This window comes from Pelecanus crispus, chromosome W, assembly GCF_030463565.1.
Source record: "Pelecanus crispus isolate bPelCri1 chromosome W, bPelCri1.pri, whole genome shotgun sequence".
NCBI lineage: Eukaryota > Metazoa > Chordata > Aves > Pelecaniformes > Pelecanidae > Pelecanus > Pelecanus crispus.
Genome location: NC_134675.1, coordinates 7,013,504 through 7,157,682, shown reverse-complemented (window position 1 = coordinate 7,157,682; position 144,179 = coordinate 7,013,504). Strand labels below are relative to the sequence as shown.

The following is a 144,179-nucleotide window of genomic DNA, read 5'->3' as shown; positions in this document are numbered from 1 at the left end:
TTTTATCCTGCTTTTATGATGATTCATAAATGAAAGGAGAAAAGTAATGTATGTCTTAAGGCTTCATTTTAAGCAGTGTTTCGAGACTTTGATTGAATACATAGTTCATTCAAAATGTTAAAATTTTACTCAAAGGGTACTTCTATTTCCAATGCTCCAGTTAGGTTTTAAGGGGTTTTTGGCTTTCTTCCATTGTCAGAAAGTATTGTTTCCAAAATCATCATTCATTAGAGTGGTAAGTCTTTAAAAAGTACAAAGACAGGCAAAGAGGTGAACACCATATTCTTTTAAAAAGTCTTCTAAGGAATAAAGGAAAAGGTAATTCAGCCTCTATCATCATGCCTGGATCTGCATTCCTTCCTCACAAACAGCTTTATTGACCTCTGTGTCATTTCTCCCAAAAGAACTACTTACGTGCATTGGAAGCCCTCTTATTATGTAACATGCCATAACATTGAAAACATGTAGGGGAATAGCTGCACCATTATGCAATGTACAGTACAGTCTATGAATCAGGGCTCCCTTACAATGGTCAATGCTTCACAACAGTTTGTTTTAGTGTCTCCTGTAGTATCTCTCTGCTGCTAGCTAAATATTTTAGAACAGTTTATATTGACTCCAGGGAGAGCTGTTGAGGAGAAAATTCCTTATTTCAAGCCAAATATAGAGTTCATGGCTTAGCTCAGGAATTGGACAGTACCCAAGAATTTGTTAGGTTTTCTTCCCCTTTGCTCTGAATTGTCCAACATCCCCCCTGCCTCCCCCTCCCCCCCAAACCCCCTCTACAATAATAAAATTTAAAGTGCATCCAGAGTGCTTACTATATGCTGATATTTTCTTAAAGGGACGGTGTCAGGATAACTTAGGCCTAAATTCTGGATTTAATAAAAACTTTTTAAACAAAAATGTAAAGTTAATACAAAATTTGAGATTATTTTAAAATGTCTCAGCAAAAAAAGAACAGCTCATATTTTAAGAGGCCCCTAATGTTGCTACATTTCTAAGAAATGTCTCACTCTATAAAAGGTAGTAAGTGAAACCGAATAGATTTAAAAAAAGGTCCAACACACTAGCATGCTCTCACTGCCTAAGCAGAGAAAAATGCAAGGAAAAAAACACTAAAGTATTGTTGGAATTTTCATTTTTAATGCTTTATATTTATATTAATCATACACCATACAGATATTAGTTTTTATTACAGCACTTACAACCTGGAAACCAATATTCCTTTAAAGGAAAATATATGCCTTTGTTCTAACACTTAAGTTGCAAATGGTAATGAAAACAATAATATATATTCCATTTCCACTAGCCAAAGGTCTATGTACTTTTCCTATGACCAATCATAACAAACAGAATCATAGAATCATAGAATGCTTTGGGTTGGAAGGGACCTTTAGAGATCATAGAATCATAGAATCATAGAATGCTTTGGGTTGGAAGGGACCTTTAGAGATCATAGAATCATAGAATCATAGAATGCTTTGGGTTGGAAGGGACCTTTAGAGGTCATCTAGCCCAACCCCCCTGCAGTGAGCAGGGACAGCTTTAACCAGTTCAGGTTGCTCAGAGCCCCATCCAACCTGACCTTGAATGTTGCCAGGGATGGGGCCTCCACTACCTCTCTGGGCAACCTGTTCCAGTGCTTCACCACCCTCATTGTAAAAAACTTCTTTCTAATGTCTAGTCTAAATCTATTCTTCTTTAGTGTAAATCTGTTATTCCTTGTTCTGTCACAACAGGCCTTGCTAAAATGATTCTCCCCATCTTTCCTGTAGGCCCCCTTTAAGTACTGAAAGGCCGCAATAAGGTCTCCTCGCAGCCTTCTCTTCTCTAGGCTGAACAACCCCAACTCTCTCAGCCTGGCCTCATAGGAGAGGTGCTCCAGCCCTTGGATCATTTTGGTGGCCCTCTTCTGGACCCGCTCCAGCAGGTCCATGTCCTTCTTGTGCTGAGGGCCCCAGAGCTGGATGCAGTACTCCAGGTGAGGTCTCACCAGAGCAGAGCAGAGGGGCAGAATCACCTCCCTTGACCTGCTGGCCACGCTTCTTTTGATGCAGCCCAGGATACGGTTGGCTTTCTGGGCTGCAAGCACACATTGTTGGCTCATGTCCAGCTTTTCATCCACCAGTACCCCCAAGTCCTTCTCCGCAGGGCTGCTCTCAATCCATTCATCCCCCAGCCTGTATTGGTATCGGGGGTTTCCCTGTCCCAGGTGCAGGACCTTGCACTTGGCCTTGTTGAACCTCATGAGGTTCACACAGGCCCACCTCTCCAGCTTGTCCAGGTCCCTTTGGATAACATCTCGTCCTCCTGGTGTGTCAACAGCACCACTCAGGTTGGTGTCATCTGCAAATTTGCTGAGGGTGCGCTCGATCCCACTGTCTATGTCATTGATGAAGATGTTAAACAGCACCGGTCCCAGTATGGACCCCTGAGGGACTCCACTTGTCACCGGTCTCCATGGGGACATCGAGCCATTGACCACGACCCTCTGGATGCGACCATCCAGCCAATTCCTTATCCATCGAACAGTCCACCCATCAAACCCATATCTCTCCAATTTAGAGAGAAGAATGTTGTGGGGGACTGTGTCGAAGGCTTTACAGAAGTCCAAGTAGATGACATCCATTGCTTTTCCCTTGTCCACTGATGCAGTCACTCCGTCATAGAAAGCCACTAGGTTGGTCAGGCAGGACTTGCCCTTGGTGAAGCCATGCTGGCTGTCTCAAATCACCTCCCTGTCCTCCATGTGCTTGAGCATATCTTCTAGGAGGATCTGTTCCATGATCTTCCCAGGCACAGAGGTGAGGCTGACAGGTCAGTAGTTCCCAGGGTCCTCCTTTCTTCCCTTTTTAAAAATGGGCACAACATTCCCCTTCTTCCAGTCAGCAGGGACTTCACCTGACTGCCATGACTTCTCAAATATCATGGAGAGTGGCTTGGCAACTACATCAGCCAATTCCCTCAGGACTCTGGCATGCATCTCATCAGGTCCCATAGACTTGTGTACATTGAGGTTCCTCAGGTGGTCTCGAACCTGATCTTCCCTTACAGTGGGAGGGGCTTTATCCCCCAGTCCCCATCTTTTGGTCCATCGATTCGGGAGGGGTGAGGAGAGAAGCTGCCGGTGAAGACCGAGGCAAAGAAGTTGTTGAGTACCTCAGCCTTCTCCTCGTCCGTTGATACAAGTTCGCCTTTCTTGTTCATCAAGGGGGGTACCCTTTCTTTAACCTTCCTTTTCTGGTTGATATACCTGTAGAAGCCCTTCTTGTTATTCTTTACATCCCTTGCCAAATCTAGCCCAACCCCCCTGCAGTGAGCAGGGACAGCTTTAACCAGATAAGGTTGCTCAGAGCCCCATCCAACCTGACCTGGAATGTTTCTAGGGATGGGGCCTCCACTACCTCTCTGGGCAACCTGTTCCAGTGCTTCACCACCCTCATTGTAAAAAATTTCTTCCTTATGTCTAGTCTAAATCTATTCTTCTTTAGTTTAAATCTGTTATTCCTTGTTCTGTCACAACAGGCCTTGCTAAAATGATTCTCCCCATCCTTCCTGTAGGCCCCCTTCAAGTACTGGAAGGCCACAATAAGGTCTCCTCGCAGCCTTCTCTTCTCCAGGCTGAACAACCCCAGCTCTCTCAGCCTGGCCTCGTAGGAGAGGTGCTCCAGCCCTTGGATCATTTTGGTGGCCCTCTTCTGGACCCGCTCCAGCAGGTCCATGTCCTTCTTGTGCTGAGGATACATCAAGAGTATTAAAATACAGGAAGTACTGACCAAATTCTTCTGCAGTAAAAAAGGAAATATGTTTATAAAACGACACATATTTTTGTGACAGGAAACATTTCCATTTGAGCTTATTGTATAAAACCTGTTGTCATGGTTTAACCCCAGCTGGCAACTAAGCACCACACAGCTGCTCGCTCACTCCCACCGAGCAGGATGGGGGGAGAGAATCGGAAGGGTAAAAGTGAAAAAACTCCTGGGTTGAGATAAGAACAGTTTAGTAATTGAAATAAAATATAATAATTATTATAATAATAATTATTATAATAAATTGTAATGAAAAGGAAAATAACAAAGAGAGAGAAATAAATGATGCAAATGAAAACAATTGCTCACCACCGACCAATGCCCAGCCAGTCCCTGAGCAGGGGCCCCCCCGCCAACTTTCCCCCCTAATTTTATTGCTGAGCATGACATCATATGGTATGGGGTATCCCTTTGGTCAGTTGGGGTCAGCTGTCCTGGCCGTGTCCCCTCCCAACTTCTTGTGCACCCCCAGCCTACTCGCTGGTAGGGTGGGGTGAGGAGCAGAAAAGGCCTTGACTCTGTGTAAGCACTGCTCAGCAGTAACTAAAACATCCCTGTATTATCAACACTGTTTCCAGCACAAATCCAAAACATAGCCCCATACTAGCTACTATGAAGAAAATTAACTCTACCCCAGCCAAAACCAGCACACCTGTGTTGCACATTTAATTTCTGTTTTTAGCTTGCTTTGGAGACATAGGACAGCATGAGAAAGTTACAAATTCCACGAGGTGTTTAGAAAATGCAGCTTATCAAGATAATATTACTCTCTCCACAGCTGACACCTATAAAGGTCTTCTGTGAATGAAGCCTCATATGTCACAAATAATGTCACAAGTCTTTTGTGAATGACATAATACATCTGTTCCAATAGAGGAAGAACTTGCTAGCAAGAAAAAATAGTTTTTCAATAAAATAAGATACTATCAAGAGTAAAAGCAAATCTGTAACTGATAACCTCCAAGGCATGGGTGACTCAAAGCAAATAATACTTAATCCTAGTGATACGCAAAGTATTTTAAAGATACTGTGGGATGTTAGTCCAGCAATAACAGCTTTATTGTGACTACTCATCATGGCCAAAGCGCTCTGCCCCTGAAAGGATGGGTAGCAGGGGAGGCCTGAGGTGCTTTCCTTGGTCATGTGCTGCAGCCTCAGAAACTGCCTTCAGTACCCACTGCAACCATCCAAATTGGCAGGAGGGCTCTGTTCCTCTGACAGGAAATGAACGTTGGTCCTTTAGGCAACCAGCAGTGATAAGCAAACCTCCTGCCCAGAGCTCTCCACAGCGAGGTATTAAAGAATGGTTGCAGAGCTATAGGGTCCTAGTGCAAGGCACCCATGGAGGACATAGCATAAGGAAGCCCTCTCCACTGCTGTGCCACACACTGAGTTACCTTGGGCAAATGGCTACAGCTTAGATCTTCAAGGAAGATTTTTATGGCACTAAATCCAGCCTACCTCTGGGTGGATTTATACTTACAGGCACCTGTATGGCTACTTAAAAGTACTTAAAAAGTTAAAGTCTGACTTCCAGACTGGTGTTTCTCTAGCCAGGTCCCTTGAGAAACTTTCCCCTTTCTCAGGGTTTGCCTTATAGATGCTTATTTGTGCATAATCAGTTTGGGATATCTCCAGACACAGCTAGCAGAAGCAATAAATGTTATTACAGCCCTACACTCACCAAAGGACCTCCTCCCAACTTAAACTTGTCCACCACTTTTCTAAAAAGTCTGTGCCTGCTACTGTTAAAGAGTCAAGATTAATTAAAAATAGAAAAAAAAGTAGAAGATGTTTTTTAAGTCCACAGTTTAGAGAATTCCTTGGAGACATGTCTTAGTTCTCTGAGGAGGCAGATGTCTCCTCATGACTTACAGCCTTTACTTCCAGAGCCTGTGCTCTGAGGAGTAGGCTATTTTATACAGGCTATTTGCTGACATTGTGTATACTGATCCTGTTTTAAAACAAAGCATCTGTGTAACTATTTCTGGAGGAATTCAGTGCTTTCATTGGGCCCCAAGGGTTAAGAGTCCTGGGAGAAGTCCCAGTGGACTGGCATCCCAGGCAAACCAGGCATCACTCAGCCCAGGCTCAAGACCCTCATTAAAAGATAGGTGTTGATTTTCATATTGATAAAAAGAAGATAGGCTCAGATTTTTATATCAAAAAGGCAGTGTCCCATTAAATTAGGCACTTCTAGTATTAGGTAGCAGATAAATGGGGTTACTTAGGATTTGGCTTGGACTGCTTTTGAATTTGGTTCCCTGTTGCTAGTTGTACATCTCTAAACAAGGGACAACAGATGAAAGAGTCCAGACCAGGTGTTGAGAGAGACTTAGCAACACCTTCAGCTGTTAGGGCAAAGGATGCTCAGTAACTCTGAATCCACCCCTACCTCCACATCTTCCTGGTAGCCCTTGGATATGCCACCAAGCTAAAGAAATCTACAGAAGAGGCATTATAATCTCTGTTCAGAAGGAGCTGGGGGGGGTGGTGCAGCTGGGGGGGGGCAGACTTTAAAGAAGATTTTATTTAAAGCATTCATTGGTATGCAGTAATAGAATTCTTAGCACAACAAATGTTAGGAGACTTGTTTTAAGCGTAATAGGCCTCTCAACATTGTTAGATTGGGACCCAAAAGAAGGGAAACATAGTCAAAAGGCTGGATGTGTTTCACAGATCAGATAGTCCCACATTAGTATCAAGCCTGAACTCCTAATTCCTGTTCTGGTCTGCCCTTCTACCACTGATGTGGTAAAATTTTCTTTTCTCTGACAAAACTTAGAATCATAGAATCATAGAATCATCTAGGTTGGAAAAGACCTTTAAGATCATCCAGTCCAACCATTAACCTACACTACCAAGCCCACTCTAGACTAATCAAGGGTAGACCAGACTAAACCATATCCCGAAGTGCCACATCTACCCGTTTTTTAAACGCCTCCAGGGATGGGGACTCCACCACCTCTCTGGGCAGCCTGTTCCAATGCCTGACCACCCTTTCCGTAAAGAAATTTTTCCTAATTTCCAGTCTAAACCTCCCCTGGCGCAGCTTAAGCCCATTTCCTCTTGTCCTATCGCTAGCTACTTGGGAGAAGAGACCAACACCCACCTCACTACAACCTCCTTTCAGGTAGTTGTAGAGAGCGATAAGGTCTCCCCTCAGCCTCCTCTTTTCCAGGCTAAACAACCCCAGTTCCCTCAGCCGCTCCTCATAAGACTTGTTCTCCAGACCCTTCACCAGCTTCGTTGCCCGCCTCTGAACACGCTCCAGCACCTCAATGTCTTTCTTGTAGTGAGGGGCCCAACACTGGACACAGTATTCCAGGTGCGGCCTCACCAGCGCCGAGTACAGGGGGACAATCACCTCCCTGCTCCTGCTGGCCACACTATTCCTGATACAAGCCAGGATGCTGTTGGCCTTCTTGGCCACCTGGGCACACTGCTGGCTCATGTTCAGCCGGCTATCTACTAACACCCCCAGGTCCTTTTCGGCCAGGCAGCTTTCCAGCCACTCCTCCCCAAGCCTGTAGCGTTGCATGGGGTTGTTGTGACCGAAGTGCAGGACCCGGCACTTGGCCTTGTTGAACCTCATACAGTTGGCCACGGCCCATCGATCCAGTCTGTCGAGGTCCCTCTGCAGGGCCATCCTACCCTCCAGCAGATCGACACTCCCACCCAATTTGGTGTCGTCTGCAAACTTACTGAGGGTGCACTCGATCCCCTCATCCAGATCATTGATAAAGATATTGAACAAGACTGGCCCTAAAACAGAGCCCTGGGGAACACCGCTCGTGACCGGCCGCCAACTGGACTTAACACCATTTACCACAACTCTCTGGGCTCGGCCACCCAACCAGTTCTTTACCCAGCGAAGAGTATGCCTGTCTAAGCCGTGAGCTGCCAGCTTCCCGAGGAGGATATTATGCGAGACGGTGTCAAAAGCTTTGCTAAAGTCGAGGTAGATGACATCCACAGCCTTTCCATCATCTACCAGGCGGGTCACCAGGTCATAGAAGGAGATCAGGTTGGTCAAGCAGGACCTGCCTTCTGTGAACCCATGCTGGCTGGGCCTGATCCCCTGGTTGACCTGTACTTGCCTGTGGAGTTCGCTCAAGATGAACCTCTCCATAATCTTCCCCGGCACCGAGGTCAGGCTGACAGGCCTGTAGTTCCCCGGGTCCTCCTTCCGGCCCTTCTTGTAGATGGGCGTCACATTGGCAAGCCTCCAGTCATCAGGGACCTCCCCTGTTAACCAGGACTGTTGATAGATGATGGAAAGTGGCTTGGCAAGCTCCTCTGCCAGCTCCCTCAGTACTCTTGGGTGGATCCCATCCGGCCCCATAGACTTGTGAGCGTCCAGGTGGCATAGCAGGTCATTAACTGCTTCCTCCTGGACTATGAGGGCTCCATTCTGGTCCCTATCCCTATCCTCTTGCTCAAGGGCCTGAGTACCCTGGGGATGACCGGTCTGGCTGTTGAACACAGAGGCAAAGAAGGCGTTAAGTACTTCAGCCTTTTCCTTGTCCTCGGTGACAATGTTCCCCCCCACATCCAGCAAAGAATGGAGATCCTCCTTGGCTCTCCTTTTATTGCTGATGTACTTATAAAAGCATTTTTTATTGTCTTTTACAGCACTGGCCAGATTGAGTTCTAGCTGGGCTTTTGCCTTTCTAATTTCCTCCCTGCAGGACCTAACAAGATCCCTGTACTCCTCCTGAGCTGCCCGCCCCTTCTGCCAAAGGCGGTAGACTCTCCTTTTTTCCCTGAGTCCCCGCAAAAGCTCCCTATTCAGCCAGGCCGGTCGATTTCCCCTCCGGTTGGTCTTACGACACACGGGGACAGCCCGCTCCTGCGCCCTTAAGACTTCCTTCTTGAAGAGGGCCCAGCCTTCCTGGACCCCTTTGCCCTTCAGGACTGCCTCCCAAGGGACTTTCCCAACCAGGGTCCTGAAGAGGGCAAAGTCTGCCCTCCGGAAGTCCATGGTAATAGTTTTGGTGCCCCTCCGCTTAGCATCACCCAAAATTGAGAACTTTATCATGTCGTGGTCGCTAAGCCCGAGACGGCCTCCGACCTCGACATTTCCCACAAGCCCTTCTCTGTTGGTAAACAGCAGGTCAAGCGGGGCACCTCCCCTGGTAGGCTCGCTTACCAGCTGCATTAGAAAGTTATCCCCCACATGCTCTAGGAACTTTTGAGACTGCTGCCTCTCTGCTGTGTGGTATTTCCAGCAGATGTCTGGCAAGTTGAAGTCCCCCATGAGAACAAGGGCTAGCGATTGCGACACTTCTGCCAGCCGCTTATAGAATGCCTCATCTACCTCTACCTCCTGGTTGGGTGGTCTATAGCAGACTCCCAACAGGACATCCGCCTTTCCAGCCTTCCCCCTCATCCTTACCCATAAGCATTCCACCTTGTCATCACCACTGTCAAGCTCTATGCAGTCGAAACACTCCCTAACATACAGAGCCACCCCACCGCCTTTCCTACCCTGCCTATCCCTTCTGAAGAGCTTATAGCCCTCCAGTGCAGCACTCCAGTCATGAGAGTCGTCCCACCACGTTTCCGTGATGGCGACTATGTCATAGCCATCCTGCTGCACAAGGGCTTCCAGCTCCTCCTGTTTGTTGCCCATGCTACGTGCATTGCTGTACATGCACTTAAGCTGGGCTGTCGATTTTGCCCCCAATGTTGCCATGCTGCCCCTGGGCTCCTTACTAGCGGGCCTGTTTATATCCCCTTCCCCCTTCAAACCTAGTTTAAAGCCCTCTCAATGAGTCCCGCCAACTCTTGGGTGAGAATCCTTTTCCCCCTTGGAGACAGCCGATCTCCATCAGCTGCCAGCAGGCCCGGTGCCGTGTAGACCTCCCTGTGATCGAAGAACCCAAAATTCCAGCGATGGCACCAGCCTCTGAGCCACCTGTTAATCAGGTGAGTTTTCCCATTCCTTTCAGTGTTCCTTGCTGCCACTGACGGGATAGAGGAAAACACAACCTGTGCTCCCGATCCTGCGAGCAGTCGCCCCAGTGCCCTGAAGTCCCTCTTCATTGGCCTAGGACTTCTCTCTGCAATCTCGTCACTGCCCACCTGTATAACCAGCAGTGGGTAATAATCGGAGGGCCTCACGAGGTCAGGCAGTTTCCTCGTAATGTCCCTAACCCGGGCCCCAGGGAGGCAGCAGACTTCCCTGTGGGATGGGTCCGGGCGGCAGATCGGGCCCTCAGTTCCCCGCAGGAGGGAATCCCCCACCACAATCACCCTCCTTTTTTTCTTAACAGGGGCAGTCGTAATCCATGGGGCTGACTGACTGACCCTCGGCAACCCCCTGGCTGGACCTTCCCCTTCACCTCCCTCCCCGCTTGCCTGGCCCTCAACTCCCAGAGCCCCGTATCTGTTGTGTAGGGGCAGCTGGGGAGGTGAGGGAGGCCGGGAGGGGATTCGCCTGCCTCCCCGGGCAGGGACCTGTTTCCATTCCCCCCCGTCTCCTGGATCCCCTCCTTCTGCTTGCCGGCAAGAGGGTAGGGGATCCTCTGCTCCTTGTGGGGCCCCCGCCTGCTGCCCTGGCCCCAGGGACGGCAGGGTGCGGCTCCACCAGTCTATCTCCTGCTCGCACTCCCTGATGCTCCTCAGCCTTTCCACCTCCTCCTTCAGCTCTGCCACCAGGCTGAGCAGATCATCCACCTGCTCACACCGAAGACATTTGCCGTCCCCGCTGCCGTCAGGCACAAGCGACAGGCCCAGGCACTCCCTGCAGCCAGTGACCTGGACGGCCACGTGTCTGTGCGGGAGCTCCGTCTGGGTCGCCGCATTCCTTTTGGCGGCGGCTTTCGGGCGGGTGGTGACCATGGCTGCCAGGTGTTCTCCTGGGAGGACGGTGACCACTGCCTGGGTTCCCCTTTGGAACTTGGAGGGGGGGGACACTCAGCCTTTCCTGCGCGCCCTGACCGCGCAAACTGACGCGCCACGCCCTGGTCGCCGCGCTCCTGGTCGCTCGCGCTCCCTGGGGGCTGCTTTTATAGGTGGGGGGGGTTTGCCCGCCGTCACTCCTGGCCCCGCCCACGCCGCGTCAGAGCTGCCGCACGTCAGCAGCTCGCCCTTTCCCGCTCTGGGAGGGGGGCTGGGCTGCCCGCTCCTGCCCTTCGCGCTTGGTTTTTGCCGCCTCAGCAAGGGTGCCCCGGCACGAGCGTCCGCTCCGGAGCCCTTCGCCTCAGTGACTGCGCCCAAGTGGCAGTTACACCGGGTTTTAAACTGCCGCCGTCACTCCTGGCCCCGCCCACGCCGCGTCAGAGCTGCCGCACGTCAGCAGCTCGCCCTTTCCCGCTCTTTCCCGCTCTGGGAGGGGGGCTGGGCTGCCCGCTCCTGCCCTTCGCGCTTGGTTTTTGCCGCCTCAGCAAGGGTGCAGCACTCCTGTTTAGCAGAGTACTTTTTATAACACCTACAGGTTGTATAAGCATGGGGCCATGATAAAAAGGTCACAGCTTACACATGAGGGAAAAGAAAAACATGTAAGTGTTACTGCAGTTTTTCTAAAGTGTAGTCCTGGAAAAATTCATGTAAACTGTGCATAGCCGTAATGTGAAAAGGGACATTTGTTTCTTCAGAAGGAATTATTATGGTGCAAGAATTGTCTTGGCAGATAAACAGAACATATTTGCCCAGTGTGTAAATAACTTTTTCTTCTGTAAAACCTGAAGTGAATAAGTAACTTTTTGAAAGGCAACAAGACTCCATCTCTTTACCTTCTGTACAGAGACACATACCTGTTCCTTTAAAAAAAAAAGCAGATTTTTAATTCTACCTTTTGACCTCAGTGGTTTCGGCACAAGTCTCAAATGTCAAACCAAAGAGTATTGCTCATGAAAAGAAATCTGATGGCATAGGTAACTCTCCTATTGAGGTCACATTCTAGAGTTCAAAATGTGGGGAAATTTTTCTAAGAGATTAGTCATATAAATATTTTCTAATTACAGAAAACACTACATGTGACTTTGTCTATTGAAATTTATTCGTTTGAGTGTCTATTACGCAGTTTCACTAGATGGAATGCCTCCTTTCGCAAAATTGCATGCAAATGGGTCTTTCCCGATTGGCTGACCTAGGAAGGAATGAAACATCTTCAAACCATTGCAGCTATCCTGACAGAAATTCCTCTTGAGCTCAAACCACAGAAGGTCTGTGCTTTTGGAGATGCAGCATGCTAATCTAGCATTACATGCTGTTCAGCTGTGGACTCTATCTGTACACAGTAGTACATTGGCCATGTTAACATCATACATTAATGCCAGGCTGAAGGCTCTCAAGCTGGACCTGCTCTGTTGAGCCCAGAGTCATAAAGGTTTTCTGCTGGAAAGGGGTCATTAACACAAACTTCACAGAGTTGATGCCAAAATCTGCCTTATTGGAAGGGTGGGGAGAGGAGAGCTCTGCTCAGCTGAGGCAAGAAGATACTCTTACACTAAGCTATGGTCATCTCACCAACCTGGAACCTTTTAGGACTCAGACAGCAGATTCCAGATACACTCATCATTAAATTGGAAAAAAAAAAAATAATCTGTATCAGGACATGGAACTCAGGGCTCTCCTGGGTTTTAGCATGGAACAAAAACGCACCCACTGTTACACCATGAGTCATTTTGCTGCTTGCCAGAACTCAGTGAAAAAGAGCGACGTCTTCTTGCCTATTTTTCTTCGGACAAAATTACTTCTATCTATACTATTTCACCTGGATTTTTTTCTCTCTACTTATTTTGTGAGTTGTCAGTGGCAGGACTGTTTCATTATTTGTTGTATAAGAAAGGAAAAAAGGTTTGTATTTATAGCCTACCAGAAACTTAAAGTATACAGGCACATAAGTTTTCAAAAGAATGAACAAAACAAAACATAAATGAGTTTTTCTACTATTTTTAAATGGATTTTGACACTCAGCAGATTGGAACTACCATTGGTATCTAATATGGTTTTATAATAGAGGCAACCTTTACTTTATATAGTATTAACTTCCCAACAGCAATGAAAAACTGGGACCAAAAACTTCACTGTAGAGTTTTAAGATACAACAGAACTGAGGAGACAAAACTTTTTTATAAAAGATGTGATAAAAAGCCAGACATGAAAACACTTGGATTGACTAAAAGACCCTTGGAAAAAGACCATTATTTAATGAAAAAGCCTGTAGAGCTGGTAACCAGCAGCCACCTGAGCCCCTACCATGCAGTGATCCTTACTTGAATTTTAATCACAGGTGACATCAGATGACAAAAACACAACTAGAAGGGAAAAAAAAAAAAAGACCATTTCAGTTTTAAATACACTAATGAGATATTACTGTAAAACCTAAAAAGTTTTCCAGAGCACTAAATAAATCTTTAAGATAGCAATTTACCATAAATAGGTGAAAACTTAATAAAAATTTACAAATACAAAAACCCTGCAAAAACACCATCACTTAAGTGTTTATGTCATAAGTTTCAGTGGAATGACAAGTAGGAGAAAAATTGTTAAAAATAATTGCTGGGTTTTAGATTGGATCCATGCTTAAACTTCTATTCTTCAAGATCAAATGCACAGAATTTTGTAAGATACAACAACATGTATTTTCATTTAGAACAAAAAGTTTTGGTTAGAAATAAAAATCAGAGCTGATTTTTTACTGGATGATTTTTATACTTTTTTTTCCCAGATGATGGGGGGGGTTGCAAGAATGCCATAGGACTTCAGAACAACTCAATACACATGAGAAAAACCTGCTCAACCTGAAGTCATTGGAAGAAGTAGACCTCACTTCACCAAGCCCAAGATGTCATTCTACATCCTAAATACCAGTAAAATTTTAAGAGCTGACAACTAGACAGGAAGCATTTCAGCAGAAAAGAACATTCTGACACTACAGGAAGTCTGTGTTATTAATATTGTAAAGATGACAAGAATATTAAGCTCACAAATTAGGGGATATTTGATATATTTTTAATGTATAGGTTATATGGTGCATTTTATATATTTTATATTTATTTTACATATTTTGTTATATTGCATATTAATATACTTAGAACATTTTTTATACTTCATTATTTTACATATTTACTAGAAAGATGAAAATTTAGCCAGGAACAGAAAAGTGATGATACAGTGTGCTCTGGCAGAGGGTTACCTCCATATACATTGACTCATAAGTGAAAAAGACTTACCACGGTTCTTTGTAGCTTAATCAAGAGGAGACTCTTCTTCCTTTTATTCCAGCCTTTTGATAATATTGTCAGATGCTGCAGTTGGGACTGACATAACAGACAGGCTGTACACTAGGCACAATTCTGTTTGCACAACACATGACCAGATCAAGTGTAACTACATATGTTTATCCACATTAGGACAATTAGAATTTGACTGGCATTGGTGTTGCCCATACATTTTTTTCAAGCTGTTCCTTAGCTAGATATTCTGCAGTGACTGGTCACCAACTCAAGAAGAGAATGCTTCCTCTTGGGTTTTGTTCCTTTCTGTCTTTTCTGTCTTTTTTTTTTTTTTTTTTTTGGCTACATCTTTCCTTTCTCTGCCTTTGATGTATCTTTCTCTACACCCACATTTTTGTCTTTAAGACAAGCCTACAAATGCACAGAAGATCAAAAGCACTGTTGTGAAAACCACATTTCTGTTGACTCAAACTCATGGTGCAAGTCAATGCTAATGCTACAAAGGGGATGGAGATCAGCACGGTAGTGGCAGAAATAGGACCTTCCTGATGGCTGTCTCATGGTTACACATTATAGGAAAAGCCAACATCTAAACCCCACTTAAGAAGCATCATAGGGTAACATAGGCAAAAGTCAGCTACAATCATCTTGCACTCCAAGATAACAAGATGTCACTTCAAATTAACCTCTCAGTTTTGAGATGAAAAAGCACAAGGCAGAGAAAGAAAAATTCTGCTGCCTGTGCTCACCTAGGCACCATTTCCACATCCACAACAAACACACAAACTATTTTCTCTGATGCCAGACTATTAACTTCTTATATATATTTATGTGAAAAAAGTGACATCCAGTGGCTGGTACAGTCAATTACTATTCAACTCTCAAGCCAGGTGCTCCAGCATCCATATCTTTCTCCCTCCCTTCTGCTCCCTGCTTACTCCAAGTGCCCATAGCAAGTCAACCAGCTTTTCTGTCTGAAGGGAACTGCTTCAGGACCCTCACTGAAAAAAATCACAAGGGAGAATTGACACAAGAATTAGGGAGGTAGACAGGAAGCCCAGATCACATTTAAATGAGGATTTTGATGTTCAGGTTTGTAGTAGTGTTTGATCACAAAGCCATTTATGTTGAAGTTTGTTTTAATTCTCAAAAAAGCAAAACAAAACTTTATTTCCTAAAGGTACTCCAATGAAATTTGCTACCTATCTGTGATATACATCAAATAAAGTGCTACATAGAATGCTCTCAAAAAGCACATATTAACAGCTGAATTGAGTAGGCGCATTTAGAAATTGTTTCTGAAAAATCCCAGCAAGACTCTGCTAGGACTGGGAAAGGGAACACAGAAGCAGCGTTAGACATTTTGCCTGGGTAATATTGTTACAAATATCTGATATCCAATGGTTTTTTTGTACTTATAAACTACATTCAACCTAAACTTTATGAGCTCAAAAATCACACATTTCCATACTAACTGGCTTGGCATAGATAATGTTACATAAAGACCTAAGAAATCATCTCCTTAATCTGTTTTTACTGAACACTTTTCACAATAACATCATATGGGCAGAATTTATACAACACAGAAGACAGGGCTGGGCAGATCTCCAACCTGGACACTCTGGAATGATTCCAAGAAAATGAGAGATCTCCTATAACAGTCTCAAGCATAAGGCCCAATCACAGCATCTGGGACTTACCATACCTTACTGTTGTTCTTACAATTGATATCAGAACTAACTGAAAAAGAACACAGCACAGAAAAGAAGCTAGGGTCCCATCAAAAGGTAGCCACTGACCATTTGTGTCATAGGAAAAGCTGCTAGAAATAATATATTACATGATTACCAAACAGCTTTGGGATAGCAGGCCAAATTTATTCCATTACCAATGAGCAAGACAGACTGGAATCCAGTTAAGTAATAAGAGAATACAATAAACTATGTGATTCTGTAACAGATTAAAATATTTTAGTTAATTTTAAAGAAATATTTGATAAAAATATTCAAACCAAGTACCCTGGTCTCAAAGACATCAAACACTAGAAAAAAACAATACAGTATTTAAAAAACTTTTTTTTTCTACCTTGAAATATCCTCTATACCTGTTCACCATGCATGCACAACTTCCTATATTTGCTGTAGCTTACTTAGAGCAAAATGCTTCAGTTTTTGCTGTGTTAATAGTAAGAATTTAAAATAGAATGCATGTTATCTAAGAATTTTCAAGATTTTAGGATTTAAAATGAGAAGGTTAACAAACATTGCTGCCAAAGAAAATAGGCAAAGTCATATAAGAATAAATGCAAAAAACCCACACCAGATAGCTTTAATACCACATTAATATTTAATATTTTTAGATCCAATATCAATAAGAAATGTTAGAAGGTACAGGTTTGCTTGACATACCACAGAAAACAAGCTTTGTAAGAAGAAATAATGTAAGACCAAATGATATAGCTGGGAAAAGAACCAGACAAGCTTTCAGGCTGACACACCCTTTGAGGCTGAGAACAAGGCCATTTCTGACTAGAAGAAGAAAATAAGGTCTGAAAAATGTGTCTGTTCTTTTCTCGGCTACCTCAGTTGCCTAATAAAAGATGTCAACTCTCCCTTTCATTTTTAGTCTGTTATGACAACAACAAACCACCAAACAATAGCAACAAACAACTCTCAAAAAAGGTCCTTTTCAGAAGACTATGTCATAGCTGCTCCATTACACATTCTGCACAAGGATTATTTCTCAGTGGTAATGGGAACACATGCTAAGCCATAGACAGCTAACTTTGACATTTCTGGAAGAGGAAATCTCTAAATGTGCAACCAGGCACCAGTGTAGATAAAAATCATATATGTTCAAGCAAAAACGTGATCATAGAGATAAATATCAGCTGAAACCTACATTTTGGCAACTCACATTTACATACACCAATACAAGTACAAACCTCCACTGTTTGGACCTCAACAGCATTTATTCCTACAGGAATTTAATAAATTATGGTAACACATTAGCATTAAAAGCTGTGCTTATTTTGTGGCAACTCATATTCCACATCCTGACTCCCCTCCTCAGAGTATCAAACCTTCCCTGGGACACAAAGGTCTGAATCATACTGTTCTTTAAGGGGCTTCCTTTTCAACCATCCCCTACTTTGGACTCAAAAAAATCATTTCTACACAAGAAATACAATCCAGTAAGGGGATAATGGTTTGTTTTATCTATACATTAATCAGAAAACATGAATTTCATATTTCATAGATAAAAATCTCAACATTTACATTTCTTAAATTCCTCTATTTTGGCAGCTTGTGAATACTAACATAAATTACAAATAATTCCTATTAGAAGCACTCAAATTTGTGGATACAGCATCAGATGCAGGCTAGATAAAGTACCTTCTTGTGTTTTCATTTTGATGAAACTTTAATATACAAAACCTAAAATTTTTACACACACAAAAAAAAAGCTGCTTTAGATGCCCAGCTCCTATTTGTCTCTGTTCCCTTCCTATTATCTTTGTATTCAACACAATTTAATACTTGCAAACCAGGGTAATTTTTTTTCGTGTTTCCATTCCTATTAATCACAACCACCCTCTCCAACATAAAATGCAGACAATTATGAAAATAACCAAAGGTAATTTCCACCCACAAAATGAACCCAATGAAAGTTATACGGCAAGTTCATCAGAGTAATTCCCAAACCAATTACAACTATTCTTAAGAGAGTCATGTGGGAAGCAATTATTGGAAATGGAAAAATATTACTGACTTTAAACTCTGGTAAAATGCTTCAGTATTCCTCGCAAAGAACATAAGTCTTCAGGTATGATAAACTTAATGTCAAACTGATCACAACCTGAGCTACTTAACAAATAATATATTAGGTTAGGACAGGGAAATCTAGCTGAGAGTCAAATCAGTATATTTTGAAGATAAAAAAAGATACTGCTTGAAAACTAAGGATCAAATACTGACTTTTGCACCTCACCAACACGCTTTTTTGAGGGGGGAAAAAAAGCATTGCCTGTGAGAACAATTCTAACAAAACATCTCACACATATATCTTCCAAATAGTGGAACTTATTTCTGAATTAGAGAGACAAGTAAACTAAAATTCTTTTACAGCTATTTGCAGTGAAAAGTTATCTTATGCATAGAAGGATTTGGTATGGGGTTATTGACAACTAATGGTAGAATGCAGCCTAAAAAAATCCATAAAAAAAACGTGGGAGAAGTCTGGAGACTATATATGTTCCAGGTTCTGGTTAGTAAAAGATCCAGCTTTCTTCTTCTTCTTTTCAAGAGGTGACAATTTTAAAGGCAATTATTTTGAGAAGAGTGCATGCATAGAAACAATGTGTTGCTGAGGCTCCTACTTGTTTCATTTTAAAAATGGTTGCTGTTTATAAGCCATTGTACATTTACTGAGATGGAAGAATAAGACATCCGTTCAAACACTGAGATTTAACTGTTCAGCCCAAAGCCACAGAGCTGCTCCCTAAATAGAGTGAAACAGAACTGATTGTTAAAGAAGTCAAACGCACCCCCTCTTAAACATTTCCTCATTGCCCATGTCATCAACAGAAGACATAAAGCTTCAGAAGCCTCCTTCTTGGCCAGAGGGGTACACTGCAATTCATCAGGGAGACCAACCTGCAGGAACACCAGTGCAAGTCTTTTCACCTATAATGTTGCACAATTTGTTAAACTGAGCTCTGAACTGTATTTTGGTCTTCACTGTCAACTCAGCTTTACCCCATGTCCTGGTTTCAGCTGGGATAGAGTTAATTTTCTCATAAGGCCTGTGCTCCAGACCCTTCACCAGCCTTGTTGCCCTTTTCTGAACACGCTCCAGCACCTCAATGTCTTTCTTGTATTGAGGGGCCCAAAACTGGACACAGTATTCCAGGTGCGGCCTCACCAGCGCCGAGTACAGGGGGACAATCACCTCCCTGCTCCTGCTGACCACACTATTCCTGATACAGGCCAGGATGCTGTTGGCCGCCTTGGCCACCTGGGCACACTGCTGGCTCATGTTCAGCTGGCTGTCAACCAACACCCCCAGGTCCTTTTCCGCCAGGCAGCTTTCCAGCCACTCTTCCCCAAGCCTGTAGCGTTGCATGGGGTTGTTGTGACCGAAGTGCAGGGCCCAGCACTTGGCCTTGTTAAACCTCATACAGTTGGCCTCAGCCCATCGGTCCAGTCTGTCGAGGTCCCTCTGCAGGGCCATCCTACCCTCCAGCAGATCGACACTCCCACCCAGTTCGGTGTCGTCATGGATGGTGGCAAATGCCCTGTGGGGGTGGTTGCAGCAATGGAAGCAGAGCAACTGGCAGTGCAGAGGCAAACCCATCTGGGCTGCCGCACTGTGGCAAGATATTGCTGCCCGGGTAGAGAACCTGGTTGTAAAAGTGCGTCACGTAGATGCTCACGCACCCAAGAGTCGGGCCACTGAAGAACATCAAAACAACCAGCGGGTGGATCAGGCTGCTAAGATTCAAGTGGCTCAGGTGGATCTGGACTGGCAACATAAGGGTGAATTATTTATAGCTCCGTGGTCCCATGACCCCTCAGGCCATCAAGGAAGAGATGCAACATATAGATGGGCTCATGATTGAGGGGTGGACATGACCATGGACACTATTGCACAGGCTATTCATGAATGTGAAACATGCGCTGCAATCAAGCAAGCCAAGCAGTTCAAGCCCCTCGGGTATAGTGAACGATGGCTGAAATATAAATATGGGGAGGCCTGGCAGATTGATTATATCACGCTCCCACAAACCCGCCAAGGCAAGCGCTATGTGCTCACCATGGTGGAAGCAACCACCGGATGGCTGGAAATATATCCCGTGCCCCATGCCACCGCCCGGAACACCATCCTGGGCCTTGAAAAGCAAGTCCTGTGGTGACACGGCACCCCAGAAAGAATCGAGTCAGACAACGGGACTCATTTCCGAAACAACCTCATAGACACCTGGGCCAAAGAGCATGGCATTGAGTGGGTGTATCACATCCCTTATCATGCACCAGCCTCCGGGAAAATCAAACAATCCAATGGGCTGTTAAAGCCTACCCTGAGAGCAATGGGTGGTGGGACATTCAAACATTGGGATTCACATTTAGCAAAAGCCACCTGGTTAGTCAACACCAGGGGATCTGCCAATCGAGCTGGCCCTGCCCAGTCAAAACTTTTACATACTGTAGAAGGAGATAAAGTCCCTGTAGTGCACATAAAAAATATGCTGGGGAAGACAGTCTGGGTTACTTCCCCCTCTGGCAAAGGCAAACCCATTCGTGGGATTGCTTTTGCTCAAGGACCTGGGTGCACTTGGTGGGTGATGCGAAAGGATGGGGAAGCCCAATGTGTACCTCAAGGGAATTTGATTTTGGGTGAAAATAGCCAATGAACTGAATTGTATGATGTGAATTGCTATATAATACTGTATGCCATCTCTTCTATGGTTGCTATATGCCACATCAATGGTATTACAGTAAGAGTTGCCCAGCTTAATGAAGAATGAACTTTGATGGAACCGTGTTGGAATGAGAACTGGCTTCAGCATGCAACAATCCAACACCGCACACCACCTCTCCTGCTCTGAAAGACTGTGATGACAGATGGAACCCAAAGTCATGGACTAAATGAACTCAATAGACATTTTAGAGGGATGGCTCATAGTCAAAGGGAATGATATCTGTGTGTATATATCAAGACCGGGAAAGTGGTGGTGATTAATTAGAACACACTGGGAAGGGGAGGGCCTGTGCATGACGTAGATGGTATAGAATAAGGGGTGGATACTGTCCTGGTTTCGGCTGGGAGAGAGTTAATTTTCTTCCTAACAGCAGGCACAGTGCTGTGTTTTGGATTTAGTAGGAGAAGAATGTTGATAACACACTGATGGTTTAGTTGTTGCTAAGCACTGCTTATGCTAGTCAAGGACTTTTCAGCTTCCCATGCTCTGCCAGGGGCACAAGAAACTGGGAGGGGGCACAGCCAGAATAGTTGATCCAAACTGACCAAAGGGCTATTCCATACCATATGACATCGTGCTCAGTATAGAAACTGGGGGGGGGGGTGGCCAGGGAGCAGCAATCGCTGCTCGGGAACTGGCAACTGGCTGGGTATCGGTCGGCGGGTGGTGAGCAATTGCATTGTGCATCACTTACTTTGTATATTGTTATTATTATTATTATTATTTTATTGTTACTATTATCATTACTATTTTACTTTATTTCAATTCTTAAACTGTTCTTATCTCAACCCAGGAGTGTTTCTCACTCTTACTCCTCCGATTGTCTCCCCCATCCCATCGGGGCAGGGGGAGTGAGCAAGCAGCTGCATGGTGCTTGGTTGCTGGCTGGGCCTAAACCACAACACAGTCATACCTAGAAAGAATATTTTAAAGAACCATTCATGAAAAAACTTTTTAAAAAATTCATATTTCACTATGATTCCTTTTCACTATGTTCTTTAATCGTAACATCATTTGGTGGCATTTTGATCTTCTAACTCCGAGAAAGAATGTTAGACTACTTATCTACTCGGGAAATACAACAGGAGAGAAGAGAGACAGTGATCAATAAAGAAAAATAATCAACATTTTATTAGCACTTCAACAATTAACTGGTGTTCCACAGTAAAGCACAGTTTTAAAGATAACACTGGTACCTCTGATCCAACATAACTGTATGATTTTTTTCCAAATACAAAGGAAAAAAATTCTCCCCCTTTTATTTTTTTTAAAGAAAAGCTAAGTCTTATATTAGCTACTTATAAGCAGAGACATGTTGCATACCACAGTTAGATACTTCAAGTTTGACAAGACAAAAATTAACGTTTTAGGATGTTACATCCTTTCAAATCACTTTTTGCTTAGTTGTGAGAAAGAGATAGAGGATCTTTTCCTAGTCTTTCCCCTTCTCCCATTTCCCTCCTATTTTTTTTTGCAGACCTAAAAGAAGAGTTGAATACAATGAAATCAAGAGGCCACATGTGCTACAAACACAGCTGCCATGATGTTTTAATTTAAATTTTAATTACAAGTACTTTCCTGCAATGTACAACATATTAATGCTTATGTGATAATTTTTATTTCAAATTATATAAAAGATTTGCAATAAGGGTAGCTTCTTTCATACACTGTTACATTTCTTAATGCACTACCTGCTCAAAGTCTGAGATTTAAGTGATCTTCACATTAAACCAGAGGTAGCTAAGTGGAAATATTATATTTTATATGAGGTCTCAATACATGGTGTAATAAAAAAAGTTTGTTCTATCAATCAAGATGGATTAATTTCAAGACTTATTTCATAGTAATTTGTCTTATCCAGATACAAATGCTTTCTAAAACAGGTACAGCTATTTCTATGTAGCCTTTGTCACCATGGACAGTTGCTACATCATTATGGAAACATGATAAATACATTTTATTAGGCAAATACTTGAGTTCCACTCAAGTACACTTAACAAAAACAAATCAGCAACCTATATCATAATTAAATTTAATTCTTTACTGAACTTATTGGGAATTAACAGTGTGTCCTGGTTTCAGCTGGGATAGAGTTAATTTTCTTCCTAGTAGCAGGCACAGTGCTGTGTTTTGGATTTAATGAGAAGAATGCTGATAACACACTGATGGTTTAGTTGTTGCTAAGCACTGCTTATGCTAGTCAAGGACTTTTCAGCTTCCCATGCTCTGCCAGGTACACAAGAAACTGGGAGGGGGCACAGCCAGAATAGTTGATCCAAACTGACCAAAGGCCTATTCCATACCATATGACGTCACGCTCCGTATAGAAACTGGGGGGGGTGGCCAGGGAGCAGCAATCGCTGCTTGGGAACTGTCTGGGTATCGGTCGGCGGGTAGTGAGCAATTGCATTGTGCATCACTTGCTTTGTATATTGTTATTATTGTTATCATTATTCTATTGTTGTTATTATTATTTTACTTTATTTCAATTATTAAACTGTTCTTATCTCAACCCAGGAGTGTTTCTCACTCTTACTCCTCCGATTCTCTCCCCCATCCCATGAGGGTAGGGGGAGTGAGCGAGCGGCTGCGTAGTGCTTGGTTGCTGGCTGGGGCTAAACCACAACACAGTGCTTTTAATTAGATTAGGGAGGAGTCACATAATCAAACCCCTGGATTTTAAGTTTGGTATGTTTTGTGCTGTCCAAACAATAGCTTATTTATTTAGAAAAACTCTAATAAACTCCAGCATCTTAAATACATTCAGCATCACAAAAGTGTTAATTTGGAAAGCATCACTAAATTTTAAAGTAGCAAATACAGTTAAATTCTAAGTGAAGAGAAACTGAAAAACTGTAGTCCAAATTCTGTGAACAGATCAGGTATGCCAGATGTTCTGCCTGTGCAGAACTTGACCATATTTTCCCTCAGACACTTAAAAAGGCAACAACTGCAAAAGATGGAGAATTTAGCAGCTGCTGAAAACAGTTAAGCAGTGCAAGTAAGTGTACATTTCCTTGTCAGGCTTAAACATCACTTGGTAGGTCCCTGAAATCCTGTGTTTTGTTTTACACAATATAAGTGGACACTACAAAAAAGTGGAACTGTATTTTAAAGAAAAATAGCTTTCCTAAAGTGTTCCTGATTCACAGCATCCATACAATCCACAAAAGAAACTGTTTAAATTCTATAAAAAAAAATTGAACCAAATATTCTGTTTAGGATCTCAAATCATGTAAGTATCTGTTTGCAATTCTGCTTTAAATTTTGATGAAATAAATAGTTATTTTTGTCCATACTGGCCAAAGAACAGCTTTGATGATGACAGAATACAATTTTGGCACAGTAATTTTTAGTGAATTTCCATGACAGAAGTACAGACAGTTAGGAGGAGGAAGCCAATAACTACTTTAAGATGACAAAGAGTAATTACTTCCTGCTTCTAACAGCTCAATGTTAACCTTAAAAAGCACATTTTCATTCTTTAATGCATTGCCTCATGGGAGATTTAGTTTAAAGGGCTAATGTGCCCATCCTTTCATAAAAGCCTACATCCCTGACTGAACTCCATCTCCTAGGAGTCAATGCAGTCTTCTCCAAATGCCAGCTGCATTATGACAGTAAGAGATTCTTCTAACTTCTGTTTTCTAGTAAAATCAGTAAATCAGTATTTAGCTTTGATACGATTCCCTGACTTTGGCCTGTAGGGCATCGCAAGTCTTCTTAGCATCTCCCAACAACATGGCAGTATTGGGTTTGTAGAAGATTGGATTGTCCACAGCTGCATAACCAACTCCCAAAGATCTCTTCATTACAATGACCTGCACATAAAGAGCTCGTGTTTGACACAGCGAAAACCAACCATCATTCCCCCTCAAATAAAGACAACACAAAACCAACCTCTACAAAGGGAGAGGAAGAGAGATCCCTGGCCAAAATAGAGTGCTCACTGCTACAAAAGTGTATTTCAAATTTTAATGTAACAGATAAATTGAAATCTGGACCAGTTTCAGAAACACATTAAACAAAATATTGTTTAATTTGTCAGATAACATGTCAGATAAAGAGACCGTGGACACTACATCTATTCACATGCTTTTACTTTATTCCATGTAATAAAGTCAAAGCAAGATGGGCACTGATGATTATAAAATAGGTTTTTGAGGCTTTTTCATTTTTAAACTATTTTAAGAACCCAATTCCCTGTCAACACCACAATTCAGATGAGCATTCACATCAATACTTGGGGCAATGCTCTCTTGTACTTCTCCAGACTATTACTCTGTATTACTTCATGCATGGGATTTTAAAAAAAAAAAAAAAAACCAAACAAAAAAAACACAAACAACCACACACAAAACCAAAAAACAAAACAAAAACAAAACACACCCACACACCACCACACAAAAAAACCCAAACCACAACAACAACAAAAAACCCACCTAAAATAAATCTCAGCCAGTTTTAGCCATTAAATGTCAAATTAGTTAACCATTACACCTTCAGGAGAGAAACTGTGAAGCTATACCAACTTTAAACATGTAAATGTTTATTTCTCAAATTGCAACACATAGCTATGGACAAAACACCGATTAATGTATGTGCCTATGACACTACTTGAATGATTCAGTATAACAACACTGAACTCCAAAAAAAAAAATTCACAAAGGGTGCAAAGGAATAGTTAACCCATAGAAGAACTGAGGCTAAGACTGGGTTCAGAAGAAGAGATCAAAGATTTCACATCAAGTTTCCTTGATGTGAGCAGAACATCATTTGTTCTAATCACATTTTTTGAGCAGAAGTACTTTCATTGGTCTTTTCGACTGCAGTCACTATTAGTCTCACTAAAGCACTTGCTGATGATTATAAATTCATGAACACTGCATCACATTTGCAGAGCGCTGACTGTTTTGTTGGACACCTTGCAGAAAAGCTTCTCAGAAGAATAAGATATTCTTGTTAGCTTCTCCTATAAACCACGTTTTTAAAAGCATACTATCTATAGGTAGGTGCTAACACAACTCTGTTAGTCTCACCTGTTTGGACTTCCAGACCTCAAGAACTGGCATTCCAGCTATGATAGAGTTCGGATCTTCCTGAGCTGCTGAATTAACTGTATCATTTGCACCAATTACAAGGACCAAATCAGTTTCTGCAGCAATAGAAAGAAAATAAAACTGATGAAAAATTATCTGAAACCTGAACACTGAGGCTGATGTACATTTGTGTGTTAAATCTGATCTGTAGAGGCAGAACCACCCCTTATGGTAAGCACTCTACAAACATTTATGGGGACTTCATCCACAAATATTTTACAAACTTATCAAGGCAAGTTATACATGAGAGTCCAAGTGTGCTACCAACTACCCCAGCAAACTGCAAGCATCTAGAACCCCATTTCAAGGGGCTCATTAGGCCACTCTGCCACACAAAGTTAAATCCTTTGATATTTAAATGTGCTTTCATACACACATAGTATCAGCACTTTCAAATCTCTCTGTGCCTGGCTTTTCCTTTGAATATTCTTTAGAAAAGCCTTTTAGTAGAAACTTTCTTATTTTTAAATAAAGAGGTAGGAAAATAATGCGTTGTATATACACTGCTATACTGGTTTGCAAGATATAACAGGGTCAAATCATCCACAGCACCTGACCTAAAGAAATAACTGTAGTTTTCCTGTATGGAGCAGTAACAGTGATTTAAAAAAAAAAAAAAAGCACAGCATTTGTCATTTATTTAACAGCTACAAGAAATTAAAAAAAAGTTCTCTTGGTTCTGGGAAAAAAAGTTTCACAGGCCTACTTATCCCTGTCCCTTCAATACCTACTCTTTTCCATACTCCTGCATCCAATATTTCCCTTTGCTTTAATCTGTCTGTACTCTCTGCTTCTCAGTTTTCTGCTTCTGAGTCAGGCCATTTCTTGTATTCCTCTGTGCTCGCTTGCCATTAGGTGGGAGAGCACTCAGATTGCAAGAGAAAGACCTCTGCTCCTCTACAGTGGTATCACAACAGGCACAAAGAAAAACTGAACGGCCTAAGATTTTCTATTTTTAAAATCCTTGTGTGATGTAAAAACAGAAGAATCAAATAAAAATTGACAAAATCAAATCCAATCTACTAGAAACTTATAGCTCACATGCCAACCTGGGAAGTCTTCGTTGATCTCATCCATTTCCAGTACAATATCGTAGGGAACACCAGCTTCTGCTAGGAGTACGTTCAGCTGACCAGGCATACGGCCAGCCACAGGGTGAATGCCAAACCTAACAGGAGAAATTCCAAGCCCATCAATAAGTACTGACCACTTTGTTTTATATAACAAAATTGCCACCTGTGACCTACAAGGCTGAGAAGTTCTTTAAGTATAAGCACACATGTGAATTAATAAAAAGAAAGGGTTAAATCTTAACAATATTGTAAGTACTTTTCCAGTGTTGCAAGGAACTGAGCGGGTGGGAAAGGGAACAAGGCCCACAGATTTGACTCTTCACCTGGAGAGCAGCTATTTCTTTTCCAGAAAGTTAAAAGTATGACTGACAACAGGTATGCAAAAGAATATGCTCAATTCCCAGTAAAACTAAAAAAGCTAGGAGTACAATCCTTCCATCATAAGAAGACTCTCAGAAAGTTGTTGCACCTGCAAAGCAGCTTTGGAGAGCCTACTGCAATAAAAATGCCAAGGACACTTCTAGTGACAACATGGAAGGAACTAGTAGCCAGAAATGCCTGGAAACACATCACTGCAGGATAGACCAGAGTAAATTTTCCCCCCAGCAAAAGCTTATAACCAACAAGCTCAGTGGGTTTTCTTCAATTACTTTTTAAAGTAATAGGACTATTTTACCATTCTGTCTGGCTACAATCATCAGCCCAAGCCACATCACACACAGCAAGCATTCACATCCACCTTCCAAGCAGTACCATATTTAAAACTTTGTGACAGATATCTTTGGTTCTTTATGAATAAGCCTGTTTGCTGCAAAACCATCACCCACATTAATATGCTTTGCAGGTCCCTTACATCACTGAAAAGTGAAAGCACCACAGAGTAATTAAACTGGGTACAACAGAACACTCTTCATGAAAAGGCCAAAAGTGTGCAGCCTTCCAGAAGCAAAAACACTCATAGACCTAGAAAAGCACTTGGCAAATGACCTCATCGACTCGGGTATCTCTGTAGCATGCATGATTATCACAGCCTAACACTCCAATCCAACAGAAAAATTAGCAGGGTACTCAACTTCAAGCACAAAGACAACGCTTTGCTGAATTAGGTTAACATGCCACTTGCTTCTCATGATTGATCTTAGGAGGAGAAAAAAAAAAATGCAGAGGAGTGAGAAGATAGAGAGCTAAGAAGCTATACCAGTTTAAGCATAACAACTTAAGTGTTTTCAGAACAGCTCAAAAACAACTTACAAAGAATACACTGCTTATGAGTTACTAAAAATTCAGACAGACACACAGGGTGTCAGCAGGGAGGTGTTAAGACATGAGCACAGGTCTGTAAGAGTAAAAACCTGACAAAACTCAGAACACAGATGTTAAATTGGTTTAGCTGCAACTCCCAAAGACGTATTTTGGTCAGAAGCAAACCTATTTCTTGTGGGAAATTGTACTCTTCTGCTCATCCACTAGCCCAGAATAAACTATGCAGATCATGCCTGCTGTCCTATGATTTCTCTGTCTTTCCAGCTCTGGAGCTATCACCAAATGTAATGCTGACTCAATCACAGCAGAAATGCCTCAGATTAAAGTTGTATATGGCTGAATCTAAATGCTTAATAAGGAAGTCTACATATATTTTGGAATAGACAGAAAATACCCAAGAGAAAACTGTAAATTTCTGAACAGAAATTTCCGAGCAAAAACCCAAGTGAGTCAGGAATGCAATAAAAGGAATTCAGACAGACTTCTTCATAAAGAAGGGAAAGACTGATAAATCAACTTGCCATGACAGAGGGATTATGACTTTTTTTTTTTTTTTTTTACAACTCCACTGAGACAGAAGTAGACTACCAGTGACATGTTACCCACAAGTCACAGTCAAATCAATACAGATTACTTGTGAATCACTGGGTCAGTCACCAAAGCGAGCTACTCCAGAGACGGCCTGATCCGCAACAGAACGGAAAACCTTGGCATACCGGGGTGTTTCCCGAGGCAGGGAAACACCAGGGCAGTGAAGAGACCCGCCAAGAGCCAGCAGCTCTAGTGAGAGATGCTGAGGAGGCCTGGGTGTTGCCAGAGCAACCGCAGCCACCCCCACGCCTATAAAAAAAAGCAGCCTAGGGAGCACTGTGAACAGTGTGGCACAATAGCCAGGGCGTGGCCTGGCAGTTTGCACAGAAGGGCATGCAGGAAGGGCGTTGTCACCCTACCAGCTCAAGAGGCGAGTTCAATTGGTGGTCATCACCCTCTCAGAAGGAGCTTAGCTATGGTATCCACCCAGCAGAAAGCTATATCCTTTGCACTCACCAGAATGGATGTGGCTCCCCAGACAGAGCTCCCACAAAATCATGCAGCCACCCAGGTCTCAGGCTGCACGGTGTGCCAGAGCCTTTCACTAGTAACAGATGGCAGTAGTGAGAACAGCTGTGTGAGGTGTGACCAAGTAGATGATCTGCTCAGCCTGGTGGCAGAGCTACAAGAGGAAGTAGAAAGGTTAAGGAGCATCAGGGAGTCAGAGATAGATAGACTGGTGGAACCATGCTCTGCCCTCCCTGAGACAGAAACAGCCACCAGAAAAAACACAAGATCAAGGGGATCCTGTATCTTCCCCCCACCAGGCAGAAGGCGGTAGCTTAAAGGAAAGGAGTGAATGGAGGCAAGTCCACACTCGGGGCAGCAGGCAAACCCCCTCCTTGCCTACCTCGCCTTCCCAGGTGCCTCTGTACAACAGGTATGAGGCTCTGGATGTGAAAGGTCAGTCAACTGATGATGTGGATGATGGTCCATCTACACCAGAGATGTTGCCAAGGTCAGAAAGGCCTACCCCCCCCCCCCCCCCCCCCCCCCATATCACAACCACCTCCATGAGGAAGAAAAGACAGGTTATAGTTGTAGGTGAATGAATTTCGCTTTTGACCTCACCATTGGGAAAAAGGGGGGGGGGGGGGGGTGGGGGGGGGGGAAGAAAAGGGACAAGTGATCTTAATTCAGGAAGAGTTATGGCATGAACCATCAGTAGTTAGACTTCTGACAGACTCTGCTTAAAACCACATACTGCACATTCACAGAGTTTGAGAAAGCTGCTCATACAAAAGCCTTTTGAACAAATCTTGAAGTGACTCCCAGAAGTCTGCTTCTGAGAGCCTGTTAACCAAGTATGACAGCAGCCTGCCAGTACCTCTTGAAACTGGATGTGCAAGTGTATCAAAAAGAATCATAAAAAATATGCTCCTCTCTAAGGCTTTCATTATTTCACAAGATAAGACTTACATATATCTGGAGTGAAATTAGCCTGTCCAACTGAAAGCAGAATTCAGGTAAGCATGGAAGAGAGCAAGCTAAAATCCTTGATGGCTCACAGCATGTCTAATAAAAGCTGTGTATATTGCTCCTGACTCTCAACAGCAGCAGCTCTTCAAAGCTACATGCATTACAGCAGAAACATTTTGTCGCATATGCTCTCCCAGATGTTCAACATATGAACCTCATTCATATGTAAAAATTCAAAACATGAACAACTGAGAAGCATGTTTTATGGTAAAATGTTTTAAAAAGTGAAAAATTGCCAAGTTTCTTTGATATGCTTTTAATATCAGTTATGCAAGTACTCCCTTAGATTGGTTGGTTTGGTTTTAAATCAAGCAGAAATCTCACACTCTTTTTGACTTTCTGTTTACACGACTAAATTTTCAGTCTACATATACTGTACCCAAAACAAAGATTCACAATCATACTGTGTCTGACTTGAAACATTATTCTGGTAGTTCACTGAAACACAGAATTCACCAGGCATTTTCTCTCTTGACCCTGACTGTATAACATGGGGCTTGCTTATCACCTCGAACTGTCAGATATACTGAAGTGAGCATACACCTCCTTGCTAATAACAGACTTCACACCTAAACAGTATAAGTACCAGGCAAGAATATTCAGCCTCTTTCAGATACTGTTTAGATTTAGGAAGACAACACAGCACACTGAAAAATTAGTTCATATTTTGAACCTTTTCTTACAAGGAAAGCTAGCTCAGACCTGGTGACATGCTGTCCTGGTTTCGGCTGGGATAGAGTTAATTTTCTTCCTAGCAGCAGGCATAGTGCTGTGTTTTGGATTTAGTAGGAGAAGAATGTTGATAACATGCTGATGTTTTTAGTTGTTGCTGAGTACTGCTTATGCTAGTCAAGGACTTTTTTCAGCTTCCCATGCTCTGCCAGGCGCACAAGAAACTGGGAGGGGGCACAGCCAGAATAGTTGATCCAAACTGACCAAAGGGCTATTCCATACCATATGACGTCATGCTCAGTATAGAAACTGGGGGGGGTGGCCGGGGAGCAGCGATCGCTGCTCGGGAACTGTCTGGGTATCGGTCGTCGGGTGGTGAGCAATTGCATTGTGCATCACTTGCTTTGTGTATCATTATTATTATTATCATTATTATACTGTTACTATTAGCATTACTATTTTACTTTATTTCAATTATTAAACTGTTCTTATCTCAACCCAGGAGTGTTTCTCACTCTTACTCCTCCGATTCTCTCCCCCATCCCATCGGGGTAGGGGGAGTGAGCGAGCGGCTGCGTGGTGCTTAGTTGCTGGCTGGGGCTAAACCACGACAGTCCTTTTTGGCGCCCAACATGGGGCACGAAGGGTTTGAGATAACAACAGATTAACCAGAGTGTATTAAGGAGTCTGTTAACAGTTGCCGGTCACGATATTAGTTCTTCTGATCTGCACCATGTTTTTTTTTTTGCAGCACGCATTAAAGCTTGTTGTCAGTTTGTGTAGTGTGCTATGCTCTGCAGTGATTCATGATCTTTTGCTTGGGAGGCTCCTTATCAAAACCCTGACCTTGAGCATTCTTTGGTATTTGGGTTTCATACAGAAGTCACTACTGTACTTCGGGTACTACCTCATAGAGAGAGTTAGCAATTATACTTCTTACTCTGAGAGGCTTGTTGTGGAGGAAATACAGAATGGCACCTTTGCTGCTTTCTTCTATGATGTTTCCTCCTTCATTACAACAACTTTCCAGTATCTTGAACACCCCTGGGCAGTTAAGATACTTCTATTGATACTTCTTGGGAATGTTGTTTCCGTTTTGATAAAGGTCAGTAAGCAGTTTAAAAATATCATCCAGAGATCTGCCCCAAGGCTGGATAATTATGAGTGGCAGGGTGTGTGGGATCGTATGCGCAAGTACCTGGGGCAGTGGGGACCTCCAGTGTTTTGGAACTTCACCCCTGAACAAGTGCAGAATCCTGAAGAATTAGTAAAGTATTTGGAAGAAGTATGTTGTCACCCTGGTAGCTCCAGAGAGACACAAATCATTGCAACATGCTGGGGACTGGCCCATGCCTATCGAGCCGTGGTCAACGCTAATCAGTACCCTCAAAAGAAAGAGAAGGTCTCTGGATCTGATGACAAAACAACAAGCACTGTGGCTACTCAAACCCCCACTACAGGCCCTGCGGCTACTCCAACCCCCACTACAGGCCTTGCAGCTACTCAAACCCCTGCCCCAGGCACTGTGGCTACTCCAGCCACAGCCATGAGCACTGCGGCTACTCAAACCCCAGTGACAGACACTGCGGCTAAACCAGAGAACCAACCTGCGCCGGTATCAGTTGCCCCTATACAGAAGAAGAAATACACGAGGAAATCAGTTCGTTTAGTAAGGGATGAAGATGAACCAGGGCCATCACGAGACCCAGAGGAGGAAGAACCCATAAATGAGATGGTGACCACCCGATCCCTATCCCTGAGTGAGCTGCGAGATATGCGAAAAGATTTCGGTCGTCATCCAGGCGAGCACATCATCACCTGGCTGCTCCGATGCTGGGATAACGGGGCCAGTAGCCTGGATTTAGAGGGTAGGGAAGCCAAGCAGCTGGGATCCCTTTCCAGGGAAGGGGGCATTGACAAAGCAATTGGAAAAGGGGCAAAACCGCTCAGCCTCTGGAGGCGACTTCTGTCAAGCGTGAAGGAAAGGTATCCCTTCAAGGAGGATGTTTTATACCGCCCAAGCAAATGGACCACCGTAGAGAAAGGTATCCAGTACCTGAGGGAATTAGGCGTGCTGGAGGTGATTTACAGTGACCTGAACGATGAGCAGTTAACCAAAGACCCAGATGAAGTCAGGTGCACACAATCCATGTGGCAGAAGGTGGTACGGAGCGCACCAGCATCGTATTCCAACTCGGCAATACTAGCCTGGAAAGACGACGAGGCACCAACGGTGGATGAAGTGGCTAGACAACTCCGGGAATACGAAGAAAGTATCTCTTCCTCCCTACAGGCCTGTGTCTCGGCTGTGGAAAAACTGTGCCAAGAGTTCCAACAACTCAGAGAGGATCTGTCCTACTCCCCACCTGCACGGACCAGTGTCTCAGCCATTAGGAGTCAACGTCCCTATGCTCAAGAGAGAGGATATAGAGGATACACACCACGGGGCACCCTGTGGTTTTACCTGCGTGATTATGGAGAGGACATGAGAAAGTGGGATGGAAAACCCACCTCAACCTTAGAGGCACGGGTGCGTGAGTTGCAAGGAAAAACTATTAGAAAAGGCGGTTCTCCCAGGAAAATTGCAGCTCCAGTTTCCAGTGAGCAGTTCCCCAGACAGAGTAAGAGGACTAATTTTACTTCCGACCTTGATCAGGGGACTTTTGATTCACATTTACAGGAAGTGAACAGCGAATACTGTGACCAGTGTTAGAGGGGCCCTGCCTCCAGCCAGGTGGAGGAAAGGGACAACCGGGTTTACTGGACTGTGTGGATTCGATGGCCTGGAACGTCAGACCCACAGGAGTAGAAGGCTCTGGTGGACACTGGTGCACAGTGCACGCTAATGCCATCAAAGTATAAAGGGGCAGAACCCATTTGTATTTCTGGAGTGACAGGGGGATCCCAACAGCTAACTGTACTGGAAGCTGAAGTGAGCCTAACTGGGAATGAGTGGCAAAAGCACCCCATTGTGACTGGCCCAGACGCTCCGTGCATCCTTGGCATAGATTACCTCAGGAGAGGGTATTTCAAGGACCCAAATGAGTACCAGTGGGCTTTTGGTATAGCTGCTTTGGAGATGGAGGAAATTAAACAGTTGTCCACCTTGCCCGGTCTCTCAGAGGACCCTTCGATTGTAGGGTTGCTGAAGGTTGAGGAACAACAGGTGCCGATTGCTACCACAACTGTGCACAGGCGGCAATATCGCATCAACGGAGACTCCCTGATTCCCATCCATAACCTGATTCGTCGACTGGAGAGCCAGGGAGTGATCAGCAAGACTCGCTCACCCTTTAACAGTCCCATATGGCCAGTGCGAAAGTCTAATGGGGAGTGGAGACTAACAGTGGACTATCGTGGCCTGAACGAAGTTACACCGCCGCTAAGTGCTGCCATGCCAGACATGCTAGAACTTCAATATGAACTGGAGTCAAAGGCAGCCAAGTGGTGTGCCACAATTGATATCGCTAATCCATTTTTCTCCATCCCTTTGGCAGCAGAGTGCAGGCCCCAGTTTGCTTTTACCTGGAGGGGTGTTCAGTACACCTGGAACCGACTGCCCCAGGGGTGGAAGCACAGCCCCACCATTTGCCATGGACTGATCCAGACGGCACTGGAACAGGGTGAAGCTCCAGAACATCTGCAGTACATGGATGACATCATTGTGTGGGGCAACACAGCAGAAGAAGTTTTTGAGAAGGGAAAGAAAATAGTCCAAATCCTTCTGAAGGCTGGTTTTGCCATAAAACAGAGTAAGGTCAAGGGGCCTGCACAGGACATCCAGTTTTTAGGAATAAAATGGCAAGATGGACGTCATCAGATCCCAATGGATGTGATCAACAAAATAACAGCTATGTCCCCACCAAGTAGCAAAAAGGAAACACAAGCTTTCTTAGGTGTTGTGGGGTTTTGGAGAATGCATATTCCAAATTACAGCCAGATCGTAAGCCCTCTCTATCAAGTGACCCGGAAGAAGAACGAATTCAAATGGGGCCCTGAGCAACAACAAGCCTTTGAACAAATTAAACGGGAGATAGTTCATGCAGTAGCCCTTGGGCCAGTCCGGGCAGGGCAGGATATTAAAAATGTGCTCTACACTGCAGCCGGGGAGAATGGCCCTACCTGGAGCCTCTGGCAGAAAGCACCAGGGGAGACTCGAGGTCGACCCCTAGGGTTTTGGAGTCGGGGATACAGAGGATCCGAAGCCCGCTCTACTCCAATTGAGAAATAGATACTGGCAGCATATGAAGGGGTTCGAGCTGCTTCAGAAGTGGTTGGTACTGAAGCACAGCTCCTGCTGGCACCCCGACTGCCAGTGTTGGGCTGGATGTTCAAAGGGAGGGTCCCCTGTACACATCATGCAACTGATGCTACATGGAGTAAGTGGGTCGCACTAATCACACAACGGGCTCGAATAGGAAACCCCAGTCGCCCAGGAGTCTTGGAAGTGATCATGGACTGGCCAGAAGGAAAAAACCTTAGAATATCACCAGAGGAGGAGGTGACACGTGCTGAAGAGGCCCCACTGTATAATAAATTGCCAGAAAATGAAAAGCAATATGCCCTGTTCACTGATGGGTCCTGTCGTCTTGTGGGAAAGCATCGGAGGTGGAAAGCTGCTGTATGGAGTCCTATACGACAAGTGGCAGAAACTGCTGAAGGAGAAGGGGAGTCGAGTCAGTTTGCAGAGGTGAAAGCCATCCAGCTGGCTTTAGATATTGCTGAAAGAGAAAAGTGGCCAGTCCTTTATCTCTATACTGACTCATGGATGGTGGCAAATGCCCTGTGGGGGTGGCTGCAGCAATGGAAGCAGAGCAACTGGCAGCGCAGAGGCAAACCAATCTGGGCTGCCGCATTGTGGCAAGATATTGCTGCCCGGGTAGAGAACCTGGTTGTAAAAGTTCGTCATGTAGATGCTCATGTACCTAAGAGTCGGGCCACTGAAGAACATCAAAACAACCAGCAAGTAGATCAGGCTGCTAAGATTGAAGTGGCTCAGGTGGATTTGGACTGGCAACATAAGGGTGAATTATTTATAGCTCGGTGGGCCCATGACGCCTCAGGCCATCAAGGAAGGGATGCAACGTATAAATGGGCTCGTGATCGAGGGGTGGACTTAACTATGGACAGTATTGCACAGGTTATTCATGAGTGTGAAACATGCGCTGCAATCAAGCAAGCCAAGCAGTTCAAGCCCCTTGGGTATAGTGAACGATGGCTGAAATATAAATATGGGGAGGCCTGGCAGATTGACTACATCACGCTCCCACAGACCCGCCAAGGCAAGCGCTATGTGCTCACCATGGTGGAAGCAACCACTGGATGGTTGGAAACATATCCCGTGCCCCATGCCACCGCCCGGAACACCATCCTGGGCCTTGAAAAGCAAGTCCTGTGGTGACACGGCACCCCAGAAAGAATTGAGTCAGACAACGGGACTCATTTCCGAAACAACCTCATAGACACCTGGGCCAAAGAGCACGGCATTGAGTGGGTGTATCACATCCCTTACCATGCACCAGCCTCCGGGAAAATTGAGCGATACAATGGATTGTTAAAGTCTACCCTGAGAGCAATGGGTGGTGGGACGTTTAAACATTGGGATACGCATTTAGCAAAAGCCACCTGGTTAGTCAACACCAGGGGATCTGCCAATCGAGCTGGCCCTGCCCAGTCAAGACTTCTACATACTGTAGAAGGAGATAAAGTTCCTGTAGTGCACATGAAAAATATGCTGGGGAAGACAGTCTGGGTTACTTCCCCCTCTGGCAAATGCAAACCCATTCGTGGGATTGCTTTTGCTCAAGGACCTGGGTGCACTTGGTGGGTGATGCGAAAGGATGGGGAAGCCCAATGTGTACCTCAAGGGAATTTGATTTTGGGTGAAAATAGCCAATGAACTGAATTGTATGATATTAATTGCTTTATAATACTGTATGTTATCTGTTAACTATATGTTATCTCTTAACTGCATGTTAATATAATAATATAGTAGGTTAATATTAAGTATATAATACTAAATATTATGATTGCTATATGCCGCATCAATGGTATTGCCCAGCTTAATGAAAATGAACTTTGATGAAACCATGTTGGAATGTGAACTGACTTCAGCATGCAACCGTCCAACAACCGGCTGCATGGTGCTTAGTTGCTGGCTAGGGCTAAACCACAACACATGCCTGAGGCAACAAGATGTCCCTAGAAACAGCACTTCAGTGTGAACTAAGCTCAGTGGCTCTGCTGAAGTCAGGTCAGTTAAATTTAAACTGAGTTTAATTTAACTAATTAAATGAGGGTTAGTACTGGCTCCCTATTTCCAACCACTATGGTTTATCACAGCAAGGGCAAGATCCAAATACATGGCATGAACCTTAGCTCAATGCAATAACCCTCCCAAGAACCCAACTGCAGGGAAGAAAGAAGAGCCTGCCTCCATAAAACAAACTGACCTATTAAGGTCACCCAGAGCTGAGCTTACCCATATGGAACCAATGGCATACCTACAATACACCCCCATGAGCATGCAGCTACAGCTGCATCCTTGCAGAAAGAGATCAGGTACAGAAAGGTTTGCTAGTTCTCTCTAGCTACACTGATACAGCACTTGAGCTAACAGATCTGCTGGACTCCATTTGTCCCTCCATCTGCAGCATTAATAACTCAGAATCCACACAGTTGATTTGACACTAAGAAACTGAGAACTGACACACACATACACACTTAGTGTCTTCCTAGTAAACATACTTCAGCTTCCTAGAAACTTGCATCAGTACACATTGTTCTTAAGCTGCCATTCAGCATTGTGACAGTGATTTCCATCTTATGCAAACCTGAGCTATGCAGTATGTTAAGATTGATTGGGACAGCATCTTAACTGCTCATCCTTTAAAATTCTTCCAGATTTTCTCATAGAGCAAAGAATGATGACTGTAAACTGAAATAATTAAACAATTAATCAGTTTTATTTATTAAGTTAAAGAAATGTGCAAGAGGTACCCATCCACATGTTCTATTATTCACAAGTAATGAGAACCATGGAGAGAAAAAAAACAGAACCCTGAACACATTTGATTAGAGCTCAGGTGTAGAGGTAACAATAAAAATTTCAAAAATGCAGATATAACACTAAATCTATTCTTTCACATTTTCAAATATGTAAGAAAGCTGTGTTTTTATGTGCTCAGAAGTGATTAGATTCTCCAGTATCAAAAGACAGAAATGCAAGTCCTGCAAGATAACCACCTATAAAAATTAGGTTTAAAAAAAACACTCCACACCCACACAAAACACACTAACATATTAGCAACTAATTTGAACAGCTGTTAAAGAGATAATCTGCATTTCCCTCAGCTATGAGAGTTACCAGAAAACCACCGTACTTTGAGTCAGATTTAGAAAGTTCATGCAAAGCACAATTTTAAGAGTCCTTGCACCCTGGAATTCAATTTTCTTAATAAGAGTACTATGCAGGGGGGAAAAAAAAAAAAGCAAAACCAAAAAACAACCACCACACTGACAGAAAAAGTCTTAGTAAAGTTATGCTGTGGCAAAAGCTAAAATACTTAACTTTATGTGGACATGGACAGTGTCAATTACCCACACACATATGAGAATGTATAAAGTTTTAGACTGTATTATAATACTACAAAAGAATTATATATCCTATATAGAGAATTATTATAGAATATAATTATACATAAGAAGTCTGAATTTCACAACTATGGGCTGTCCTGGTTTCGGGCTGGGATAGAGTTAATTTTCTTCCTAGTAGCTGGCATAGTGCTGTGTTTTGGATTTAGTAGGAGAAGAATATTGATAACACACTGATGTTTTTAGTTGTTGCTGAGCACTGCTTATGCTAGTCAAGGACTTTTCAGCTTCCCATGCTCTGCCAGGTGCACAAGAAGCTGGGAGGGGGCACAGCCAGAATAGTTGATCCAAACTGCCCAAAGGGCTATTCCATACCATGTGACATCATGCTCAGTATAGAAACTGGGGGGGGTTGGCCAGGGAGCAGCGATCGCTGCTCGGGAAACTGTCTGGGTATCGGTCGGCGGGTGGTGAGCAATTGCATTGTGCATCACTTGCTTTGCATATCATCATCATTATTATATTGTTATTATTATCATTACTGTTTTACTTTATTTCAGTTATTAAACTGTTCTTATCTCAACCCAGGAGTGTTTCTCACTCTTACTCCTCCAATTCTCTCCCCCATCCCATCGGGGTAGGGAGTGAGCGAGCAGCTGCGTGGTGCTTAGTTGCTGGCTGGGGCTAAACCACGACAGGGGCCTACAAACAACACAGCATATGGTTGAAGAACTTTCAACAAAAGTTCTTGCCTTACCAGTTTACTCAGTTGTAACTTTGGCCAATGAATTCTGGGGACTGCGGGATTTGGCCTATGAAAAGTTTTGTTGTTTTACCCATCCATAACAAGGAAAAACTATGATGAACGGTCAGCAATATCCAGCTTTCTACATGATCCTACTAACACATTAAAGATGAGATGGTCTTGCAGCAGATTACAAGTAAGCGATGATATAGCTATGCAATGTAATAACTAAAACAGTCTGAAGTTTCCGAACTCCCATATTTCTAAATTTAAACCCTAGTCATAAAAAGTTCTGCATCATGTTATATAATCTGTGCTCTTCACTGAGAATGTTATGGCTATAGGCAAAATAAAAAAAAAAAAAAAAGAGACCATATGACAGATGCAATTTTTCTTGACACAGTATGGGCATTACAAACTGATGACAATCGTACATCCACACTGGCACCCTTCCACAGCAGATGTGCGAGAGTGTCACTACATCTGGATGGAGAGCGTACTAGGGGCCCAAGGCACTCCAGGCTTACTGAAACCAGAAGGACAGTAGCTGCACTCAATGAACACCATGGGAGCTCCGCAAAGTGGTGAAAGGCCTAAATGACCACAAACTGTAAATACAGATTTATTTCATTAAAATACTGGGTAACCACTGCAGTGATCCCTTCCTGAAACTGACTCATTTCAAGAATAAGACAGTTATTTCAAGAATAAGACAGTTATTTCAAGAATAAGACAGTTATTTCAAGAATAAGACAGTTATTTCAAGAATTCATTCACATTTCTCCCCTGCAAAGCCAACATAAAAGGCAAAACCAATAGTCTTTTATATCACCAAGGTTGATTAAAAAAAAAAAAAAAAAATAAAGCTTGCCCACACAGAAGCACCGAAAGGAAAGCCAAAAGCATGTGACACTGTCATCGCATTAACCAAGAAAGGTTCTTTTGTTTTGGTCTTCAAAATTTTTAATGCAGTTTGGACACACATACAACTTCTGCTAAACATGGGGAAATAAGGTGTTAAGAGAACTGCTCCAGGAAGCAGATACACCAGCACACACCATCATTTCGCATGCATGCACAAATACATCTAAAAAGCAATTTTATACGCAAAATTGCGACATTCTGGGTAAACACTAACAAGTAATTGCTGCTAAACCCTACAACTACTCTGCTGTTATCCATCACAATACATGCTGTAAAACACTGCAAAGACTTATATGCAACTTTTCCATGAACTTGGAAAAATAGTGGAAGAAAAGCAAAACAAAAAAACCCCACTAATTGCTGGAGTATTGATTCCAAAGGAAAGTCACCATCTGATTGAAATAAACACATGGAAATCAGAGAATGAGTCTGGCTAACCAGCACCTGTCCAAACATCATTTTAAATGAAAACTGAACCTTGACTAATTTTAAAATATTAAGTTACCATAATTAGAAAATGGTTTCCCAAACAATCAGCAAGGGAGGCATTATGTTAGCTTTCCAGTACTTTCAACACCTATAAGGTCTATGAAAAAACTGAAGGAGGAAAGGACTTGGGCCAGTACTAGTACCTAAGAATTATCTCTGCTTTTTGGAGTAGAACTCCAGCAGAATAAGTCCATAGGACTGGCCACATGCACTCCAGTAATCCTTCCACGCAATACTCAGAGAACTCTAATAACAGTATTGCTTGCAATAGCAAAGATTTATGGGAACCTGATAAGAGTAGGTCTAAAATGCTTAAGGGATTAGAGTATTTGTCATGAGGAGAGAGGCTGAGAGCTGGGATTCTTCAGCCTGGATAAGAGAATGCTCAGGTGAATCTTATCACTGTGTATAAATACTGATGGAGGGGAGTAAAGACAACAGAGCCAGATTCTTCTCAGTGGTATCCAATGAACAGACAAGAGGACATGTGCACAAATTTAAATAAAAACCACACACCGAACCATTTTACTTTAAGAGTGATTTGAACACTGGAACAGATTGCCCAGAGAGGCTGTCAAGTCTCCATCCATAGAGACTGGATATTCAAAACCCAACTGGACAAGATCCTAAGCAACCTGCTCTAGTTGACTCTGCTTTGAGCAAGGGGGCTGGCTGAACTAGACAATCTCCAGAGATCTAACTTCAACTATTTTGTGAAGATTCAGGTTACATTAAAATAGTGACAGAAGTTTACATCTTCAGACCTTTCTGTGTTCGCTGGCTACTTTCTAAACAAATCAGACTTTAGAAACCTTAAAAGCATGATGTGAGAGAAGATACCACAGCCCTAATGCTTGGAAGAGGCAAAAGAGAAATCAGACGGTATATCCTGTGGAAGCTAAAATCCTACTGCTAACATAAGATCACATGGATTGACTTATGATGATTTCGAGGAAGGAGATCTACTTCCCTTCCCTCCCCCCCCCGACGGGAGATCTACTTTTAACAGAGACACTGTGTGCAGCACATCAGTCCAAACACAGGAGCTCTTGAGCACCTGCAAGACACCTCTCATTAATACACACTGAATGTCTTTAGCTATCCCAGAGTGCAGAAGGGATTAGTGGAAGAGTAAAAAGGTAACGTAGACTGGATTTTTAACCAAAGGAGGACATCTAACATTACAGTGTGATTAAATTTTTTCCCAGCGTTGTTTCAAACATACCAGTCAGAATTTGATGTTACTGCCCATTTTTTTGTGGGGTGGTGGTTTTGTTTGGTTGGGGTTTTTTGGGGTGGGGTAGGGGTTTTTTTGGTTGGTTGGTTGGTTTTGGGTTTTTTGGGGGTTTTTTTTGTTGGTTGGGTTTTTTTGGGGGGTTGTTTGGTTTTGGGTTTGGTTTTGGGTTTGGTTTTTTGTTGTTGTTGCTATTAATGCAAGTCAGTTATCCCAGGAAAGAAATAAGTCCTGTGTTCTTGGTGTAGAGGCTGCTACCTGATCTACTCTTCAACTTCATACCAGACTGACCCCAGCAAACACTTTCTCCATACTGCAAGGAGACCCTCATTTCCTGCCTAGAATCCTCAACTCTTCCCATTGCACCCCTTTAATTATTCCCAAACAGTTTCACAAGCAGAGGGGTCAGTTTCCCTAGGAAATTAGGACTTAAAAAAATAAAATAAAGCTACTTTAGCCTAGTAAATAATCACCCTTAACAGAGGTTTCTCTAGGAGGCAATTCAAAGCACTTAAGTTAGGCCTGTTCTCTCTCCCCACTGACTACAACTGTAGAGGAAAAAAAAAAACCCTATTCTCCCTGCACTGAAGTCAGCTGTTGTGATTACTCTGCACAGTAACAATTTTCAGAGTGACTGTTTTCAGAGTTCTCCAAACTCCACCTTTAGAAAAGGCTGCTAACTGTTCTCTTGAACAGAATGCAAAAAAATACATTGAAATATTATTTTTTAAAAAAATTCACTGCTTTTTTTGTAGAAAAGTACTACTATATCTAAAGGCAGAGCATATGTATCTAAAGGAGCTAGCTAATTTACCTTATAAAACAAAGTAAGGTGGTGTTGCTACAACAAAGTAGTATTAAATTTTAAAGCCTTTTTTTTAACTAAACTTCAGCATACCACCAAACAAAGAAACAAGAAATAAAATTATTCTCCAACTGCTGGGGCTACTTCCAAAGCCCAAATTTAAGAACAATCTTAACAGTATCTTAATTCCCTGAAATAGTAAAGGTAGAAATACCTTTTACACTAAAGCATGAAACTTCTAGATATTCAGCTATAAGTTAATAAGACTAGAACATTCCTCCAGCTAGTATTTCTGAGAGAGATCAGCATAATAATGACTGCTGAACGAAAAATTAAGCCAAAACACAGACTTGTAGGAGATTTTAATGGAATAATAATAAAAAAATAAAGTAATACTTTTCATCAAGTAAAGTACTTACCTGACATTTTTCCCTTGTTCTCTCAACATCTTCACTAGATCAGCTATGGGGTACTGAGCTTTTGCTGCACACAAACCATAACCTGAAAGAATTTCAAAATTTTAAGCTATTTTCCCCATTTCAGTGCAGACAGAATAGTTATGGGGAATAAGTGTACCCTCCACACAAACAGAAGCTCTCATAATTAAAAATAAACAAAAAACCCAATATATACATCAGATACTCATATATTCCCAGGGGAGTTTCAGCCTGACCACTGTAATTCAGTAGCTGAATATGACTTTTAGCAGCAAATAATCTTTTCAGTCTATCTGAATTAATTCAGCAGAGCAATAAAGCCCAGAAAGAAAACGCAGAGTATAAGTTATTAATGGTGTCCTCAAGGTTTGACCACAAGAGCAAGAGACAAACTCCTTGAAGATGTTTGCAAGCTTTGTTTGAAACAAAGGTAACTTCCCAAATTAGAATCTTAACTCACTGATGATTTCATTTAAGCTGAAGCAAAATGAAAGACTACTTTGGTTTTTAGCATTCTTCTCATTCCAATGCTAAAATATAATTTAATACAATAGTTGTGCCATTCAGTTGAAGGAAAACAAGTCTTGAACTACTCCCCACCTGACTTCTAAGAGGAAATGTGCTATTGAACTATATAAACCTATAGCTGACATCAGAATTTCAGAGAACTCAGGATTTCCGTTTTCAGGTTTTTTTCTACTTTAATTCCAGTATTTATTGGATACTAATTAAGTTTGAGATTATTTTTTTTTCTTCTGCAGGTTTTTTAACAAAACAATACAGAATTGAGCAAGTAGACAAGAAGCATAAACAAAATCCTCTCAGTAACTTAAGGGACAGATATTTTGTTATTGGTACCATTGGTACTATGGTAGTGCTTAGAAACTCGCACCACAACAGCTGTACACAAAGTTAACTGTAAACAAAAGACAGCCTTTGTCCTGAAGAATTTAAAAACTAAATAAATAGGACAAAGTTTGAAGAGATACACACAAGGAAAAATAAAGTGACATACACATTTCTACACAGAAGAATGATTACTAACCTGTGAACAAAAACAGATCCCACAACCCCAGTCAACATTTGACATGCTGCTGCTATGTTGCAACTGCAAGACAGGCTACAGGTTTTTTGTTTTGGTTTGGGTTTGTTTGTTTCTTGTGTTGGTTTGGGGTTTGTTGTTTTTTGGGGTTTTGTTTTGTTTTTTTTTTTTTATAATAATACATCCTCTGAACATCTTGCTGTACAAGTCAAGAGTGTCTTACCTGGAGTAATAATAATGTTATTGGCTTCCTTTATCATTTCAATTGCATTGTCCACATTGATTTCCGTGTGGGTTCCAGTAATTTCCATGGGCTTCCCACCAGCTGTTGATGTGGTGCCATAGCCCCCTAGAATCACATTTGCAAGGGAACGGTTCATAGCCTGAAAGACAAGGGGTTTTGATCAGCTAAAGATGAAATCCAAAAACAAAGGAGAGGAGATGACCACAAATAAAACTTCTGAATATATTAAAGCCTTCCTGACAATAGTCTTCGTCTGCTGGTTTTGCCTGTTTTCAACTCAAAACTTCTTAAAACAGGCTCCTTAAAACAGAGACCCAGATTAAAACAGCAATAGCCAAACATCAGCTTCTAACACATTACACGCTTAAGAGATCATCATCATTTCCCCAAGGCAAAGAACAAAACAACACAAATTAAAAAAGAAAAAAAAAATCAACACACCTCAGCAAATATTAGTCTCTTTCTGTTCCTTAAAAGGTAGGGCTATAAAAGAATGCATATTTGATGACAGATTTTTATATTTATATACAAATATACATAAATAAAATATACACACAATTTTTGCAAGATATTTTCTTAACTTCTTGAGCAATTCAACACATAAGCACAGAACTGCTATATGACAGCATGGAAGCCACATAGCTCTTACATGTAGCACAGAAGCAAAGCTCCCACAGCATCAAGACAGAAAAGAAAAGAAAAAAGCTAAGTAGCCACACAAAACTAACCAAATGCTAACTCAAAACAAGTTGTAATGAACTGAAGGGGGCCATTAACTTACTGTCAGAGCACCAAAGGGAAGCAAGAGATTTTAAACTAGGAGCTTTAAGAGGAGAACACATCCTGAAAATTTGGCTCTGTAGATACATAGCCAGGAAAAGCCACTAGCTAAATGCTTTCACTGGCATGTCTCCTTGTGAGCGTGGTCAATATATGGAAGTAGGCAAAACTTGTAATTGCAGTAAACAAAACATTAGAAGCAGGAAAGGAACAGGATAAATCACTTCTTTAAACAAATATGTGTGTCAAATCTGCTGTGCTAGCTCAGAAGCCGCAGCAAAATTTAAGAATGGATCTGGAGAGGCACACATACAAGCAAGAGGAAACACCCCCACAAAAGTATGCTTCCAAGCATCCATTTTCCACTGACATTTCAAATCATGCAACTCCACAGGTTTTTGCTATAGCCTGAGAAGATGTGCAATTCTGTGAAATTCAGCATCTAGCAAATAAGCACAACAAAGATGTTAGAAGAACTTTTGTTTATCCTGATACAGTATCTGAAACAGTGATGATGTAAGGCAGGCATACAAATGCAGGCTCTGTGAAATCAGCATCTTTCTACTGGCTGCAGTGGGCAATAGTTCATATCCTCTAAGAACACACTGCCTTTGACATGTATCACAATATTAAACCTTCACAAGAGAAAAACAGACTACTTAGTATATTGCATCAGTTAAAGTGTCCGGTAAGACAGCCTAGACAGAAGAATACCCTCTTCAGATGTTACACATACTAAGCTTACAAGCAGCAAAGCACTTTCTACTCATATTTAAACCAAAAGACAACAGTAAGACCACACCAAAGGAAAAAAGTTCAAATATTAGAAATCTGAGAATCCACACAAAGCAAGCATGAGATGGAAGCACCCTTGCCTGGCTACGCACCACAGAGCCGAGGAAAGAGGAGGGAAGTCTGGCAAAAAGGGGGTGGTACAGAAGGCTTCAAAATGAGCCAAGACCTCATCAAGCAACAATTAGCCAACACAGCTAAGACCTACCCAGCACAGGGGCACCATGGCAAGTCTTCTATAGCCTCTTTCACCTTCTTTACCACCACAGACCACAAACATGAAAAAAGTGCAGGCTTCACCATTCACAGATAATCCAACTACCAGCAAAAAAGCCCTCTCTGCTGTGCATACACAGGTGATACTGGCCAGGAGCTTCCAGCCAGGGAAAATCAAACCCTTCATCCCCAAGAACTCCAAGTCCTTCCATACCACGCTGTGCCCACATAAACCACACAGCTAGTACAGGTGATGGGCCAGCATACAAATTGTAAGATTAACACAATTTGTCCCTTCTCTTACTCTCTGTCATCACCCCAATTAATGGTTCCTCTTCTACCTGAAGCATTATCCCCATCCCTAAGCATACTGATTCTAATACTACAGTTGCAATCATCAGGTATTCACTCTGAGGAGGAGAAAAAAAAAAAAACAAAAAAACCCACCACAACAACACACACCACCCACACAAAGAGAGAGAACGACATGCTAATACAATCAAATGTTCTGAAAAAGTTACATTATGTTAGTGTTTGAAAAGTCACAATTCACAGGATGAGTGAACAGTACAGGCCTTGGCTTTTTTTGTTTTGAAGTTAAATTTTTTTGTCCATAACTCACCTCAGTAGGAACAAAAGAGGGATGGGTGGAAAAATCAAACTGATATGAGTGCAAAATTTAAGATATTATCTGAATATATTTTGGCTAATTTTATCAACTTACATAAAAGCTTTAAAAGATTATCTGGATAGGCTTTGGATGATTAAGCTACAGTTTTATCACAAAAAGTAATTGGAAGTGTTGTAAAAAGTTTTCAACCATTAAGATGTTTCCACAAACACCTTTTAATCAGTACTAGATAAGCTTCAATAAATATACTGCTTTAGATGAAAGTCATGGGGGGGGGGGGGAAACGACACACACGACTGTGTTGCTTCATTAGCACAGGTTGCAGTGGCCTAAAGCAGAGATCGAAACTCTTGAACCTCTTGAACATTTTTTTTCCTCCTGAAACACAGCTTGAAGACATTGATACTGAATCCCCCGATTATAAGAACACTTTCAAAAGTAATGATTTCCATTAAAGGAAGTAAAGCAGAAAAAAATGCTGGGGGAGAAACAAGTTATTCTGGTTATTGTTTAGAAATTATACAAAGTAATTTTAATTTTACTAGCTGATCAACTTTAATTGTCTAAGCTTATATGAAGCAGCACAAGATTTCCAGAATATTACCTCAAAAACTAAACTTCCTGAAGTTTGAGAAACACAGAGAAAAGCCACTCTGTCACTGCATAACTATTTTGCTAATTTTTTCTCCAGGCTTCCTATTTACCTAGATCCTTCCAAATAACAGATGCAAGTATCTCAAAAGTCTGTGAGTTCTGAAAGGAGCTAGCAATAAAAAGGGGACAGTAAAAGAAAAATGAAGCTATAGAGTGACTATGCCTACTGGTAAATATGTATCCAACAGATCATATTTTCACAAAGACAAGAATTTGATCTTTAAAGAACATACTTTTCATACCTATATTACCCCAATAAGCATCATCTTTCTACTGATATTGACTAAATTGCTGACTGTGTATATATATATATAAAGTCTAATTTCCTTTTCACATGGAGATACAAAATGTTCAGGAAAGTACAAGATTCTTTAAAATTCATACCTGGGATTGTTCATTTGAACTCACCTCCATGACGCTGCACAAAAATACTTTTTTTAACCTTTTCTGAAATTGTTCCTCACGAGATATAAAAATGAATGATATTGAACATTCCTAACATGATAACAACACTATTTATCAGCAGAAAGGAAGTAAAAGACAACAGCCAGGGCTGACCATAGAAAAACATCAGGACAGGAAAACAGCAATAATGATCATACAAGAACAGAAGTGAAACAGAATTACACAACAGAGAATCAGGAGATTGGCAGCTGTTGCACTGTGAACAGTTTTAAGTTGTTACCTCCCTATCTTCAAAAACAAAAAGGAGACATGCATGGGAAAACAAGAGAGACTTCTGTATAAATGTTCCAGGAAAAAAGGAGACTATTACTAATAAGGCAATACGATTACACCAACATGAAGCTCAAGTTTGCTCTGACACAGACATTAGTATCAGCAATACATTCATGCAAGCCTGCTGCCACTCTGTGGTATTTCAAAGTAGCTGCTCTGAAGAAATTAGCACACTTTCCTATACTTCAAAAAAAAAAAAAATTTAAATTACTCTCCAGTCAAACCAAACATGTTGGTTTGTTGTTGGTTTTTGGGGTTTTTTTGGTTTTGGTTTGGTGGGAGGCAGGTTTTGTTTGTTTGCTTTTGTTTTGTTTTTAAAAAAAACTCACTGCTTACAATATCTCCTGCTAATAAATTTTAAATTTAAACTAAATTTAAACTAAATTTAACAGCAATGCAGAGTGACATATCTACTTGAGCCCAGATTCCAATCCTGAACACCCAAGTCACGGGTGACGGAGGGGTGATTCGAGACAGCCAGCATGGCTTCACCAAGGGCAAGTCCTGCCTGACCAACCTAGTGGCTTTCTATGACGGAGTGACTGCATCAGTGGACAAGGGAAGAGCTACGGGTGTCATCTGTCCAGACTTCTGTAAGGCCTTCGACACAGTCCCCCACAACATCCTTCTCTCTAAATTAGAGAGATATGGGTTTGATGGGTGGACTGTTCGGTGGATAAGGAATTGGCTGGATGGTCGCATCCAGAGGGTCGTGGTCAATGGCTCGATGTCCACATGGAGACCCGTGACAAGTGGAGTCCCTCAGGGGTCCATACTGGGACCGGTGCTGTTTAACATCTTCATCAATGACATAGACAGTGGGATCGAGCGCACCCTCAGCAAATTTGCAGATGACACCAAGCTGAGTGGTACGGTTGACACACCAGAAGGACGAGATGTCATCCAAAGGGACCTGGACAAGCTGGAGAAGTGGGCCTGTGTGAACCTCATGAGGTTCAACAAGGCCAAGTGCAAGGTCCTGCACCTGGGACAGGGCAACCCCCAGTATCAGTACAGGCTGGGGGATGAAGAGATTGAGAGCAGCCCTGCGGAGAAGGACTTGGGGGTACTGGTGGATGAAAAGCTGGACATGAACTGGCAATGTGCGCTTGCAGCCCAGAAAGCCAACCGTATCCTGGGCTGCATCAAAAGAAGCGTGGCCAGCAGGTCGAGGGAGGTGATTCTGCCCCTCTGCTCTGCTCTGGTGAGACCCCACCTGGGAGTACTGCGTCCAGCTCTGGGGCCCTCAGCACAAGAAGGACATGGATCTGTTCAAGCGGGTCCAGAGGAGGGCCATGAAGATGATCCGAGGGCTGGAGCACCTCTCCTACGAGGACAGGCTGAGAGAGCTGGGGTTGTTTAGCCTGGAGAAGAGAAGGCTCCAGGGAGACCTCATCACAGCCTTTCAATACTTAAAGGGGGCTTATAAGAAAGATGGGGACAGACTTTTTAGTAGGGCCTGTAGCGATAGCACAAGGGGTAATGGTTTTAAACTGAAAGAGGGTAGATTCAGACTGGATATAAGGAAGAAGCTTTTCACAATTAGGATGGTGAAGCACTGGAACAGGTTGCCCAGAGAAGTAGTGGAGGCCCCATCCCTGGAAGTATTCAAGGTCAGGTTGGACAGGGCTCTGAGCAACCTGATCTGGTTGAAGAGGTCCCTGCTCACTGCAGGGGGATTGGGCTAGGTGACCACTCAAGAGTACTGAGGGAGCTGGCAGAGGAGCTCACCAAGCCACTTTCCATCATCTATCAGCAGTCCTGGTTAACAGGGGAGGTTCCCTGATGACTGGAGGCTTGCCAATGTGACGCCCATCTACAAGAAGGGCCGGAAGGAGGACCCGGGGAACTACAGGCCTGTCAGCCTGACCTCGGTGCCAGGAAAGATTATGTAGAGGTTCATATTGAGTACGCTCAACAGGCACGTGCAGGCCAACCAGGGGATCAGGCCCATCCAGCATGGGTTCATGAAAGGCAGGACCTGCTTAACCAACCTGATCTCCTTTTATGACCTGGTGACCTGCCTGGTGGATGAAGGAAAGGCTGTGGATGTCATCTACCTGGACTTTAGCAAAGCCTTTGACACAGTCTCCCATAATATTCTCCTTGGGAAGCTGGCAGCTCATGGCTTGGATAGGCATAGTCTTTGCTGGGTAAAAAACTGGTTGGGTGGCCAAGCCCAGAGAGTAGTGGTGAATGGAGTTAAGTCCAGTTGGTGGCCGGTCACGAGTGGTGTTCCCCAGGGCTCTGTATTGGGGGCCAGTCTTGTTTACTATCTTTATCAATGATCTGGATAAGGGGATTGAGTGCACCCTCAGGAACTTTGCAGATGACACCAAACTGGGTGGGAGTATCGATCTGCTGGAGGGTAGGATGGCCCTGCAGAGGGACCTGGACAGGCTGGACCGATGGGCCGAGGCCAATTGTACAAGGTTCAACAAGGCCAAGTGCTGGGTCCCGCACTTGGGTCACAACAACCCCATGCAACGCTACAGGCTTGGGGAAGAGTGGCTGGAAAGCTGCCTGGCCGAAAAGGACCTGGGGGTGCTGGTTGACAGCCGGCTGAACATGAGCCAGCAGTGTGCCCAGGTGGCCAAGAAGGCCAACAGCATCCTGGCTTGTATCAGGAATAGTGTGGCCAGCAGGAGCAGGGAGGTGATTGTCCCCCTGTACTCGGCGCTGGTGAGGCCGCACCTGGAATACTGTGTCCAGTTTTGGGCCCCTCAATACAAGAAAGACATTGAGGTGCTGGAGCGTGTCCAGAGAAGGGCAACGAAGCTGGTGAAGGGTCTGGAGCACAGGCCTTATGAGGAGTGGCTGAGGGAACTGGGGTTGTTTAGCCTGGAGAAGAGGAGGCTGAGGGGAGACCTTATCGCTCTCTACAACTACCTGAAAGGAGGGTGTAGTGAGGTGGGTGTTGGTCTCTTCTCCCATGTAGTTAGCGATAGGACAAGAGGAAATGGGCTCAAGCTGCACCAGGGGAGGTTTAGGTTGGATATTAGGAAAACTTTCTTCATGGAAAGGGTAGTCAAGCATTGGAACAGGCTGCCCAGAGAGGTGGTGGAGTCACCATCCCTGGAAGCGTTCAAAAAACGGGTAGATGTGGCACTTCGGGACATGGTTTAGTCTAGTCTACCCTTGATTGGTTTAGTGTGGACTTGGTAGTGTAGGTTAATGGTTGGACTGGATGATCTTAAAGGTCTTTTCCAACCTAACGATTCTATGATTCTATGACCTCTAAAGGTCCCTTGCAACCCAAAGCATTCTATGATTCTGTGAAGTCAATGCAAAGGCTTTCCTCAGTTTTGAGGTGGGTATGTCACCAAACCAGAGAGATGACTGACATCTAGTACAACAGTTTCAATCAAGAATTTTCTAGTCTCTAAACACCTAGTAGTCTAGTCTTCCGATTGCTTATCTTCTTAGCAAACATGCTGAATAAGGTTTCTCATTACTTGGTGTCGTGGTTTAGCCCCAGCCAGCAACTAAGCACCACGCAGCTGCTCGCTCACTCCCCCTACCTCAAAGGGATGGGGAAGAGAATTGGAGGAGTAAGAGTGAGAAACACTCCTGGGTTGAGATAAGAACAGTTTAGTAACTGAAGTAAAATAGTAATGATAATAATATACAGAGCAAGTGATGCACAATGCAATTGCTCACCACCCGCCAACCAACACCCAGAGAGTTCCTGAGCAGCAATCACCCCCCCCCGGCCAACCCCCCACAGTTTCTATACTGAGCATGATGTCACATGGTATGGAATAGCCCTTTGGGCAGTTTGGATCAACTATTCTGGCTGTGCCCCCTCCCAGTTCCTTGTGCACCTGGCAGAGCATGGGAAGCTGAAAAGTCCTTGACTAGCATAAGCAGTACTTAGCAACAACTAAAAACGTCAGTGTGTTATCAGCATTCTTCTCATCCTAAATCCAAAACACAGCACTATGCCAGCTACTAGGAAGAAAATTAACTCTATCCCAGCCGAAACCAGGACACTTGGAAAACAAGTACAATTTCTGCTCACTTCTTACCACACACATGATGTAAGAGAGGATGGCGCCAGAGGAGCCAATGAGTGCACCAACAACGGTCAGCAAGTTGTTGTTCAGTAGAAAGCCCTCAGCACACAAGGCCCATCCAGAGTAACTGTTCAGGACAGTAATAACTACAGGCATGTCAGCACCTCCAATAGCTGCTGTTAAAGTGACACCCTTTAAAAGGAAAGAAAATACACACTTCAGTATAAGCCACGACTAAGGAGAACATGTAAAGAGGACAGTCTGCCTGCAGCATTAAAAAAATAAAATGAAGTTACTTAATAACACCATCCAAATATTTTCAACATAGGAGACATCAAGCTGTGACCTGAGGATTTGACTTACCAATTCTGCCTTCTGAGAGAGGACAGGAAGGCACTCCACTGTCCTCATCCTGTGCTTAGTCACTTTTTTTTTTGTTTTTACTCACAAAAATATCCCACCAGCTCTACTGGTATGAACAATGCCATGATCTATTCATACTGAGCAGACTTTGCAAGACTCAGTTTACAGAATGGTAATATGTAGGGTAAATTTTGCAACAGCTGGTGTGAGTGAATGGGGGAAGTTACACATGGGGATAATCTTATTAAGTTATCATGACAACCTGTACATCCAGTGCCTTTATAAGTATTTTAAGGATGAACTTTCCGGAAAGTCTTTTAAAATATCAGTTCATCATATAAAAGCCTCCATTAAGTCATAGCTGAAAAAAGTAATTATATACATACATACCTGTTCTTTGGAACAGTTCTGTTTTACAGCTAGATTTAGGAAAGTCAGTTGCTACTTGCTACTGCAAATTAACATACAGACACTATGATGATAGCAATTCAGGACAGTAAAATACAATCATAGAGAGGAAACTTGCAAAGCTGAAGAATGAACTGCTTGTTTAATTTGTTTCACCTCCTATAATTCCCCAACTTACCATTATAGCCGAGAGTGCCGAGACAGAACCTAAGCAAGTAATTCCTGTAGTGTAACTAGGATCAATCATGTATGGAACCATTCCACCAACGCTGGCGGCCAGCAATCCTGCATTCAATGCATGTCGACCAGGCAAGAGCAGTGGTGCAGAATTCAGGATACCTGCAGTCAAACGCATATTCAGAGATTGACACATACATGCAGGAGAACCTGTCTCTTGCCCCAGAGAAGACTGTATATCTCAGCAAAAGAAGAATTGAAGAAAAAAAGGGAGGAGCGGAAGATAAAACAAGTTAGTTGAAGCTGAGATGTTGTGCTGACTCAGTATTGCAACACATTCAGACTTATTCTAGATTCTCAAATACTCCTGTTTAAAGTCTTGTTTTACTTCCTCATCTCTCAAGTGTTTCAGAATAATCACAGAGACCTCTTTTTTTTTTCTTCCCCCCCCGAAAAGCACCTCCCCCCTCCTTCATTAAACTTACTTAAATTCTGTTCTGCATGAAGCTCTGTAATAGGAAGCTCTTAGCTGGAACTTCTTAGTACAGATATTATCTCAGTCTCTCAAAAGCTGTATGCTTAGAAAAATATGACTACACAGATAACCCCAAATATAAAATACTCCTGCTTTCAAATGCTTTAGTTTCACTAGTACCCTTAGTCACAGACTTCCCACAGCTTCCCACACTGGCAGAGACTTGATGGGAAGAGGTGTTTGGGGATTTGTGTGATTCAGTTTAAAAAGACAAACAAGTATTTATTTTCACCCTAGGCTTTAGAACACCACAGCAAAGAGTAGAAATAATTATCTATTACTTTTGGTGTAAGTAATTACTTACCAAGTGTCTCATTTAAATTTAGCTGAATTCAAGAGAAAGAATGAACTGATCAAAGTGTTTGACCTGCTAGTTCAATAGTATAGACAAGCTTATTATTATGGTGCTGATGTGACAAGGGGGGTGGGGACAAAAAAAAAAAAGAAAAAAAAAAAAACACACACACACCACACCACCACACAAACCAACCACAAAAAAAACCACCACCCACCACACACAAAAACACACCAAACCACCACACCAAAAAAAGCCAGGAGACTGGGCTGAAACAGGCAGAAATTCACCAGGGACATGTGCACAAGTTACTAGGAGGAGTGGAGAGGGGAAAATGGAGAAGAAAAAGAAAAATAATCTAGAAGAAATAAATGAGTAACTACTTAGCAGAAATACATCTGAAGGATCGTCCATCGATGATTTCGTGAGGACTCATAGGCCTGATTTCACAAGGTTCACCGACCATCCATTGATGAATGCCAGCACATAAAAGTGAGTAATTCATGAAACTCACAAAAAGGGAAGTTTTAATCACAGGTCCACCTCTGCATGTGTGTGCACAATTTGATTTAGAGCTGTTTGTCAGTCTGTCTGTATGTGATTTGATTTAAACCCCATCTGTGCGTGCAACCCTGCTGTAAGTTTCGACCCTTGCCATTCTCAAATCTAAGTCACTATTTTGATTGTAACAACTTCCATTGAATCGCTCTGTTAAATTGGCTGATGCTTAAGTGCTTTTAAGAATTATGCAACCTAACTTTGTAGTCCATCTCAAAAATACTAGTAAGTCCTAAATTGCTGCTAAAACAAAGCCATGTAAAAAGTCATATTCACAACAACATCAGAAATACATACTACTGACAAAGCCTTCAAAAGATTGTTAGAGAATACAGCTTTCCGTCCATATCGTGCTTCCTCCTTCAATGGCTGGTCTCATAAACACTGAAGAAAGCAAACAGATGTTTCCCAAAGGAACTATTGCAAGACTAATAACAAGATTAGTAATAGGAAGCTCTTAATAGCTGAAACTTCTTAGTACAGGTATCTCAGTCTCTCAAAAGCTGTATGCTTACAAAACCAAAAATAAATGCAATAAAGAAACCTTCAGGTGCATAAGAACTGAGAACTAGCAAGTATTTAATTTAGAAGGCATATTTACTAAAACAGTAAGAGGCACAGAGTTTGCATAGTAGGTAAATAAATAGTGGACTGGATGGTTTAAAGTGAGTCAGTCTTAACTGATACTGCAAAGCTACCTACCCTAAATGAAGCCTGCAACGCTAAGAACAATATCCCATAAATATTAGCAGTGCTCACCAAGTCCAGCAACACCATGGTTTCAATTAAAATATCTGCTCAGGAAGACAAAGTTGTGATCATAAAGGTTCAATAAAATAGTCAGGTACAGCATCTTAACAACACTAAAGCAACACTCATTTCTAGATGAGATGACTTGAGGGAAGCTTATATGATTTGGTAATTAATAGCAGTAACATGTCCAAGCACTGAAGACAAACCATTCATAGCTAAAGCTGTACACAAGCAAGAACATAATTTTAAAAAGTACACTCATTAGAATTAAACATATAAACTTTTACCTGGTGCAAAATACAATGCTTCTTTCCAATTACACAGCAGTCTAAAGGCCAGCTAAATCTTGGGGGGGGGGGGGGGGGGGGGGACACGGGACAACGACAGGGACAGGACACCTTTAACAAATAGTTCTAAATGGAAGGTCTCACCTTGCAGTTTTCCATAAGCAACAAGAGAGCCACTGAAAGTCACCCCACCAATGTACGTGCCAAGGTACGCCACAATCTTGGTGAGGTTTGCAGCTGGATCAGCAGCAAAGTGAGGATATTCAATCATGTATTCTGCTACACAGGTAAACACAGCAGCCAAACCAACCAAACTATGGAAAGCAGCCACTAGCTGAGGCAGATCTGTAATCTGGATGCGTTTAGCAATCGTCAAACCTATTGAGAGTTGAAGACAGGAGGGAAGTCTTACAAAACACAACTAATCTGTGCAGCTAGAAATTGATATATCATGGTTCAGTGTGCAATGAATACATGCACACACATGCCTGTTCCAATTGAAAAATTTGTTCTACGCTAGAAATTGCTATGGCATTTAACTGAAAGCTGCATATGTGTACTTTGTGCAATGAGGATATAATGGAAATTAGAGAGAAGATTAAAGCATATCATGTTCTTAGAAGCTTTGTTAAACATTGAGAAATTCAATATTTTCTGTTAAGAAAGCACAGTGTGAAAAAGTTAATTCGGCAGCATTCGGTCAGCAACTGAACAGAAGTATGAAGTTGGGCAAGTTCATTCATCTCTGCATACCTAGTTTCCCTAACAGAGATGATGTGCTCCTGCTTTTCCACCAGTCTCTCCATTCTTTACTACATCCTGATGCATTAATAAAAGCCCTGGGACTTATGATTCTTTGTTCACATACTTGCAAAATAACATGAGCAAGCCATAAATATAAGTTAGTCAATTCACCTGTGTCCTATACAATATTTTGTGTATATACAGCTTGCACAAATGCACACATAGAGCATATATTGTTAGTTTATAGCAACATACACATACCTATGGTACCACCGAGTGCCACTGCACCTGACATCTGCGACAACAATTCAGGTGAGGGTTTAAGGCCTCCAAGAGTTGCTGCTAAACCTCCTGCAACACCAATCATGCCCAAAGCGTTTCCAAGACGAGCTGTTCCTTGGGTGGACAGACCAGCCAGGGCACCAACACAGCATAAGCCTGAACCCAGATACATCATCTTTAAAATAAGAAAAACATCAATATGCATACATGAAGTAGAGGCACAAAATGCATAATCATTATCAAAATCTTTCTGATTATTATACAAAAGGACAAGTTTCTCCAGAATGTGTATAAGTCACCAGATGGCTTGTTCTTAACTGAAATAGAAGTCGAACTCTTGACACCGAGAAATTGTTGTATGGGATGTGATTTTGGCCAATATGTGATATCTATTAAAACTTTTTCCCCCCACTTTATGAGCTTGGTTTATCTGCACTGTGAATACTAGACTTGCATGAAGCCAACTTTCCTCATCAGTTCAGAAGCAAGTTTTTCTTCAGTACAATCCCAAAGCTAAACTGTTCTGTTCATAAGCAAATTCCAAAACTATTCCTATAATGGTGCATCTGAACTCCTGTTTTCAAAAAGTATAAACAAGCTTAAATGAACTGAGCTATACATGTCTAGACAACTAAAAAAAACTCAATGTATTGCAAGTCCCCAGGATAAAGCTATGCTTGGATTCACTTTTTCCAAACACAGAAGGCAATACACATTGATTTTTGTTACTATTTAAACAAATGCAAACAAAAGCCCGTCTACCATAAAAGGTGCTACAGGTACAATCCCTGTACATCCCTCTGTGCTGAAATCTCATCCCATCCAGATGTCATACCTACTTTAACTGTCACTCCAAGTTAAACTTTCAGAAACATTTTAAGCAAAGAGTGGTTTCTATAGTCAACCTAATATTTAAGCTGTAATTTAGGAAAACAGTCCAATAAGTAACCAAGTACCTGCTGCTTGGGGGGGGGATTAAAGCTTTTAGAATTTGCAGATTCAGCTATTGAGGTATGATTACAAGCTTAATCGACTTCATATTGGCTTTGTTGGAATACATAGCTGATTAAAAGACCATGGCTAATTTGCTATTTACTCCTTAACATAGTAAGCAGTGAAGAAGCATACCTTGCTGCTAGCAGCAGGCTGAGAGCCACTAAGCTATCTTCTTACCTGTTCAATATTATAGCCGCTGTTGAGAGCGGTTGCATAGCCTCCTACAAATACACCACCAGGAAGTAGGTACAAGTAGTTGTACTCAGGAGGGTCCGTGGGACGTTTGAACATATCCAGCATTCTCTGTGTAACTAGAAACCCACCTGGCCAAAAGAAAGCAACAATTTTTTAAAAATAAAATCTAAAACTAAGCATATGCCAAGCTATAAGAGAAATGTTTGGTTAAACCATATTACCACACAAAGTTAGCAACTGACACCAACAAAGCCTCTGAAAAGCTAGTAAGCTGGAAAACCACCAGGAAACAAAGGTATAACCAGGGTGAGATCCTGTTGTCTTCTTGGTTAAAGAAGGAGGGAATTTATGAAAGCCTGGAGGACTTGCTCTGACTCCATACTCTACACTGACTATAGGGTACAGCTTAGTTTACGATTATGCTCTTTTCCCTGTCTACTCTAGCAAAAAGTAGTATTTATAAGTCACATTGCTCACTTTCGCATTTTTTTTTTTATTCATGAAGATGGAACTTTCGAAGATCAAGCAAGCAGAATTTTGTTCTATGCCACCAGTATATTTTTCAAGTGGGAAAAGGAAAACAAAGACAAATGCAGTACCATCTTGGGATATACAGGAAAAAGCTATTTTATATAGTCATCACCCAAAGGACACTGTAAAAGAAAAATGCACATTTAAATGCTTCCCTAAAAAAGGTTACACCACAGGATGTATGAACCAGATACAGTAACTACCATGAAATTTGGGGTTTGTGTTTTTTTTTTTTTCCTTTATTGATGGATGTTCTCAGATCCTATTCCCAGAATATTTCTGGAATCTACACACTGTAAGAGCTAGAAGAATTAAAAGAATTACACAAGTGCTTTAAGTTAGCCTCAGGGGGAAGAAGGAAAAGAAAAAACACACAACAAAAAACACACCCAAAAACACCCCCATCCCCACACAAAACCAACACAACCCAACCCAAACCAAAAAGCTAACATTCATACCTGCAATATTGACTGAAGAGATAAAGGTTGAAAGCACTGCTAGACTTTGAGGAGTGTTTTCAGGGAGATAGTTTCCTCCCATCAATACCAGTCCACCAACTGCAGTTAGTCCTATTTAAAAGGGAAAAAAGTGTTACTGAACCTTAAAAGTCTCTATACCTAGGGCAAGTTTCCTTCTACCTATCAAAAAATACCAGTCAACTCAAATTTTTACCCCTACTCTACACATTACTATTTAAACAAAGACTGCCATGATCTTTTTCAGCAATATAAACATTTCAAAAGAAAAAAAAAATAGTATACGAATGCAGTTTTGAAGTGCCTCAAGCACAGAGTCAGCCTCTGAGTACTTGTTCAATAAAAGAAGCTTTGCTTTTAATAGTCCAAAATAGATCAGACTCGTGACCTGTCACATATATATACACACAGAGATATATGAAATCTTACATTTTTATAAGGTTATGGATCTTACAGTTTACTGTTAGGAAATTTTTCTTTTTTCCTCCTCCTCAAAACACATAGTTTGAGGAGAGGGGAAAAAAAAAAAAAAAAAAAAAGAAAGCAAAAAGCCATGAGACACAAGTTATTTTCAGGGCAAAATTTTGGGAGGAAAGATGTGTTGTATGAAAGGAGAGACTGCAGCACTCCAAGTAAAACAAACTTTAAAGCAAACAGTTTAAGAGCTGAAAGTTACTTATAAAAAAATAAAAAAATACACAGCACATTTGCCTTTCTTTTGAAAAAAAAAAAAACTACTCTTGGAAAGAGTATTTATTTCATAAATAGCAAGGACAACTCAGAGATGCAAAGTAGCACTAGGCTCTTTGGCATTTTAAAAGGCATATCAGCAGACTTTTGTCTAAAGTTCAAGTAAAAGGAGCAGTGTTTATTTCAAATAGAAAACAAGAAGTTGTATGACAGCTACTTACCTGAGATAGCATTAGTCACTGACATGAGTGGAGAGTGAAGAGCAGGAGTCACACCCCATACGGTATGGTACCCCACTATTCCAGCTAGGCCAAACGTTGTCACCATTTGTGTGAAAGCAGTATTAGGAGCTACAATACCCAGTCCTAACATGCCCACTAAACCTAGAAGAAAAGCACAGCAAAACTTTTCTGTAACTTTTCAACTGTTTCTTACATTTAAACTCTGTACAACAGGAGTCCAGTACTGAGCTAAAAGCAAAAAGGAATTTTGTGCATGGACTTGTGTCATGGTTGGGGGAAGAGAAACGGCGGGGGGGGGGGAGTAAAACCCATGATTGAAATAAAGGCAGTTTATAGGGCAGCAGAAGAAGAGAAAGTAATAGTAATAATAATAAAAAAAAAATATACAAAGCAAGTGATGCACAATGCAATTGCTCACCACCCACTGACCGATACCTAGACAGCTCCTGAGCAGCGATCGCTGCTCCCCGGCCAACCCCCCCCCCCCCCCAGTTTCTATACTGAGCATGACGCCATATGGTATGGAATAGCCCTTTGGGCAGTTTGCATCAACTATTCTGGCTGTGCCCCCTCCCAGTTTCTTGTGTACCTGGCAGAGCAAGGGAAGCTGAAGAGTCCTTGACTAACATAAGCAGTACTCAGCAACAACTAAAACATCAGTGTGTTATCAGCATTCTTCTCATCCTAAATCCAAAGCACAGCACTATGCCAGCTACTGGGGGAGGGAGTAACTCTATCCCAGGCAAAACCAGAACAACTCTACACTGATTCTCCAACTCTGGAAGTTGCCTACCTGCTGTGTATACAGATGCACTAGTCATAGTTTTTCTAAAAGGTGTAACAGTAGCTGCTTTTTCCGCTTCCAGCTCTGCTACAGTCTTCTGCTTCACAGGGGCTCCTTGAGGAATGTTATTTGGTGGAGGTGCTGGGAAAATCACCTTGCCATCCTGACAAGAGATACTTATAGTTATCCCTAACATGGCAGATGCTTTATAGTTCAAGGAGTCTACTCTTCTAAATCCTGCAACTCGGATAAGTCTTAAGACCCTAGAGCCATACCACAAGAACATCTTCCTTTTTCCTGCATCAGCAGAAGTTTGCAAGGCTGAGTGAACAGTACAGCCAGACCAAGTTAACCATACTGGTTTACACATTTTTCAGACAAGGTTTAATATCAGTGTCCAAGAGCACCTGGCAGAAACACAGCACAAGGCCTGAAAGCAGGAACCAAAACAAAGAGGGAAAGTTCTTAAATGGAAAACGTTTATCCAAAATAAAAGAGTCTTAGAAAAGACAAGTTCTGCTACAGACCTGAACTGTAATCAGAGCTTGCCCAGACCTCAGCAAGGTTCCAGATATGATGTTGCACATTTTTTGTTGTCCTCCAGGCCTCTAGAGGAACTATGGCTGGAGCTGTCAAACCTAAAAGTTGTACATGCCACTTTAGTGGTCCAAGAGAGCTGAAGTCAATTCAAGCCTCCTCCAGAGTAGATATTAATAAACATTACAAAATCTTGGCAACATTATCCAGCAAAACTCAGAAATGAATACCTCTTACCTAAACTGCAGATTATTATTTCCTAATAGTTACTCAGGGAGAGCCCAAACTGGCCCATGCCCCAAGTTTGTATTTTATTATTTCCTAATAGAGCTTAAAATTATCCTGCATATTCTAGTTCCACCGGGGTTTTTTTCTGAAGTTACTCTTATAAAAGCAGAAACATGTATTTTATTTTAAAAAAGTAAAAGGAAGAACATTTTTCTGGTCCTGTAGTAATGTTTCAAAACTGTTTTAAATAACTATGCTTTTATCACACGAATACAACATGCAAATTTAACCTTTTTCCTATTTTTCAGTAGTAGACACATTAGGTATTTGTTTAACCTTGACAAGACGACAAAAGCAAAGAGGTTTCCCCTTCACAAAAAGGGACAGAGGAACATTCAGCTGAATACAAACACAGTTACCCACACTCTCCATCAAGCCACCTCTGAAGTCTTTAAAATGCATTCAAAGATAATGCATGCCAACAGAGACAGCACTGATCAATGTAAAAGTATATACTCACAAATTAAGAGGAGAATATTTACTGACTTACCTTCATTACTACAGTTCCTCTAATAACATGATCCAGAGTCCCATAATCAAATTCATCTTTCAGATCAAAATAGAAGTTCTCTTTGTCAGGACTAATAGCCTTTAGGAGTTTGATAATATTATTGGAATACAGAGTACTAGCCTGAGTAGCCATTCTGCTAGGCAGGTCTGTGTAGCCAATGTGTGTAACACCCTAAAAACAAACAAAACCACACACACCACCCCAAAAAACATCAAGTAAATATTAAGGACTAATTCAATGCCTGAAGAAGCATCATCTCTTCCAATACATCCTTCTGGAAATATATATATTCAAACTGTTTAATTTATTTCTGTTTTTAACCCCAGCTAAAACTGTTACCTGCAGCTCTAACATTAGTTGGGGGGAGAATTATTCACAACAGTTACAAAATTCAACATGATCAAACCCAACACTTTAAATGCTGTTAGCAACAAGCCTAGAGAGAGGAGAACATATTGGTGCAAGAGCTTATCCTCCTCAAATCCTACCATTCTGCCACAATTTAGCTTCTTAAAGCAACCAGGTAACAGATTATCCTGCCCAGTGCTTGGCATTTTCTCAGTCCTTCTGGAGGACATGTACCAGAGGCAGCGTTCTACATGACAGAGGAGCAAAGGGAGCTTCCTCAGAGCTAGCTAGCTGTGCAAGTAATGTGTCCAGATTCACATTTATGTAAAGATGTAACATAATATATCCATACTGTTTAAAGAATAAATGTGGGTATACCTAGCTATCAAGCTCTTGAGCTTTTAGAAGGTGTGGGAAGCTGAGACTGGCATACACTCTTCATACTCAAGCAGGCTTGTGTTAAAACACTGCTCCTCACAACCTACAGCTAAGATCCATGCACACTTCCAGGAACTCTGGCTTCTTAATGCAATGCTCTGGCACACTACTAGCAGTTCTACACCACTGCTCTTTTCCACAGCTCAGTGCCAGTACACTATATTCAGGGGTAATACTCCTCTGGCTAAAAGCACTCCATATAAATTCTTCATGGAAGTATCTGCTTATTTCCATTCTACATACTATAATTTCAGTTTTGAAGCAATGACATTAAAAGCCCTAGAAAACCACAAAGCCAAATACAATGCGAGACTCATGATATACATACACAGCCCTGTTTATATTAGGGACAACTATGGCAGCAATATGTCCTACAGGCTTCCTTAGAGCAGAATAATAGTGGCATTATGCCCTTACATTACTAAATAACAAACTTGGAAATCTGCTACTTTAAGTCTCATCACCCAGATTTCTATAACTGCTAGTAGATTTCTCACAATTACCAAAAATTAAACCCAAAAATGGAAAACAAGCTCTCAACTGAGCCAATGAACATTGGAGCAAAAACAAAAGTAGTTAGCTCAGTCCGGGGCAAAATTGCTTAATTTAATGAACCAATTCATGCTACTCCTAGTTTGGGTACTCTAGGGCAGACACACTCATGTTGGCAAAGTTAAGGACATATGAAGATGGTACCCTCCTGAAGCTGAAATTATATGAGCTAAACCAGAGACTTTGCACAGAAGTAAACACTGACATAGTCTGAGCCTGTCTAGCTGTACCTGTGACAGGGATTGTAACCTCCAGTTGTAGGAGGTAATGAGCAAGTCAAAGAAGCTATTGCTACTGCTGTCTCTTTAGATATACCAAGAAATAGACATCAAACCACACCCTCAAATCAGAGACAAATCACTGGACTTGGTATGTATAGAAGTGTTATTTCTTAGACTTCCAACCAGATTAACACTGTACAAAAGGTATTTGTTTCTTTAAAAAAAAAAAATCTTCAAATTGTTATACATAGAGATGATTAGTGACCAAATGCAAATCTAAAGGATTACTTAAATAGCAAAATCAGCTACTCATTTTCAGCATACAGTTTACAAAATACAATGCGAGTTCATGCAGAGTGATCTGCAGACCAAAATGCTCACCTTATGAACATACATTTCTCCAGGCTTTGTAGTCTCAATGTTTCCCCCTGCTTCTGCAGCTAAATCCACAACAACTGAACCTTCCTTCATTGATTCAATCATATCTTTCTTAAACAAGATGGGAGCTTTTTTGCCTGACAAGACAAGGCATAGTAAGTTAAACACAAAATACAGCTTTTATCTGTAGCGCTCAGGAGATGAGTTCTCCCCTTCTCTCTCAACCTTATTTTTGTAAGCAAAATTTTCAACTAATTGGTACCTAGGATGAAATGTCACAGAGGGTTTGTTTATACAGGCAGAGAGAAGATATGCTAAAACATCTTGCACCCAAGCATATTAAAAAAAGTATGCATGGACAGTCTACCAAAGATGCTGGCAAGACCAATTTTGTCCTCAGTAAACAGACAACATCCAATCTTACAATTCAAGTCATAACAAAAACACCCACCACTCCACATCATAAGTTATTAAAAGACAGATGTAGGTAGAACTTAGGTTTTAGTACTTTGCATTGCACAACATCTGTCTTTAAAAACAGGCATTTATCAGGGAAGGGAAAAGGTACATGCTCACACAGAGATAATTCATCAACAGCTCTGTTTTCACTGCAGGCACAGCTCCAAACATGCAAACTTACACAAGATAAAGGAAAATTAGTATCTTGCATGTAAACCATACCTGGAATAAGCGCTGTAGTGATGATAATATCAACATCTTGGCACTGTTTAGCAAAGAGTTTCATTTCAGCTTCAATAAATTCTTTGGACATTTCTTTAGCATAACCACCTTGTCCCTCTCCATGTTCCTTTAAGTCTACTTCCAAAGGCTCAGCACCAAGAGACTTGAACTGTTCCAGAGCTGCAGCTCTAGGAAAAGAAAATGGGGGGGGTATACAGGGGACATGGGACAGGACACACAACCACTACTTTAAAAAGGAGATCCATGTTTAGAGGCAGCTCAATCCACCATGATTTATCTGGTCTTTTTAGTAGTAGTCTTCTTCAGACAAGAGATCTAAAGCTTATTCTAGGACTAAGGGGACCATAACTAAAGTCCTCAACTTTCTGTGTTTAGTGAAAAAAATAATTGCATTGCTAATTCTAGGTCCATAATGAAGATACTTGAATAAGAAATGAAGGCAGCCTACAGTTTCCTGTATAGTCAACAGTTGCTCCGAGAAGAGACTCAAAGCTGGGAGCTTAACTGTTGACTAACGCTGCTCACCCATTTCTCTTGTCATGACTAGGTAAGACATCAAAGTTTGGGCTGTAGACTAAGATAGCTGATAAATACACAGCCCGTGGCCCTGTCTTTAATCTGTGAAATGGGAAATACCAGCAAGTCTGTTTTTCCACAGGGATTTTTTTTTTCTTTCCAGTTATCCTGTAAATCGGTCATTTATTTTGCATCATGCGATATCACAGTAAATAACAATGGACTAAATTCCAGTGTGAGGTGAACATTCACAACATACAGAGGATTTAACACAAACATTCTTGCACATCAAAATAAAACTATACAAGGATGCTTAAAAAGGGAATTAAAAAAAGTCTGAAAAGTTTTAGACAGATTTTGATCATGCTTTTAAAAAAAAGAAACTTTCCAGTTTGTTTTAAGGCACATGCAGATTTTCTAACAAACCAGAGTGAAGGTTTTTTCATATTGCACATCACAAACCTGGAGATATATTCATTTTTATTCTTTCATATTAGATATAGCTAAGTAACACTAGATGCCATTTCTGCATAAAAAAATACGTATAAGTAATTTTAATGCAGATATAATATTGAATTTGTATGTGCTTAATACAAGAAGGCCATTTAATAGAAAAAAAATTAATTGAGTTTGCAGTTCCTGTAGGAGTAAGAAGAAAAACGTTTGTAGTCTGTAATTTCCCTAGTCTATTGCTCTAAAAATGACTATGGGACAAAATAATCCTTCTGAACATAAAGAAGAGACCCCAAGACAGCAGCATTTAAAGCAGCTTCAACTGCAGTTCCTGATCTTTCACCTTGAGTTTCATATATAAAATAACTCAATCTCTTTCTTTCCCTTCAGCAGATTGAAAAAAAAAAAAAAAAAGCGTGCCTCCAAAGATTTTTTTATTCATATAGTTCTGAATGATTTAGTGAGATGGACTCTTTGGAAGGTTTGGTGGTTTTGTGGAATTAAAAAAAATGGAGGAACAACGCAGGAATAAAAATGGTATCAAGGGAATTGTGATTCAGTGCAGTACAAGTGCTTTCACCTGTAATACAGCCACAAACTACTTAATCTTAAAATTAATTTTAAATTGCTATTACCATTTCACATACCTACCTAGTATCAAATCCACGAACAACTGCACCCATTGATTTAGCTGCTCCTGCAGAAGCCAGGCCAGCAACTCCTCCTCCAATGATCAAGACCTAGAATGATACCATCATCATGCTTAGAGCATAAACTAAAACTAGAGCTGATTAGAACAGCAGCAGCATTATACCAATACACCTCATTAACCAGCAATTTAAACAAGTTACCTTTGTAACACAAAACCAAAAGTTACTTTGGTAAAGCTGCCCTGTAAATGTAACTGTTTAAAAGCTGTAACTGCTAACTTCACTTATCTAAGAGCAGACTCATCTGTAGCTAACAGTTTATGTAAGTAAATACAGGTTTTTCTACTTAATTTCTCTTCCTTTTTTCTTTTTCCTTCCCTAATTCTTTTACTTTCATTTCTCTCTTCATCCCAAGCCACCTACAATTCCAGTCAAGCAATCCCTTCCATCACAGCCTTCAACGCACCAGAAATCTCAACATCTCTGACTTTTCTTAACTGCTTCCTTGCCTTTCCTCATCTGGGAAGAAGGGGGGGGGGGGGGGGGGGGGGGGGGGAATCCATGTATAGCTAGTCTGAAGTTTAAAACTAAGCAAGCTTATGTACAACTCAAATTATTCTATTATTTAAAAAAAAACCAACCACAAAACAAAAACACCCACACTACACTACAGGTAGCGAACAAAAATTGGTATGGGAATAACTACACAGGTTTCTAAAGTCTCTAGAACTAGCCCCAAGGCAGGAAAAAAGCCTTTAACATGGGTTCAGCAGTGGTTAGCTGTGCTCAGGAACTCACCTATTCTTCTGCCACAGTATCTGTTTAATTGCACATACCTTCGCTGGAGGAACTTTACCAGCAGCTGTAATCTGACCCGTGAAAAATCGACCAAAGTGATTTGCTGCCAGTACCACAGCCTTGTAACTGTCAAGTAAGGACAAACACATATCAGTATTTTCCCAGGCTCAGCACAATTCCATTCATGACAGCAATCAAAAGGATGTACATTTGATCACAGCATACACAGGATGAAGCAAGTTTAATATTTTACTGAGCACAAGTTTGAACAAAGACAGAAAGATTATTATATTTCTTGCTTTTTTTTTTAATCATGGAATGCATTTTCAGAGAGATTTTTTTAGACTGCAGTATACTGGATGTCCACAACTATTCACACTCTCAAATAAAACTACATGAATAATAAATGCTAACTTGCCAAAAGTTAGCTTTGTCATCTTTGAAACTACCTTCAAAGGCTGTAACCTGAGGCTTGTTAGGGAAGGAAACACAAACAAGCAATTGCAAAACCCAGGGTAATTTTGCGGTAAGCTCACTTAGACAAGCAAGCACACATTCAAAAAAGATACCCTAACTCCACAGAGCTACATGGCTTAGGGCAAGTAGCTTAACCTTGCTGCTTCTTTTGGCCCATCTGCTTTTTAGCCATCCTAGAATGAGCAGCTGGACACCAAGTTAACATCAGTAGAGATATCTGAAAATGCAGATTAATGTGCAATTATGTCTTTTCTTAACAACAGTGCACATTTTCTTGCATTTTTACTAGCACTGTTGTGGTTCAACAGTCCCATTCCACTCTCTTTCCCATACCTAACAGGGATATATGGAGGTCTGTATGCCATAAAATCAGTTTTAATTTGGAATACATCTTGTAGATTTTATACCTTTAAATACATTATGAATTCTTATGATGTTTTAGTAAAATTACACAGAATGAAAACAGAGAAGCAACCAAACATATATGTTGATAAATACTGCTGGTGTCCACAAAATAATCTGGCAGCCTTCTCCCAACATCAGATCCCAATGACAGACAATCTGTGTTCAGCCTGTCTTAAGGATATCTTTGAGCCTGCTCTGATCTAGTTCAGAGCAAAGAGGCACTAGACAAAGCAGTCCAGGAATTAGAAGAATTGCCTTCAATTTTTGTTTGTTTATTTTTAAAAAGCCTTCCTCTGATCTGCTACAAAGCTGACCATAAGAAACTTAAAAAGCTGCACCTCCAACAGCTTCATCCTGCTTGAAACAGCTGTATAAAAATAGACACACAGAATTGGTTTAGATATACCTAATATCAAAGTACATAGCTTTTAATTCAGCTGTACTTACTCAAGCTAGAGAGAAGAAAAGAAAAAAATAAAGTAAGATTCATACCCAGCAATGTTGGCCATGGAACTAAGTGCATCATATCCCTGAGCAATGGTGACCCGTGGAACCTGATCCATAGCCAAGACAGTAGTCTTTTTTTCTGCAAGTTTTTTCAGGAGGTCTGGATTTTGTGCTGGGTAGATAAAACTAATCAGGGTAGCTGCTGTCTTAAAAAGATCTGCCTCATGTACACCCAGAGCAGAGTTATATATAGGAGCTCTCACCTGAAGGAAGAGAGAAGTTTCCAAATTAATCAGTGGAAATAAATCGGTGCACACTCCACTTCTTTTCTCCTGGCTTCCAGTCTGTCTATTCCCATCCACAAAGTACATGAGGAAGGAGCATGTTAGTTTACATAACTAAACTGAGTAACTGCACTTCTTAGCTGCAGTCCACATATTAGAATTAACTCTAGGCAGATGGGCGACAGAGCAGTAATAGTCAGCACACACTTTCAGAAAGCTCTGATGGCTTCTAACCAGCAGTTACTGGCTTTTATGAGACAGCTGCCCCAAAACCAGCTGTTCTCAGGCAAAGTAATTACTTAACAGATGTGCCAATTAAACTCTACAGGCTAAGAATCACTAATTAGTTTGCAATGCACCATCACATACAGGGAATTTCAAGCATGAAGTCCAGTAGAAACACATCTTGATCTGTATTCATTTCTTTGGAATTTCTCACTTTTCTTCAAAAAGAAACCTACTTAAAAGGGTTGTTCACAAACTAGCGCACAGAAATTCTGTGTTCAATCCTGACAGGATAACTCCATATAAAACATTTAAAAGGAAGCCTCAACATCAAGTTTAAGGTTTGTTTGGGTTTGTTTTTTTTTTTCAGGACTCTACACAACCTAATACCTCTTGAGCAACTTTACTTTTAGCAGTCTTCCCAGACCAGCTACAACTCCTCTAGTTACAAGTACTTTTGAAACACACTGTTACTGTGAAGTTGTTGGATGTCTTATTGAGAAAAGTTAGAAGCCTGCAACTTCAAAATTCCAAGCAACTTTCTCTGAAGAGTAACTTGAGTTGTATGTTACTACTCTTTGAGCAAAAGTTTCCTAGAGCAGGGATCTTGTCTAATTAGTTTGGAACTAGTCTACCTTGCTCTAGAAAACACAACTTCTCCAAGGTAGTTAAAAACTTTGTAAGTTATCCTCATTTTTTTCAACACTGCTATTTACTAGTTTATTACTGTAGGTGCACATCTGAGCTATTACAAAAAAAGACAGACTAAAATTAAATCAGAACTTAGAATGGGAAAATATGAATTTAAAGGAGCTTATTTACTGAACTTTCAGCAGGCTATTTGAAAAATTTGACCTATATGTTTCTTCAAAAAGAATGTGGTAGGAAATATATTAATAAAGCAATTACTTTGACAATCAGATCAGAAACCAGGACTTCCTTGGTCCCCTGGATCTTTGCTCCAACTTCTCTGTAATGGTCATCAGAAAATTTGGAAGCTTCTCCAGCACCAGACTCCACCACAACACTGAAGCCTTGTTTAACCAAGGCTTGAACTCCAGCTGGTGATAGAGCCACTCTCTTCTCATTCTCAAATATCTCCTTGGGGACACCTACAGTCAGCTGTTTATAAGGAATTCCTGTAAGAGTGGCAGATAAGACAGCATTAGTTGCACTAAAGATTATTGAATTGATATTAACAGAACTCTTCAGTGTTGTAGAAAGAGTTAGTCAAAACTTAGCACTAACAGCTTAAACATTAATAGCTAGAGTAGACAAAGCCTATAGATCATGGTACATGAACTGCAACAACCATATTACAACATGCCAAAAAGCTAACTACAGAACCAGCCAAAACCAACCTAAGAGGATGTGAAACAGGATATAGAACCACTGTATATCATATAAGATGATGACCACTTAGCAACCACTTAGTAACAAAACAGCAAACCAACCAAACCAATAAAAAACAAGACAACCCCAGACCTTACTATTACTATTGGTCCGAACTGTTACATAAGGGGTGGGGAACTTAGACTGTAAGGGTATAATTGCCCAGGGATTTCTTTGTTTGGGGTCCCTCTTCAGAGGCACCCAGCTCAAGCTGCAGCGCTATTAGTAAAAATGACTTTATAGAAGAATCTCTTTTCAGCCTATTGATTCAGCAGAAACCTAGAGTTGAACCCTGTTATGGTGGCTGGCATGTGTAATTCCCATAACAACAGACACATACAGACATGTCACACTAGTGATTCTCCCTCCTCAGGGATGAGGTAGCAGAATGATGTTTTCTAGCAGTGTAGTTTACATTTCCTTAAATTACACCATCTTTCTAGAAATCCCTGTTCTCTCATGCATCAGCAGGTCAGCACAATCAGCCACACAAGCAATAACAAGTGTTTGGTGCAGTTCATACCCATCTGAAATTATACAGTTCAGATTGTATAAATCAGAATACCAATTATACAATACACAGTGTTCTGGTGATAACACATTCTAATTGCGGTGAGAAGAATTTAAATCCCTCTCTAGTGACTTCAACTTTGTTTGTTTATTTCTTCACAATAAAGTTGAACCAGCTGAACTGCATTTTAACTGAACATGTTTTAAATATCTATCAAAACCAAGTTACAGTTGTCTCGGATCACTATTAATGAACATACCACAAAAGTACATTGAAAGGCACAATTACATTGATAAGATACTTTAAGAGTTGCAACAGAAATGAAAAATGTGAATTTGGGAGTAGTTGAAAAATGGAATATCAGTATACTAGTTTGTTCAATTATACTTCTCTTCAATGTTATCTCCTTGTCTTAACTTGTTCCAAGCTCTACTAAATAACACCAGAAAACTGCAGAAGATGCAATTTATCAGTTTTAGCTTAAGGTTTCAAATTACAAACATCTAACTTTGTTCACGTACAGTTTGCAGTCTTCCAGTCTAATATCTGACAGTTAAACTTCTCTGATCCAATCAAGTGTTTAAATACATTATTTATAAATACACAGACCCAGGCAGAATAATAGCATATCAAACTACTGCATTGATTCAGTTACACTAGACAGCATGCAGTCCAGCACCCAGGCCCAGTTCTGTACCAGCTTTCACTGATATCTATCCAGAATTTAAACCTGGATTGTGACATTTATACAGGAGAGACCTACACCACATAGAATCATAGAATAGTTTAGGTTGGAAAAGACCTTTAAGATCATCCAGTCCAACCATTAACCTAACATTACCAAGTCCACCACTAAACCAATTAAGGGTAGAGTAGCAATTTCATGTTTCCTGGCTCGGTGGCTAGGTTATTTATAATGAAAGTAAAAACTAGGAATCATTAAGATTGGAAAGGACCTCTAAGATCATCAGTCCAACCATCAACCCAACACCACCATGTCCACTAAACCATGTCCCAAAGTGCCACGTCTACCGGTTAATATATTTCATTAATATATATGTATATATAACTTGAGTAGACTAAGCAGCCACTCATATTAAAGGTCAAGCAAACAAAACACACCACCAAAAAACACAACCAAAACACACACAAAAAAAGAAACATGAAAGGCTTGTTTTAAATTACAAATCTGCTTTTAATTTGGCCACCAATACTATGCATTTTGCTACAAAAATTGTACCAGACTAGTAATGTGTTGCATGTTTTAGGAATGCCTCCTTTTCACTTTTTTTCCCTGATTGTTTTTTTAAGATAGAAACAAGCAAAACAAAGCCAAAAACACAGCATACTATAAGAACTTTGAGGAAATGAATTATTTTAGTATTTTTAAATCTAAATCTATCTACAAAATAAAACTGGGACTGCAAGGTGCTTAAAATTGAACATATGAAAATTATTTTCAGAACATAAGTTGACAGTATCATGAGAGTTATTAATCTAAAACAGTAGAGATGCTAAGAACTGGTACTTAAATATCTACCTGTACTTGTCAGTCTTCTCACCCATTTAAAAAACCTAATGACTGAACACATCCAACAAGACAACAGAATGAAAGATCAAAGTGCATTACTTCTAATTATTTTTACTTTTTTTATTGTAGCTTTCTCTGTTAAATTAAACTAATAAACTGGTAAGAAATAATTTGAAGACACAAGCTTTTTGATATTCAATATGTTGGAGAACATTTAAAATTCTTTAAATTACAAGACAAAAATCAAAATCAGAAAAAACATGCTTTAAAAGAACACGAAGTCATAACAGGAGCAAGAACGCACAGCTAAAACAACAGACCCACAAAGGTAACAATGCTTTGCAAAGATTTGCTTCATCAGCATACACCACATCTAAGCATCATCGTGCAACTCGGGGCATCCCTATCACAGCAGCACTAGCCACTTGAAAGCTATGTTAACTGTTGCTATCACTCATACAAAATTACCCTTGTCATTTGAAGAGAACTTTCCCCTCACCTCTTCTCCTAATTAGTACACAATAAAGTCCTGCTTCTGATTTTCATTAACTAAACTCAGTAGAACTGAGCATTCTTGTCTTTCAAAAGCAGAAATCAAACTTAAAAGACCAAAATTTGTTAGAATAACAGAGATGAATCATAACTTAAGAAAGGAAGTAGCTCCAGAACAGAAGGCAAAAAGCTTCACAAGAAGCACTGAGAAAACAAAAACTGGAGTACTCTCTTCCCTTCCTCCTTTTGGAATTTTTGCAGTGCACAAATGCAGAGGAAGGCAGGAATAAATTATAGCATACAGGGAACAGAAGTATGGCTGTGCCCATTTTTAAAACGAGGAGAAAGGAGGACCCTGGCAACTACTGACCTGTCAGCCTCACCTCTGTGCCTGGGAAGATCATGGAACAGATCCTCCTAGAAGCTATGCTAAGGCACATGGAAGACAGGGAGGTGATTCGAGACAGCCAGCATGGCTTCACCAAGGGCAAGTCCTGCCTGACCAACCTAGTGGCTTTCTATGACGGAGTGACTACATCAGTGGACAAGGGAAGAGCAATGGATGTTATCTATCTGGACTTCTGCAAAGCCTTTGACACAGTCCCCCACAACATCCTTATCTCTAAATTGGAGAGATATGGATTTGATGAGTGGACTGTTCGGTGGATAAGGAATTGGCTGGATGGTCGCATCCAGAGGGTAGCGGTCAATGGCTCGATGTCCAAATGGAGACCGGTGACAAGTGGGGGTCCCTCAGGGGTCCATACTGGGACCGGTGCTGTTTAACATCTTCATCAATGACATAGACAGTGGGATCGAGCGCACCCTCAGCAAATTTGCAGATGACACCAAGCTGAGTGGTACGGTTGACACACCAGAAGGACGAGATGTCATCCAAAGGGACCTGGACAAGCTGGAGAAGTGGGCCTGTGTGAACCTCATGAGGTTCAACAAGGCCAAGTGCAAGGTCCTGCACCTGGGACAGGGCAACCCCCAGTATCAGTACAGGCTGGGGGATGAAGAGATTGAGAGCAGCCCTGCGGAGAAGGACTTGGGGGTACTGGTGGATGAAAAGCTGGACATGAGCCAACAATGTGCACTCGCAGCCCAGAAAGCCAACCGTATCCTGGGCTGCATCAAAAGAAGCGTGGCCAGCAGGTCGAGGGAGGTGATTCTGCCTCTCTGCTCTGCTCTGGTGAGACCCCACCTGGGAGTACTGCGTCCAGCTCTGGGGCCCTCAGCACAAGAAGGACATGGATCTGTTCAAGCGGGCCCAGAGGAGGGCCATGAAGATGATCCGAGGGCTGGAGCACCTCTCCTACGAGGACAGGCTGAGAGAGCTGGGGTTGTTTAGCCTGGAGAAGAGAAGGCTCCAGGGAGACCTCATCACAGCCTTTCAATACTTAAAGGGGGCTTATAAGAAAGATGGGGACAGACTTTTTAGTAGGGCCTGTAGCGATAGCACAAGGGGTAATGGTTTTAAACTGAAAGAGGGTAGATTCAGACTGGATATAAGGAAGAAGCTTTTCACAACGAGGATGGTGAGGCACTGGAACAGGTTGCCCAGAGAGGTGGTAGATACCCCATCCCTGGAAACATTCAAGGTCAGGTTGGACAGGGCTCTGAGCAACCTGATCTAGTTGAAGATGTCCCTGCTCGTTGCAGGGGGGTTAGACTAGATATTCTTTAAGTTCCCTTCCAACCCAAACTACTCTATGATTCTGTGACTGCAAATTTAAAAGGCACACAGACACTTGAATAAAGCTTATACACTTCTAAAGAAGAAAAAAAAAAAGACACACACCCCACCAGGTTTTTTTTTGGTTTTTTTTTAGCTCCTAAGGCCCAAGTTCAAATGACAACTAATGCTTCCGATTTCTTTTTTGTTCACTTGATTTTGTGTGAGGTACCAGAGTAGAAGAGTAAATGGCTAGGAGGGATGGGACAGGAATACACGCTCACTATATACCAAATGTGTTTCCTCATTTCTTTCTTTCATGTTATTACATCTTGCATGCAATAAAAATAGGTAAAACTTTTTCAGATAGAAAGTATTTGCACCTTCTTTAGTAAGCAGAATGATCAGAGACCAATACTGAGGACTACATCCTCCTCCAATGCTTTGGGAGATCAAATCCAAGCTAAACATTCAACATCTCATTCGTGTCTCACCTTCTTTTCTCCTCTGTCCCACTACCAAATTTCTAGCAACCAGTGAATATAGAAGCAAACAGATATCAGTTTGCCAGCCTTCAACTAGAACAGGTATACAACATTTTTCAAGCAGACTACCCTGAGCCATCACATCATTTGATACCAAAAAGGAGCAGATGTCTACAAATGCAAAGCAAAGATCTGTGTTAAAACTTCAGGACGGGATATGATAAATACTATGTTTGAAGGAAGCTATACTATTAACACAGAACACATCTTTGGTTTGTTGAACTCAGCAATTTCAAAGTCATTAGTTTTGAAAGGTTGACATCTAGAATTATAGACTTAGGATCTTGATTTAGGTTTTATTTTGAGATAGTACATCTGCTATCCTTGCCATGGGTTTAGAACTGCATGAGGAAACAAAGCTTCCAAGTCTCCATGTCAGATAATCTCTTTAAGAACTGCCTTGGGTATGTTTTAGTAACTTACTGCTTTATGACATCAAGAACATTTTCATAAAACAGACCAAGTTACACATACCTTGAGTACCTTTTTGAGTCACATGATTTTGAATGTATTGTTCATTGAGTAGGAGATACAAAGAATCAACACAAAAAGGATTTTGCCACTATCAAAAGTGGAATCATTAAGTTTCACAGGCCTTAGAATCTTAGTATGCAATGTACATAAATTAGAATTTAGAAAAGCTAAGAAGAACACTGTATTTTTAATTAAGCCACTCTTATTACTATGCTTTTTCACCCCCTTAATCTCCACTGCATAATGAGGACATGTGCAAAGCAGTCTCAGACTTCAAGTAAACAAAATAAGTAGGTAATCTACATCTCCAAGCTTTAGCAATCAAACAATTAAGAATAACTATAAAAGAAATCTTCTCCATTTAACTTCCATCTACAAACTGAGTGTTTAGAGAAGATCCTAAATTAAAACTATCAAGAATACTCAGAACATTGTATAAAGAGAAAAAGAGAAATACAGGTTTTTTTATCTCCTTAACCTGATTTCAGGAAGTAGCCTGCAGCAAAATATTATCAACAAATATTAGAGACTGACTTAGAGAAAAGAGAAGTTTTGATTTTATGCCACATGTTCTAGGATGGGAAAGCAGGACACAAAACCTGCCTAACATCTAAGTTACTCTAACATCAGCTTTAAACAAACCACCTCACCTGTTCTGAGGATGAGGACGTATTCCAAAGAACCGCAATATGATGTTGGGGAAGGAAAAAAAAAAAAAAAAAGAGGAATGGTACAGAAGATTAAACAAACACCTCTTCTTACACAAGTAAGGAGATACAAAAAACCCAAAGAAATTGAAGGAGAATGCCTATGGTTTATAAATAATGTACAGCTTATCTAGAGAATTAATTGACAATAAGCTGTTATAGGTTTAAAAGCTCTGCAAGATTTAGAAAAATAACAAGGAAGTTTTAAGAAAAAGGCATGAAAATAAAAAGGACATTAAAAATCCTAAGATAGAGAGGAGTAAAAGTCACAGAGCTGTAGGACAAACCAATCTGGAAGTATATTGGAAACCTCAGAATTGGTCACTCCGTAAGCACCTTTCTCAAGGCTTGGGAAAGTTTTGCATCTGTTTCTGAAGCACCTGGTGTTAGAGACTATTTGAGATTGGTTACTGGAATACTTGTTTATTCTTGTATGAAAATTCCTATGTTTCTAAAAAACAAGGAAAATAGCAGCAAAATAAATAGCAATAAGAAAAGTATTCATCCTCATTTACTTTTCAACCAACTCCAAATCTCTTCACTCCCCAGGCAGCTGTTATTCCTGTATATAACATATCCTGGACTAAATGAAAGCTAATCTGAGAGAATGGAAGTAACAACTACAGACTTAAGAAGAATTACTGTGACACTAGTCTTTTCAGAAAACTTACTCTTCTTAATATTACAGTAATTTTTAACAAGTGTCACTATAATCAAAGATAATTTCTAAAAGTAAAACACAGTTATTTTATATGCTTTTAAGTGCTCTTGAATCAAAATTTAACAAGTATACATAGGCAACAGTACTGCTACTAATTTGTCATTCAATTGCTGTTTTATCCTTGATTTGTCCTCTACTGAATGACATCTCATGTTACCAAAATGAACTATAAGGACAGCTTAATTATCAGCCAAAAGACTTATCAAACTTATAATTCTCAGCATTAAGTAACTGCATTGCATTAATACTACTCTCCCTTAAATAAGGGCTTCCACATAAGAGATCTGAAGGGACGGCACTGAATGCTTAAACACGTGACACTAATCAGAATTCTCCATCCTTATGGAAAAATTTCTGAAAACTGATTCATAAAAAGAAGAAAAACATACATACATACACACACACACGAGCATAGTGATTTGAGTAAAACTGAAGAGATCTTTCAGTTTCATGATCAAATTTGTGGTCAAATACAAAGATTGATTCCAAACTCAAACAACAAACTCAAACAATGGCACTTACCTGGGACATCTGAGAAAGGACTTTGAACCTAGTTTCCTACATCCCAGGTTAACACTCCCAACCAAGGGACAATTTGCCATATCAAGACAGACAGATGTCTCTTTCATTCAGATACCGAATATGGGGGGGGAAATTTGGAGCATCACAAATTCATGGGATGGCAAAACCATCAGTTCTAACAGACCCCAGATCCCTGGGCTGTCAGTCAGAGCAAAGAAATTTAGGTTTCACCATGCAACTGTGGTAAAAAGCCATACGATACAGATTACCAGGAGCCCTCACAGTGAGGAAACTCTTCTTCTCATCACATTTCTTCAGAAGCCCCAAACATTTGGTCATTGATTTGAAAGGACCCCAAAATGCACCAGCCACTGTTAATATTGCCAGAAATTCCATGCAACAAAAGCTTCTTCGAGTTATATGGTGTAATCTTATGTCTTGTGTTTTTACCGGACAATTCTGTTCACAGTGCTACTTTTCTAAGCCTCCAAAATATCTAATGCAGTACCTACTGTACATGTGTAGAAGAACCAAACATCACGTGTACAATCAGTCGAAATCTCCACGTTAATCTGTCCCAGACTGAGAAGACCCTAGATCTGCACTGAAGCAGGGTCTCTAAATTCCTTCAGGGACACATGACCCATGCAGGATAATGAGCAAAAACATCATTAAACCAGTTTTACATATTCTCCAGTCTTCTAGCTGTCAGGCTACGCACAGCATAGAATAGAGGGAAAAAAAAAAATCAGTTCTGATTTTCATACACCCAGCTCACATCATAAACTGGAACCAAGGATACCCCCATTCCCCCCTCCTCCCCCCCCAAAATACCTGAACTTGGCCATCATCTGCACTAAAATGTAACCAGTACAAATATGCCAACAGATCCTACATGTAAAGATGCAAATCAAAATTCTTCAACATGGTACAACATAAGTTTCCTGAATAAAGTTAAGAGATCTTTTTTTTAGATGGGATAATTACATCTACATATAGCCATGCTTGCAGATGCTCTCTTTGCGAGGGCTGTATTTTCCCCTGCATGCACACAAAGATTTGCACTACCAAAACTTGTGGGGAACTCAGGCTTTTAACTAAGAAAAGCATTTGTTTAAATACTTCCCTCAAGCAAGGTGTCTGCAGGAGCTCTGACCACCTACCCTTAAAGACTATTTGGATCCACTAACACCTTCTGCATAAGCCCTTTAAAACCAGTGTAAAATTGCACTGCAACTGACTCAAGTAAGCTGCTGACATCATTTAAGAGTGCTCTTTTTATTTTAAGTCTTTTCTGTACTAACACATATCTGAAAGAAAAATTCAAGCTATCTTCAAGTTTAAAAATAAAAGATTATTTACAATGGTTTAATCTATTTACCTGACTTTGGAGCTGCCCGAGACCTGAGCATCTGGTGAGTTCTAAACATTCGCAAACACAGCATCTTTGCAGAATGCACCTTAGGTGGTAACACACTGCCAAAACCAGGAGTTGAACACCCACTAACAGCAATATGCAGAAGGCTCGCCATTTCACCCAGACCTCACAGCAGACTCCTTGCCACATACGGAATCCCTGCTGCACATGTAAAAACAAAGCAAGAATTATTAATGATACTAGACAGAAGGTATGTAAATTCAGCAGCTTAAGTCCAGTCAACTGACACTAGCCATGAGATGATCATTTCTCCCCACCTTTTCTTTCTAACTAAAAAACAAAACCCACTGTTTTTCCAAACTGAATAAGGCAAATATCAAACTGAAGTAGTGAGCCCACAAGAGAATTGACATTACAAGTTGACCTACAGACTGATATTTCTGTGACACAAGACCGTATTCTCTTTACACTGTTGCTCTAAACGAGCAACTCTGACAAGTGAAAAATTTCCTGCATCCCAAAAAACCATACAAACAATTCAAACCCAAGCCAGAGCTCCCAAAGGAGTTACTCTGAGCAGAACAACAGCTTACAGGCATCAGGAGACATACCAAAGTAGGCACTCAGAGTAGGAAAGGCACCACCGGGAAAAGTGGGCGGGCCGCCCTCGCTAGCAGGTGGCTACTGGCTGCCGGCGGAGGGAAGAGCTCTTCGCCCGGAATCCCGCCGTCCGCGTTTATGGAGACACTAACGTGCCGTGCCGTCCCTCCTCACGGCAGCGGAGGCCGCCCACCGCTCCCCGCCGGCCCGGCCCACAAGGCAGCGGCCCCGTTTCACTCCCGCCGCTATTTATAGCCCGCGGCCACTGACTGACCTTGGGCAGGCGGCTCGCCCTCCGCCGCCCGGGCCCGCCGCTCCCCACAGTCACAACGGCCGACGGCCATCGCGCCCGCCCAGGGAGAAGCCCGGACCCACCACCTCTCCGCCTCCCGCCTGGGAGCGCTCCCAGGGGCTCCTTTCCGCGTTACCTGCCTTCTCCACACATCCGTCCACCCTTCGCTCCCTGGCCACTGCGAAAGCGGGACACCACAGCCGCCTTCTGAGCAGCAGCTGCCCCCCGCCCGCGCCAGAAGAAAGCGAAGAGGTGGGTGTGGGGAGGGGTGAGTGGGTGGGTGGGTGCGTGCGTGCGTGCGCGCGCCCGCCCGCCGCCGCCGCCGCCCCCGCCCCCCGCCCAGCCCAGCCCAGCCCAGCCCAGCCCAGCCCAGCCCAGCCCAGCCCAGCCCAGCCCAGCCCGCCGCACCACAGAACAACACACCCAACAGCCGATACCGTCAGCTCCGCCGCAGTACTGACCGACCTTGGGGCGAGGGGGCGGGGCGGGGCGGTCTGCCCGGAAGGACTGAGGGGAACGTGGAGGTCGGAGCAGACGGATTACGCGGCGTCCTACTCCCCGCTCTAGAAGGGGGCGGCGGGGGTGCCCGTCACATGGTACCTGCGTGCCGCCGGCGACTCGCGCTCGTGCTTCAAGCGCCCACGCGCGGGGGAGGGGTGGAGGATAAAAGAAAAAGATTAACTCTTGCAACTCTATAGATACTAATATATGAATCGATAAAGAGAACGTGCTATTAAAGAGACAGTTTACAGAGAACAGCTTGTCAGGTTGCCTACACTATTGCCTGTATATGTTGTCCTATTTCACACAATCTGTAATTTCTAGGTATAAATTAGCCTTTTTTTTTACATCTGTGCAACCGTTTATGCAAAATATGCTTTAACTGAGGCTGTGTCATACAGCTTCCAGTCTCACAACTGGTGAATTATGACTAGAAGTGAAGCACTGAAAATGTGAGTCTCTGAGAGTGATTAATGAGATACCCTACTACTAGATGTTCAGGAGACTACCATGCACTTAAATAAATTTGTGGAAAAGATTCTGTTTAGAGTTACAGCTTATGTGCTAATATGTGCTTTGTGTTTTGGGCTCAGTAACCATTGACTAGTGACACAACATGCCTCATCAGTATAATAGTGATCAATATAATTCAATTATTAATAATATATACTGTTTTAAAAGGTAGAAACAGCCCTCTCTGTCTTTCTAATGAGAAATATGTTGTCAGCATAAAAAAACCAAACATGTAAAAGTGCTTGTGTTCTGAAGAGTGACTGTTGTGGTTTAACCCGGCAGGCAGCTAAACACCACACAGCCATTCACTCATTCTCCCCCTGCCCAGTGCGATGAGGGAGAAATTGGAAAAAAAAAGTAAAATTCACGTGTTAAGATAAAGACAGTTTAATAGGACAGAAAAGGAAGGGAAAATAATAATAATAATAATATACAAAGCAAGTGATGCACAATGCAATTGCTCACCACCCACCGACCGATACCCAGACAGTCCCCAAGCAGCAATCGCTGCTCCCCGGCCAACCCCCCCCAGTTTCTATACTGAGCATGATGTCACATGGTATGGAATAGCCCTTGGGGCAGTTTGGGTCAGCGGTCCTGGCTGTGCCCCCTCCCAGTTTCTTGTGCACCTGGCAGAGCATGGGAAGCTGAAAAGTCCTTGACTAGCATAAGCTGTACTCAGCAACAACTAAACCATCAGTGTGTTATCAGCATTCTTCTCATCCTAAATCCAAAACACAGCACTATGCCTGCTACTAGGAAGAAAATTCACTCTATCCCAGCCGAAACCAGGACAGTATCCACCCCTTATTCTATACCATCTATGTCATGCCCATGTCTCTAAACTTTCCAATAAATTGCAATTAATCACCACCACTTTTCCTTTCGATATATACACACAGATATAATTCCCTTAGTCTGTGGGCGAGCCCTCTAAAATGTCCATTGAGTTCATTTAGTCTGTGACTTTGGGTTCCATCTGTCATAACATTCTTTCAGGGCAGGAGAAATGGTGTGTGGTGTTGGATTGTTGCATGCTGAAGCCAGTTCTGGTTCCAACACCGCTGCATTTTGGTTGGTTTCATCAAAGTTCATCTTCATTAAGCTGGGCGATTCTTACTGTAATAGCATTGATGTGGCATACAGCAACCATAAAAGAGATGCCATACAGTATTATATAGCAATTAACATCATACAATTCAGTTCATTGGCTATTTTCACCCAAAATCAAACTCCCTTGAGGTACACATTGGACTTCCCCATCCTTTTGCATTACCCAAGTGCACCCAGGTCCTTGAGCAAAAGCAGTCCCACGAATGGGTTTGCCTTTGCCAGAGGGGGAAGTAACCCAGACTGTCTTCCCCAGCATATTTTTTATGTGCACTACGGGAACTTTATCTCCTTCTACAGTATGTAAAAGTTTTGACTGGGCAGGGCCAGCTCGATTGGCAGATCCCCTGGTGTTGACTAACCAGGTGGCTTTTGCTAAATGTGAATCCCAATGTTTGAATGTCCCGCCACCCATTGCTCTCAGGGTAGGCTTTAACAGTCCATTGTATAGTTCGATATTCCTGGAAGCTGGTGCATGACAGGGGATGTGATATACCCACTCAATGCCGTGCTCTTTGGCCCAGGTGTCTATGAGGTTGTTTCGGAAATGAGTCCCGTTGTCTGACTCAATTCTTTCTGGGGTGCCGTGTCGCCACAGGACTTGCTTTTCAAGGCCCAGGATGGTGTTCTGGGCGGTGGCATGGGGCACGGGATATATTTCCAGCCATCCGGTGGTTGCTTCCACCATGGTGAGCACATAGCGCTAGCCGTGGCCGGTTTGTGAGAGTGTGATATAATCAATCTGCCAGGCCTCCCCATATTTATATTTCAGCCATTATCCACCATACCAGAGAGCCTTGAACCACTTGGCTTGCTTGATTGCAGCACGTTTCACATTCATGGATGACCTGTGCAATACTGTCCATGGTCATGTCCACCCCTCGATCACGAGCCCATCTATATGTTGCATCTCTTCCTTGATGGCCTGAGGGGTCATGGGCCCACCAGGCTATAAATAATTCACCTTTATGTTGCCAGATCCACCTGCTGGTTGTTTTGATGTTCTTCAGTGGCCCGACTCTTGGGTACATGAGCATCCATGTGACAAACTTTTACAACCAGGTTCTCTACCCGGGCAGCAATATCTTGCCACAATGCGGCAGCCCAGATGGATTTGCCTCTGCACTGCCAGTTGCTCTGCTTCCATTGCTGCAGCCACCCCCACAGGGCATTTGCCACCATCCATGAGTCAGTACAGAGATAAAGGACTGGCCACTTTTCTCGTTCAGCAATATCTAAAGCCAGCTGAATGGCTTTCACCTCTGCAAACTGACTCGACTCCCCTTCTCCTTCAGCAGTTTCTGCCACTTGTCGTATAGGACTCCATACAGCAGCTTTCCACCTCCGATGCTTTCCCACAAGACGACAGGACCCATCAGTGAACAGGGCATATTGCTTCTCATTTTCTGGCAATTTATTATACAGTGGGGCCTCCTCAGCACGTGTCACCTCCTCCTCTGGTGATATTCTGAAGTTTTTGCCTTCTGGCCAGTCCATGATCATTTCCAAGATTCCTGGGCGACTGGCGTTTCCTATTCGAGCCCGTTTTGTGATTAGTGCAACCCACTTACTCCACGTAGCATCAGTTGCATGATGTGTAGAGGGGACCCTCCCTTTGAACATCCAGCCCAACACCGGCAGTCGGGGTGCCAGCAGAAGCTGTGCTTCAGTACCAACCACTTCCCAAGTCGGTCGAACCCCTTCATATGCTGCCAATATCTCTTTCTCAGTTGGAGTAGAGCGAGCTTCGGATCCTCTGTATCCCTGACTCCAAAACCCTAGGGGTCGACCTCAAGTCTCCCCTGGTGCTTTCTGCCAGAGGCTCCAGGTAGGGCCACTCTCCCCAGATGCGGTGTAGAGCACATTTTTAATATCCTGCCCTGCCCGGACTGGCCCAAGGGCTACTGCATGAACTATCTCCCATTTAATTTGTTCAAAGGCTTGTTGTTGCTCAGGGCCCCATTTGAAATTGTTCTTCTTCCGGGTCACTTGATAGAGAGGGCTTACGATCTGGCTGTAATTTGGAATATGCATTCTCCAAAAACCCACAACACCTAAGAAAGCTTGTGTTTCCTTTTTGCTACTTGGTGGGGACATAGCTGTTATTTTGTTGATCACATCCATTGGGATCTGACGACGTCCATCTTGCCATTTTATTCCTAAAAATTGGATCTCCTGTGCAGGTCCCTTGACCTTACTCTGTTTTATGGCAAAACCAGCCTTCAGAAGGATTTGGACTATTTTCTTTCCCTTCTCAAAAACTTCTTCTGCTGCGTTGCCCCACACAATGATGTCATCAATGTACTGCAGATGTTCTGGAGCTTCACCCTGTTCCAGTGCCGTCTGGATCAGTCCATGGCAAATGGTGGGGCTGTGCTTCCACCCCTGGGACAGTCGGTTCCAGGTGTACTGAACATCCCTCCAGGTAAAAGCAAACTGGGGCCTGCACTCTGCTGGCATACCACTTGGCTGCCTTTGACTCCAGTTCGTATTGAAGTTCTAGCATATCTGGCACAGCAGCACTCAGCGGCGGTGTAACTTCGTTCAGGCCACGATAGTCCACTGTTAGTCTCCACTCCCCATTAGACTTTCGCACTGGCCATATGGGACTGTTAAAGGGTGAGCGAGTCTTGCTGATCACTCCTTGGCTCTCCAGTTGATGAATCAGGTTATGGATGGGAATCAGGGAGTCTCGGTTGGTGCGATATTGCCGCCGGTGCACTGCTGTGGTAGCGATCGGCACCTGTTGTTCTTCGACCCTCAGCAACCCCACAACAGAAGGGTCCTCTGAGAGACCGGGCAAGGTGGACAGCTGTTTCATTTCCTCTGTCTCCAAGGTAGCTATACCAAAAGCCCACCGGTACCCTTTTGGGTCCTTGAAATACCCTCTCCTGAGGTAATCTACGCCAAGGATGCACGGAGCCTCTGGGCCAGTCACGATATGGTGCTTCTGCCACTCATTCCCGGTTAGGCTCACTTTGGCCTCCAGTACAGTGAGCTGTTGGGATCCCCCTGTCACTCCAGAAATACAGATGGGTTCTGCCCCTCTATAGTTTGATGGCATTAGGGTACACTGTGCACCGGTGTCCACTAGAGCCTTCTACTCCTGTGGGTCTGATGTGCCAGGCCATCGAATCCACACAGTCCAGTAAACCCGACTGTCCCTTTCCTCCACCTGGCTAGAGGCAGGGCCCCTCTAACACTGGTCACAGTATTCGTTGTTCACTTCTTGTAAATATGAATCAGAAATCCCCTTATTGAGATAAGGGGTAAGATCAGCCCTTCTGCTCTGTCTGGGGAATTGCCCACTGGAAACCAGAACAGAAATTTTCCTGGAAGAACCCCTCTGTGTGATTTTTGTCCTGGTTTCGGCTGGGATAGAGTTAATTTTCTTCCCAGTAGCAGGCACAGTGCTGTGTTTTGGATTTAGTAGGAGAAGAATGCTGATAACACACTGATGGTTTAGTTGTTGCTCAGTACTGCTCATGCTAGTCAAGGACTTTTCAGCTTCCCATGCTCTGCCAGGTACACAAGAAACTGGGAGGGAGCACAGCCAGAATAGTTGATCCAAACTGACCAAAGGGCTATTCCATACCATATGACGTCATGCTCAGTATATAAACTGGGGGGGGGTGGCCAGGGAGCAGCGATCGCTGCTCGGGAACTGTCTGGGTATCGGTCAACGGGTGGTGAGCAATTGCATTGTGCATCATTTGCTTCATATATTATTATTATTATTATCATTATCATTATTATATTGTTATTATTATCATTACCATTTTACTTTATTTCAATTATTAAACTGTTCTTATCTCAACCCAGGAGTGTTTCTCACTCTTACTCCTCCGATTCTCTCCCCCATCCTATTGGGGTAGGGGGAGTAAGCGAGTGGCTGCGTGTTGCTTAGTTGCTGGCTCGGGCTAAACAACAACATCCTTTTTCCTTGCAACTCAAGTACCTCTTCCTCTAGGGTCGAGGCAGATTTTCCATCCCGCTTCCTGATGTCTTTTCCATGGTCACGCAGGTAAAACCACAGGGTGCCCCGTGGTGTGTATCCACTCTATCCTCTCTCTTGAGCAGAGGAACACCTGTTCCTAATGGCTGAGATACTGGTCCGTAGAGGTGGGGGTAGGACATATCCTCTCTGAGTTGCTGGAACTCCTGGGACAGTTCTTCGAACAGTCTTTCCACAGCTGAGACACAGGACTGTAGGGAAGAAGAGATACTTTCTTCATATTGCCGGAGTCGGCCAGCCAATTCATCCACTGTTGGTTCCTCTCCATCTTTCCAGATCATTACTGCCAATGAGTTTGCATGTGACAATGGTGTACTCCATACCAACTTCCGCCACATGGGTCGTGTGCACCTGGCTTCATCTGGATCTTTGGGCAACTGCTCATCATTCAGGTCATCATAAATCACCTCCAGCACACTTAATTCCCTCAGGTACTGGATACCTCTCTCCATGGTGGTCCATTTGCCTGGGTGGTATATAACATCCTCCTTGAAGGGATACCTTTCCTTCACGCTTGACAGAAGTTGCCTCCAGAGGCTGAGGGCTTGTGCTCCTTTTCCAATTGCTTTGTCAATGCCCCCTTCCCTGGAAAGGGATCCCAGCTGCTTGGCTTCCTTACCCTCTAAATCCAGGCTACTGGCCCCGTTATCCCAGCATCAGAGCAGCCAGGTGATGATGTGCTCGCCTGGACAACAACTGAAATCTTTTCGCATATCTCGCAGCTCACTCAGGGATAGGGATTGGGTGGTTACCATCTCATTTATGGGTTCTTCCTCCTCTGGTTCTCGTGATGGCCCTGGTTCATCTTCATCCCTTACTAAACGAGCTGATTTTCTCATGTATTTTTTCTTGTGTATAGGGTCAACTGATTCCGGCACGGGTTGGTTCTCTAGTTCAGCCGCAGTGCCTGTTGCTGGAGTTTGAGTAGCTGCAGTGTTTGTCACTATGGTTAGAGTCACTGCAGTGCCTGTCGTCGATGTTTGATTAGCTGCATTGCGTATTGCAGGGTTTTGAGTAACCGCATTGCCTTTCACGGGCATTTGAGTAGCCACAGTGCCTTTTGCCGGGGTTGGAGTAGCTGCAGTGCCTGTCGCAGGGGTCAGAGTAGTTGCAGTGCCTGTCGTGGGGGTCGGAGTGGCTGCAGTGTCTGTCGCGGGGGTTGATCTCTGGATGATATTCTTAAATAGTTGTTTAACCCTAAACAAGACCTGAACCGCATTCAGGAGAAATAGCAATAGGAACATGCTGGTTTGAACATCCCAAGGATATTCAAAATTCTCAAGAGCTGTTGTAACTAGCCTGAAGGAGAAAGGGAAGGTGAAGGAGCGGGGGAAAGTGTCCCCCTCTGCCTCCCCAATAGATCCGTTCTCCGAGGAGAAGAGGTAAAAAGTGTAATTATTAATAGTTTCCGAGAAATAGCTCCCATACCTCCTGAAGTATGGGAATGACAGCAGTGCTGAGTACAATCTCATGACCAATAATTTTATCACACTATAAACCAGTGTTACACAGTACAGCAAAGCGATACCTTTAATCCAGCTCCCAGAGATGATAAACAGCACCACAGGGAGTGCATATGGCAAGTAAGGTGTTACATAGCACAACTCTGAGAACAAGCACAACAACTCTGAGAGCAAATGAATCAACATTGCGAACAGGGACTATTAAACTAATATAATGAATGCTTATCGCAAATTTGATTTCAAATGCTCTGGTCATATCTGTTGTTATCTCGAACCCTTCGTGCCCCATGTTGGCGCCAAAAAGGACTCTTGTGGTTTAACCCAGCAGGCAGCTAAACACCACACAGCCGTTCGCTCACTCTCCCCCTCCCCAGTGGGATGGGTGAGAGAATCGGAAAAAAAAAGTAAAATTCGTGGGTTGACATAAAGACAGTTTAATAGGACAAAAAAGGAAGGGAAAATAATAATAATAATAATAATTAATAATAATATACAAAGCAAGTGATGCACAATGCAATTGCTCACCACCCGCCGACCAATACCCAGACAGCTCCCGAGCAGCGATCGCTGCCCCCCGGCCAACCCCCCCCAGTTTCTATACTGAGCATGACGTCACATGGTATGGAATAGCCCTTTGGGCAGTTTGGATCAACTATTCTGGCTGTGCCCCCTCCCAGTTTCTTGTGCACCTGGCAGAGCATGGGAAGCTGAAAAGTCCTTGACTAGCATAAGCAGTACTTAGCAACAACTAAACCATCAGTGTGTTATCAGCATTCTTCTCATCCTAAATCCAAAACACAGCACTATGCCAGCTGCTAGGAAGAAAATTAACTCTATCCCAGCCGAAACCAGGACAGTGACAAAGTTGGAGTTTGTGATTTCTCAGTGTTGTCCCAAAGATGGGTTCTTTACCCAGTGTGCAAGAACCAATTCACACACAGAGTCAAGATATTTGCTTTATTCCATTTCTGCACAGAGATGGGTGCTAGGTGGTAATTCCACAAAGCTAGCACACCCCGTTATCCTTTTATCACATATTTATACAATTAAACAAAGTCACTATGCCTACTGTTAACACCTACTTGTTAGTCATTGGTTATTTCTACTTTTGCTTCGATTTAAAGACATAGCTCCCTTTAAAATGGCTACGTGTGCTCAGTGGGTAGGGGTCTCCCTTTGGAGGTGGGTAGCTCTTCCAACAAAGGTGTGGTTTGCATATTATAATTAGCTGGTTCACTTAGGGGACACCAATTAATGGATCTTGCTGACTAGTAAAAGAGGAGTAAAGGGGAGTTTTGACACTCGATGATATATGTTCATTGTTTTAGAGATCTCTTGCCCTTCTGCTCCTTATTACAGATATCGTGGTGCCTATTATCTTTAGTACATTCCTTCAACAATCAGTCATCAGCAGCACCAGGCACCGTAGGTCTGTTGCAGTATTGCTTCTGAATTAAATTTTAGACTATTAGGTAATGTGCTTAGGATAAAGCAGGTAACTCCTCTAGTGGATATTTATAAGCGGTCATAACTACCTTTGGTGAAAGTTTTAATCTGGTTATTGGGTGCTTAGGATATATCTTGGTAGCTTACTATCTCAAGTTTTCTACTATTTGGTCTCAGAGGATTGAAGTAATTTACAGGGCCTCAGCTACTTGGGCCGGAACATTCTAAGCAGAATTTTAGGCATTATCTAAAGGGGTTGGCTATTGTAGGTAGCAGTTGGGGATTGTGATTTTGGATTTAACTGCCTGAAAGATTTTTTATTTTAGGTGTCTACACTGGGGAGGAGAAATTGGGTTCCCAACTGAACAGAACTGCTCTCATGCAAACTTCAGTAGTGCATCTGTAATGAAAAGGTGGATCTGTGATCATATTCCACTCTACACAGTAAGTAGTTGCCAAGCAGTCATTAAATTATGATAATAAAGAATGTCTGCTAAGTGAAAATAATTCACATTTATGGCCGAAGTTTAAAGTTATCTGGTTCAATAATGATAACCTAAGGCATTTAATTTCTCATAGGTATATAACTTAAAGAATGAGATTTGCTTTCTTGAAAGACTGGGGTATTAAAAAGTGATGCCAGTATATAATGATGATTTTCTTAAAGCCTCAGGATCCTGAGACCAGTGATTGAGAATCTCAACTTTCTTTTCCACATTAATGTAAGCTTTTCATTATCTTCCTGGTAAGATAATGTCTACAAACGTGACCAGAGGTCACAATATATAGGCTTTAAAACCAGAACTGAAATAACACAAGAACACTGAATATTTTTTATTTAGTTGTTTTAGTAGCTAATTTGTGATCTTTAAAAGCTTGGTAATACTGCTTAAATCTAGTTTTGACAATTGCTTACACAAGGGAAGTCTTCTGCTTTTTTGAAAACTCATCAAAATCTCCTACACTTGCTCTTATTTCAGTTGCAGAGTATAGATTTGTTAGTTTATCAGTCTTTACTTTCAGTAATAGTTGCCTAGGAACAGTTTTCCCATGAGACTAATTCTGTCACCTTTACTGTCTAGGGCCAACTTTGTCTCTCACCAAAAATCAATCAGATTCATGCCTTGGGGAAGTAACAAATATTTTACTCCCTACCCCCTCCATTAATAATTAAAAATAGTAAAACGTAATAATAAACTAAATAGGAACATAACTTCTAAAGGCACCATTTTAGAATGCAATTTTTTTTTTAAATACAAGACAGTGCTATTCTGGTTTTTTTATAATGTTTCATACATACTTGCATGTTTTCATGAGTCATCCCCTCATGAGTCATGAACAGAGTTTGAAGCAATACCACACAAGCCTTTGACTTTGGCTGTAGAAGTAACAGGTGGAAAGGTCAGCAAGGGCCAGACTGTTCAGGGAGACAAAATACAAACATCAGCTGAGGTATATTCTGGGCACCCCAGTTCTCAGTTATCTTCCTAATCTTGAAAGCAAATTGTGATCTGGAGTTCACAAAGTGAGTAGAGTAAGACTCTGGACTGAAATTGAACATAATTAGGTGAATTAAATTGTGAATAGATATGTGAATTGAATCATTTGCAGTTAATGTGATATTAGCAAAATGCATTACGTGGACCTTCTCCTTCAGTTCGTTCCTGTTGGCATGGAAGGTTTTAAAAATTAAATCAGAAGAGCATTTGTTATCACATCATGTATAAATTCTAGATATAATACATTATTCTGAACAGTTATATTAAGTAGGCCTAACAGTACAATAATATTGTCACATTGGAGGCTTAACTTTGTTGGCTTAAATTTACAATTTAGCCTGCAGCTTTTCCACACAAACCCCTTTCTTGTGGAAAACAGCTGTATATGCACAGTGTGGCATGATGCTCTTAGAAGCAGACACCTGTAGCTACAGGTTTCCTACCATGCATAGCTGCAATCTTGGTCCTGTTATGGTCACAGCATGCTATTTGTTCCTGTAGAGAAGCAATTACAAGAGAATATTGTCTTTCTGAAAACGCCGTTTCCAAGTTTTTGTAATTTTTTTGAGGAAGGTGTGACTCAAATACATCCCGAGGCCCCAGAACCGGCTGCTAACACAAATAAACCCCACACTTGTTTGTTGCTGGAAGTCGATCCCGTGTTTGGGGTGGGTGGGTGCTGACTCATCAGTTCTGAACACGTTGGGTTGGTAACGCAGCCCGAAATCCGGGAGAGAGTCTTTAACCCGTGGCAACTGAGCTGACTTCCTCGACGGTAGCAGCTCTCGCGAACACCCCACCTGGTCCACTCCTGCGGGCAGTAGCGGCACGATGCGGCCCAGGCACCCGCGGCGTGGCGGAGCCGCAGCCGCCTGGTGGGCCGCGCTCCTTCCCCCTCCCGGCGGCGGGCGGTGCCAGGCCCAGGCGGCGCCGACGTTGCTATGGCGACGGGCGGTGCGAGGCCGCGAGGGGGCGCTGTGAGCCGTTCTGGGTCGCAACCATCGTGGCGGTGCGTGTGGGGGTGAAACTGAAAGTGAAGGGCTCGGGCCGCGGCGAAGCGGGATTGAGTTGCTCGCCCCTTCCCATGAGCGCCTGAGCTACCCCGGCCTGAACATGTCGGATAGTTTCGACCGAGCTCCAGGTGCTGGCCGGGGCCGGGGTCGAGGAGGTGTTGCTCCCCTCAGTGGTGCGGGTGCGTCGGAGAGTGGTAGCGGTTCCCACAGCTCAGGCTCGGTCGAGCAGCAGCACAAAACGGACGTCTTCTTCCCGCAGCAGGAATCGTTGCGGCCTCCGAAGACGGCGCCGATAGGCACCGGAAACGCAGGTACTGGCCGCCGTGCAGCAGCCCCCTCCCCACCCTTCCGGAGGCCCCCAGTGCTGAACGTGTCGGGGAGCGGCCCCCTAAAGCACTCCCGTCCTTTGCGCGCACCGTCCTGCTCCTGCTTCGCTTGCTGCTCCGACACCTCCCCCCCATCCCCTTCGCCGTCACACTTGAGAGTGGAGCCCTGGGATTTCCCCTCCACCTCCCTCCGGCCTGGATGCGAGTACGCGTCCTTTCTCCCACCCCCCGCACCTAGGGGCTGAGAGGCCACCGTGGCCTGAAGGCCAGCGCTCCGCGCATCCCGGGCGCCTGCCTGGCTCCTCTCGGTGCTGCATGGAGATGAGCCGCGTAGGGGGCCTGGCAACTGTACTTTTCCTTAGATGAGCGGTCATATTTCTGGGCTGTGGACCTGTGCTCAAGTAAAGGTGTGATGTTGCGTTGCAGCCTGCTTGCAACACCTTTCTGTTCGTCCCTCTCTGTGCCCACGTATCTGTGTGTGTGTTTTATGTATTTGTTAATCTGACTGCAGATGGTCTCAGTCTTCCCTTTATTGAAGAACTCTTTAACTCTGGTCTAAAGGTTTGCCAAAAAATAAACTCAACCCAACAGTAACATAAAGCATTGTTTGTTGGTTAGCTTTTTCAGGTAGAGATTCTGTTTTCAATAAATTTAGGAGCTAATCTATAAAAGTAGATTTGGAAAATGTGGTTTAAAATATGGTTTCATTGATTTTTTTTTTTTTTTTTGTGGAAATGGTGTATGATGAACAATGATAGTTAAGTGTCTTTCAGGATATGTTAAAAATTAGCGATGTCTTCCACTTATTGACCTTCAAAGTCTTGCCTTTGCATCTGAAATCATGAAAAAACCCCACAAAACCAGCAAGCATATCATAAGAAGATTTACTAGTTTCTCAGGTTAGCTCTTTTAGAAAACATGTTTTCATGGGGGAGGAGAGGACTCTTTCCCCCTTTGTTTTGGTTGCCTTCACATGAACATTGTGTTCGCTTCCTGCCATGTAGAAAGGCATCTAGAATTTCTTAAAGTTATCCATATTTAAGAAAAACAATATATTTGAAGTATACTTGAAATTATGTTAATAGTATAAGTAAGAGTATATTTAAAGTCCAAAAAGTGATGTATTCTGTCTGTACTCTGTGTGAATGCATACTAATTTAGCAATTTCTAAGAAAACTGTTAACAAAAACTTTTCAGAACACCTGCAACAGGCAAGAATTCCATCTGGATCTCAAGATAAAGTTTCAGTTCATGATTCTGGACCAGAAATGGCTGAACCTCAGGTGGCTGTGGCTCCTGTGGTAACATCAAAGTTGTCTGTTAAAGCACCTGAGTTTTATCCATCAGGATACAACCAGAACTTCAATCAGAACTTCACAGTGAGTGTTTATCTTCTTCTTAGTATATGCCAATTTACTTATATTCAAATTAACAGTGTTTTCTTGAGATCTTGTGTATCGGATAACTTGAATGCTGTATTTGCCAAAGAGATTCCAAAAATTTGGGTGATAATCTTTAGAGACACAGTCAGAATGTTAAGTGATAATGAGTGAATATTATGCTGTGTGTGAGAGCCTTTAGTGTGGGATATTTTGCTAAAGCTTGCTGTAGATAACCACATTCCTTGTTGATTACACCAAGCATTGATTGCACCCAAGATGACAGTAAGCTGTCTTTTTGGCGACTGCCTCTGTTGTAGTTACATCTGCACTGCATTTTAAGTAAAAGCTTAGCTGCGTGCTTTTTCAGATTTCACAGGTTTTTGAAGCAAGTGTGGGAGAAAGCTTGAACTTTAGCTTTTCTAAGCACAGGCTTTGCCTTTCCTAAATTTATTGTGCCATGGGTATGATTGGCCATGACTGCCTAACTTTATATACCATCATGTGTCTTTTAATTCCTTCAGTGATATTATATCATCAAAAGGCAAAAAAAGTAGGGTTGGGCTCATTCCTAGCAGTTAACCTACCCACATATCTAATATGAAATATATTTCCAGCCAGACTAAGGGTAATCTCAGATCAGTATTGTAGATTGATCACATAATAAAAGTTGGTACTTCTTATTTCCTACTCCCGCTCCCCTTTGTCTTCCATATTATTGCTACAGTAATTCTACTCCAAGGAAGATCTATGTGAATTCTTGGACTATCCTTTTGTTATGCAAGCAGACAAACTCTGGTAATATATATAAATAGGTGGGAACTATTACTGTTACAAATACAATCATAGAATCATAGAATCGTTTAGGTTGGAAAAGACCTTTAAGATCATCCAGTCCAACCATTAACCTACACTACCAAGTGTACACTAAACCAATCAAGGGTAGACTAGACTAAACCATGTCCCGAAGTGCCACTTCTACCCGTTTTTTGAACACTTCCAGGGATGGGGACTCCACCACCTCTCTGGGCAGCCTGTTCCAATTCTTGACCACCCTTTCCGTAAAGAAATTTTTCCTAATATCCAACCTAAACCTCCCCTGGTGCAGCTTAAGCCCATTTCCTCTCGTCCTATCGCTAACTACTTGGGAGAAGAGACCAACACCCACCTCACTACAACCTCCTTTCAGGTAGTTGTAGAGAGCAATAAGGTCTCCCCTCAGCCTCCTCTTCTCCAGACTAAACAACCCCAGTGCCCTCAGCTGCTCCTCATAAGGCCTGTGCTCCAGACCCTTCACCAGCTTCGCTGCCATTCTCTGGACACGCTCCAGCACCTCAATGTCTTTCTTGTATTGAGGGGCCCAACACTGGACACAGTATTCCAGGTGCGGCCTCACCAGCACCGAGTACAGGGGGACAATCACCTCCCTGCTCCTGCTGGCCACAGCATTCCTGACACAAGCCAGGATGCTGTTGGCCTTCTTGGCCACCTGGGCACACTGCTGGCTCATGTTCAGCCGGCTGTCAACCAGCACCCCCAGGTCCTTTTCGGCCAGGCAGCTTTCCAGCCACTCTTCCCCAAGCCTGTAGCGTTGCATGGGGTTGTTGTGACCCAAGTGCAGGACCTGGCACTTGGCCTTGTTAAACCTCATACAGTTTGCCTCAGCCCATCGGTCCAGCCTGTCCAGGTCCCCTCTGCAGGGCCATCCTACCCTCCAGCAGATCGACACTCCCACCCAGTTTGGTGTCATCTGCAAAGTTCCTGAGGGTGCACTCAATCCCCTCATCCAGATCATCGATAAAGATATTAAACAAGGCTGGCCCCAAAACAGAGCCCTGGGGAACACCGCTCGTGACCGGCCGCCAACTGGACTTAACTCCATTCACCACTACTCTCTGGGCTCGGCCACCCAACCAGCTTTTTACCCAGCGAAGACTACTCCCGTCCAAGCCATGAGCTGCCAGCTTCCCAAGGAGAATATTGTGGGAGACGGTGTCAAAGGCTTTGCTAAAATCCAGGTAAATGACATCCACAGCCTTTCCATCATCTACCAGGCGGGTCACCAGGTCATAAAAGGAGATCAGGTTGGTCAAGCAGGACCTGCCTTTCATGAACCCATGCTGGCTGGGCCTGATCCCCTGGTTGACCTGCACTTGCCTGTTGAGTTCACTCAATATGAACCTCTCCATAATCTTTCCCGGCACCGAGGTCAGGCTGACAGGCCTGTAGTTCCCCGGGTCAAGTGATCATAAACTTGAACATATCAAGTGATAATAAACAGTTATACTGAAACAAATAGATTTTTTAATAACTTACAGAAAAATACTTGCTTTGAATGCTAAACATGGTGGTTTGGTGTTTTGAAGTTTTTTCCTCACCAGTAAAATCACTGTTATCTGGATGTTACCAGCTTTGCCAGCTTACTGAATAAAATCACTGTCCTGGATAATACAAGCCCATAGCCAATATACAACTGTTGACAAATGCCAATGTGAACATGCTTCAGTGAATGGATAATCTAGGGGGAAAAAAATACTACTTTGCCCTAGTACATGTTACATGTTTTCTATAAGTAAAGAAAAAAATGCCATTTGGAATGGCCTGTGCGTGCATACATATAATTACAAAGTTTTGAGGCCAGCAATGTTGCTTTTCAGCTGTTTTGCAAAAACACGCAAGCATGTGGGAGTTCCTGGTTGCTATGTTGTAGGAATATGCTATGAATATAAGTGACTTGTCTATTCATTAAAATAACACTTAATGCTAGCAAAACTTAGAACATTTATTTGGAAGTATGCTGCAGGGACCCTAATCTAATCGGAGTATACTAGGCACAGAATAGTGATGTTTCGGACTTCATAGAATCATAGAATCGTTTAGGTTGGAAAAGACCTTTAAGATCATCTAGTCCAACCATTAACCTCACACTACCAAGTCCTCCACTAAACCGATTAAGGGTAGAGTAGCAATTTCATGTTTCCTGGCTTGGTGGCTGGATTGTTTTTTAATGAAAGTAAAAACTAGGAATCATTAAGGTTGGAAAGGACCTCTAAGATCATCAGTCCAACCATCAACCCAACACCCCCATGCCCACTAAACCATGTCCCAAAGTGCCACCTCTGCCCGTTTTTTGAACCCCTCCAGGGATGGTGACTCCACCACCTCTCTGGGCAGCCTGTTCCAATGCTTGACTACCCTTGCCATGAAGAAATTTTTCCTGTTAGTCCTTCACTATTACAAAGTTTGGGTTTTTGTGGGGTTTTTTGTTTGTTTGGTTGGCTTTTTTACTTTTAACAACTGAATTAATTTCATAAACTGGGTCCACCTTCAATAAAAATAAGGAATTTAGCACACTTCACTATTACACAGATTTTCACTGTGAGTTTTAAAATTTGAATCAAAACAAAGTTTTGAGAAACTAATGTTTTTCTGACTTAGAATTAATACTTTGCTTTCATTTATAATGTTCCCTGGAATTTTTAGATCTGAAAACTCACATTTTTTTTGCGATTTATTAAGCATTTATTGGTTTAGAAATAATGTGTTGATTCCTTGTTTGATTATACATTACTGTAATTGCTATGTGTGTCCATATAACACTTGATTATTAGATTAGTTAATATCCAGTTAGTTCTGATACTCAAAATTATCAGTTACCTGTGAAGATGCTTTAAGGGGTACAGCATCCAAGGCATACTAGAATTTTCAGAAAAACTTTACCAGGACTTTGGGGAGGAAAGACCTCCATGGGATTCTCTGTTTGCATACAGCTGTCCATCCCATATGAAGTTGTGGATATCTGCAGTAGAATTGGTGACTAGATTTAGGTTTGGATTGCCAGTAGGAAATGTCAGACTTGTTCTCTGGCATGGGTATATGAGAATAATATGGCTGTCACTCCATCAGAAGGGCATAATGTTCTCACTTCATAGTTTTGGGAGTGAGATTTGTATTATTTTAGGTGGAATCTTCCCCCCCCCCCCCTTTAGTTTCTTCAACTAATTTCAAAAAGGAGGCTAAGCAGCCTCAGTGGTGGGTTTTATACTTTTAGCCAAGCATGAGGGTGCCACTTAACCTCATACAACATGAATAGGTGATTTTGTACGTGCAACAGTCTTTGTACTTTATTGTAAACTTGTTGAGTATGTATAATCTGAAGGAAAAAAACCAAAAGCTTGCTCCTAAGAAGTCTGAAGAAATCAGATCAATGATAAATCATTGGTGACTAAGTTCCTAAGTGGAGACATTGTGAATGCTTCTCAGGTATGGGAAAGTAGTAATTTGCACATGTACTGAAACAGAGCCTGAGAGCAGATTTGTCTCATGGATCTTTCTGTAGACTTTCTGGTTTTTACCTTTATGTAAATTAGAGGGATTTTAGTACCTGCTTAGCCTTTTCATTGTTATGTCTTTAAACTCATGAACTGACTCTTAGTAGAAGAGAGGCAAATCTGTTACCTTTAAGTTAGCTTGCATTTTTGTTGTGAATAATCCAGAATCCAGTCCTATAGTTATCAAACATAAAGGAGAAGGATTAGACAGTGTTGGCTTGACTGAGAAATCATTGAAATTAATGGAAAATTTCTAGTTGACTTTCATGGCTTTGAATCATAAATTTGTAATGAATGTGTAAACTTATAGCCTCCTATTAGCCAACTACTGTTTAAAAATAACCAAGAGGAATTTGCTTTACTTTCCCTTAGTTGATACAATACGTGGTGCTGTCTCCTCTGTTAAATCTTAAAATCTGCCAGTGAGAAACATGAATGGTTTATGTCTAGAAGTTACTGGACTAAATCTAATTAGTTTTTAAAGTATCGAGTGTTACTGATTTAGCAATGTACAACATATAATAATGTTTGAATTATTATTTTTTTTCTCCCATTTGTTCTGTTCCCTGGCATAGTTGCTAAAACCTAGACTGCCTTTGGAGTTGCCAACTTAGTATAGGTAGATGAATGTGGTGCTGAGTTTAGCCTCTGTGTTTAGCCTTTTAATTACAAAATGGGAAGAGGAGTATGAATACAGGGATGCTGATATACCAAATGGGATTGGAGCCCCTTCCAAAACAAGGACATTTTCCTCCAAGATTGAATTTTTATCAGGTGAGGATGTGAGGAAGATACCTTCCTCTCTGCTAAATGAAGATCTCGTAACAACCTGATGGCTGTCAGAAAGAGCAGCTTCTTTTACTAGCTACAACAATTGCATTCCCTGCAACCTGGCTGGAGAGTTTTCAAATGGGTTGTTTGGAGAGATGCTAGTTCAGCTGTATGTGACTAAGCTGCGGTTGTTGCACAACAATGTCATAGTTCTGTGGAACAAAATAGTTTAACTTTATTGTACAGAACTTTTACTGGGCTATTTGAAATTGCCTAGTAAAAGTTGATTTCCTTTAGAGAAATAGAATATTTAGCAAGTTACACAGAAGCCTGTTAGCTTTTATTCTTTGGCTTCATAAGCTCCAAACTGTTAGAACCGTGGAATAATTTAGGTTGGAAAGGACCTCCGAAGTTCCTCTGGTCCAATCCCAAACTCAAACCAAAACCGACTTGGATCAGGTTGTTGAAGGCTTTATCCTTATGAGTAGTAACAATTTGCCACCATTTCCTTAAAACACTCCCCCCCCCCCCCCTTAATGTGGTGGGCCACATTAAGTAACTTTGTCTTCAGTATTATTCACTGGGCAAATATTCTACTTAATTAAACATCATAAGAAATCTTTCTAGTTTTTCTTCCGTTATATTGATGTGTCCCTCATTAGCTTAAGTTGTATACCCTTACAACATGGGTCTTTGAAGAATTTTGGAAAATCTGCATTTTTCCCCACACATTCTTCACAGGTTGTGAAACTAATGTCAATACTTGATTTTCAGCAATGTGTATCTGTCTTTCTCCACAGTTCATATCCAGGGCTTTTATCTTTCACAGATCCATGTTGCCTCACAGTAGAGGAGAGACTGAGGTGTTTTGAAGATGGAAAGTAAAGGATATCCCCTCGTTAAGGGAGGGATGGTGGGGAGAAGGAGAAAATAATTATAAGCCTTATCAATGTATTTATGTCCACTAAGTAAAGAAAAAGTGTTTTATCATTTTTAGCTCAATTTTTCATTACAGTAGCTATATTTTAAATCTTTTTCATGTTAAATAGTAGATCAGTTGAGAATTCTGATATCCTGTATGTTACCCTTATGTCTTGAATCACTAATTATAAGTCAGTTCTTTAGCAATCCCTCTTTGGACTCCTGCTTGCACTTCTGAGATCTCATGAGAGATAATTTTCACAATCTTTTGTATAGTGTGACAAAGTGAATTATTTGTACTGTGTTATTACTAGTTACATCACAAAATATGTTGCTTCCTATGCTATTCCTCTCATACTAGTATTGTAATCATCCAGAACAGCATTGACTTTAGAGACTGTTATATACATTCATTTTTGAATGGACAAAATTAGCAGCCTTCTGTTCCAGCAGCAGCAGCATAAACATTGATAAAGTGGTATTGTTCTAGTTCCTCCTTTCTTTAGGGAGCAGGTGTGTTTACTGTCTGGTTTTTAACCTCAGTAACTGCAGATTAATGCAATACCATTTGAATAGTTTCATTTCATGCCTTGTAGTCTTTCATCCATTGCCAAGAGATGCAAATTTGCTGACTTTAAAAGATCAGTTTTCCTGGCTATATTTTATACAGGGGAACACTACACTGTATTGTATTTCTGTAATTTCTCCCCCTCCTGCATATTTTGGAGCACATTTGTGCTCTATGTAAACTCAAAATATTTTGTTTCCAATTTTCAATTATTTTTCCTTCTACAGTTCATATATCTGCAGCACAGTTTGTGTGTGCATCAGGAAAGGGTGTTGAGCCTCAGTTTGGTAGTTTTATTCTTAACAGGTATACTTACTTGTTAGTTTGTTAGTTAATCTTACACCCAACTTGGCAAACTGATTTCTTTTTAATCTGTCTTTTGATGTGTTTTGCTGGGAGACCCTAATCTCTATAAAAACATGTTACCTAGTTCTTAAGATTATAGGACTACTGGAGCTTTCTGATACATTGAGGCCTGCACTCTCTAAAAATGTTTAAGTGAACAGTGTAATAAAGATCACTATCGAGTATGCAGAGCATCAGGAGTTACTCAAGACTAAGGGCTATATGGTTACTTCTGGAGATAGTAAGTGCAACAACTTTATTTTAGGTTCCTTTTAAATAGCTGGTATATTCTTTCACTGCTATAGGATTCTTCCTTTGAAGATGGATATGATGGCTATCTGACTTTGGCAGAATATGTACAAGGCTTCCTAAATCACCTCACCGAGCAACCAGGTTGTTTTGAAACTGAAATAGAGCAGTTTGCTGAAACACTGAATGGCTGGGTCGCTGCAGATGAAACTTTGCAAGAACTTGTTGAACTCATATATCAGCAGGTAGCCTGTGTATTCTGTCTTATAACATGGATGCTATGCCTGATACCTAGTATCCAAGATATGCATACTAGTATTATTTGTTATATCATTGTACCTATATAGTATTTTAATGGTTTGAATTTTTCTTTTTAGACTGAAACATATAGGGAAAGATTTCTCTTAATAAACTGAAATGATAGCTCAAGTGTGGGATACTTGGCTGGTTGATAAATTTCCCTGATTTACTCTGTTTCCTTTTCTGTGTATTTGAATCTCCCGGGTCACATACTAGAGTTGAAATTACAGCAGTTAGGAGTTAGATTTGAATTGTTGGATTTATATAGTAGAGACTGAAGAAACTCTTAAGCAGTGTCAGTTGTACATTTTTATTCTATCCTACAAAAAATTCTTCATAATACTTAGATATTTTTCATTCCTTGGTATTTAAAAAAATAAATTTATACCTACTGTACACATTGCCCTTTGGGAAATGCTCTTTTACTGACAGGCTTTGTTCTTCATTTGGAATTGTACCTATTTCAGAACAGCATAATTGGAAAAAAGGAAAGCTAGTCTGCTGGTAACTAGGTCCAGTGCCATTGATGGCTATGGAAATGAGGACAGAGACCTTGAATTGAACTCTGTACTAATTGGGGGAGCCATTGGAAAGAACAGCTTAATCTGTGTTGCTAAGCAAATGAGCTGCTGTTACTGTCTTCTGGGCTTGCTGCAAAGAATGAAGTCACACTTGTGCTTGCTATTTATTACATTGGGTGTGTCTCACTTTCCTGAGTTGCTTTCAAATTCTACCTTGAAGAATGTAAACTTTATTCACCTTTTAAGTGCAGATACTTGCAGAATTTTTTTACTGTGAAATAATCTGGGGTATGTAGAAGCTGTGTGACTGGTCATTGTACATAACTGTAGATTCTTAAGTTTCTTATTATAATACAGAATTGATGCAGATTTAATTCGGAATAGTTTAGTTAGATGTTGAGATTACCAGTGCTGTGTTTGGCAGCATCATTTTCCCATCCTTTATTTGGACACATGGAGAATAGTTAATAAAAGATTAAAATATCCCATATAACTTCATTGGAAGAAAAAAAGAGGAATTTATCTTATTTATAACTTCATATATGTTAAATAAATTGACTCTCATTTAATGTAAGTCTTTTAATGTTGTTTCTTCTTCTCTCCCCCTATATAAAACAAATCCAACGTTAGGGTTGGCTGTGCCTTCCTTAACTGAGAAGCATTGAGTGTTATCAGTCTGAAATATAACAATTTTATGTGAAAAATAAAACTTGGCTCAGTGCAAAATGCTGTCCTAGTATCCAAAAGCATATGATATTAGCTTTGTTGTATGTCAGGATATGATAGTGTTTGAGTGTTAGTCAACTATGCTTATTATTCTTCTGTCTTGAGCTTCTGTTCAAGTATCTGTTTCCTTGTCCTGGTTTATCACAAAACATCAATTAAAATTGCTGAAGTGTGTTCATAAGCATCTGCTTCAGTGATGTTTGAGCAGATTTACAGATGCTAGGTTTGTGAAGGAAAAAGGCTAAAATGAAAGAAACCCAAGTCCTGTACAGTCTTCCCTTCATCTGTGTATCAAGTATCTTAGCCTGTCCATAAGAATTAATTATCTACTTCACCCTGTTCTTCCTAATCCATGTCTCAACAGAGTGAAGTGCCAGTTCTTTTGTTTTCCAAAAGCTGAACACTCTGACTTCATGGCTTAAGAACCTTGACTGTTGTCTAGTTAATACAGTGGATTGTTGCTGTTACAGCAACTAAAATTTCTCAAGATGTGTATTGGTAGACTAGCCTTCATGCTTAGATGAAGACTTTTTTTTGAGTCAGAGATAAGATGGGATTACCAAGCAACAATAATTCAGGGAAGACATTATTGCACTATAATGATTGATTATTAAGATGATGTGAAGTGGTTTTCTTTGGTGTCTGTGTGCTGTGCCAGGTCATAATACCCAAAATTGAATTGTTTCAGTATTTGATGCAACCAGAAAGACAGACCACCTAATTGGGAAGATAATGGTTTTAAAAAAAATACAGATGAGGTTTGAAGAAGTTGTGGGTTTTGGTTGTGTGGTGTTTTGGTGGGTTTTTGGCTTAGGGTTTTTTGTTTGTTTGTTTTGTGGTGGTTTTGGGTGGTGTGTTGTTTTTTGGGGGGTTTTTTTGTGGTGTGTTTTTGTGTTTGAGATTTTTGTTTGGGTTTGTGGGGGGGTTTGGGGTTTTTTTGTGGGTTGTTTTGGTTTTTTTCTTTTAGGAAAGAGAAGTGTATTTTTAAGTGATGTATTTTGCCTTATAAAAAGGGGGGCACCTCTTCTAGTCCAAGCAACTGATTGAATCAAAGCACAAAAAAGCTCATTAGCTATTTCATATGCCTCTTACTGGAGACTAAAGTCGATTTGACTATCTTAATTACTTTAATTTGTTGTGTCTTCCAAAGATACCTCAGTTCTTTCCAGAAACGTTATGCACATAGTACAGTTACATTGAGTGCATATTTTCCTCTGCCTATAGAAGGTAACTAGCTATAATGCATTGATATGCTAATGGCAAGATGTTTTTTTCAAACATGTTAGAAGCAGAAACATGCAAGCACATCTGTAGCGCTGATAGATGATCAAGATGTAAAAGGAATGCTCAAAGATGATAAAGCCAAAGGAGTTTAATGAATTCTTAGCATTCCTGGGTTTTTTTGGCAGAGCTGATCGAGTTACTTAGACCAGAGACTCTTTTCACTGAAACTGTATCTGAGGAATAATCTCAAATTCAAGTCTTGTTAGAAGAGAGTTCAAAAGAAATGAACAGTAATAAATTGCCAAAATAAGGGGATGTTCTACTTTAAGCTCTGAGAGGTTGAATGTAGGCATTAATGAATTCCCAATTACTTGAAAATTCCAAGAGGTGGAAAAAAATATCAGATTTAAAGAAAAATATTTTTCAGACAGTGTATAACTTAGGTGGTGGCAACAAAATTCCGCAACAAAATTCCACAACATGTTTTTAGATAAAAGTATAAATGTTCAACAGTAACAGGATTTGGGTTTTTTTAAAAGGAAAAAAACCCCAAAACCAAACCAAAACAAAAAAGGACCCATCAAGAGCTATTAACTGTACTGATACAGTTTTAACATCTGAATCAGGAGTTTGCTATTCTGCAGTTTGCTGGAGCATGTACAGGAGAAAGTATTTATCTTTACTTGCAATGTTCTTGTGCTCTTTCCTTGAGCATTCACTGCTGCCAAAAATAGATTGTGGGATAAATAGCACTTAGACTGAATGAAGGTGATTGATCGATTTATTTATTTTGTTTTAATGCACTTATCGCACCTTGAGAGAGTGCATGTCCTTGAAAAAGTGTCTTAATGTCCACTGTTGATGACTCTTTTTTGGTGCATAAACAGTTTGTAAGTGACTTTCAGACACTCTTTGGTGTAGGTCACAACTGAGAAGTAGAATTGAGGACACGTGGCATAATGGTGGTTGTTTTCTTAAAGCCACAAAATCACATAATGAACTTTTAAGTGCTGAAATGCATATAACAAAGTGTTGATGAGATATAGTAATTATTAATCTTCTCTTCAGTTGTCTAGTCAACTGTTGCTAAACACAGTTTTCCAAAAAGCTTTTGAAGATATTTCCTGATAGCCTAATCATGACTTTTATGAATAATTTATTTTTCCACTTTTATTTTGGAAGGCCACATCTGTCCCAAATTTTTCCTATATGGGAGCACGGTTGTGTAACTATCTATCTCGCCATCTAACCATTAGTCCACAAAATGGGAACTTCCGACAGTTGTTACTTCAAAGGTCAGTATCAGCATGTCATTTTAAGCCTGTTACTTTCTCAGGTTGTCTTCCCCTTTTGTATGTAACTCTTAACATAGTGTGCAAAGAGGTACATATTTAACATAGAAGTTTAGAGTGAGGATTATTAAAGCACAGGTACATTGTGGATATTGAATACATATATTTTAAAATATTTTTATATTTTTTAATATGGAAATAGGACTAAATTTGGGATTCTGTAGGTTCTTTTGAACTGAGTATATTAGACTGATACTAAATTACAGGGTAAATTTGAAAGCTAGTCAACTTTAAAAGTATACTAAATGTACATATATGTACTGTCCTTGTCCTCTGACTCTTGCCAGGACTTATTTCATTGTGTTTTTTCTTTAATTACTTTTCTGGCTGGAGTTGCTGTGTAAGGTTTATTCATTGATTGGCTAACTAATTTTACACCTACGAAGTAGATGCATAAAATCCAGAAGGATAAATTTCTTCAATTTTCAGTTACTACAGAATTTGGGGGCTTACGGTTTAATAATGATTAGACTTCATAGTTGACAAAAATGCAACGTTTTTTAAATTGATGTATTTCCTTTTAAATCTTACTGTATGACATTTGAAGGAGTAGTACACTTTAATACTTCAGAATTCTTTAGAAATTAGCCTTTTTCTTTAAGGATTTTTGGCTTTCTAAGCTTCAGACTAGCTTCTTATTTTAAAAGTTTCACTTAGTCCAACTATATTTAGGAGCAAAGGCATGATAAACTTAGATCATCAAAATGCATTGCTGTTAATCGGGAGCGGTACCTTATGGAGAAGTTGAATTTCTTTTTTTTTTTATTTTCCTTATCCCAAAGCAGATGAGCCTTTTTGCCTTCAAAATTATCACTTTTATCTGTTTTTTTGTTTGTTTTTTTAACTATGTTTGTTACTTGAACAATACCATGAAGGAAATCCCTGTTAATGTTGGATTATCTGATTCCTGGTTTTAAAGCCAACCCAATAGATAACATTCCTTTTAGCACCCTGAAGCCATAAATTTAAAATTGCTTCTGTTTTTATTGCTAATATGGATGGAAGGGGGGGGGGGGGGGAGATAAACAAGCTAACAATATGAATACAGAGAACTGCTGTTTCTCAGCCCAAGTTTCTACTTCAAATTTTTTATTTCAACTCCTTAGATTTTTCAGTTTCTCGGGTATTTCTTAATCTATTACATAACCATTGAGAATACATTGGAGGTTGTCTTGCTCTCCTTTTTATTTCAAATATTTTTTAATTCTGTTTTTGAACTGCTATGTGAACTTGTATATTTTTGACACAGTTTTTTGAATACTAGAAAACTACTTCACTGCCATGTTATCTTAATCCTCAGTATTTGCATTTATATCTAAATTATGCATCACTGTCACTTAAAATGGTGGGATAAAGAATTTATCGAATAAGTGTAAAGGCATCTAAGACAATGTGGGTAGCACCCTGAAAGGGGGAAAATGTCTTTCAAAGTATACCTACTTTATTTCTGTTGATGTTTGGCTGTCTATGTTAAACTTCCTAGACCCATATTCTAATATATAAACTGTGTAACTGTCTTTTAATTTTTACATGTTGCAATTTGCTCTATTTCATTTTGCTGTCTCGGATATCTCAGTGCTTGAAAACACAATCATGTAAACATACATATTCACCTAGAAGGACAAAAATCCCCATTGCCTTTGTGAAGTCCTCTCACTTCCTTCACAAATCATACTTCCTACCATTCAGCATTTAATAGTTTTAATGCAGTGAATAAGTTCTTAGCATTCTATTAAATAAGTAGCATGTTACATATGTTGGGATGTCTACAGATTATATGACTTTTGTTTTAATGTTTTCAGGTGTCAAACAGAGTATGAAAACAGAGATGAAGCTGCCAAAGGAGATGAGACTACTCAAAAACAATTTCATGCCTTTGTGTTGTTCTTAGCTGAACTTTACCTTAACCTAGAGGTAAGAAGAAAGTTGCATGTCAGATGGTTCTTCATTATTTTTTGTTGTGTTTAGGTAAACACTAAAATGGAATATCATTTGAGGTGTGTGTTTTGGGTTTGGTTTTTTTTTTAAAGGGAGAGGGGAATAAAGTAAAAGAACTTTAGAACAGTTTCATTATAATGTGTGTCCAAGAAACAGATAAACAAAAAAGGACAGGATCATCAGAAGAGAAATGTATAAAGATTTAAAAAAAAAAAAAAAAAAAAGGAAGAATTCATAAAAAGAACCAAATGAAAATAAGCTTTTGGTATTTTCTTTGGTCTGGTAAAACCACTGGATTACTACGCTTAACCAACATAGGAAATGTTAAAACCTAGCAGAAGCAGATCAGGATCAATAACCCATGTAATTTAGTATTCAGCCATTAATAGGAGCTATTATCAAATGCTTGAGGAAGGTGTGGGAATCTTCAAAATGAGCAATTAAAAATGCAGACCTCTAAAGATATTTCTTCTGAAGGTTGACTCCTTGACTTATGCATGAAGCATGAAATCTTTATTTAGATTAGGTTTTTGTATGATATGTACCAAAAAGTGTATGTACACATAAAAATTCTTTGACTCATACCTGTGAGTTCAGTAAGTTCAATAACTGCTGTAGTGTCCTTAAAAATATATTTTTGACTGGATTATTTCAAAGGTTTGACTTAAGCAGACACTATAAAAATGTTCTGCTGGCATGAGGGAAGAAAACTCTGGCTCTTCCATTTTTTTGTTCATAAGTGGGCCTTGAAATCTAATTTTCACTTTCTAGAAGTAAAAAGGAAGCTTTCCAAAGGGTTTGGGGGAGGGGGAGTTGTCCAGTTTGGTGGAGTATACCGTTTATTTTTAAACCATTGTCTATAATTTTTAAATATATAAAGAGTGCCTTCTAGAAGTAAGCTACTCTACAGCTGTAGAGAATGTATAACGTAGAATGGGAAAGAACATGGGATTCTGAGAATTTGGGATGATGTGGACCACTTGCCAGGCATTTTGCAGCTTTTCTTAGCAATTTATTAGCAAAGAAACAAAATGCCAGACAGGCATTGTTATGTATATGACAGAATTGTAAGGATACTACTCAGTCTGTGTTCTTAGAATAGTTACAGTATTTGGCATATTCTTCCAACTGAAGAGCTCAACTATGTTAATCTCAAACCAAATCATACAGCATTTGTGAGAGAAAATGTGGCTAAATTAATTTATAAAACTTAAGTCTTTTAAATGTGGCTTGTTTTTTTTTTTTAAATATATTTTGCAGATTAAAGGAACAAAGGGACAGGTAACACGAGCAGAAATTCTTCAAGAAGGCCTTCGAGAATTACTAAATGCGCTCTTCTCTAATCCTGTGGATAATAATTTGATATGTGCAGTGAAACTGCTGAAGGTGAGACAGTAGTTTTAAAAGAAAAAAAAAAGTTTTTCATTTTTAAATATATCATATATCATCATAGCTCATATGCTTCCATGCCCTGCGCATGCTTTAACTGGATGCCTCAAAAAAGAAATGAGCAATGCATAAAGTCAGTGGGTTGTGCTTCTGGAACACATAAAGTGTAGGTGACAGTGTCTTATGAAAGTATTTCTTGTCACAAAGATGAGAATTTTTGCATATCTAAATGAAGTGCTTGAAGATTGGGAAAAGAAAGTGGAGAGGCTTTGGATAATGGGAAGAATGTTTTTTTCAAAAAGCCCTACTAGACAAGGAAAGGTATGCAGGGAGCATTATGTTTCTTTTTGAGACAATGGATGTACCTTCAGACCTATGGGAGCAGTGGAGGAAACAAAACTGCAAATGAGGAAATATTTATGGGCTTTTATGCATTACATCATTAGCAGAGCAAGCTGTACTCTTTTTTTTTTTCCTTAGTACCGTTATGAAATTGAGCAAACAAAAAAAAGTAATGTACTAATCTAAAATGCAAGGCCATTTGTGTACATATAAGAGCAGTAGAACTGAAGCCAGTTGAAGGTGCAAAGGCGTAAGTAATCCCTTTACCTCTCCTTTTGCCACTTCTGGTGTGGGAGAAAACTGTAACCAACTTGAATGAATTGTGGGGTTTTGGGTATGTTCTCTGTTCTGAAGGACACTCGGCAGTTAGGGTTTATCACTTGAGGGGGTGTTTTTTGCAGCAAAAGGTTCTTTATATCAGTTATTTCCTACTGTATTGTCTGCATCATTACTACTGTAGAAATATTTCGCTTTCATGATAAGAAGATGAGCCTCTTTGCTCTTAAGTTTTACTTAGGGAAAAAATATTGTTAGGCTCTATGCAGGGAGAAACTTTTATCTTCACAAGCCATGCTTATACTCATAGTTGGGAAGACAGTTTATTTTAGGAATGAAGGTCAAAAGCTAAACAGTACTTTTGTGGAGTTTTGTTTCTGTTTTTTTGTGGTTGGTCAGTTTGTTTTTCCTCATTCTTCCCCCTTCCTCCCACTCTATAATTTTTTTTCAGACTCTTCAATCTTAAATTCCAATTCTGGGAGCTTCTTTTGATATGGTGAATAGGGAAGAAAGGTTTTGCATCCTCCAATTTAAACCCTTCAAATGAAGTTTGGGTGCTTTAAGCAGGTTGCTTCATAGCCAGTGTGAGGTCATGTTCAACAAGCATATTCACTCCTGCAGTCAATCCTTATGTTGAAAGTGCTTCCCTGAGGCAAGGCCCACTGAAGTACCTTTCAAAAAGTACACAAATCAGGAAACTTTCCAATGCTGCTGTGTTTTCTGATTGTTCTCCAAAGAAGATGGAGGGCTCACTATTTCTGTGAATATTCACAGAAATATTTATTTGGCTTCAGTGTCCATTGCAGAATACAGGACGGTTTTGTGGGTTTTTTTTGCTTTGTTTTTTGTGTGGTGGTGTTTTGTGGGGTTTTTTGTTTGACTGTTGGTGTTTGTTTTGTTGTTTGTTTTTTTTTTAATGCAAGTGTTTCCTGATGTCTCAAAGTATCTACAGATACACTCCAACATTTGTAGCTAGACTGGGCTACCTCATGAAACCTTGGTTTCACTACTGAAGCAATAAATGTCTCCTGTTGTCCTTTCCATTTAATATAGTGATAGATACAGGTTTTTCACTTCTTTGCTTTGCAATATATGTATTTTTAATTAAACCTTCTTGGTGCTGTTATCTAATTACCTAGGATCAAGGCAGGACTGCAGTAGAAAACTGGGAATGTGAAACAAGTGCTGACCAAGATGCTTGCTTTTATCTTTGCATTTTATTCCTTTGTATCATCAGATGCAATTCCAAGCGGTTTTGGGTCGTGCAATATTTATTCTGAATAGGTCAGGAATTGCTATTAACTTTGACCGTAGTGGCAAACTAATTTTTCCTAGTTTAACTCTTATCTCCTCCTGTGCAATTATTGGGTAATGGAGTACCTATTCTTAACAGAAAAGGCTTTCATCCACAGCAGTTCTAGACTGTCTGCTGCTAAAGTGCTCTCAGCAGCAGCTTCAGTCTCACAGCTTTTATGTGTCCTGGTTTCGGCTGGGATAGAGTTAATTTTCTTCCTAGTAGCTGGCATAGTGCTGTGTTTTGGATTTAGGACCAGAAGAATGCTGATAACACACTGATGGTTTAGTTGTTGCTGAGTACTGCTTATGCTAGTCAGGGACTTTTCAGCTTCCCATGCTCTGCCAGGCACACAAGAAACTGGGAGGGGGCACAGCCAGGCCAGCTGACCCAAACTGCCCAAAGGGCTATTCCATACCATATGACATCATGCTCAGTATAGAAACTGGGGGGGGGTTGGCCGGGGAGCAGCGATTGCTGCTTGGGAACTCACTGTTCATTGGTCGGCAGGTGGTGAGCAATTGCATTGTGCATCACTTGCTTTGTATATTATTATATTATTGCTACTACTATTTTACTTTATTTCAATTATTAAACTGTTCTTATCTCAACCCAGGAGTGTTTCTCACTCTTACTCCTCCGATTCTCTCCCCCATCCCACCAGGGCAGGGGGAGTGAGCGAGTGGCTGCGTGGTGCTGAGCTGCTGGCTGGGGCTAAACCACGACATTATGTATTAAAACTCAGGCTGGCTTGGTCAGATAATTCTTGGCTCCTCCTATATATACCCAGATGAAATTCTCTGGTATGTCTGATGCTAGCTATGTTGACTGAAGTCTTTCTAAAGCTTACTAACCTATTGTTATTCTCAGGTAAGCCTGTGGCATCATCTGCAAAAGCATGGTCTCTTTTTTTCATAGCATGTACTTAAAACAATTAAGACCTTACAAATGCTGTTAGTCCTTTCAAACAGGATTCAGAATGTCGCAATATTTCTGTGTCGACGTGACCAAAGTAACGGTATGGTCAAATGCAATCTCCATGTCCCACTGATGTGCAACTTCAGAAAGATGAAGTGTAACGATTTTTCACAAGAAATCACTGCAATATTAAAAAAAAAACTTGTTACATGTATGCATTTTGTTGTAATGTGACTGTTTCATGGTGCAATTAAATTGCTGGAGAGTTGTTTCAAAATCATGTTTCAAGACTGAAAGGAGGGAAGTGGCTGTGAACTTCTAGGCAACATAAACATTGGCCATAGAGTTACCATACTGTCTGTAGTATAAAATAAACTATTTACAAGGTCTGTTAATCTGTTTAGCAAAAAGATGTAGGAGACTGGGATCTTCAACCCTCAGGTAGTCGCACAATGCATCTAAATGTTACGGATTGTTACAGTATCTCTTCTGTTGACAGTTTCTTAAAGTTTTATAACTTGCTTAAAAAAAAAAAAAAAAAACCCCAAACTAATCCCTTGTCTTTAGTTGACAGGCTCAGTTTTAGAAGATGCCTGGAAAGAAAAAGGAAAGAACGATATGGAAGAAATGATTCAGAGAATTGAAAATGTTGTGTTGGATGCAAACTGTAGCAGGTGAGAAGATAAATTTATGTGCAGTGTTTTGTTTTTATACTAAACAGAACACCTTAAAAATCTTCAAGAATAATGAACATGTCCAAAACATTACCTTAAAAACTTTAATTTATGAAAAGTAAGGTGATATTTGGGTCACTTGCCATGTAACAAAAAGTAATTTTCAATGGGGGGGGGGGGGGGGGGCTGTTTGTTTCATTTTTGGTTTTGTTTTGTTTTTTATCTTTTACTAGAGATGCATGTTCCACTTAATGAGATAGTGGTGTTTTTTTGGTTTGTTGTTGTTTCTTGGGGTTGTCTTTTGGGGGGGGTGTTGGGGTGGTTTTTTCCTTTTTTTTGTTGGTTTTTTGTTTTGTTTAAACCTTTAGGTGTTGAAATCTCCCTTAAGTGCTTTAGGCTCTAAAAGCATGTATAAATACAAAAATACAATAGTGGTGATATCTCATAGTTTATACTTTTAAATCTGAATTTAACAGCATTAAATATAGTATACAAATCACTATAAATGTAAGAGCAAAATAGATTTTTTTTTCTTTTTTTTCTTTTTTTTTTTTCTCCTCCTGGAGAATGTACCTTTTTGGCAGGTTCTTACTACAGGCTGGAAAAGAATGAGTGGTTGGCTAATGTATTCTGCTTCTCAATTTGCAATCAACTGCATGAGGTTATCTCGTTATGCTGTGTTTCATCCTCAGCTTCTTGCAAACTTACTAAAAACCTATAGAGGGTTCAGACATTGTGACCTGATCTCTTGCCATATGGAGGGGAGGACAGCAGGTAGCTGGTAGTATATGTTGGTTGTAATTTAGCTGCCTCCCAGGGAAGATGAGGAAAATATTGCTTCAGGAACCAGAGAAAATAGCACAAGCCCAAGACTTTGAAGACACAGAAGCATGAACCTCTCTTAATAGAGGAAACAACTGAAGATTTTTTTTTCTTTTTTTTTTTCCCCTTAATGAGACTCACCGAACTTTTCTCCATGGACTTGCTTAAAAGAAGAAAGCAATTTCTCTTATTTTAGGGATTAAATGGGTGGTGGCATCTAATGTGTTGGAGACGTTACTTTTCATTGTTGACTACAGAATTTCAATGTGATTTAGAGCGCTAAAGTAGAAGCATAATTAAAATACAATTTGAAGATCACCCCCTGTTTTCCTCAGTACTGTCCTTTAAGAAAAGGATTTGTTCCTCAACTTGTGCTGCAGGTTTGGTATCTTGATTTAAAAACTATAGCAATTTCTATTTCATATAGACTCCTTGCTCCACCACAGAGGAAGTGGAGAGAGTGTCTCGTAATTGAGGGACACATAAAGCATCTAGACTTGCAGAAAAAAAAAAAACCCCTAACTCAAAATTATCTGTAGGCTGGACCAAATTTTGTCCTTTTTGGAGCTTTTTTTGAGATTTAGCTATCTAGTATATGCAAGATATAGCCAAGTTATTGCTTAGCACAAAACATTCTAACTTTTGTGGTGCTCCTGTTTATTTCAGAGATGTGAAACATATGCTTCTGAAACTAGTAGAACTACGATCAAGTAACTGGGGTAGAGTTCATGGAACTTTTCCACATACAGAAGCTACCCCTGAAAATGACCCAAACTATTTTATGGTAAGAATGTACTGACACTTCAGTTCCTTAATTTAATGTGAATTTAACTTGATCCATACACAGTCACATTGCTGAAAGCTACAAACAGCTGTCTCTCTGAACACATATAACTTACTGTATAACTTTATTCTTAGAATGAACCAACATTTTACACTTCTGATGGTATTCCTTTCACTGCAGCAGATCCAGGTATGTCACAAGCTTAGTATACCTGTCTTCTCAATCTTCTTTTAAAAAGTACTTAAGTTTATGTCCTGTTGAAGTACATAAACAGTTGTTCTTAAAATATCTGAAACTCATACAACTTAAAAGACAAAATTATGTCTAAATTCTTGGCTTTGTGTAACGCATGCCTTATTCTGTATTAAAAGAAGGTAAACGTTTGAAATGGAGAATGTGCATTTGAGTTCATATAGGTGAGGAGAATTTGTGCCATAGTCCTCTTGGTCTCTCCAGGAAGCCAGAAATCTTCAAGTCGTCTTTTGTTTGTCAGTTGTTAGTAGCAAAAGGGTTTCTTTCTTCCTTGGTTTCTTAGTTTTCTATAATCTGAGCGCAACATGGCATGATATCATTTGAGGTAAAGACATCTGTGACTACCTTTACAGTTCTCTTGGAAGATAGGTATCATTCTTAGGGGTTGATTGATGTCCTGAGAAAACACTGTAGCAGGAGGTTTTTTCTATAATATGTTTCATGCTGTTTATGGTTTCATTAAATAGGCTATTTTCAAACTGTATAGATGTATGTTAATTTAGAGGACTAGTCTTATATATTACTTGGTCTCATTTTTACTATGCCAGATTACCAAGAAAAATACCAAGAGCTGCTTGAAAGAGAGAATTTGTTTCCAGATTATGAAGAAAATGGAACAGATTTATCAGGACCTGGAGATCAGTATGTTTTCTTTTTGAGTGATAGTGGTGTGGTGGTGGTTTGTTTTTTTGGTTGTTTTTTTTTTTTTTTTTTAACACTAGTTATTTTATACTGTAGACTTAGGAATCCAATCTTGACAAAAATGAAACTAAATAAGATTATTATTTAGCCCTACATTGGAAGTTATGTATTTGTTCAGGTGTTAAGTTGGTTTGTAATCACACAAGTTTGAAACAAACTTTATATTTATCCAACTGAGTAGAGCAATTAAATTTCAGATATTTTTGCACACGTACAAACATACTCTTCTGCATTTTTAAAAAAATAAATTTGCAAACAAAATGAAGCACCAGACCTTCAAGTGTTGGTAGTGAGGCAACCTGAATTCGACTGATGCGCATACATGTCCTAGCTAGAGATAATTACAAAATTTTCTGTGCCTTTCAAAGGGAGGAGGTTGTTAAGTTTCTCTCCTCAGGATGAGTAGTATTCCCTCAAGTAAATGGCTATTCAGTATTCCTGTAGAACAAGAAAAGCAACCTAATGGCAAAATGGGAAGCAATAGATGGGAATATAGTCTGAATTTCTGGCACTAGTTTATAAGAATTTGATAGGAAACCAGTAAAAGAAATACAGTTTAAAATAAATTGCTCTGAGCTTTGTGTACTTATCTGGTTGAAGGAGGACTTTCAGATCATGATTTGATACCCAAAAACACTTTCAGTGTTGTGTTTATGTGTGATAAGAGTGCTGGTCTGGATCGATATTTTTTTGTTAGTAAATTAGAAAACTTTTTTGATGGCACCTAGCTGAGGGGAGTTGCAGGAACTTTGGAAGATAAATTAGAGATGTCATCAGAAATCAACAAGCTCATACTGTGGAAAAAACTACTCTTGTGAATTGCTGTGCTTAGAACAAATTAAATGCAAAATGGAGACAGACAGCAGTTAAACACAGCAAATCTGAAGAGTGACATGTGGAAGACCGAGTCAACCTTCATGCAAGGTGACTGTGGAACCTTCTTTGAAGGCTTAAGAAAAGCTTAGACAAATCTATCCTGATCCTGTCAGCTATTTCTCATGACTGACATCAGGGAGAAGGGTTCTATGTTGAGTTCCTTCTCAAGTCTACACTTCTACAGGAAAGGAGGAAAAAATAAAATAAATATGTAGACAGCTTCTTTAATGCACAATGCTCAAGGAAAAAATACTTATTATACATTTCTGTGGCATTTATTGTGGTTTTGTGCAAAACACACCATTTATGGCCTCCGTGCAGATGAGACATACCAATTCCCTTGTTTGGAACTAAGGCACAGAAGATAATAAACTGGACGCCTGAAACTAATGCATGCTTTTTGAGAGTCAATAGCTGCTGACTTTTTTTTTTTAAGGCTGTTTAGAATTATATACACTATCATGTTCAAGCTACAACTCTGTTGTCCTAGTTTATGGTGATGAACACTCCAGTTGGACCTACAGAAAACAAGAAACACTCAAGTTGCATCCCAATAACCGTGAGGAGAAAGCAAGTTGTTAAGCTGGGAAGTGATGGGGATCACTTTACTTTGAGACTCTGTGGTAGTCTCCACTCTGTGCAATACTGATTATCATTAATGGGATCCAGTCTTTTCTCTGACCTAAATGAGATGGATCTTTTCTGAAAGACTGGTTACCATGTAATAGAAGGTAATATAATGCAGATGCAAAAGGGAGGTGAATTAAGGTTGCCTTCTTTCATATATCAACAAATAGGAATACAGGTTTTCTATATAAATATATTTTTCTGACTAGTGTGCAACCAAGACAGTTGATACAGTATTTGAACTAGGATGTTAACCAACCAAAATTATGCTAATATGATGCTAATTATGTTTTTTGTAAATACATCAGTGAAAATGCATTATTAAATTTTGGAAAGCTTGTATTGCATTATTGCATTTTTCTATCATCTTGGAAACTATTTCTGTCTTAGGCTGTCCACAGGTTAAAAGATGATCTAAAATGGTGACAAACACTGTAGCAATTTGTACATATCTGTGCTGCTTTGAGGTTTCTGTTTGTTTTTCCTAGTACCCATAATTTTCTTCTTCATCCCCTTTTAGTAAATGTCATAGTTAACCACTATTTACAAAGCTCTGTTTTATTCTTCACATCTACATAAATATTTCACCCATTTACTGTTTCTGAAAATCTGTACATAAACTTAACATTTTTGGTGGGGTTGTTTTTTTTGGGTTTTTTTTTAGGTATTTTGATGACCTTGATGACAAGATGGATCCAGAAATTGAAGAAGCATATGAAAAATTCTGTCTAGAATCAGAACATAAGAGAAAACAATGAGATGTTACACATTAATGTTAGTTTATTAAACGAGTTTAGGTATGGTTAGAATACAGGGGGACACAAAACATTTGTACCAAAATAAGGAAGTTTAGTTTCTCCAAGTACTAGTGTTACACAATTTCCATTTTGTTAAACAGAATCTGCCAAAAATTGTAAACTTATGCCCTGTAACTTAAAATGTTATGTATATATCATAGTTTATTTTATGTACAGGTACATGAACAATGTTTTGGCTGCAATAAAATTGATTTTAAAAGTATCATAATGGAAATTAAAATTTAATGGGGAACTGGGGAACTGTCCCATAAAATTTCCCTTGGGGGGGAAAAGGGAAGAATAACTCGGTCTAAATTTAATTGCTTGCTTGGTTTAACATAAATCAGGATTTATCCTTTTTACCGTATACAAGATCTGGTATTTAATTTTTTTCTTTTTAAATAAGGAGCATATGCTCCACATAAGGATTCCCCCCGCACCCCCATAGATCACAATCATGAGAAGTGGTTTGTGAAGGGTTTGTTGGGGGGGTGTTGTGTGCGTTTTGTTTTTTCCTTTTCCTTCCTTTTCCAAAACAAAATCTGAACTCTTTTTTTTTTTTTTTTTTTTTTTTTTTTTTTTCCTGGAATAAACATGTTATATGTTGATATGTGAAAAAGCAAGCAGTATTTTAGAAGTCATAGAATTGCTTAGGTTGGAAAGGACCTTTAAGATCATCCAGTCCAACCATTAACCTAACACTACCAAGTCCACCACTAAACCAATTAAGGGTAGAGTAATAATTAATTTCATGTTTCCTGGCTTGGTGGCTGGATTATTTTTAATGAAAGTAAAACTAGGAATCATTAAGGTTGGAAAGGATCTCTGAGATCATCAGTCCAACCATCAACCTAACACGACCATGCCCACTAAACCATGTCCCAAAGTGCTACGTCTACCTGGTTTTTGAACATGTCCAAGGATGGGGACTCCACCACCTCTCTGGGCAGTCTGTTCCAATTCTTGACCACCCTTTCTGTGAAGAAATTTTTCCTAATATCCAATCTAAACCTCCCCTGATGCAACTTGAGGCCATTTCCTCTCGTCCTTTTGCTAACTACTTGGGAGAAGAGACCAACACCCACCTCACTACAACCTCCTTTCAGGTAGTTGTAGAGAGCCTCAGCCTCCTCTTCTCCAGACTAAACAACCCCAGTTCCCTCAGCCGCTCCTCATAAGGCCTGTGCTCCAGACCCTTCACCAGCTTCATTGCCCTTCTCTGGACACGCTCCAGCACCTCAACACAAGAAAGTCAGTGAGGGGCCCAAAACTGGACACAGTATTCCAGGTGCGGCCTCACCAGCACTGAGTACAGGGGAACAATCACCTCCCTGCTCCTGCTGGCCACACTATTCCTGATACGAGCCAGGATGCTGTTGGCCGCCTTGGCCACCTGGGCACACTGCTGGCTCATGTTCAGCCGGCTGTCTACCAGCACCCCCAGGTCCTTTTCAGCCAGGCAGCTTTCCAGCCACTCTTCCCCAAGCCTGTAGCGTTGCATGGGGTTGTTTTGACCCAAGTGCAGGACCTGGCACTTGGCCTTGTTGAACCTCATACAGTTGGCCTCGGCCCATCAGTCCAGCCTGTCCAGGTCCCTCTGCAGGGCCATCCTACCCTCCAGCAGATCGACACTCCCACCCAGTTTGGTGTCATCTGCAAACTTCCTGAGGGTGCACTCAATCCCCTCATCCAGATTGTTGATAAAGATATAAAACAAGGCTGGCCCCAAAACAGAGCCCTGGGGATCACTGCTCATGACCGGCCACCAACTGGACTTAACTCCATTCACCACTACTCTCTGGGCTCGGCCACCCAACCAGTTTTTTACCCAGCAAAGAGTACGCCCATCCAAGCCATGAGCTGCCAGCTTCCTAAGGAGAATGCTGTGGGAGACTGTGTCAAAGGCTTTCCTGAAGTCCAGGCAGATGACGTCCACAGCCTTTCCTTCATCCACCAGGCGGGTCACCAGGTCATAAAAGGAGATCAGGTTGGTCAAGCAGGACCTGCCTTTCATGAACCCATGCTGGATGGGCCTGATCCCCTGGTTGACCTGCACATGCCTGTTGAGTTCACTCAATATGAACCACTCCATAATCTTCCCTGGCACCGAGGTCAGGCTGACATGCCTGTAGTTCTGCAGGTCCCTCCTTCCGGCCCTTCTTGTAGATGGGCATCACACTGGCAAGCCTCCAGGCACATGGGGACATCCTGCTCCTGTGCCTTAAAGACTTCCTTCTTGAAGAAGGACCCAGCCTTCCTGGACCCCTTTGCCCTTCAGGACTGTCTCCCAAGGGACTTTCCCAACCAGTGTCCTGAACAGGCCAAAGCCTGCCCTCCGGAAGTCCATGGTAGTGGTTTTGCTGACCCCCCTCCTTACATCACCAAGAATCAAAAACTCTATCATATCATGGTGTCACGAATGCAGGTTTGTGAATCCTGCTGATTATGTCAATTTATTGTGAATGAGTGACTTGACACAGTTTGATTTAGTAGCAGTTTAGAATTTACTTGTAGCAAATCACAGGATTTGGTTGTAATATTTTAATAGCACTCAGTCATCAGTGATTAACAATGTGATTAGACAAAATTGATCAAAACAGTGACTTAGTTACAGATTCAAAGATGGCAAGGTTCACTCTATTACTACAGGGAAGTGCATAAAGGAAAATTAAGTTACACTGAGTTGGAATGATTCACAGAGGGATCATGGGTGCAGGGGATAAGGGAGACCCTCCCTTTGAGTCATGAGGTTCAGAATAGACCCCCTTGCTTTCTAAACTCCTTCTCAGAGAGGAGTCTAGGTGCGGCTAGGTCCAATCTGAGTCTCAGACTTGGTCAATGGTTTATAGGAATAAGGATAATGCAGCAGTATAAGACTCACTTTGAAATTAAATCGTACATCTACAGACTACTTAAACTGATTCACACATGCATACACACAGACATGAATACATATATACATATATAAAAAGAACTGGTATACCAGTTTAAAGATTCCCCTCGAGTTCAGTGAAATACGTCTAATGTCTTGGCATTTCTCAACGGGTGAGGGTTGAGCCTCAAGGAGTGAAGGGTTTCAGCCCAGGCTCCACTGTCGGTTAGCAATGGACCTCCGATTTTCACAAACTAAGAGTTTGCTACCTCTGAGAGGAGTCCTGCTCAGAGGGAGATGCTGGTGCAGCCCGCTGCAGCCCAGGAGAGCTCAAAGGGCCTCACTTAGGACTGCTGTTTTATAGGATCGTTGAGACGATTGGCTTGTCATTGTGAATCTCCATCTGAGCCACGATCTGGGTGGGTAATTGCTGCTCTGTTTCAAAGCTGTCAGGGGGTAACTGATTGTTCTCACTCCCCTGTTCTCACTCCCTGCTTCGACCATGTAAGAGTTTCTGATAAGGACAAGGCCACTCTCCGCTTCAACCATGTAGGAGTTTCTGGTACAATTAAGGGGCACCTAACTGACCAACTCACTACACAAGGCCGCGGTCTGGCAGGAATCCCTGAGGTTGCAAAGCAGTTAAAGAGGAAAAAAAAAAAAAAAGGCGGGGGGGAGAGATGCACCACCGCAGATGGTCGCTAAGCCCAAGACGGCCTCTGACCACGACATCTCCCACAAGCCCTTCTCTGTTTCTAAACAGCAGGTCAAGCGAGGCACCTCCCCTGGTAGGCTCGCTTACCAGCTGCATCAGGAAGTTATCTTCCACACACTCCAGGAACCTCCAAGGCTGTTTCCTCTCTGCTGTGCTGTATTTCCAGCAGATGCCCAGCAAGTTGAAGTCCCCCACAAGAACAAGGGCTAGCAACTGCGAGACTTCTGCCAGCCGCTTGTAGAACGCTTCATCTATCTCTACATCCTGGTTGGGTGGTGTATAGCAGACTCCCAACAGGACATCTGCCTTGCTGGCCTTCCCCCCTCATCCTTACCCATAAGCACTCGACCTTGTCATCACCACTGTCGAGCTCTATACAGTCAAAACACTCCCTAACATACAGAGCCACCCCACCGCCTCTCCTTCCCTGCCTATCCCTTCTGAAGAGCTTATAGCCATCCAGTGCAGCACTCCAGTCATGAGAGTCGTCCCACCACGTTTCTGTGATGGCGACTATGTCATAGCCATCCTGCTGCACAAGGGCTTCCAGCTCCTCCTGTTTGTTGCCCATGCTACGTGCATCGGTGTAGATGCACTTGAGCCTGGCTATTGATTTCGCCCCCAATGTTGCCATGCCACCCCTGGGCTCCTCTCTGGCGAGCCTGGTTATATCCCCTTCCCCCTTCAAACCTATTTTAAAGCCCTCTCAATGAGTCCTGCCAACTCATGGGCGAGAATCCTTTCCCCCCTTGGAGACAGCTGATCTCCATCAGCCACCAGCAGGCCTGGTGCCATGTAAATCTCCCCATAATTGAAAAATCCAAAATTCCACTGATGGCACCAGCCTCTGAGCCACTTGATAATCAGTTGGGCTTTCCTGTTTCTTTCAGCATTCTTCCCTGCCACTGACGGGATTGAGGAAAACACTACCTGTGCTCCCGATCCTTCAACCAATCACCCCAGTGCCCTGAAGTCCCTTTTGATCGCTTTTGGACTTCTCTCCACAACCTCATCACTGCCAACCTGCATAACCAATAGTGGGTAATAATCAGAGGGCCATACCAGATCAGGGAGTTTCCTAGTAATGTCCCTAACCCGGGCCCCAGGGAGGCAGCAGACTTCCCTGTGGGATGGGTCCAGACGGCAGATTGGGCCTTCAGTGGAATCGCCTACCACAACTACCCTCCTTTTTTTCTTAACAGGGGCAGTCATAATCTATGGGGTTGACTGACTGGCTCTCGGCAACCCCCTGGCTGGACCTTCACCTACATCCACACTTGCCTGGCCCTCAAATTCCAGAGCCCCATATCTGTTGTGTAAGGGCAACTGGGAAGGTGAGGGAGGCCGGGAGGGGATTCGCCTGCCTCCCCGGGCAGGGACCTGTTTCCATTCCCCTCCATCTCTTGGATCCCTTCCTTCTGCTTGCCGGCAAGAGGGCAGGGGATCCTCTGCTACTTGTGGGGCCTCCGCCTGCTGCCTTGGCCCCAGGAACGGTAGGGTGCGGCTCCACCAGTCTATCTCCCTCTCACACTCCCTGATAGTCCTCAGCCTTTCCACCTCCTCCTTCAGCTCTGCCACCAGGCTGAGATCATCTCCCTGGTCACAGCGAAGACATCTGCTGTCTCCGCTGCCCTGCGGTACAAGCGACAGGCTCAGGCACTCCCTGCAGCCAGACCTGGACGGCTGCGTGTTTGTGCGGGAGCTCCGTCTGGGTCGCCGCATTCCTTCTGGCAGCGGCTTTCGAGCGAGTGGAAACCATAGCTGCCAGGTCCTCTCCTGGGAGGGCGATGACCACTGCCTGAGTTTCCCTTTAGAGCCAGGAGGGGGACTGCGCCTTCCCCGCACGCCCCGCCTGCACGAACTGCCGCGCCACGCCCTAGTCACTCGCGCTCCCTGGGGGCTGCTCTTGTACGTGAGGGGGTTTGGCCGCCGTCACTCCTGGCCCTGCCCACGCTGAGTCAGAGCGGCCGCACGTCAGCAGCTCGCCCTTTCCCGCTCTGGGTGGGGCATCCTCTCTCTCTCTGCGCCTTTGCCACCGATTTGCCGCTTTGGGAAGTGTTCCCTGTCGCGAGCCTCCGCTCCGGAGCCCTTCGCCTCATTGGCTTCGAGGTGCCAGTCGGGTGCTTTCAAGACCTTTGGCTCAGGTAAGCTTATTTTCAACTTTTACAAACAAAAACTGTCCTTTAATTTGCTGTGTTCTTCAAGACTACGTGAATATAGTTATGTTTTAACCCATGCTTCTCCAAGGGTATGTGCAATGCCTTGATATTTTTTTAATGTATCTAACATGTCTAACCTTCCAGTAACTCTTGTAACTTTCTCCATTCTTCTAATTATTTTATACAGTTTGTTTTACTTTTGTAGTTTGAGTAAATTATCATATTTCATAAATGTTAACATTCTGAAGCTAACTGCTCTTTTTTGACTCCATATAATCATGTTAGTCATCCTAGGATACACCATTGTTTTTGCCAAACTCAGTTGTACTTCTTCCAGTTACCTGTTATTGGTTAGACTGAGGGGAACCCCTTACCAAAAACAAATAGGAAATATTTCCCAAAAGGTAGCTACTGTAAAAAAACACATGTTGTAAATATGTATGTAAATAATTCTGTTATTTGTTTGGTGAAAGAACTTGTGTGTCTGCTAATACAGTGAGCACTGACTGTTTTCTAGATGTTTATTTAACATACCCATTTAGGTTGGAGTTTTGGAAAAGAAAATTTAACTAGCTTTGTTTCCTTTAGTATAATTTCCACTACCTTGTCTTTTTGCTTTTAAAAAAAAATATTTTTTTTTTATTCAAATATGCATTTATAGTAAGGTAATAGTGTCTTCAGGGGACTCTGCCTTGCATGTTTAGTTTTGCATCTTTTGTACAGTGTCTTTTTTTCCTGAAAAGTAGCTGTCAGACTCCAGATGTATGTTGTCAGCTTGTGGAGACAGTTGTAGTTTAACCCCAGCTGGCAACTAAGCACCACACAGCTGCTTGCTCACCCTCCCTCCCTTCCCCCCCCCCCCCGTAGGATGGGGGAAAGAATAGGGAAAAAAAAGTAAAACCTGTGGGTTGAGATAAAGGCAGTTTAATAGGACAACAGAGAAAGAGAAAGTAATAATAATAATGATAAAAGAACATACAAAGCAAGTGATGCACAATGCAATTGCTCACCACCCGCCGACCGATACCCAGACAGTTCCCGAGCAGCAATCGCTGCTCCCCAGCCACCCCCCCCCCCCCCCCCCCCCAGTTTCTATACTGAGCATGACATCATATGGTATGGAATAGCCCTTTGGGCAGTTTGGATCAACTATTCTGGCTGTGCCCCCTCCCAGCTTCTTGTGCACCTGGCAGAGCATGGAAAGCTGAAAAGTCCTTGACTAGCATAAGCAGTACTCAGCAACAACTAAAAACATCAGAGTGTTATCAACATTCTTCTCATCCTAAATCCAAAACACAGCACTATGCCAGCTACTAGGAAGAAAATTAACTCTATCCCAGCCGAAACCAGGGCACTGAAGCAAATTTCAAAGTATATATTTGGATTATGAATCCTCCTGTTATAACTTTTATTGTATATAAATCTAGCAGTATAGAGATACTTGGTTTTAAAGCAAGCAAGTATAATGTTTATAGGGCTGGGACTAGGGTTCAGAAATGCACATTCTAGTCCTGGCTGATTTTTGAAGTATTTGTATTTTATCCATCAAAAATACAAATAATGGTACTTCTCTGCTTTATTACTTTTTATTTTTTATGGAAGATGCATGATATTTTGCTGGCAACTTCACTACTATGGTCAGAACCCTAAGCATAGGAACTGTGGAAGTAGGTCAAGTAGGCTGAAGTAGAGGTGGCAAATCAGCAATTCACAGAGTGCAAATAGTGCAGGATCTTCCTTGCCTTTTGGCCGGAATGTCATTTTCTGCTCCTGTATCAACTACTAGGATCCACAGGCATAAACTGCATGATTTGACCTATAACTGAGTCAGAGAGAAGTTGCAAACTTGAACTATGACTTAATGAACAAGTTCTGTGCAGTAGGAAGGAAAAGCAGAACATGATAATGAAATACTGGCCCAGAGAGAAGTAAACCAACATTCAAACACTCAGTGACCATCTGTTTTCCTAATAAATAAATAGGCCAATAGCAAGAAGTTCTTAGCAGATTTGAAAAGAAATTACTGAGGAAAAAGTTGACTTCATTTCTGAATATGTAACTCTCATTCAAAAGCAAACCACATGCAAAGCAGCACCTCTTGCAGCCCAATTGGAAACAACTGTAAGCAAAGCGAGTTTTTTCAAATACTAAACATTTTCCTTAAGTCACAATTGATTTGCCAAGAGTGGCAAATATTGTGCGTACTTTTTCCAATGTGTAAAGCTTGGTCATGTGCCAGAACTTGAATGCAAAGGATGTTTTTTTTTTCAGAACCAGTGCTAAAGAAGTTTGCTTCGCTTCTCCCCTATAGTTAACTTTCCATGCTTCTGTGCCTTCACTGGCTTACATTATGCCACAAAGAAAACAAATTTTTTAAAGGGGTGTTTATCTGTAAAGTATTGTTCAGAAACTTGTAGATGAAAAACACTTTTACACAGTGCACTTAAGATTTGTAAATGCTAAAATTCAGGTGAAATAATCTTTAAACCTCTCAAGACTCACCTCTATCACACACAGAATTACTGGCAGTTAAAAGTGGGCAGAGAAGCAGCAAATGGCAATTGTGACAGCACAAAACCTGCTTCTTTTTTTTGCTCTGTCACATCTCATTCCACCATCACTAATTTGGTATTAGACTCCTGTGAGATTTAAGGCAAGTAGGACAGATTATTAAACATTTAAGGCAAAGATTATCCTGTCTTCCTTACTCAGTAGGACAGAGTTAAAACCAATTTTTCCTTACTGCAATACAGGCTTAAAGCTCTTACAAATCTTCATATGCACAGACACCACAAACTTCTCCACTCTTTTGAGCAAAAGTCCCACTTCGATTTTTCAGTATTGCTCGTGGAGGAAAAAAGCTTATTTTGCAAACCTTGATCTGAATTGCCTTAAACATACAATTCCTAGTTCCCAAAATTTTTGTACAGGATGACTTAGCGTATTTCTTAACTACATCCAAGACATATGTCCTGGTTTCGGCTGGGATAGAGTTAATTTTCTTCCTAGTAGCTGGCATAGTGCTGTGTTTTGGATTTAGTAGGAGAAGAATGTTGATAACATGCTGATGTTTTTAGTTGTTGCGGAGTAGTGCTTATGCTAGTCAAGGACTTTTCAGCTTCCCATGCTCTGCCAGGTGCACAAGAAGCTGGGAGGGGGCACAGCCAGGACAGCTGACCCAAACTGCCCAAAGGGCTATTCCCTACCATATGATGTCATGCTCAGTATAGAAACTGGGGTGATTGGCCGGGGGGCTGTCAGGGACTGAAAGAGTTAATGTCTCAAACATTGTGGTGAGGCAAGTTAAGGTCTCCATAGTGGTAAATTGGGGTCTGCATAGCACCACAGGTGAGAAGCCGATTGGTGCAGAGCTGGCACGGAGCCGGGAGGTGGGTCGGAGGATGCACAGTTCCCTCGGATGGCCAAAGGTCACGCGGAGTTCATTTGAGGAAGGGGCTCACAACCACTGGAAAGACCCCTCGTGATCCCCCCCCCCCCCCCCCCCCCCCCCCCAGTGGCGCCTGTGCAGAAGATGGAGAACATTCTGGAATAAGCCTCAGGGGGGTGACACTAGAGGCGGGGACTGGCCTATAAAAGACACAACTTCGAGGAGCCATGTGGTGCACCCCCACCATCGGAGGACCCCGCGCTGCTGCCGCCCCTGCTCCGGACCGGCTTCCCCCACCCGCTGCCAGCACAGCTGGAGGCCCTGCGCTCTGAGAGCAGCGCGCCCAGTGCCGGAGGACTGCAGCGTTTATCATCGACATCGCGGGATCCAAGTGATACTGAAAACTACGACTTATGAAAACTCTCTAAGACTCATTTTGGAGCTTTAGAAAGCAGGCATTCTTTATTTACGGCGCCAGATGCATGGGAGATACTTCCACCTAACGTGCATACCGCACAACCAAAGACATACAATTTATGTAGGACAGAAATATACATATTCATCATATTTCTTGGAAAAGGTGGTCTTAGGATAATGAATCCCCAGAACTGATTTACATATTCTCTCCCCAGGTGCGCATGCTCGGTGATTTGGGTGGGTGGTCCTTGGGGGTCCCTAGTGGTCTTTTGTAGAGGGGTCTTTCAGTGTGCTTTCCATGAACTCCGGATCCTTTTCCCATATATCGTCATGAGTTGGCTCACTGAGCAGCTTATCACAGCTTTGCTACTTTATGTGCTAGTCCTAACTAGTTTCTCTGCACTTATCTTGGGTGATGGTGCTCCTAGTTCTTCTGACCTTGGTGTCTGCTGGTTTCAGGCTGTGATTTAAAGAGCTTGTTCAAGGTTTGTTAATCTTACAGTACAAAGATACTGTTTCAAAGAATCTCTAAGAAAGTCCACAGTTTCTCTCCACCAAGAGTTAGTCACAGGCTGAACTTTTGATGCAAAAGTATAGATCTTACATTCTGTATCACAAGGGTGGTGATATCAAGCCAGCACGGATTCACCAAGGGCAAGTCCTGCCTGACCAACCTAGTGGCTTTCTATGAAGGAGTGACTGCATCAGTGGACAAGGGGAAAGCAATGGATGTCATCTATCTGGACTTCTTTAAAGCCTTCGACACGGTCCCCCCACAACATCCTTCTCTCTAAATTAGAGAGATATGGGTTTGATGGGTGGACTGTTCGGTGGATAAGGAATTGGCTGGATGGTCGCATCCAGAGGGTCGTGGTCAATGGCTCGATGTCCACATGGAGACCGGTGACAAGTGGGGTCCCTCAGGGGTCCGTACTGGGACCGGTGCTGTTTAACATCTTCATCAATGACATAGCCAGTGGGATTGAGTGCACCCTCAGCAAATTTGCAGATGACACCAAGCTGAGTGGTGCAGTTGACACGTCAGAAGGACGAGATGTCATCCAAAGGGACCTGGACAAGCTGGAGAGGTGGGCCTGTGTGAACCTCATGAGGTTCAACAAGGCCAAGTGCAAGGTCCTGCACCTGGGACGGGGCAACCCCCGGTATCAGTACAGGCTGGGGGATGAAGAGATTGAGAGCAGCCCTGCAGAGAAGGACTTGGGGGTACTGGTGGATGAAAAGCTGGACATGAGCCAACAATGTGCGCTTGCAGCCCAGAAAGCCAACTGAATCCTGGGCTGCATCAAAAGAAGCGTGGCCAGCAGGTCGAGGGAGGTGATTCTGCCCCTCTGCTCTGCTCTGGTGAGACCTCACCTGGAGCACTGCGTCCAGCTCTGGGGCCCTCAGCACAAGAAGGACATGGACCTGCTGGAGCAGGTCCAGAAGAGGGCCACCAAAATGATCGGAGGGCTGGAGCACCTCTCCTACGAGGACAGGCTGAGAGAGTTGGGGTTGTTCAGCCTGGAGAAGAGAAGGCTGCGAGGAGACCTTATTGCGGCCTTTCAGTACTTAAAGGGGGCCTACAGGAAGGATGGGGGCAATCTTTTTAGCAAGGCCTGTTGTGAAAGAACAAGGAATAATGGATTAAAACTAAAGAAGAATAGATTTAGACTAGACATAAGGAAGAAATTTCTTACAATGAGGATGGTGAAGTACTGGAACAGGTTGCCCAGAGAGGTAGTGGAGGCCCCATCCCTTGAAACATTCCAGGTCAGGTTGGATGGGGCTCTGAGCAACCTGATCTAGTTAAAGCTGTCCCTGCTCCCTGCAGGAGGGTTGGGCTAGATGACCTCTAAAGGTCCCTTCCAACCCAAACCATTCTATGATATCTCTCCCTCCTCTTTTTTCCTTTTCCTTTTATAAGTATCAGGATTAGAACCCACGTTGCTTATCATGGTGCTTTCCTGGTTCGGGTTGCCTCCTTATTCACATAAACCGTTGACCAAGTCTGAGACTAAGATTAGACCTAGCCGCACCTAGACTCCTCTCTGGAAAGGAGTTTAGAAAGCAAGGGGGTCTATTCTGAATCTTGTGACTCAATGGGAGGGTCCCCCTTATCCCCTGCATATCGTGGTGCTTTCCAAGTTCAGGTTGGTGTTTACTGTCAGTAAAGTGTTTAATTGATCGTTTGGTGTCATTTCACCTTAATTTAGCCCAAGGGAATCATAGAACCTCCACGATCCTCTCTGGGCAGCCCAGGTTGGGTTGTGACAGGGGCAGCGATTGCTGCTCAGGGACTGGCTGGGCCTTGGTCAGCAGGTGGTGAGCAATTGCATTGTGCATCACTTGCTTTGTATATTATCATTATTTTCCCTTCCTTTTCTGTTCTATTAAACTGTCTTTATCTCAACCCATGAATTTTACCTTTTTCTTTCTGATTCTCTCCCCCATCCCACTGGGGAGGGGGGGAGTGAGCGAACAGCTGTGTGGTGTTTAGCTGCCTGCCAGGTTAAACCACAACACCCAACAAAATCGTTGTTGCTCTGTGTAAAATGGAGGGGATTTCTTGGACTCTGCTCCAGAAAAGGGGAGGATGAAATCTGCTCAAAAGTTTTCACTGCTTAGAAAAACTCATGGTATTACAGGGGTGTTTCGTTTTGTTTTTCTTCACACTTTGTTAGGAACAGCTTCTACGAGCTCTAGATTTCTGGAACAAGTTTTCTTCTCACCTGTACTTACCTTCATGTATTATATCCCTAGAAAGAAAAAAAGGGGAGTTTTACATATGTAATGCTTTTGTAAAATAAATGTCCCTAGTGGTCTGACAACGTGGACTTACATAATTTAACATGCATGTGTGTGAGTACAGGCCTTGAAGATCTACAGTTTGGCTAATGCGTTTGTCAACTTGATTAGAATACAGCCATTTTAAGTTACAGTTTTAAATGTTACTTTAGTCCTCTATTTATGCATATCCCTTGCAGCCAAACACTAAAGAGTTCACTTATGCTTCTTAGTAAGACTAAAACCTAGGATTTTGTACGTTTGGTAGAATGAGCTATTTTATGTATCGTCACTTTGCTGTACTTGAAACCTTTCAGGGAAGACTCAGCGAAATACGATGGTATTTTCTGAGAGTCTGTCAGATTCAGAATTCCACTGTTTTCCACTGTTAAGTACCTGTGTGAGTCTGTTATGGGGGCCTGAGAGAGGACTGGGGCAGTGTCACTCTGTGGGAATGGCTGCCCCAAGTCAGACTGAAGGTCCATCTAGTCCCCATTTACTGTTTCTAGAAGCTTTACTCCTCATCAGCATCCCTCTGGTGTTGCTGCTGAATGCGTGTGTGTGTGCACTGTGGTGGGAGTCTTTAGAAGCCTGATAAATCAGGTGAGTTTTAAGTTTTAAAACTTTTAGACTGATGTTTCATTAGAAACATGCTTCATGCTAATGTTTAATTGTTAAAAGCATTGTCAAACAGTATCACTACATACAGTAGTCGGTCCTTAACAGTCATACCATGTGTTCACTGCAAGTGTACAGCACCACAGAGCTGATGCACTGTCCTTAGCACTAGTGGGTAACCTTCCACCCTCCCCCCAGGCCAGGATCTTGTTCTTCTGGAAAATGGCTGAGTTTCTAGACAGATTCTAACTTCTAGCTTCTACTGTGACTACCTGCTTCAGGATATTGAGGGATAACTTTCCCAAGCCACAGCAAGTGCCTTATCCTGTTGCTTGGCTTTTTTTCTTAACTTCCCCCCGCCCCCCCCCCCCCCCCCCTTTGGTTTATCAGCTGCTGCTTTTCGTAAAGCAAAAGCAGTCTTTCTGTAGCTCTTGAGATTGTACTTCTTCAGTGACCAGTAATTTACTATCGGTTTATTGTTCTGTGGTCTCTATTTTCAACCAGTGCCCACGTTTTCAAGGCCTTTGCTGTTTCCCACACTTCAGCAGTCCATTATAACAAGATAACAGTTATCAAGCTCCAGTTTATTCAGCATGTTCTCATAACAAGTTGGTAATGTGCCTAAGGGGCCAGCCTGGGGCTTTGCACAGTTAACATAAGGCATAGTTAGCGTAAGAAAGGCATAGTTAGTGTAAGATCTGTGGCCTGTTGTTAGCTGTGACAATACTACTTTTACTGTGCCACTGAGTACAAAAATGCTTCTACAGTTATACTGTATTACTTTGTTTTGAATTTGAGCATAAGTAATCTAGTACTACGGCTTGCTTAGGCTCTGCTTTGGCCACACTAAACATCCACATCTCTAGGCAGCTTGACAAGGGGGATCCTGTCAGTGGTGTGGCCTGTGTAGAACTGCATGTAGTATTCAAAATGCAGGTTAACCACAAATATATTTAGCGGTATAGTTCTGTCTTCTGTTTTGTTCTTGTTTCTTTCCTAGAAATTTCTAAAATTTGATATACTGCTTAAACTGCTACTGAACATAGAGTATGTTTTCATGGAACTGTCAATTGTAACACCAAGATCTCATTCCTGGGTGGTGGTAGTCAGCTTAGAACCCATCCTTTTATATGTAAACTTAGGATTGCCTTTTCCCATTTATATCACACTGAAATTTTATCTGCAGCCTTATTGTCTGCTCACTTGATTTCTCTTTTTTTTTTTGGGGGGGGGGGGGGGGGGTGGGTAGTCAGGTCCTTTTGCAATTCTTGATGGTAAATTTTCATCTTTAGTGCCCCAAATACCTTCAGCAGACTTTCTCACCTTACTAATACACTAGTGCTGTCATATTTCACTTTTATTGGACTCCAGGCTTTTCCAGCGCTGGGCCAAAGTATTATCCTGGCTGAAACATATTTGATTACAGGTCAGTCAAATTAGATGAAGCTGATTAAATTGAGATAAAACAAATGATGAGGAGTGTGAATAATCTTTTGGTTAATCTTTTTTTTTTTTTTCCCCCCCCACACCTTATTTGAGAGGGTTTGCACTTCTGTGTTTATCCAGTGCTATACCTGGAAGTCTTCAAATGAAAGCAGACTAAGGATGTTTTCTGTGCAGTGATCAGGCACAAGGACAATACAAAGGAAAATATCTCTTTTTGGGGCAGAACTTTTGCAGATGACTAGAAAAGCATTCTCTATCTTGACAGAATTTTTCTAGTTTCAGCACGTGATTAGTGCATTTTATAAACTATATTTCCTCTTTGGGCAAAGCTATAATCTGGGGTTTGAGCTAGATGCAGTGCTTGTTTGGAGTAACTTGTTGAGAATCATCTGCTTTACTTTTGTAGAAGGGGTAGCACAAGGGCATATGCTGTGAAAATGTTTTTTGTTTGTTTTGAACAAAAGTGCTAATTAAAACAGCAATCTGTACTTGAATATCACTGCAGTAAGATGAGGCTATTCTTTTGAGACTTTCCAAATGTTGTATTGTAAAAGTCTAAAACCTTTATTATTGTCGTGGTTTAGCCCCAGCCAGCAACTAAGCACCACACAGCCGCTCGCTCACTCCCCCTACCCCCGATAGGATGGGGGAGAGAATCGGAGGAGTAAGAGTGAGAAACACTCCTGGGTTGAGATAAGAACAGTTTAATAATTGAAATAAAGTAAAATAGTAATGCTAATAGTAACAGTATAATAATGATAATAATAATAATGATACACGAAGCAAGTGATGCACAATGCAATTGCTCACCACCTGCCGACCGATACCCAGACAGCTCCCGAGCAGCAATCGCTGCTCCCTGGCCAACCCCACCCAGTTTATATACTGAGCATGACGCCATATGGTATGGAATAGCCCTTTGGTCAGTTTGGATCAACTATTCTGGCTGTGCCCCCTCCCAGTTTCTTGTGCGCCTGGCAGAGCATGGGAAGCTGAAAAAGTCCTTGACTAGCATAAGCAGTACTCAGCAACAACTAAAAACATCACCATGTTATCAACATTCTTCTCCTACTAAATCCAAAACACAGCACTATGCCTGCTACTAGGAAGAAAATTAACTCTATCCCAGCCGAAACCAGGACAGTATCCACCCCTTATTCTATACCATCTACGTCATGCACAGGCCCTCCCCTTTCCAATGTGTTCTAATTAATCACCACCGCTTTCCCTATCTTGATATACACACAGATATCATTCCCTTCGTCTATGGCCCATCCCTCTAAAATGTCCCTTGAGTTCATTTAGCCCATGACTTTGGGTTCCATCTGTCATCACAGTCTTTCAGAGCAGAAGAGGTGGTGTGCAGTGTTGGACTGTTGCATGCTGAAGTCAGTTCTCATTCCAACATGGTTTTATCAAAGTTCATTTTCATTAAGCTGGGCAATTCTTACTGCAATACCATTGATGCGGCATATAGCAATCATAATATACAGTATTATATACTTAATATTAACCTACTATATTATTATATTAACATGCAGTTAAGAGATAACATATAGTTAAGAGATAACATACAGTATTATAAAGCAATTAATATTATACAATTCAGTTCATTGGCTATTTTCACCCAAAATCAAATTCCCTTGAGGTACACATTGGGCTTCCCCATCCTTTCGCATCACCTACTAAGTGCACCCAGGTCCTTGAGCAAAAGCAATCCCACGAATGGGTTTGCCTTTGCCAGAGGGGGAAGTAACCCAGACTGTCTTCCCCAGCATATTTTTCATGTGCACTACAGGAACTTTATCTCCTTCTACAGTACGTAAAAGTTTTGATTGGGCAGGGCCAGCTCAATTGGCAGATCCCCTGGTGTTGACTAACCAGGTGGCTTTTGCTAAATGCGTATCCCAATGTTTAAACGTCCCACCACCCATTGCTCTCAGGGTAGACTTTAACAATCCATTGTATCGCTCAATTTTCCCGGAGGCTGGTGCATGGTAAGGGATGTGATACACCCACTCAATGCCGTGCTCTTTGGCCCAGGTGTCTATGAGGTTGTTTCGGAAATGAGTCCCGTTGTCTGACTCAATTCTTTCTGGGGTGCCATGTCGCCACAGGACTTGCTTTTCAAGGCCCAGGATGGTGTTCCGGGCGGTGGCATGGGGCACGGGATATGTTTCCAACCATCCAGTGGTTGCTTCCACCATGGTGAGCACATAGCGCTTGCCTTGGCGGGTCTGTGGGAGCGTGATGTAATCAATCTGCCAGGCCTCCCCATATTTATATTTCAGCCATCATTCACTATACCCAAGGGGCTTGAACTGCTTGGCTTGCTTGATTGCAGCGCATGTTTCACACTCATGAATAACCTGTGCAATACTGTCCATAGTTAAGTCCACCCCTCGATCACGAGCCCATTTATACGTTGCATCCCTTCCTTGATGGCCTGAGGCGTCATGGGCCCACCGAGCTATAAATAATTCACCCTTATGTTGCCAGTCCAAATCCACCTGAGCCACTTCAATCTTAGCAGCCTGATCTACTTGCTGGTTGTTTTGATGTTCTTCAGTGGCCCGACTCTTAGGTACATGAGCATCTACATGACGAACTTTTACAACCAGGTTCTCTACCCGGGCAGCAATATCTTGCCACAATGCGGCAGCCCAGATGGGTTTGCCTCTGCGCTGCCAGTTGCTCTGCTTCCATTGCTGCAGCCACCCCCACAGGGCATTTGCCACCATCCATGAGTCAGTACAGAGATAAAGGACTGGCTACTTTTCTCTTTCAGCAATATCTAAAGCCACCTGGATGGCTTTCACCTCTGCAAACTGACTCGACTCCCCTTCTCCTTCAGCAGTTTCTGCGACTTGTCGTATAGGACTCCATACAGCAGCTTTCCACCTCCGATGCTTTCCCACAAGACGACAGGACCCATCAGTGAACAGGGGATATTGCTTTTCATTTTCTGGCAATTTATTATACAGTGGGGCCTCTTCAGCACGTGTCACCTCCTCCTCTGGTGATATTCTAAGGTTTTTTCCTTCTGGCCAGTCCATGATCACTTCCAAGATTCCTGGGCGACTGGGGTTTCCTATTCGAGCCCGTTGTGTGATCAATGCAACCCACTTACTCCATGTAGCATCAGTTGCATGATGTGTACAGGGGACCCTCCCTTTGAACATCCAGCCCAGCACCGGCAGTCGGGGTGCCAGCAGGAGCTGTGCTTCAGTACCAACCACTTCTGAAGCAGCTCGAACCCCTTCATATGCTGCCAGTATCTCTTTCTCAATTGGAGTATAGCGGGCTTCGGATCCTCTGTATCCCCGACTCCAAAACCCTAGGGGTCGACCTCGAGTCTCCCCTGGTGCTTTCTGTCAGAGGCTCCAGGTAGGGCCATTCTCCCCGGCTGCGGTGTAGAGCACATTTTTAATATCCTGCCCTGCCCGGACTGGCCCAAGGGCTACTGCATGAACTATCTCACGTTTAATTTGTTCAAAGGCTTGTTGTTGCTCAGGGCCCCATTTGAAATTGTTCTTCTTCCGGGTCACTTGATAGAGAGGGCTTACGATCTGGCTGTAATTTGGAATATGCATTCTCCAAAACCCCACAACACCTAAGAAAGCTTGTGTTTCCTTTTTGCTAGTTGGTGGGGACATAGCTGTTATTTTGTTGATCACATCCATTGGGATCTGACGACGTCCATCTTGCCATTTTATTCCTAAAAATTGGATCTCCTGTGCAGGTCCCTTGACCTTACTCTGTTTTATGGCAAAACCAGCCTTCAGAAGGATTTGGACTATTTTCTTTCCCTTCTCAAAAACTTCTTCTGCTGTGTTGCCCCACACAATGATGTCATCCATGTACTGCAGATGTTCTGGAGCTTCACCCTGTTCCAGTGCCGTCTGGATCAGTCCATGGCAAATGGTGGGGCTGTGCTTCCACCCCTGGGGCAGTCGGTTCCAGGTGTACTGAACACCCCTCCAGGTAAAAGCAAACTGGGGTCTGCACTCTGCTGCCAAAGGGATGGAGAAAAATGCATTAGCAATATCAATTGTGGCATACCACTTAGCTGCCTTTGACTCCAGTTCGTATTGAAGTTCTAGCATGTCTGGCATGGCAGCACTTAGCGGCGGTGTAACTTCGTTCAGGCCACAATAGTCCACTGTTAGTCTCCACTCCCCATTAGACTTTTGCACTGGCCATATGGGACTGTTAAAGGGTGAGCGAGTCTTGCTGATCACTCCCTGGCTCTCCAGTCGACGAATCAGGTTATGGATGGGAATCAGGGAGTCTCGGTTGGTGCGATATTGCCGCCTGTGCACAGTTGTGGTAGCAATCGGCACCTGTTGTTCCTCAACCTTCAGCAACCCTACAATCGAAGGGTCCTCTGAGAGACCGGGCAAGGTGGACAGCTGTTTCATTTCCTACGTCTCCAAGGCAGCTATACCAAAAGCCCACCAGTACCCTTTTGGGTCCTTGAAATACCCTCTCCTGAGGTAATCTATGCCAAGGATGCACGGAGCGTCTGGGCCAGTCACAATGGGGTGCTTTTGCCACTCATTCCCAGTTAGGCTCACTTCAGCTTCCAGTACAGTGAGCTGTTGGGATCCCCCTGTCACTCCAGAAATACAAATGGGTTCTGCCCCTCTATAGTTTGATGGCATTAGCGTGCACTGTGCACCAGTGTCCCCTAGAGCCTTCTACTCCTGTGGGTCTGATGTGCCAGGCCATCGAATCCACACAGTCCAGTAAACCCGGTTGTCCCTTTCCTCCACCTGGCTGGAGGCAGGGCCCCTCTAACACTGGTCACAGTATTCGCTGTTCACTTCCTGTAAATGTGAATCAAAAGTCCCCTGATCAAGGTCGGAAGTAAAATTAGCCCTCTTACTCTGTCTGGGGAACTGCTCACTGGAAACTGGAGCTGCAATTTTCCTGGGAGAACCGCCTTTTCTAATAGTTTTTCCTTGCAACTCACGCACCCGTGCCTCTAAGGTTGAGGTGGGTTTTCCATCCCACTTTCTCATGTCCTCTCCATAATCACGCAGGTAAAACCACAGGGTGCCCCGTGGTGTGTATCCTCTATATCCTCTCTCTTGAGCATAGGGACGTTGACTCCTAATGGCTGAGACACTGGTCGGTGCAGGTGGGGAGTAGGACAGATCCTCTCTGAGTTGTTGGAACTCTTGGCACAGTTTTTCCACAGCCGAGACACAGGCCCGTAGGGAGGAAGAGAGCTTTTCTTCGTAGTCCCGGAGTTGTCTAGCCACTTCATCCACCATTGGTGCCTCGTTATCTTTCCAGGCTAGTATTGCCAACGAGTTGGAATACGATGCTGGTGCGCTCCGTACCACCTTCCGCCACATGGGTTGTGTGCACCTGACTTCATCTGGGTCTTTGGTTAACTGCTCATCGTTCAGGTCACTGTAAATCACCTCCAGCACGCCTAATTCCCTCAGGTACTGGATACCTTTCTCTACGGTGGTCCATTTGCTTGGGCGGTATAAAACATCCTCCTTGAAGGGATACCTTTCCTTCACGCTTGACAGAAGTCGCCTCCAGAGGCTGAGCGGTTTTGCCCCTTTTCCAATTGCTTTGTCAATGCCCCCTTCCCTGGAAAGGGATCCCAGCTGCTTGGCTTCCCTACCCTCTAAATCCAGGCTACTGGCCCCGTTATCCCAGCATCGGAGCAGCCAGGTGATGATGTGCTCGCCTGGATGACGACCGAAATCTTTTCGCATATCTCGCAGCTCACTCAGGGATAGGGATCGGGTGGTCACCATCTCATTTATGGGTTCTTCCTCCTCTGGGTCTCGTGATGGCCCTGGTTCATCTTCATCCCTTACTAAACGAACTGATTTCCTCGTGTATTTCTTCTTCTGTATAGGGGCAACTGATACCGGCGCAGGTTGGTTCTCTGGTTTAGCCGCAGTGTCTGTCACTGGGGTTTGAGTAGCCGCAGTGCTCATGGCTGTGGCTGGAGTAGCCACAGTGCCTGGGGCAGGGGTTTGAGTAGCTGCAAGGCCTGTAGTGGGGGTTGGAGTAGCCGCAGGGCCTGTAGTGGGGGTTTGAGTAGCCACAGTGCTTGTTGTTTTGTCATCAGATCCAGAGACCTTCTCTTTCTTTTGAGGGTACTGATTAGCGTTGACCACGGCTCGATAGGCATGGGCCAGTCCCCAGCATGTTGCAATGATTTGTGTCTCTCTGGAGCTACCAGGGTGACAACATACTTCTTCCAAATACTTTACTAATTCTTCAGGATTCTGCACTTGTTCAGGGGTGAAGTTCCAAAACACTGGAGGTCCCCACTGCCCTAGGTAGTTGCGCATACGATCCCACACACCCTGCCACTCATAATTATCCAGCCTTGGGGTAGATCTCTGGATGGTATTTTTAAACTGCTTACTGACCTTTATCAAAACGGAAACAACATTCCCAAGAAGTATCAATAGAAGTATCTTAACTGCCCAGGGGTGTTCAAAATACTGGAAAGTTGTTGTAATGAAGGAGGAAACATCATAGAAGAAAGCAGCAAAGGTGCCATTCTGTATTTCCTCCACAACAAGCCTCTCAGAGTAAGAAGTATAATTGCTAACTCTCTCTATGAGGTAGTACCCGAAGTACAGTAGTGACTTCTGTATGAAACCCAAATACCAAAGAATGCTCAAGGTCAGGGCTTTGATAAGGAGCCTCCCAAGCAAAAGATCATGAATCACTGCAGAGCATAGCACACTACACAAACTGACAACAAGCTTTAATGCGTGCTGCAAAAATAAAAAACATGGTGCAGATCAGAAGAACTAATATCGTGACCGGCAACTGTTAACAGACTCCTTAATACACTCTGGTTAATCTGTTGTTATCTCAAACCCTTCGTGCCCCACGTTGGGCGCCAAAAAGGACTGTCGTGGTTTAGCCCCAGCCAGCAACTAAGCACCACGCAGCCGCTCGCTCACTCCCCCTACCCCGATGGGATGGGGGAGAGAATTGGAGGAGTAAGAGTGAGAAACACTCCTGGGTTGAGATAAGAACAGTTTAATAATTGAAATAAAGTAAAATAGTAATGCTAATAGTAACAGTATAATAATGATAATAATAATAATGATACACAAAGCAAGTGATGCACAATGCAATTGCTCACCACCCGCCGACCGATACCCAGACAGTTCCCGAGCAGCGATCGCTGCTCCCTGGCCACCCCCCCCCCAGTTTATATACTGAGCATGACGTCATATGGTATGGAATAGCCCTTTGGTCAGTTTGGATCAACTATTCTGGCTGTGCCCCCTCCCAGTTTCTTGTGCGCCTGGCAGAGCATGGGAAGCTGAAAAAAGTCCTTGACTAGCATAAGCAGTACTCAGCAACAACTAAAAACATCAGCATGTTATCAACATTCTTCTCCTACTAAATCCAAAACACAGCACTGTGCCTGCTGCTAGGAAGAAAATTAACTCTATCCCAGCCGAAACCAGGACAATTATATTTTAAATTCTTCTTCAGAAATATGCTCTATCCACACCCCAGCAATAGCTGTGCAACTTAATCTTTGGTGCTGGGGTTTAATTAAGTTTACCCGCGTAGCTGTGTCACAAATATGATTTTTATACGGCTTTGGTTAGCAGCAATTTAAGATTTATTAATATTTTTGAGATAGATCACAGTATTAGGTTGTATAATTCTTAACAACGCTTAAGCATCACCCAATTTGAAACAGCAATTTGGTGGAATTTGTTATAATCAAGACAGTGACTTAGTTAAAGATTCGAGAATGGCAAGGTTCATTCTATTACTTACATGGAAGAAGTACACAAAGGAGAATTCAGCTACACAGAGGGATTATGGGTGCAGGGGGTAAGGGGGACCCTCCTGTTGAGTCACGAGATTCAGAATAGACCCCCTTGCTTTCTAAACTCCTTTCAGAGAGGAGTCTAGGTGCGGCTAGGTCCAATCTTAGTCTCAGACTTGGTCAATGGTTTATGTGAGTAGGGATAGTATATAGGGATATATATACGTAGCCAAATTGCGCACACACGCATTCACACACCGAGGTTAACCTGTGATCAAAATTTCCCTTTTCATGAGTTTCATGAATTGCTCACTTTTATGTGTTGGCATTCACCAACGGACGGTTGGTGAACCTCATGAAGTCAGTTCTTTGAATCCTCGTGAAATTGATGGACAATCCTTCAATCCTCGTGAAATCTACCCTGAGAGGCATCCCAGCTCAGGGGGAGATATTGGGTCACAGAGCCCGCTGCGGTCCGGAGAGCTCCAAGAGGTCTCCCTCTTGGATCGCTATTTATAGGATCTCGAGATGATTGGCTTTGGTCAGTAATTTACATTCTGGCCACGATTCGTGCTGAGTCATTCTGGTACACAACTCAGGCAGCAGATAGCCCAGGTGTGGACAGAGATTGCCTGATGCCAGAGTCCTTAGGACCAAGATAACAGCACAATAGGGCTTTTCCTGGGATCTCAGAGTGGCCCCGGGGGGCTGCACCACCACAAGCTGCAAAACATTTTCAGTAAATTTCCATTTTGGTAAAAACACATAAATACATGTTACATGCCATTTTTACAGGCTTATTTTAATTTTGTAAATAAAGAGACTATTTCAGAGTGTGTTGCATTTTAATGTACACAATTTTAATGTGGACTTTTCATGGACTCTACTGATAACTGATATGATCAAGATAATTTAGGCTTTCTCTTCAGTGTTTCTTAAGAAGCAATTGGAAACAGAAATATCTACTGTCTGTAGGCAGTTGTGCCTGGGCAGTTGGCCATGTATCTTACTAGTTTATGAATGGATATTAAATGACAACCTTATTGATAGATAGAATCCTGTTAGAACAGGAGGAAGTGGATATGAAGTTTAGATATTTTGCTGCTTCTTGAGTTCATGTATGCAAATAAACACAGAGTAAAGTTTCTTGCCATACATCACTTTGCAGAAGGACCAAATTAATTTAAATGTAAATCCTCCACTATAATTTCTGGCAAGCATGTAATTTTTATCTTGCAACATGTTCCTATCCTTTTTCTTGTATTAGACTGGTTTTAGTCATGGCTTAGAAGTTAGATGGTCTGACCCTGCTATGGCTGATCTGACAAGATGTGTAGAGAATGGCAGTGTGAAGATCTCATCAGTAGATGGTTATGCTCACCTTTACCTGTCAGAATTGCAGCAAGAATTTACAATAGAGTTCTTATGCAAAGTCAGCCTGTCATCTGCAGCATCCTTATGCTCCTCTCAAAAGAACAGCAACTGTCAAACTGGAGATCAGTATGGAAAATCAAGTAAAAATTATTTTCCAGAAATGTCTTTGAAACAAACAAGAATAGAGAATAAGAAAAATGAACACAGTTGTGCTGAAGGTAAATAATAGAGAACCAACCAAACCAAAGGACCAAAGAGAGTGAGTCCCTTTGTTTTACACAAACTGTTCTTCTGAATTCACCTGGGTTACACAGCATTGGTCTGTTTCCTTGTACCCAGAAGAATGGAAATCTCCTTTGTCATTGGCATTAGTGTGCTATAACTTACATACTGTTAAGAATGTAATGAAGACATGAGAATAACAACTGTACATCTATAGGAGCTGATGTTTTAATAGACCATGAAAAGGTTTCTTGTTTGCCTACAGCTTTGCCACTCAGCTGCAGACCCACATATTTACACAGGTAACTTAAACTGTTTACTCCTTAGTTGTTAACATATGTTTTACAATTCTGCAATTCTGAACTTCAACATCTAGCGAAATAACTGAATTCTAGCTATAAGAAATTTAAAAAAAATTACTTTTTTTTTTTTTTAATTAGGAACTTCTTGAAACATGAAATTTGTGAAACCAACATTCTGTATACGACTGTAATGGATAAATAGTAATTAGTCCAGAGAAAAAAAAAATTATTTTCTTACATGCTGTATAAATACATAAATGAAAAAGAATACTGAAAAAGAACATACGGGTTTGGTTTTGGTTTTTTGTTTGTTCTTTGAGAAGATACTACTTCCAAGGCGGGCCAGTGACATATTCTCTGTCAGCACCCCTAAAAATAATTTTAAAATCTCTGCACGTTTGAGAAAATAAATTTGGTAACTAATGTGGATAACTAAGGAATCAGAGGACACTGAAAATGTGGCCTCTTTTCCTTTGAATACACGTGCCATGTATCTGTTTGTCGTGGCTTAGCCCCAGCCAGCAACTAAGCACCACGCAGCCGCTCGCTCACTCCCCCTACCCCGATGGGATGGGGGAGAGAATCAGAGGAGTAAGAGTGAGAAACACTCCTGGGTTGAGATAAGAACAGTTGAATAATTGAAATAAAGTAAAATGGTAATGATAATAATAACAATATAATAATGATAATAACAATATACAAAGCAAGTGATGCACAGTGCAATTGCTTACCACCCGCCGACCAATACCCAGCCAGTCCCCAAGCAGTGATCCCTGCTCCCCGGCCAACCCCCCCCCCAGTTTATATACTGAGCATGATGTCATATGGTATGGAATAACCCTTTGGGCAGTTTGGGTCAGCTGTCCTGGCTGTGCCCCCTCACAGCTTCTTGTGCCCCTGGCAGAGCATGGGAAGCTGAAAAGTCCTTGACTAGCATAAGCAGTACTTGGCAACAACTAAACCATCAGTGTATCAGCATTCTTCTCATCCTAAATCCAAACCACAGCACTATGCCAGCTACTAGGAAGAAAATTAACTCTATCCCAGCTGAAACCAGGACACTGTTCTTGATATAGAAACATATTTCCATTTAGGATACAGAAATTATCAGCAAAAAGAGGAGGAAAAAAAGAAAAGAAAAAAAAAAATGAACCAAAACCCCAAAACAACACACCTTTGAACTTACTGAAGCTTTTATTGTATTTTATACAGGTGGAGTTTCTGTGACTACTTTCTGCAGAAGAATCAAGATACTGAAAAGTATTCGTGCCCTCAGCTAATTCAAATTGTATGGTGCCAGGGTGTTTTTTATAGGTATGAAGGAGATCATGCTTTTCATCTTTGGAAGACTTCATTTGTATGAAAATTAGGGACGAGTAAGACATCTCATCTTTTCTCACCCCTTGAGAAATTGTACACAATCTTCATGTAAGAGTCTGTTAATTTCTGCTTATCATCATCTGCTGTTTATCAGGCTTTAAATTTTCTAGTACAGTATATTTCCAGGTCTGAAATTGGATATGCCTGAAAGAATCAATCTGAAATCATATTTAAGGCTTTTAAAGAAGTGATCTGATTTCTTAGGGGGTTACTGGACAGCTGGAGCTCCCACAGACTTCACTGACACTTATGGTGCTTGGTTTCTTTGCAAATTACATCACTCCTTTTGATGCTGAAGATTTCGCGCTTTAGAAATGTTTGTCTTGGTGACCTACATAATCTGCATGTTGCAGGCAGATAAACTGTGGATTTTCCTGTCAAATCGAATTGTCCATATGTTGTTTAAAAAAAAAAACAAAACAAAACTTTTTTTTTTAAACTCCCCTTTCAAATGTTATACAAACTTTGAAAATGCTACAGTTGCTATCAGCATCTAAAAGTCTTTGATAAAAGCATAATCAAGTTTTTAAAGTTTTAATCTTTCTGCCTAGTGTTCTTCATTTTTCTCAGTGTAATTCCTAAATTTTCATCTCATCTGAACAAAATGTTTATCAGCTTTTCAGTACTAAACTTATTTCTTTGGAAGTATGGTGAGTAGCCATACTTAGTCTTAAAGTCTCATTACTGAAGTCCAGGCATCTAACCACAGAGTTGCAGAATTGGGTCATTAAATGGGTTTTACACTCCAAAATATCATATGATCACAAGTAAAAGACTGCTGATCTTAGTGAAAAACACAACTGCAGTGGAAATTAAGACTTCAGGTTGTTCAGGAAACAGTCTGACAATTTTCTATTTGCGTATACTAGGTAGGGCTGGTCCACTAAGACTGGATTTTCTCTTCAGCATTGCTATATTTTGTGGTTGATGGAATAGGGATTGAGCAGCTCTTGTGAGATATTTACCTCAACACAAAAAAGCTCTCCTTAGCTTGTTTAAAAATAAATGCACTCACACCCTACCGCCACCCCCTACCCGATGCAAAAAAGAGCCTGGTAATGCTAATCTTCTGTGTTAAAAGAAATAACTGGTACACTCTGCTGTTTGTGAAACAACAGTAGAAAGTTTTTCATGTGAGAGTTGTCTTGAAAATGTTTGTGCTTTCTTCAAGTGTACTAACCTGTTCTGCTTGTCTAGTGACACAGCATTTTAAATACTTCTTAAAAATCTTGTTATTTCTCTTAGATTTATCCATGGTAGGACAAACATCACAGAAATTTATCCTGGTGATGACTCATTTTTAAGTCAGAGGGAGCATTTTTGGGAAACTACTTCATACATTACGCAATCCAGAAAGGAACAATTAAAAGTATAAAACTATTTTTAAATATGTTCCTAATTCCTTCAAGTTAGCAGCTTTCTTAGTTTTAAGATATTTGGCTATGGAGTCTATAGTGAAGTCCCTACATTGGTAATTACTATAACAACTGAATCAAGCAATCAATCATACAAAAAATGAGATTATTCCTTCTGTTTCAGAATATATTTTCATAAATTTTAGATACAATAAGAAAAATCTTATGCTTTTTAACATTTATTTCACAAGCTCAAGTACGTACTGCAGTAAGACTTTATAATATCCATTTCTCACTAATTTAGAAGAGTAGTTTATTTTTTAAACTAATATATTGATTAGAGTTTAATCAATTAGGGTAGAGCCCTGTTCTACCACCCTTATGTCTTGTAATCTAGTTGAGTGAGATCTGGTTGGGGAGGGGGGGGGAGTGTGTTAAGTGTAGTATTGACATCTGAGCAGCAGAGCAAGGGGATTTCTTGGAAAGTAAGGGGAGAAATATGGCACTGTACTGAAGAGGATGTTTGTAAGACAGTATACATAACCACATGTGATTCCCTTTCCTGTTAGGGTCAGAACATATTTGAAAGTCAGGAAGGAGATGGAACAATCCTTTAATCTCTTCTGTCCCGTAACATAATGTTCCGTGCTCAGTAGTAGTGGTGTTTGCTGGTATGGAGGGTGTGGAGTAATTGCCGGAGGTGATTTAGAAATTAAACTTAGATTCACAATTTTAGGCAAGGCACAGCACTGAAGAAGCCTCCAGGGTGGAGTGCAGCTGACATGCAAGGAATCCATTTCACGGAAGTTCCCTGGGCCTGCAACCTTAGACGTCGGCAACACCAGGGGAACTTGGTGTGTTGGCTCTGAGAGGAACTGCCCGGAGGGTGGAGCGGTGTGGAGACACCACGGCCAGGCTCGGTGTGGCACCCCAGATGGGACTGCTGTGAAGCATTCTGCCCAGCCGGGGCAGCTCCTGTGCCCCTGGATTCCCCAGTACACTCCATCAAGCCCGGAGACTTGGTCTATCTACGGACGTGGAAAGACAAAGCACTCGTCGAAAAGTGGAAAGGGCCTTATTGATGCTGCTTTTGGTCCCTATATAGTCCTGACCGTGCCAGAACATGGCAAACAATTTATTGCTTTAATAAATTGCTTTGATTTATTGGTCTAGCCGTGATAGTTCTCATTGAACGCGACCAGATGCTTTAAGTGTGGCCGTGGTAGTTCATGCAGCATGACTAGACCAAAGGTGCCTACGTTATTTGTGCATCCGTAATTGTGATAGTTCAGTGCGCTGAACGTGACCGGACTTATAACGATAAATTGGGTACCTTCCAAAGCCCCTTGACGCAACAGAGGGATAGTAATATCGTCTTACTTAGGTACTTGGAGCAATTCAGAGAAAAAAAAAAAAAAAAAAAATCAAGGGTTGGTTATTATGTTTGCTGGGGGGGGTGTTCTAGAAGTATTATAACAGAAATGCTTCTTTGTTTTCAAGTGAGAAGTTTCTTTGCCGTGGCTTTTACTCCATTTGTGTTTCTTAACTTTATCCTTTACTTTTTCACCATTTATTAAATATATTTGCAAATTTAAAAGTTGTTGTTTGTGGTTTTTTTTTTTTCTTCTGTCCTTAGATTTGGATATTTTTATTTTTAAAGCAGAATTAAGGGTCAACTTTGTACCCTTTGAATCTAGCCTTTAACTTGTTA

The 144,179-nt window shown here is 41.9% G+C and overlaps 2 protein-coding genes and 1 pseudogene across 2 annotated transcripts; 2 read left to right on the top strand and 1 right to left on the bottom strand.

Moving 5' to 3' along the window:
* Positions 1–24,154: 24,154 nt before the first annotated feature.
* Positions 24,155–78,687, bottom strand: LOC142596482 (NAD(P) transhydrogenase, mitochondrial-like). Its single transcript, XM_075725603.1, has 21 exons — positions 78,501–78,687; positions 69,456–69,685; positions 68,083–68,300; positions 66,747–66,834; positions 65,912–66,000; positions 64,271–64,458; positions 63,593–63,726; positions 61,632–61,823; positions 60,326–60,479; positions 59,512–59,673; positions 58,583–58,693; positions 57,576–57,721; positions 56,382–56,577; positions 55,521–55,754; positions 52,950–53,110; positions 52,013–52,192; positions 44,153–44,312; positions 42,870–42,951; positions 26,632–26,750; positions 25,523–25,638; positions 24,155–24,304 (listed from the first exon to the last, which is right to left on the bottom strand). The coding sequence occupies exons 1-21, from the start codon at positions 78,649–78,651 to the stop codon at positions 24,155–24,157; spliced, it is 3,261 nt and encodes a 1,086-aa protein (XP_075581718.1). The 5' UTR covers positions 78,652–78,687.
* A 12,362-nt stretch (positions 78,688–91,049) lies between these two features.
* On the top strand, positions 91,050–115,614 carry LOC142596508 (polyadenylate-binding protein-interacting protein 1-like). The gene is made up of 11 exons (XM_075725647.1): positions 91,050–91,260; positions 92,473–92,654; positions 99,896–100,084; positions 103,793–103,905; positions 105,765–105,876; positions 107,161–107,286; positions 110,687–110,793; positions 112,282–112,399; positions 112,534–112,588; positions 113,200–113,293; positions 115,521–115,614. Exons 1-11 carry the CDS (start codon positions 91,050–91,052, stop codon positions 115,612–115,614), a joined length of 1,401 nt encoding a protein of 466 aa, XP_075581762.1.
* Positions 115,615–125,534: 9,920 nt separating this feature from the next.
* LOC142596582 (uncharacterized protein C5orf34-like) overlaps positions 125,535–144,179 on the top strand; it is a 22,800-nt pseudogene continuing 4,155 nt past the window's right edge.

Coding starts and splice junctions, on each gene's coding strand:
- LOC142596482 (XM_075725603.1), bottom strand. CDS start 78,651: ATGGCGAGCCTTCTGCATATTGCTGTTAGTGGGTGTTCAACTCCTGGT. Junction 61,824..63,592: donor GAGAAATGTATGTTCATAAG/GTGAGCATTTTG, acceptor GTTTGTTTTTAG/GGTGTTACACACATTGGCTA. Junction 26,751..42,869: donor GAACAAGGGAAAAATGTCAG/GTAAGTACTTTA, acceptor TTCTCCTGTTAG/GTTTGGCATTCACCCTGTGG.
- LOC142596508 (XM_075725647.1), top strand. CDS start 91,050: ATGTCGGATAGTTTCGACCGAGCTCCAGGTGCTGGCCGGGGCCGGGGT. Junction 91,261..92,472: donor GATAGGCACCGGAAACGCAG/GTACTGGCCGCC, acceptor AAAACTTTTCAG/AACACCTGCAACAGGCAAGA. Junction 103,906..105,764: donor CGACAGTTGTTACTTCAAAG/GTCAGTATCAGC, acceptor TAATGTTTTCAG/GTGTCAAACAGAGTATGAAA.